At 39.1% G+C, this 144,179-nt stretch overlaps 1 long non-coding RNA gene and 1 other non-coding gene across 2 annotated transcripts; both read right to left on the reverse strand.

The window, feature by feature from the left end:
- Positions 1-8,572: 8,572 nt before the first annotated feature.
- LOC120361866 (small nucleolar RNA U3) lies at positions 8,573-8,789 on the reverse strand. Its single transcript, XR_005577923.1, has one exon. It is a non-coding gene; the product is annotated as a small nucleolar RNA U3 (small nucleolar RNA).
- Positions 8,790-28,959: 20,170 nt separating this feature from the next.
- LOC120360512 (uncharacterized) lies at positions 28,960-114,926 on the reverse strand. The gene is made up of 3 exons (XR_005576988.2): positions 114,736-114,926; positions 34,690-34,733; positions 28,960-33,433 (listed from the first exon to the last, which is right to left on the reverse strand). It is a non-coding gene; the product is annotated as an uncharacterized LOC120360512 (long non-coding RNA).
- Positions 114,927-144,179: the final 29,253 nt, after the last annotated feature.

The following is a 144,179-nucleotide window of genomic DNA, read 5'->3' on the forward strand; positions in this document are numbered from 1 at the left end:
AGGACCGAGAAAAGGGCAGCCTAGCATAGTCAAATGGAGAACGTTTAGATAATACGTGTTCCGCTCCAGAAAGGACTTCAGGGAAACTGGTGCCCCACCCCTCCTGCCAGCGGAGTCTGAGTGAGGGAGTCTAGACTTCCACCTTCACAAGGCCGTGGTAAGATGCCCACTCTCCACTCAGCTTTGGTTGCATCAGAGAAGGCCAAGTGAGCTTGACATTTCATCCCACTGGTGGTGATGAGCCCCATCCACCCCAAGGGGTAATGACCCACTCCAACTCCGAGTGCTGTCAGTGGAGACTACTCAGTGAGCCTTGACGTCCAGCACTCTGACCCAACAAGGGGACACCTCTTCCCTCTCCCTGGGGTAGTGTCAGGGAAGATGTGGCTGAGCATCAAGACTCTCACTGCTTGATGAACAGCAAGGCAATCCCTCCACCTGCTTTGCTGTCAGTGGAGGATATGTGAGGAGTAGTAAACAGGCAACTTGGTCCCTCCCAGCCAGGATAGGGTCAAGATAGACGAGCGTGTAGATCGCTCAGCATTAGCACCCTTCCCAGTAGTAAAACGAAGTTCCCTCCTCTCAGGTGTCAAAGGAGGCCAAGTAGTGAGCCTAGACTTTTATATTCACCTGGTACAAGGCAGTGCTCCTCTGTGCCTAGACAGAGCCATGTCAAGGAGGTCTTCGAGAGCATAAAATTTAAATAAGAGGGGAAGTCATATAACATGACACCTAATGCTTCCAGGTTTTAATCTAAGGTTACATATAAAAGTATTAGAAAGATTAAAAATTGAAAGAGAAAAGAAAATTAGCATTCACTAATGCAGAGATGACACAAATTCGAGAATTATTTGACAGAGTTTTAAAAACAGCCGTATAGAAATGCTTCAGTGAGGAATTACGAACATACTTGGAACAAATGAAAATGAGAAAGTCTCAGTAGAAAAACTAAAAATATAAGGAAGAAGAAAATGGATATTTTTGAACTGAAAAATATAATAACTGAAATTTAAAAACTCAATGAATGGACTCAACAGCAAATGAAGAAGACAGGTGAGTCTATTGACCCTAAAGACAGCTAGATAACTAGATATTACCCAAGCTGAAAAACAGAAATAAAATTGACTGTTTGCGCTGGTTGAGGTGGGAAGTCCAGAGCCTCAGGAAAATATGCAACCACAGAAAAAAAAAAAAAATCTAACATTTGTGTCACTGAAGTCCCAGAAGAGAAACAATAGTTGACACTATTAGACTTTAATGAGTTATAAATGTGGTAATATCTAAAGTGACTACTAAAAAAATTACAAAACCATATACTCAAAAACACTACAGATAAACCAAAATGGAATTCTAAAAATGTTCAAGTGATCCACAGGAAGGCAGGAAAAAAGCAAATAGAACAAACAGAAAATAAAACAAAACAACAGACTTAAGCTTTTCTATATCAACAAATATATTAGATGTAAATGCTCTAAATACACAAACTAAAAGACAGAGGTTGGTGACTGAATAAAAATATAGTCCAACTCTTTATAGGAAATACACAAAAATAAAAATATACAAAATTGAAAACAAAACAACACTAGTGGTTGTTAATGAGTGATGGGGTTGATATGACTACAAAGAGGAATAGTTCTATATCTTGATTGTGGTTACATGAATATCATGAATACTATAAAAATGACATAGAATCATATATTTATGTTATGCCACGGTGAATTTCCTGGTTTTGATAGAGGGGTATAATTAGGTAAGATGTAACCACTGGGAAATCTGGATGGAGGGTATATGAGTCCTCTCTGTACTATTTTGAAACTTCCTATTAATCTATAAGTGGAAATTTCATATATGAGTTTTCTTATCTGAGAAACAGAATGACTGAATGACTGAATGGCGGATGTGTGAATGTATATAGATGGATGGATGGATGGATGGATGGATGGATAGGTGGACCAATGAGAAAAGCATTTAGTTCTTAATTTTCTGGTTTTTAAAATTACAGGTTCGACATATTCAGTTTTCATTTGATATATGTTCTACTTGGATTTCACAACAGCTGCAGTTATCAAAACATTTGGTGGAGAACTACTCAAAAATACATAGAGGATCGTATCAGTCTCTGGCTAAATGCTCTGAGGGAACTTGCAGAATGAGATGCACAAAAAGCATATAAAACACATTTGAAAGTAGCACAAGTATAAAAAACAGAGAGGTTGAAAACCAACCTATCTGATCCCTGGCTTATCTACACGTGAAGATTTACCAAAGAGATTGAGATACTGATGACATCTAAAACACACTCACATTCAAAGAATCTTTTCAAAGTGTGGCACTAAGGTAAGCCTTCTTCTTTTCTTTTCTTCATTTTTCTTCATGGATCCTCTGAAGGCCAGATTCGATTATTGTTTTTGCCACCTACACAAACTTGGCCACGTGTGAGAACAGCAGCCTCAGCTCAAATTTCTCACCTTAGGAAAGGTAGTAAACTTTTCCCTGAGAAGCACCATGTCCTCTTCAATCTTGCCACTCTGGATTTGATATATAACGTCTCTCAAAGTACCAGCCACATGGCCAGTCCCCTTAGTCCACACATATGTGCCCGCAGCTGACACAAGAGTAGATTCTCTCTGTGCCCAGTACCACCTCCCCAATGCATCAAGGAAAGAGGCACGTTCAAGGTCATGTGTTCACAACCATATGGAAGCCTCCACATTTTTTCCAAGTAAGACTCAAACTCTGTTTCCAATTGGTGATTAAAAAAAAATACAATGGGTTCTTCAATATGATCAATCACATCAGTGCTCAGGGCTGGAGTCATATATAATGAACAGTATGGAAAGGCGAAGCAAAGGAAGACAAAGCAATTAGTATGGCTAACCACGGCTGCAATGATTATTATCGACAAGAAGGAACAACCATAGTGATGCCTGCAACTTCCATGAAAGTTAACCCTACCCAGACTAACCAGTGCAAACTTTAAAAAATTATTGTTGTTTATCAAGGACATATCATACTTGGGAATATATCTGTGCCATGGAAAGAGATATGGCATCTTTAAATTACGGGTAACGTAGATAAAGGGCTGGAGCTCTGCCAAGGTAAAAGTTGTAAAACTGGATTGATTTTTGCTACAGCTTGCTAAGGGCTCCCCAGAGCCGGGATGCAATGTTCAAATATAATAATTGATAGCCTGAAAAAATATTTCTGATAAGTGTGCAGAGGTAACGCAGAGCCTTGCCTGAGATGAACTGAGCCTTTGTACTTCTGCAAACCCTTCGACTAAAGTGACCCACATCCCGGCGCTGCCGTTGCCTTCTCTGATTAGAGCAGCCCGGCTTCCTGCTCCTTTCCTCTTCCCTCCGCGCTTCCACCCCTCCTGGCTTCCACCTCCTCCTGCCTGCTCTGCTGCTTCCTCCAGCTGCAGAGAAAATGGTCTGGGCCTTCAAATAGGGGCATTTGTTAAATGCTGTTGTGGAGAAGTAATTATCCGACCATCAGACCTGGATGTGTGTGGGGAAATCGCATTCGTTAATATCACCTTGGTAATCCCAGGGGGCAGGGGGGTTCACGTTCATCTGACCCCTTTTCAGTCTTGCATTGGTGAGCTGACCACCCCAAGCTGTGAGTGTGTATGTCTAAATTGCCTGGGATTCAATTGAACACATTAAAATTTAAAAAGGATTTAACTGAAATTTTTCAATAGCTTCTGAGTGGGGGGATAATTTATTAGCTCGGAGTAAATTAAAATCTCAAGCAGGGGTAAAGACTCCGAAGATTGCTTTAATACATTTTATATGCTTTCAAAAGAAATGTTCTTTTAAATGGTCCAAAAATCAGCTAATTTTGTCCTATTTAGCAAATTACCTCCTAAGGCCACAATGTTGAAAAACTTAACAATTATTTTTTTGAAAGCAAAAAATAGAGGGGGAGTGAAAAAATCATACACCTTCCATGGAAACAATGAAACCCTAAATTGCTGTGTCTTTTATATGCCACAGTTAGAATTTTTTTTTTTAACCTTTCTTAATTCAAAAGTCAGTGAAACATTTGCGTTACCTTCTGCCAGGCCACACGGGGACTTTTTTTCCACATGGTGACTGCAGGCGGGAGGAGGGTGGAAGGTTAATGGAGGGGCATTGGAAGGCTAAGTCTCATGCGCCATGGTGATAATTTATACCTTTATTTCAGGCCACATTCACCTGTGGAGCAGCAAGGCCGTGGAGGTGAGTCGAACTTGTTGCCCTGTTCAGCCCAGAGGCTGTCCCCATCCTGACAAGAGATTTCTTGCTTTGAATTATCTGTGTAATAAAAGAGTCCTTCCTGGCTTCAACAAACGTTCTGAGGCTGAGAGAGGAAGTTGCATTTTTTTTCCCCATCTAATTCTTTCTTTCACTGTTTTTTCTGATGATGAAAAATATTTTTTTGGTTTGCATTTTGGAGGATTTTCTTAATATGCTGCAGACAGTTCCTGGCTTGTGGTCCCCTTGGGGCTGTCTCTCCTTGGACTGGAATGACTAGGCAGCGAAAGAGACTTCCCTTTTCCAAGCAGTGCCATTATTTTAGAATTCAGGATGGAACATGCTGGCAACCTTTTGGGGGCATTTTAGATATGAATCAGTTGGAAGGCATAGCTATGATCCTTCTAGAGCCCTTAGTGCCAAACTGTATCCTGTGATTCATGTGTGTATTCATCTGATTAAAGAGAAGACAGGTGATAAAGAGAAAATAAAAGAAAATGGAGAAGAAATAAAAGAAACGTGAACTAATCTGCCTGAGAAGCTTGTTCCTGTTCTTTCTAATCAAAAATTAATTATTTAAGTGCCACACGTCTATTCAGGGTACACGTGAGACACAGCTCTGGAGAGCAGGCAATAAAAATAGGATGTCTCCTACACAGCTGGGACTTCTAGTTTCTTATTGCCTAGTCTAAAAAGTACCTGTTTCTATCCAGGGCTCATCAAAAAGATAAAAGGTAACCCAAACCTCGGATTTTGGACTAATGTGAGGCCTGAAAGTATCACTCACAAGTAGACATGATTTTTAAGGTTGATAGACTCATTCACAAATTTGCATGTGGGACAGAAGACTTGTAAGATATGAGATATATGAGGGAAGAAAAAGTTAGAAGAATTTCAAGCTTAACAAACTCTTCTTAAGGTTTTTGGCAACCCAGAAGGTGAGAAGCCTTCTTCGTGAAAATTATCCAATTCTCCCTAAATGTAAAAAATTTACTTAGAAAGAATGGTGACCAACCTCAGTTCTCTTCATCATCATTATTTCTTTATTTTCTAGTTCATTAATATCTGTTACCTTTTTATTTTGTTCCTTCTATTTCTTTGGACTTCTTTTCTAGGCTTTTCTAACTTATTAAGTTGAACATTTAGCTCATTAATTTTTTATTGTAATTACTGGTTTATTTGGATATTTTATACTGTGTTATTTTACATTTTCAATTTTCAATGACTTTGCTTGCTTTTTCTTTATTCGATTTTGTCAGTTTGACAGCATTTATTTATTTGTATCCTTTCACTCCCTTCTTGGAATGGAACATGATCTAAGCATTTTATTTTGATTTTTTTTTTTAAGTTGCACTATAGCTAGATTTACCTAAGGAAGTGTGTAGCCTTCTGGCCCCTTGCATGCAGGGTCTTCCTCTAAGGACCAGATGTTTTTGGTAAAATTTAAAAAATTTAAAATAGTTTTTTATTCTTTTCTTAAGAGAAAATAATGTAAAGTTCCACAGATTATATAAGCTTCAGGTCCCAGAAAACCTGGTTCTGCCATAGCCTTAGTATTAGTAGCAGTAGTAGTAGTATTTTTGAGATGGAGTCTCACTCTGTTGCCCAGGTTAGAGTGCAATGGCTCCATCTTGGCTCACTGCAACCTCCACCTCCTGAGTTCAACTGACTCTCCTGCCTCAGCCTCATGAGTAGCTGGAATTACAGGCACCCGCCACCATGCCCAGCTAATTTTTTTTTTTGTACTTTTAGTAGAAATGGGGTTTTTGCCATGTTGGCCAGGCTGGTCTCGAATTCCTGATCTCAGATGATCCACCTGACTTGGCCCCCTAAAGTGCTGGGACTGGGATTACAGGCATGAGGCACCATGCCTGGCCAATACCCTTACACTTTAATAAGCACTTTTGATGTGACAGAGTCCAAGCTTATTTGTTCCTCTAAGAGGAAACAAATCCTTTAGCTTTTATTGGCCCCTCTTCCAATTTCTATGCTATTGTTGACTGGAGTTTTGAATCCTTGTTTTTAAGCTTTCCAAGTTTAGGTACACTTAATTTTTCTTAAAAAGTCAGTTTAGATTCATTTACATTTATAAATTTTCAAAATCATCAGTCTCCTGTAATTCACTTTTCATTCTTCTGTATTGCTCCCTTCCTCTTCCCCTTCCCTTTCCCCTTCCCCTTCCCTCCCCCTCCCCTCCTCTCCCCTCCCCTCCCCTTCCCTCCCCTCCCCTCCCTTCCCTTCCTTTCCCCTCCCTTCTTTCTTTCCAGATGGAGTTTTGCTCTTGTTGCCCAGGCTGCAGTGCAGTGGCACCATCCAGGGTCACTGCAACCTCTGCCTCCCTGGTCCAGGTGATTCTCCTGCCTCAGCCTTCTGAGTGGCCTGGATTATAGGTACACAGCACCACACCCAGCTAATTGTTTGTATTTTTGGTAGAGATGGGGTTTCACCATGCTGGCTAGGCTGGTCTGGAACTCCTGATCTCAGGTGACTCACCCACTTCAGCCTCCCAAAGTGCTGGGGTTACAGGCATGAGCCACCATGCCCAGCCTATTCAGTTTCTGTTAAATGTGTTCTTTAGTATTTCTTGAATAACAGTCTATGAATGCTCCACTCTCTAAATCCATCTTTATTTTACTTTTACTTATAAATAACAGTTTAACTGCCTATAGGTTAACAAGTTCTTCTACATTTTTCTAGACTTTATGATAGATGAAGCTATGCCTGCAGTCAGCAGCATGTGCTTCCTTTGTGGCAATCTCTATGTTTTTTTTTTTTTCTAATTATCTTTAAGATATTTCCTTTATTTGTATATTTTCTAATTTTATTTTGATGGGTCTAGATATAAACTTATTTTTACTTGCTTGGGAATTGGGGTGCTTTTCTAATCTGATTTTCTTCATGATCTTCTTCAGTTCTGCAAAATAATTATTTTTTCTTCAAATATCTTTTTACTTGGTGGATTTCTTATTAGATGAATATGGGGCATTATTTCTGTTGCTTAACTCTTTTGACACTTTACATTTTTTATTTATTCGTGCTGCATTTTGAGGGATTTTTGTCTCAGAATTGTTTTCCAGTTTATTGAGTCCTTTGTTAGCTTTATCTAATCTGCTGTTTAACCTATCCAATGCTTTTAAACATATTAATGACCACAATTTTAGTTTCTAGATGTTTTTAAAGTCCGTTATTAAAAATGCCAGCTTTTTGCACATTTCTTGTTCTTTAGTTATGATTTGAATCCGGTGGGTTCTTTTTGGTGGGAGGAGTCATACGCTACCACCCTAGTTGCATAGGTGTCCCAACACAGCAGCTTTATTTTTCTTTTTTCTTTTATTTTAGATTTCTTGGGATTTCATATTTCAGTTAAAATCCTGTTTAAGGCTCCCCTACACCTGGTTAATAATATAAATTTGGTCTTCCCATGTACTCATGGCACAAAGTTGGTGTTTTGATTCCTTGCAAGAGAACTTTTTTTCTTTTATAGCTGCCAGGAAGGAGAAAGTGACATTGCTGTCTCCCCAGGTTGGTGAGTGGAGTTAATTTCTCTTTGCATTACATGGATGGTCTTGGCCTTATAAAAATAGCTATTCCAGGACCAGGAGTGGTGGCACATGCCTGTAATTCAAGCACTTCTGGAGGCCAAGGTGGGTGGATCACCTGAGGTCAGGCATTCGAGACGAGCCTGATCAACATGGTGAAACCCCATCTCTACTAAATACAAAAAATTAGCTGGGTATGGTGGTGCATGTCTGTAATTCCAGCTACTTGGGAGGCTAAGGCAAGAGAATTGCTTGTACCTGGGAGGCAGAGGTTGCAGTGAGCCTAGATCAGGCCATTCTACTCCAGCCTGGGCAATAAGAGCAAAACTCTGCCCAAAACAAACAAACAAGTAAACAAACAACACTATTTCAGGTCTACACCTACTTCAGGTGAGATATTTCCTCACCTGTTCCAATGTGGGTGTTGAAGTCACCACCCCAAGCCTTAGAGTCTGTATCAGGAAAGATACTCCAGTGAGTAGTGGTGGCGTCTGCTCTATTTTTGCATGAGCTTTGAGATTCTTGTACAGCGAGGGCTTCTTTTGTCTTTTGAATTTGCTTCTGCATTGTTACCTGTTTTCGACTTATTTATGTATACTTTCGTATCAGGAGGTGGACTTCTCTACGTTAGCTGGGTCCACCGTGCTGCTGAAGTCTCACATAGGTATTTAGAGCACTTACAGCTACTTGAAATTTGTTGTGTTACAATGGGTTTATGGCTTCTAACATGCTGGGAAGAATGACTGCATTCAATGAGGAACTATTACATGATTGTTGTTCAAAGTCCTAATGGAAACCACTCAGACTGCACCCTCCCCTTCTTACTCTCCTGAAAGAAGAGAACGATCGATCGACAGTGGCAAACAGCAGCCGCAACAAAACAACACTAAGAGCAGGGTCCCGGCTCGAGAGAGATTGCTGTGCCTCCTTCGCGTGGTTTCCGGTGCTCCACACTGTCAGAGAGCCTTCTCTGGGACTGAACTACAGAAATTATCCCCAGAAGGCCGGGTGCGGTGGCTCAAGCCTGTAATCCCAGCACTTTGAGAGGCCGAGGCAGGTGGATCACGAGGTCGAGATATCGAGACCATCCTGGTCAACATGGTGAAACCCCGTCTCTACTAAAAATACAAAAAAAATTAGCTGGGCATGGTGGCGTGTGCCTGTAATCCCAGCTACTCAGGAGGCTGAGGCAGGAGAATTGCCTGAACCCAGGAGGCGGAGGTTGCGGTGAGCCGAGATCGCACCATTGCACTCCAGAGCCTGGGTAACAAGAGCAAAACTACGTCTCAAAAAAAAAAAAAAAAAAAAAAAAAAAATTATCCCTAGAAGAACAGTCTTACATCACATAACTGGAAACAAGAGAGTGACATAGGTGTTGGTTTTTATTAATAAAACAGACCTTGAGTACTTGTACACATTTAACAAGCATTTTAAGTGTGCCAGTTGTTGTCCTCAGCACTCCATTGCAATATCTGATTTCATCTTAACCAAATCCTCTAACACAGACACTGTCCTTAACTCTATGTGAGTAAACATTTCAGCTGATGAGGAGACTCAATCAGAAAGTTGGTAACTTGTTGAGAAAGTCTTAACGGTAGGATCAGAACAGTACACCTTGAGTCAGGCCATGCTGTAAATATAGAAATGATAACGATTAATTAGCAATAATAATAGCAAATAATATTTATTAAGTGGATATTTTATTCTGAGCAATTTTTTAAACACCTTTTGTAAAATTAACCAATTTACATCATTACAAAAATCCCATGAGCCTGTTATTATTTTCGTCCCTAATTTCTAGGTGAACATAAACAGAGGAACAGGCTAAAAGTTACATTTTTCTAAAAGTTGCACTATAGCTAGATTTAGTTAAGGAAGTATATAGCAGCCTTCTGGCTCTATACTAGTAAATTTACACAGCTAGTAAATGGTAGATTTTGGGTTAGAACACAGATAGTCAAATTGTAAAGCTCACACTTAGAAATTATCCTCAGTGATAAGAAAGGATGAAAGATTAGTTAGCTGTGTGCTCTAATAATCCCATTAGGAAAAAACCAGGGTTAGAGCTGAAATCTTGGTAATAAGAAAGGGGGAGGAACAGATATGAGAGCCATGAAAGAGTTGAAACAAAACCTCTCGGCTTCCTGTAGGTTTGGGAGATGAAGAGCCTGAGGGTCAGGGAGGACCTAAGGGTAATTTCCTGACCCCTGGCTTGTGTCAGATCATAGTGCTTTTACTCAAAATGAGGGTAAGTAAGGAAGTTTGGGATGCAAATGTGCTTTACTTTATAAAAGAAATACGAAGATGAAAAATTCTGTTGAATTCAACTATTATTTTGTTAACACTTCATCAAAGATTCACCTATTAAATAATTCAAGAGCTTCCGTAGTTGTTTTTTGTGAAGTGAATTTTCTGCAGCCAGAATGCTAGTGTGCACCGCTCTATATGTAAGTAAATATTCATGTTTCATTTGCCTGAGTGAAGGGCACCTCACCACTGTTTTGTCAAACGTCATCTCACTTGGTTACCTATTTTCTAGCTCTGTAAAATTAAGTGACAATTTAACAAGTTATTCACAAAATCTACTCCATTGAGATTGTGTGTGTATTGAGAATTATGCTTTCTGTCCCTTTCAAATGAAGGTGTGTTCCCTTATCAACAGCCAGGAGCTCACACAGCAGTCGATTTCCCAGAGTCATGATAAATTTGTAGTGATCCAGCCAAACTCTTGCACATGGCTCCTCCCCCTGACTATAGATACACATCTTCAAGACAGGTGGCCTGTGTTGGGAGTAGTCTGGGGACATGAATGAGACAAAAGCTAAGTAGCCCACATGGGCACTGAACCCCTAACCTTCTCCTCATTAGCACAGTGCTCTGACCATCTGAGCTTACCCGCCACAGACTAATGATGTGTGCATGGAGGCATAGCCACATCAATCACATTTTCCAAAGCAAAACTCACTATCCTGAAAGTAACCGGAAGAACCACCCGTATAGATCTGCTCACCAAGGGAACACAAAGTCATCCTAATCGGATGGCTGACATGCTGCTTTTCCATAATCCATTCATTCATCATTCTAGATGCTAAAAGGATTTCAAGATGCCTAGGAATTCACCTTAGTTAATTCACACTTTTATGAATGTACTTTTTCCTTGTCAGGTACTCTAGCTAGCATAGATACAACCAGTGATTCTGATACGTCAAGAAGTAAAACATTGAAATTCTCCCGAATAGGAATTCTTCATCTGTTTTCATAGATAGGTTATGACTGAGCTTTCAGATAATCTTTAAGGCTCTAAAATTTTAGGTTAAAAAATACGTATGTGGTGTGTGTGTGTGTGTGTGTGTGCACGCGCACAAGTGCACTTTTTTCCCCTTTGGGGAATATTTTCAATTTTGTTTAGATTTTAAGTATATGTGACTCAAAGCCTAAGATCTGTTGCCTTAACTCAGTAAAGAAGATAAGAGAGAAAAGACTTCCAAAAACATACTTACCATAAAGCCTACTCTGGATAAGAAATAACTTATATGAATTTTATTTTGTTTTAAAAATTTTATTTTTTTTTTAGGTACCAAGATACATGTGCAAGATGTGCAGGTTTGTTACACAGATAAACATGTACAACGGTGGTTTGCTGCACTATCAATCCATCACCTAGCTATTAAGCCCAGCATGCATTAGCTATTTTTCCTGATGCTCTCCCGCCTCCCTCCCAACCAACAGGCCTCATTGTGTATTGTTGCTCTCCCTGTATCCATGTATTCACATTGTTCAGGTCCAACTTATAAGTGAGAACATGCAGTGTTTGTTTTCCTGTTCCTGTCTTAGTTGGCTGAGGATAATGGCTTCTAGCTCCATCCATGTCCCTTCAAAGGACATGATCTCATTTCTTTTTATGGCTGCATAGTATTCCATGGTGTATATGTACCACGTTTTCCTTATCCAGTCTATCACTGATGGGCATTTAGATTCCATGTATTTGCTATTATGAATAGTACTGCAGTGAACATATGTGTGCATGTATCCTTATCATAGAATGATTTCTTTTCATTTGAATAGATATCCAGTAATGCAATTGCTGGGTAAAATGGTATTTCTGGTTCTAAGTCTCTGAGGAGTCTCCACACTGTCTTCCACAATGGTTGAACTAATTTACATTACCACCAACACTGTAAAAATGTTCCTGTTTGTCTGCAGCCTTGCTGACATCTGTCGTTTCTTGACTTTAATCATCACCCATTCTGACTCCAGTGAGATGGTATCTCACTGTGGTTTGATTTGCATTTCTCTAATGATCAGTAATGCTGAGTTTTTTTTCATGTTTGCTGGCTACATACATCTCTTCTTTTGAGAAGTGTCTGTTCATGTCCTTTGCCCACTTTTTAATGAGCTTTTTTTTCTTTTTTCTTGTACATTTGTTTAAGTTCCTTGTAAATTCTGGGTATTAGACCTTGGTTAGATGGATAGATTATAAAAATTTTCTCTCATTTTGTGAGTCATCTGCTCACTCTGATGATAGTTTCTTCTGCTGTGTAGAAGCTCTTTAGTTTAATTAGATCCCATTTGTCAATTTTAGCTTTTGTTGCAATTGCTTTTGGCATCTTCATTGTGAAATCTTTGCCCTTGCCTATGTCCTGATGATATTGCCTAGATTTTCTGCTAGAGATTTTATAGTTTTGGGATTTATATTTAAATCTTTAAACCATCTTGAGGTAATTTTTGTATAAAGTGCAAGGAAGGGGTCCATTTTCAATTTTCTGCGTATGACTAGTTAGTTCTTGCAGCACCATTTATTAAACAGGAAAGCCTTTCTTCTTTGCTTGTTTTTGTCAGGTTTGAGGTAGATGAGATGGTTGTAGATATGCAGTCTTATTTCTGAGTTCTCTATTCTATTCCATTGGTCAATGTGTCTGTTTTAGTACCAGTACTATACTGCTTTGGTTACTATAGCCTTGCAGTATAAAGTCAGGTAGCGTGATGCCTCCAGCTTTGTTCTTTTTGCGTAAGATTGCCTTGGCTATATGGTTTCTTTTTTATTTCCATATGAATTTTAAAGTATTTTTTTCTAATTCTGTGAAGAATGTCAATAATAATTTAATGGGAATGGCATTGAATCTAAATTACATTGGGCAGTATGGCCATTTTCATGATACTAATTATTTCTATACATGAGCATGTAAAATTTTTCCATTTGTTTGCATCCTCTTCGATTTTCTTGAGCAGCTACTTATATTATTTTTCATGATAGACAGAGAGAAGGTTGATACCATGGCAAGTGTATAATAACATCTGAATGCCTGAGGTTGAAAGTGTGCATGTATTACGGAAGCAACTGTATTCTTTAGAGAGTGAGCTATTGTACCTCTGACCAGCCGGGTTGTGGGGACATCTGATGAAAGTGTGCACTTGGCACCAAACTCCAGAACTCTGGGTGAGGCATTACATCTGGTTTATTGAAAACTGTTGCTAATTTTATCCAAAAAGGTCTACTTGGAAAGGGGAGAAAAGGGGAATGATCCACAGATTTCCAGCTTCCTCTGATATGGATTTTGGAAGATTCCTGGAAAGATAAAAGGGTTGGAATATGTAAATAACCCAGCATCAGAATTGGCAGAGAGGTGATGTTAAAGGACAATAAGTAGCAATGAGAATAGTTCTAGAAAGTTTGTACTGGAGGGTACCAGGTGGTTTACATACATCATCTGGCTAATTCTGACAGCAGCCCCCGAGGCAGACTTAACAATATTACCCCAAAGTTAGAAATGGGGGCAAGTAGCAATTGGAGAAAATTAAGTAAATGGCCAGGTGTCATGCAGCCACAGTCCTGGCATCAGTATTTGAATCCAGCCTGCCTACTCCGCAGCCTGTGCGCTAAGCCAGGGGCCTGCAAACTGTGGCTCACAGGCCAGATTCAGCCCACTGTCTATATTTGGAAGCAAAGTTTTGACGGAATGTAGTTGCTCTCATTTGTTTGCATGCTGTCAATGTCTGTGTCTGTGCTCCTGCGGCAGAGAGGAGTAGTTGTAATAGACACTATCTGACCTGCAGAGAACTGAGGCCCTGAACAAATGAAAATCCAGGGCCTCCAGTTCATAAATTGTTCATCATTTTAAAATGGTGATGGTAAAACCCTAAACCAAGCAAACAGCCCTTCCAAAGTGTGGGGCTGTGTGCGACTGCATAGTTCTCATGTCCTTGAAACCAACTCTGGGCCCACAAAGTCTAAACTATGACTATATGGCACAGTACAGAAACATTTTCCTCTGATATTTTTCTATTTCCAGCCCATATACATAAAGCTTTTCTCTTCCACAAATGAGATAAATTGATGAGGTTTCCCACACACGTAGATGGTCCCCAAGCATTCACCACAAAAAAAAAAAAAAAAAAAAAAAAAAAAAAACAACAACAACAACAAAAAACTATCCTTTAGTTAGAGATTCTGTCCTTATCCAATTTTTGGTGCTAAAATACTCTTTTTGATGAAATGATAGGAAGAGTCGATAATAGACATTTGTTTGTCTTATGTCCTTAATTGGCAACATAAAAAGTTTATTACCATATGTCAAGAATCTAATTAAAAAAGAATTACCAGTATAGTAGTCACTAGAGGTACATAATGTTAAATGGATAGACAGAAAAAACCAAAACACAGTGTTGAGCAAAACCCAGAGTGAGATGTGAAGTGCAGCATCTCTGGCACACATAAGTAAATACATGCTCTCTGTATTTCAGACATGTGTGCATATCAAAGATGTATACCAAACTTAGTGGCTGTGGGGAGGGGAGGCTGATATTGGGAATGGAGTTGAAGAAAAAGGCGTGAGATTAGACAAGAGAAAGGCCTTGTACCTATTGATTTTCATAATGCGTCTTGAACTGAGAATGCAATTAACTGAACTGAACTTTTACTGTCTGAAATCCAAAACACAAACTGTCCTCACAGTGACACTTGAAATGCTGACTTGGAAAGCACTCCCCCAATGCTCTGCAGGGCATGCTGAGATAGACGGGTCTGCTCCTGGCCACTGCTTCTCAGCCATCCCAAAGCCAGGGTTCGAATAGCACTTTATGGTTTGCAAAGCTGTTTCCCTTTCATTAGTGTTGGTATTCTTATACCCGCTTTATAGACAATAAACCTGAAACTCCAAAAGATTAAAATAATTGACCAATCAACACAAATGTGGCAGAACCTAGACCCACACCTGGTCTTGTGACATTCAATATTACGCTTTTTCCAATCTCCCCATAAAAGTTGACTTCCTGATGGGGGGAGATTCATTGTGCTTTAAGGGTGACAGCATAATTAGGAGATGTTTACTTTTATGAAAAGTCTGTTGGTGACATCTTTGAATACACTTGCCAACGAAGAAGGTATTCGACTCTCAAGGTCTCTTCCTCTGTCTCCTTCTTTACTGTTTTCTGCTGTTCTCATACCCGTCTTTACCAAATTATGGGGCCAAAGTGACCCTCAGAGGTGATTCCAGTTTTGCACTTGGGTAGGACAAAAGTCAAACAATGACACGATAGTAACCATTTATGCCTTAAATGATCTAATTATGATTTTCTAAGTCTCTTTAGTGTACTTGCCATGTCAACAGCCTTGCAAATGGGCTGTTCTTACTCATGGCTAACTTGAATATTTTTGATGCATTTTAACTCTATTCCTGTCCTACAAAAATAAAAGCTGCTTATATTCTAATGCATACTTGAAGATTGTTACTGAGTTTTCTACCCTACTTTGGACTAATTAAACCAAGATCCTTTTGCATTGTTTTCATAAGGACCATTCACAAGACTATTCATTTTTGGTTTTCATTTATGTCACATTTTATACTCTTCTGTCCGCAACTTTGTCTTAGACATTGCATGGCCCATCTAGACACCTACTGTGATAGACATCTAGACTAAAGGGATAGGCTAGACCAATGGTGCTCAAAGTTTAGACCTTGTACCAGCAGCATCAGCATCACCAGGGAATTTGTTAGAAATGTAAATTGTGGGGTACCACTCCAAACCTACTGAATGAGAAGCTTTGGGAATGGGGCCCCAAAATCTGGTTTAGCAAGCCTTCCAGGGAACTCTGATGCATGTTAAAATTTGAGAATTACTTTTCAGCACACTCTTTCCTCTCCCTTTGTGAACAAAATTCTTTTCAGCTCCATTTGTGTTGAGCATGGCCACCTAATTTACATTGGCCAATGGAATGTTAGCAAATGTGATACAATCCTTAAATGTGCTTGTGTGGCTTGGGTTGGGTCTCGGGCTGCAGTGATTAAAGATAAGAGGAATACGCATCTGGTCCAAGACAGTATGGAGTTACATGCAACAGAACAGCTCAGTTTGTTTCAAGGAAAAGTAAACACATAAATAAACTCTTAAGATGTCTGTCTCCCTTACAGTCTAGACCAGGCATCCCCAAACTACGGCCCGCGGGCTGCTGGGGCCATTTATCTGGACCCCCGCTGCACTTCAGGAAGGGATACCTCTTTCATTGGTGGTCAGTGAGAGGAGCACAGTATGTAGTGGCCCTCCAACGGTCTGAGGGACAGTGAACTGGCCCCCTGTGTAAAAAGTTTGGGGATGTCTGGTCTAGACTCATGATGGGTGGACAGCTTAGGATGCATTAGAAAGCAAATACTTGCTCAGTCAATGAACTGGATGAGGCCAGTCTATCATGCAAAATGCTAAAAATAACTAAATAACTCAATGCATGGGAAGAACTGATTACATAGTTCTTTATGAATAAAATAAATCCCCAATCATAGCAAATTAAGTGAATAAAGCAGATAAAGTAAATAATTTTCTCACAGTTTACAATGTCTGGAGGGAGACTGATGCTGTCCATTGGTTCTGCGAGTTGATGATCAAGGTCAGCATCTCTGTGGAGAAGGGGCTGGTACTGCTCAAGTTGGTCCCATTCTAGGTATTTTAATAGAGGGTATTTAATAAAGGGAATTGGCTATGTAAACACTGGAAGAGCAGAGAACCAAGAGAAGGTAGTGAGACCCTCCAGATATTAACAGCAGCAGAAAAAACCAGGTGGATAAAAGGAACCACTTCTTACTTCTGGCATCTTCTTTGCCCTATCTTTCTTTCTGGATTAGAGCCATTTAATCTGTTTATCACCTACTGTTTCCCTCCTCATAGTAACAGTGCCTCATATTTGCTCACTGCATAGCTTGCAAAGCACTTTCATACATAGTACTTGTATTATTTAATTTTGACTTTTATTTTCAAAATAGGTTTTAATGTAAGTAGATTTATCATTTTATGAATGGAGAAACCAAGTCTCAGTTAAGCATTAAATTCTAAGCAGAAAGTGATTTCGCCATTTGGGACAGAGCCTGGACTAGAGCCTGAGTGTCCTGTGTCCAACCTTAGGGCAAATTCCACATTTCCACATAGAACATTTCATAGTTAGCAGATGACAGTTAAGTAGAATGCCAAGAGGGGAAAGGTCTGGGGTTGGATACCTGGGGTCAAATTCTACCTCTAACCTCAGTTTTTCTGTTGAGAAACTTTGTTACTCTGAGTCTCACTTTCTCTTATTAAAATGGGATCATAAGACTGGGTGCGGTGACTCACGCCTATAATCCCAGCACTTAGGGAGGCTGAGGTAAGAAGATTGCTTGAGGCCAGGGGTTCAAGGTTGCGGTGAACTGTGATTGTGCCACTGCTTTCTGGCCTGGGTGACAGAGTGAGACCCTGTCTCAAAAAATAAAATAAATAAAATGGAACTATAGTAGTACTTTTCTTAGAAGGTTAATGTGAGGATTTAATGGAATACAATATGCAAAATGCTTACTAAAATTATAGCTAATAATATACATGAATCAAAGACCTCCTTAACAAAATATCTCTTACTCTGTGAAGGGTATATCTGTGTATGTGTTTTGAGTGTGTGTGCAAGGTAAGGGCAATGATTGCAGTCTATCTATTAAAGATATTTTCTACTTAGTAAAATTAAAAACGTCTGTTATTCTTTATCTTAAAATATGAGCAATTCCAATTATTAAATGAATAAGTTTCTTACCAGTAGGCTGACTGCTTCAGTACAACTGATTTTGGTTTATAAATATCAGGTAGAAAAACTAAAAACAAATTGAGCAATCTTTAAAAAGAACTTTAAAAAATTGAGGTAGATTACATATGACATAAAATTTAGCATATTAGCCATTTTTAAGTGTACAGCTCAGTAGTGTTAAGTACATTCATCTTAAGTACAACTATTACCACCATCCTTCTTGAGAACTTTCTCATGTTGCAAAACTGAAACTTTATTTCCATTAAATAATAACCCCACATTCCTCCTTCCCTCAGCCCCTGGCAATCACTGCTCTACTTTTATCTCCATGAATTTGACTATTCTAGGTACTTCATATAAATGAAATTATATAATATTGATATTTCTGTGACTGGCTTATTTCACTAGTGTAATATCCTTAAGGTTCTTTCACATTGTAGCATGTGTCAGAATTTCCCTCCTTTTTACAGTTGAATAGTATTTCATTGTATGTATACACCATAGTTTGATTATTCATTCATCCATTGATGGACCCGTGGGTTGCGTCCACCTTTTGGCTGTTGTGAATAATGCTACTCCTAATATGGCTACATGAGGAATTGTACAATTCTTACTCAAAGCAGCCTTCTTTGAGAAGTGAATAAAGAAGAAAAGTTTATGAAGAAAATGGTTTAGTGCAGTTATGCTACATTTGAATTAATAGAGTCTGGTTAGCTTATGAAGACATAAACAGAGATACCAAATTGGTTGCCTTAGGAGAGGTCAGACTTGAAAACAGAAACAAGAAAATTATCAACAAAGAGAAAATTTCTAAAATCATAAAGGAAGTGATTTTCATTATGGTGGAGATGGGATATAATACAATCACTGAGGTGAGGAGGGTGTACTGAATTTTCAAGACTCATCCTTAAGACAAAGTACAGAAATGTAAGCTCAACAGAGGAATATAGATAAGTCAGAGAGAGAAAGCTCATGGCTTGAAGAAAATTTCAAGAACTGATCTGTTATGAAGATAGTCTATAAAAGAGCTGAATTGGTAGAATGCAAAGGGCCATTCAAAAACAGGACAGAACGCAGTTTCCAGAAATGGAGTGAAAATACAGTTATCTGAAAACTGAGGTCAGAGAAAATCTGCAGTAGGAGAGATGGAGAAATCATTCAGAAAGCATTTATTTACTTTTTAAATAAACAAGGCTGAGCACTTTCACTGTATTTTCCAAAGGCCGTCACAGCAATATCTGCAGTACCCCATGTGCTTCTAGAATCTTGCCACACTAACATCAGGAACCAAAGTCAAATTCCCTCGTCTTTGAATCTAGGTAAGCTTGTGACTCACTTGTAACTAAGAGCTTGCAGTGAAAATTATGGTGTGCAACTCCCAAGGCCAGGTCTCTAAAGGCTTCATAGCATCCACTTTGCTGCTAAAATGCTTGGTCTCGAAGCCTTCAGCTGACATACAGATAGTCCTCCCATCATCAGATGGCCATGCTGTAAGGAAGCTCAATTATTCACATGAAGAGGGACTACACAGAAAGACCTAGAGACTATGCAACAGAGAAGATGTTCAGAAGATCCCTGTTACATCTTCAGCAGTTGGATGAGAGACCCTGAGGCAGAATCCCTGAGCCTATGGGTCAAAAATTAGCCCTTCTCTAGTTTCTAACTCATAGGAATTGTTAGAAGATAATAAGATGATTGCTATTGTTCTAAACTACTACATTATGGTATTTCCCACATAGTCTTGGGTAGGCAGAGCCCTGTTTAAGGTCCAGGCACCGTTGCATGTACTGAAGTACTGTGCTTTGAAAATAGAGCTGTCCTTGTCTTTATACATTTATGGATTGGTTAGAAACAGAGAAAGTGATAATATTTGGACAAACATTAGCCAAAGAGACAGGATGGGATGATCAAGAATAACGATAGAGAAAAATATCAATGACCAGGTGTACCTATAACTTTCTTGACATCTGGGGGTAAATGAGACAGGCAAATACCTTATATGCAAGCTGACCCCTGTTCCTTTTCCACTTCCTTGCTGCTGCCCAGGAAAGGATGTGGAGAATGGAAAACACCAGGCAGAAGTAAATAAGAGGGAAAGAAGGAAACTTTAATGGCTCCCTGGGGACAAGTGTAACCTGAATGGTGCAGAGTTGTTTTTCACCAGTTTCTGGAGATGAGCTAAATGCTGTTACAATAATCCCCCTTTTGGGGGCACTCAGGGGTCACGCTTCCTCCCAGGTACTTATTGTTAAGCAGTGGGCAGAACCATCCCTGGCTGTGGGTGCTTTGTGGCCAGAACAAAGGGCAAAACAAGTGTTTAACACTCTGCCGCCCTGCTGGGGCATAATTTATAGCATTTTAATTCTCCTACTTGTCTCTGCCTAAGAATTTCTTATAGCATTATTTAATGATGTGAGTTCAATGGGCAATTTTAAAACCTACCTAATTTACGATTTCTTTCCTCAGTGATGCAGGGAGAAGTGCTGCATACCATACTACAGAGGTAGCAGCCTAACTGTGATGCCAAGAAAAATCATCCAACACCAATTAATACTTAAGTAGCTTCCAACTTTCTCTCCCAGGACCCCAGTAGCCATGAGAGGATGCTAGAGAGTTTTACAGATCAAAGAAAGAGTGAATCATGTTAAAAGAACGGCATCAAACACATCTTACTCCTAGTCTTGGAATGCCCCCACCCCCCACCCCGCCATGTCTTTAGATGTCCTACAATGTGAAGGGAATGAGTTTTACAGGGCAAATGCAATACACACAAAGGAGCAAAGGATGTGATCTTAAATTGAGTCAGTAGTCTGGGAAGAAAGACATGAAGAATATGCCCAGTAGCACTGGAGAAACTTGTTACTGTAATAAGCTCAGGAATCACATGTACAGATCTCTGACATTAGTGAATATATATTAGTAAATTAGGATGGCTATGAATATTCACGATTCTTCTGAATGGACCAAGCACAATGACCGACAATAGGCAAAAGATAGAGGGGGTGGAAATGAGGGATAGAACAAGCAGGTGCCACGAGTCCTATTCTGGCAGATAACGTCTGATTCACTCTTACCAACTCTGCTCCCAAGGTGTTTCTCGATCAGAGCAGTGGCAAAGCTGATAGGCAGCAAGAAGGAGTCTCACCCACAGGTTAAATATTCCACTCCTCCCAGGCAAGTTAGAGCGGCTCATCATGTCTTATGGCAAATCAATTTCAGAACATTTGTTCTTGGCATCTGGCGAACCAGTAGGTCACAGTTTCAAATCCAGGATCGTAATAACTAAAGGGCGTTACCTCACCTGGGAGAAACTTCAGACGACCTCTGCGCAGTCTTATACAAAAGGAAGCTTCAGTCTCAGTTCAGTTTTTAATAGAAAAATGTCTGCATCACTCAACTGATGCCAGCAGTTAACAGAAGGAAAAGCTACCAGGTCTCCCCTCCTCATCTTGATATGTGAAGCTGGTGAGAATGTGTCTGGTCATACGGATGGAAAGCTGCAGACATCAAAATTATCAATGGAGCCCTTTCACAAGCATAAAATCCAAACTGGAGAGAGATTGGAGAGAGAGAGAGGCTCCAATTAGTATCCAAATATGCCTGTTTCCTAATGCTCATTCAGACAGAGGTTCAGTGGCTGGAAGTGATTGAAATGAGGCCGATGTCAAGGGGATGCTGCAGATACAGCTACTTCCAGGCAACAGTGATCGTGTGCCTACAGTCGCAGGATCCTGCTTCCATCTCCACATTGGGAAGAGTCCTTAGGTACCTGCTGGTGCAACTTTCCTCCCTGTCACCGAGCTGAACAAACGTAGGGAGTTTTAAACTTTGAGACTTGCTGACGCTAAACTGAAGCAGCCAATTTCCCATCGTGAGATTCAGGAGAGTCACCCGTTCTACCCCAGATCCCACCAGGGGCACACTTTCAGAATCGGTTTCCTTTCGCTCTCCTGTCATCTCCTCACTCTGCTTCTCCATTTACCCTGATGGGGTACCATCCACGTTGCGCAGGAAGAGAAGCCATTCTGAAATATTCAGTTAGTTCCCTTCCTTCCTTCCTTCCTTCCTTCCTTCCTTCCTTCCTTCCTTCCTTCCTTCCTTCCTTCCTTCCCTCCCTCTCTCCTTCTCTCTTCCTTTTCTTTTTTTCTTTTCTCTCTTTCTTTCTCTTTCTTACTATCCACGTTGCACCAGAAGAGAAGCCATCTTGAAATACTGAGTTTCCTCTTTCCTTCCTTCTGTCCTTCCCTCCCTCCCTCCCTTCCTTCCTTTCCTACTTTCCTTCCTTCGTTTTCTTTTTTTCTTTTCTTTTCTTTAACAGAGTACCATGAGAATTGTGTTTCATTTTGTCAGACCTACAAATGTAAACCATCTAAGAACTAAGGAAATATTCAGGCTTACATTAGGGTTTTTGTTGCTATTATTCCATTTGCAAGGCCCGAGGCCTGACTGAGTGGCTCATGCCCTTATCCCAGCAATTTGAGAGGCCAAGGTGGGACGATCTCTGGGAACCAGGGTGTGAGATCAACCTGGGAGAGTGTGGAACCCTACCTCTCTAAAAAACAAAAGGTGGTCCAAAGCCAGACATTCTTGGCTCTGAGAGAGATGGAAGGTCAGGTAAAGAGTTATGTACATGCCTTTTTAAAAATCTCTAACCACAAAGATGCCTTGCAATGTTTTTGCTGTGTGTGGTTTTTTTTTTTTTTTTGGATAAATTTAAGGGGTACAGAAGCAATTTTGTTACAGGGGTATACTGTATGGCAGGTGTCCCCAAACTTTTTACACAGGGGGCCAGTTCACTGTCCCTCAGACCGTTGGAGGGCCGCCACATACTGTGCTCCTCTCACTGACCACCAATGAAAGAGGTGCCCCTTCCTGCAGTGCGGCGGGGGGCCAGATAAATGGCCTCAGGGGCCTGTAGTTTGGGGACGCCTGCTGTATGGTGATGAACTCTGAACTTTTAGTGTATTCATCACCTAAATAATGTGCCTTGTATTCAATAAGTCATTTCTCATGGTCCACCCCCTTTCACCTCCTCCTTCCTGGTCTCCCATGACCATAGTTCTCTTCTCTGCAGCCACGGTCCATGGGTACCCACGGTGGTAAAGGAGCTCAGAAATATCTTCTAATTGGGTGGGTTGGAGAACCATTCAGAGGTGACAAACAGAATTAAATAATGAAACTAGGTTTTTCTTGAGCGGAAAATATATATAGCCAGGATGTATGACCAGACACTGCTAAAAGTTGACAAAGGAGCTCTTTGTGTGCTAAAATGCTGGTGAGCAACCCCAGGCACTTCCATATCGCAATGCTGCGCTCTGAGCAAGGGCCCTGGGCACCCCGCGGGAGCCAGGCTGTCAATGACCTGCTTCACCAGCACCCAGAGTCCAGAGAGGGGGACTGGTCGGGTCATCCGAAAGATCTTCCTTCTGAAATGCAGGCTCCTCACGAACACCACCCAACACACTGAGGCTGAGGCAACGTGCTCACTGTTTTATGTTAAATATTGAAATTAAGGTCAATATTGAAAATACGAAAGAGAAAAAACTGTGTGCAATACGGCATCTGACTTTACTTCCCTTTAGAGCAAGATCATAAAAACAAAACCAAAAAAACCACTTTCTTAAAATTTATGTTAACCCCTTCACTCCATAGAAGAATATGACTTACAATACACAGATTTTCTTTCCCCTCTTCCACTATACCACCAAATAAAAGGGAGGAGAATAATCTGTCATATATGATTTTACATATACTTGAAGAGTTCAGATATTCTTAAATGTAAAACTTTTAAATGCAATATAAAACATCTTCAAGTGAAAGATATAAATATGCTTTTTGATTTCACAAAAGAAACACTTTCTTGAGGAAAGAACACCTTCACTACTCATGAATTATTGCTTTCTTCTACATGGTTAAATATTCACTGTCTGTCTATCTGTCTGGTTCATAATTTTTCTGTTTATTTTTAGCACTCTCAGAAATAAAGAATACATTTGAAACTCAAAGCACAAGGAATTTTATGATAAATTGTGACAAACTGGCAGAACTGAGATTGATACGTTAAACATCTACAAACCAATGCAAGCAATTGGGTTGGTTACGTCCCAGTGATGTCTAAGGCTCCATGGATAATCTACCAGAATTGCATCACTTAAAAATAATTATATCAATTTAATTTCCTTCAGGGAAATATGCTTAGAATTTTTAAATCCTATAATCTGTTAAGGTTTAAGTATATGACATGTTTTTATCACCACTGAGCTAAATTATCTACATGTTCAAAATTGTATTCAAGTGCAAAAAATCCTTAAACAATGGTTAGAAAGGCAATACGGTATTTCTAGAAGCTTGCCTAGACATTATATAAAAATACTTGAATTGTAAACTTCACAGGTAACTTATATGCCATATATCATGATGATAAATGCATGTGCTTTGTTAATTCTTCTCTGATTTGGTTGTATACATTTCATGAGTAGAAAAACCAAAATCGGGATAAAGACGCTCAGAAAAAAACTTGGTTATGAAACAGATTGGAATTTGGGTTTTAGTCATCAAAGATGTGATAAACAACACTGAGCATTAATGCAGAAAACAGATTGAGCTTTTTAATGGGACATCAAATAAGACTTTATTAGCATCTATTAGGTTCAACCCAAAGCTCAGGAAATAGCATTAATGAGCATCATATATCAGTCTGTCTGTTATTAGATAACAGTATCCCTTAAAACTAGCAAGCCATATAGTACTTTATATTTTTTTACCTTTATCTTTAGAATTAGCTGACATTCTATTGTGTTACACTGGCCTTACTATTAGTAATAGTGAACCAATTTATAAACCCATTAGTGACACTTTTTCCAGAAGATAAAAACAGTCAAAATTATCTGGCAGCAATTAATCTTAATGGCTGTATGCAGTAAACAGCAATGGGCTAATTCCAGCTCTGTCAGCCCCATCAAACAATCCCGCATTAGGCAGCTTTTCAGTGATCCATTAAGCATATTCAGAACAACAACAAATTCAATGCTGAAGGCATATGCACTAAACATTACAACAGTGATCTTCTGAAGCCATCATTATCTCTTAAATAGTACTTCCCCCATGTATTATCATTATGCTGTACATTAGAAATACTTTGATTAAACTCCCTTAATTCATAACAGACAGCTGCAGACCATTTATGCAGTTAATCTCAACACAACAGCTATTGAGGAAATATAACAAATGAAGGCTGTAAACTGGAAGTCATTACTATGAAAGATACTGGTTTTCTAGCCCTCTTAGAGCAGAGTGCACCATAAGGGTGGGCTTTGGGCCTACAATAATGGGGATGAAAACGTTAATGCCCTTCCACTTTCCTGTCACATCTGTCCCTGGGGTTGTTGTGATCTAGGCGGGGCATGTGACCAGTTTAGGCTGAACCATGTATCCCACACATTGACCAACGTAAGGGTTCCAGGAGGACCCAAACTATGGTTAAATTCTAGTTTTCCAGCTTTGGTAGTAAGAAGTCAAGGTTTTGACTGAGTACAAATGATCTCATCGATTTCACTGAATCACGAGTAAAGTACTGGAAAACTATTCTGGTTGTACACTAATAATATCATCATTAGCAGGAGTTTTTAATTTCTTTTCCAAAAAGTAGTATCTTTTAAAGTTTAATTCATAATACTTGAGTTTACATATATTAAAAAAATACCTACTGAATTTCCTCTGTAAACGTTCTTTCCCATGTGATAGTTTCACTTATCAATTCAGAAAAGTTTTGCAGGAAAAAACCAAAAAAACAAAAACACCTCCTAAATTCAAGGAGCCACACCCTAATTTCACATTTTGCAGAATAAAATACGCACTGGCTTAATTTGATGAACAAGAAAACTGTGTCGATTTTCTCCACACTACACCTTCACAGAACCTTTCCTTTTTGCAGGTAGAGAAGCCATAAACATGTCTATGAATGGGCTCTATGTGCCTGACATTTTTTTTTTCTTTCTATAGGGTTTATTTCAAAGTCCTAAACCACAGACACCGTGTCTACTTTTTGATGAAACGGTCAGGTAATTAGAACATAAATTTAGAGTCCCCTTGCCAACTCTGACAGTACTTTCAGCTTTGGGGGTTAGCATAAATGAATTAAATATTGATTCAAAATATAAAGTACTGTCATTATAAAGCAATAAGGGTCTAGCTTTCAGAGGGAAAGACCAATCCCCATGGCAGTTTATACTGAAGGTCTAAGGAGATTTCCACAATCGTGGCTAGATTGACCCATCCCTCCAAAGTGCCCATGAACACAAGAATATTAATATTTGCTGCTCAGTTCCCTTAGTCACCTTTGGCTTTGTATAGATCCCTCCCTATACTGTCCCCCACACTCCTTGCTCCCACTTCTTGAACATAGTGCTTTGAAGAACAGCAGCTCTGGGGAGCAGAGCTTTTCTTAAATATTTTTCCCCTTAAATTTGTTTGAAAGGCATGGGTATTGTGACTGCTGGCTGACTCCCTTGTTTCTCAGACCTTGCATTTATGAGAAAGCTCTGGTGAATCCCTTCTGGACACCTGGGCATGCTGATACTGAATTCTGGCTCACAGTACAGTTTAAAACAATCAGGATTTTCACCCATATTGAAAGGTCTTCCCATTCTGAGCCTTAGCTTCCTGCCATGTGAGTTATAAAGCACTACTACTGGTTGTTGAGGTGCTCAATAAGTCTGAGAAATAACGCCACTCCTTAGAAATTCACAATGCATGTCAGTATAGTAAAACCTCTGAGAAGTTCTAGAGAAAGCAAACCTGTTTAACTGTGATTAACTTAGCATGCTCAAATCTACTTGGCTGAGTTTGTTGTTGTTGTTGTTGTTGTTGTTGTTGTTGTTATTGTTTTTAAATAGAACAACCGTTAACATCTTGTAGGGCACTAATCTTTTACAGAATATATTTTGGGACACGTTTTTCTAAATTCCTGCTTGTGATATTTATGCCTCAAGATTGATCTGTGGCAGGAAAGAACACATTTGCAAATTAATTAATTGTGCTTTCTTCTGATTTTTGTTTGTAAGCTTTTGTTTAGCTTACAGATACCCCACTGTTGAAAGTGGCCATCAGCAAGTGAAATTAGGTTTGGAATTCACAAACTTATTTGACTTTTATTTTTGACATTCATTCCAAGAATCTAAATTCAGTAAACAATGTTCCTATGGACATTTTTCTGATTGAGACATAAGGTTTTCTTCAACTAATGATTAGATTTTTGTAACTGATGTTAAACATGGATAATTGATAAATGTGCTCCTTTTTCCTTCTATGGAACATTATTTTTAGCTACAACACAATGATATTTAGAGTTCTATCATATTTAGAGTTCTATCTAGATATATTTACATATATATAAAGTAGGAACATCTTGCTTAGCTAGAGACCAAGATTTTCAAAAGACATAATAATATGTCTTTTGACATAAGATATATATATGTTATCTATTCAGGAAACTCCCAATTATGAGTAAGTAACTTCTATACTCATTCGAAGTACATTGCTTGGGATCTCAGATTACATTTTTTCCAGAGGAATTTATTACAAGTTGTCATTACGTTCTAGATTTAACCTATAAAAGACTGTTTAATCCACAGCAACTGAATTGCTGAAATGCTAGTTACACTAAGAAAAAAAGCCAAATGTCAGCAGGGTTGTCATGCTGATAAGTTAAACCAAGTAGAAAAATAATAAGGTGATAAAATTGAGTAAGAGATCCTTTAAAAAGTTTGATCTAAAATACCGATGCTTGAAGAAACATAGGTTTAATTTTAAAAGTTGCAGCATAGGCCAAGACTTGTGTGTACATGTACATGTGTGTGTTTATGTGTAGCTTTGGCAGTATTTCTAAGGACACTTCCAAACTCATGTCCTCACTACCACAGCCCTCCGTGATACAGATGTTTCATATCAGGTCTCATTCCAGGAGAGAGGGATGAGATTCCTCTGTGGCATATATGTGAAACAAAGATAGAGAGTAGGAAAAAGATTGTCCTTTACAAAATCTAGGCAGGAATTGGCAGTCTGCAGGAAAGGGGAAAACCATTCTAAGTGTGTATGTGAGAGGGAGAGAGAGTCAGTGAGAGCAGAGAGGACGAGAAGAGAGAAAAAGGGGCAGGAAAAGAGCGAACACTTTGGATGGACTTAGATGAAGTGTGAGCAGTGAAACCCAGAAAGACTTGGGGGGACCCACACCTGTGAAATTATTTTCTGAAGGTGGACATTCTGAGAAGGAAGTCAGAAGAAGGGGAGTAGGCTTGTTACCATATGCCTGGTGCCAGTTTGTCTTGATTTTTGCCTCAAACATCGGCATAACCACCAAATCCTACGTTGTTGTTGATTCCTGTTCTGCTGGCAAAGTTCTGACTTCCTTTCCTTAGGTTGTTGTCTGGTTCTCCACTGAGCTGGTGCTTGGACATCCTCAAACTTGTCAGCCGTTTTTCCCAGAAGGATGAGTTCTGTGTCCTGCTCTACCCCGTACAACGACAGCTGATGCTGACCCTTCTCTTTCGCACCCAGCTCGTGCTTCCTCCCGGTCCTCACTCTCACCTCTGCAGAGCTCCTGGCATGCTTCCTGCCATTCTGGGTCCTCCAGGAGCTTCTGACCACTTGAGCTTCCCAATCCATCCTTTATACTGCACCTAGAGTCCTCTTAACATAAGGACTTGTCAGAACTCTGAGTCCCATGCCTGATAAAAATCTGTGTATTTTTAGCAGGACCCATTCTCTGCCGACTCCACTATTTTGTTTCCCACATCCTGAGCTCCGACTCTCTGGACCGCCTGTCTGTTCGTAAATGCACCATGTTGACTCTTACTTCCGTGTCTTTGCCCATCCCTGTTTCTTTCTCCCAACTTTTTTCTTATGAATTGACTTTTACTCATCAATACTAAGTTCATTTATTATGTCTTTTGAAAATCTTGATCTCTAGCTAAGCAAGATGCTTCTACTCACTGAATTATAATTCACTGAACTGTGAATTACATTTCTCGTTGAACTGCTTGAGAACAAGAATGATGTCTTTCATTTTATAGCACGAGCAAATAGCATACTTCTTGGAACATAGCAGGTACTTTAAAAATGTTTATTGAATGAACGAACCAATATACAGAAATACCACATAGAGTGACTGCTCCTTTTTTCTAGCATAATACAAAATTGCAGAATTTTAAAACGGTTAACAGTTAGTTATTAGGTAACAGAAGTTAACTGTATTCTATAGGGAAAAGGATATTTTTAGAATCCCTATGAAAAGATCAGTAAGTGCTGATCTGCGTATGGTAGGATTACAGGTGATTTTGTTTTACTTTTATGTGCATGAGTGCATTGCCTAAATTTTTAGAAAGAACACGGTTGTTTTTATTATAGTATAAACAAGAGCATGAACCCTCAAAAAATGAAGTGTCTCCTTAACATGCGTCACAGCTTTACAAGGAAACAGAATACACAGGGCATATTGCTGCTGGTTTTGTGGCTTCTGCTTTCTTCCGCATTCCTTGTTTCTCTGTTTCTTTCCTCTTCCTTGTTTTTCTTTGCCAAAAAGTCACTGATAGCAGCCTTGGCCTGAACTCGGTGAGATCTGGATCATGTTTTCACAGTAAAAATGCTTCCTATTGGATATTTCAAATATTTACGCATCAGTGTCCTTATTACTATGGACTCCTGTCCATCACTGACCAGCTCATCCTCATGGTCAACGTGTCCCAAAGTCATGGTGGCGAGAATGATGGAGAGCATTTCTAGGGAAACAGTTTATCCTAAAAGGGGAATGTCAGAGTCAGTCATATTTGCTTCAAGACACACGATACCAGTTTCTCCTAAGGAGATTGAATGACTGGTTTACCAATCTAAAATACAGGAACCCAGCCAGAGTCCCCACGTGCCTCCCTCCCACAGCCAAGCGTGTCCTGAGTCGTCCTGTAGAGCATGAAGGCAACACCTCTGGCCATGATGGGGCCGAGAAGAGTACACCCATAAAATGTTGTGATGGGCTAGTGCTTCTGAGCTCCACTCAATGGGCCTTTCATTCCTATGAAAATTAACAAATCCTCTTAAATAACAACACAATATTGAATGTTGTTTTCACAAGTCTACTTATACATATTGAGGGAAATTGGTACACTAGTCTAATAGTATTAAAGATGATCTAGAAAAAGGCATACTGACACTTGGAACACACTGGCCTTCTACATTCATAACAGCATCAGGGACTGTGGTCTTCTGTCTTGATCATGAGGTTAAATAGACTAAATCAATGAAATACAACAAACATCAAGTGGGTACCTAATAATTTAAGGTACTGTGATGGGGGTTTGGAAAATACAACCAGAATGAAACATGATCCCAGTGGTCAAGGTGTGTGGAAAGGAACTGTGATAAAAATGCTGTTCTCTTTGACTATAACTCAGTATGAAAACATGTTTATTTCCATTCATTAGATTATTTTATTTTAGCTGATATTTATTCTCATACCCATCTTAATAATTTCAGTAACTTATAAAGTACATTATCCATACCTTTTAAGCAAGCTTCTATTTGTTCATTGACGTCATTTATTTATGACTTCACCCAACAAATATTTATTTAATGCTGCTATGTGTCAGGAACTGTTCTAGAAGCTTAGAGAGGTAGGGGTTCGATACCACACGCACATTTTTATTACACAGTTGACTCTTGAGTACCACAGGTTTGAAGTGCACAGGTTCACTTACAGATGCATTTTCCTCCATCTCTGCACCGAGACAGCAAAACCCCCTCCTCCCCTTCCTCCTCCCCAGCAGCCTACTCAACGTGGGGACTACAAGGATGAATACCTTTATGATGCTCCACTTCCACTTAATGAATGGTAAACGTTATTTTCTCTTCCTTATGATTTTCTTAATAACATTTTCTTTTTCTCCAGCTTTATTTATTGTAAGATACAATATATAGGACATATAACACACCAAATATGTGTTAATTGGCTATGTTATTAGCAAGGCTTCTGACCAACAGTAGGCTGTTAGTAGTTACATTGCAGGGGAGTCCAAAGTCGTAGGTGGCTTTTTGACTGAGTAGGGTTAGTGGCCCTAACCTTTTCATTGTTAAAAGGTTAACGAGAGACAGACACATATATATGTGAATGTGTATATATGCGTATGTGTGCATATGTATACATACATCTGTATGTTTATGTGTGTATATATACTATATGTGTAACATACATACACTGAAACATACAGACATATATCTTCCTTATTAGAAATTAATAAGAGCTGTGAAGAGAAGGCAAGCAACACGAGGGGTTAAGAGACTCACGAGATGGGGTGTGGCAGGGAAGCTCTTCCGATAATTTGGCATTTGAGTGGAAACTTACAAAGGTCTCAGGGGAGAGCACCAAGCCACGCTTCCCATCAAGTGCAAAGTCCTGTAGCAGAATGAGGTGGGGGCATCTGCAGAGCACCAGCAAGGCCCACCTGGCCACGGCAAAGCGGCTGAAGGGTGAGGGGTGGGTGGGAGATGAGGGCCGACCTGAGTTCAGGCTCCAGACCAAGTAGGCTTATAGGCAGGGTGACTGGTATGAGTTACTTTCCAGTTGTGGAGAGCGCTGAGTCTAAAGAAATTTAATCCGACTTTTATCTTAAAAAGATAACTCTGTCTAGTGGAAAATATCTGTAAAATAAGTAGAAGGAAGTGAATAAATATCTGCTCCGTTATTTCAGATGCAGGTCCAAATTAGTTTGCACAAACTCACTAACTCTTTCCTAGTTTCAATGCAGTGACAGTAATTTGTCAATACAGTCACTGTTATCAAAATGCAATTTCCACCTAGAAGATACAAGTAAAAACCACATTACAACTAGAAGTTCCCAGTGATCAACTCCTTTCTCTAGAGGTGTGCAAAGAGATGATTCACTGCTAGGGCATTGTAGGAGTAATTTCTACCTTAGGGGACACTAACCTTGGGTACCTCTAAAATCCTGTCTTTTTTGAGAGTTGTTAGTTCTCTGGATTTCTTTGCTTTCTATTTGATAATATAAATGGCACATGATTCTAGATTTAAGGTAAGACAGAGAGAGTTCAGTGGATATTGTGTTGGGCTCTCCACATCTCGTTAGGACTCAAAACAGTCCTTTCATCAACTGCTGGGCATGGTGGTAGCAGAGCAGCCGCCAGCCTCTCCCGAAGGCATCCCTGGCTGGAGAGAGCAACCTGACTCAAGCTCATGCCTCTTCTTGGGGAATCCTGTATCAGCCATTGATTAGTGTAAGGGAATAAAGACCTGACCCTCTTGCCTCAACTGGAGAACGCATGGAAAGGCTTTTATATCTAGAGTCTCCAGAGCTCCCCAAGATCAGCTGGACTCTGTTGAGGCTGCCTTTTCCCTTCTAGTCCTGCCTCATCTCCTTCCCTTCCTCCATGTGGGTCCCTATAGGTATCCTTATTCAATCTCCTGCCCCACAAGCTCCAGTTCTGTGTCTGCAGCCTGGAGAGCCCCAGTAGAACTATTGTATAAGGAAAAAAAGTGCTTTTGATGTCATGCATGCAATGAGAGCCCAGGGTTCTTGTTAGAATCTTGAAGGTGCCTGTCATCACATTTGCCTTGGGGGGCTATCAGCCAGGGAGCTGTCTCACACTGTGTTAAGAGAAAGGGAATTTTCTCTCTGGGAATTCTCAACCATGCTCCATGGAGGGAACGATGTGTGCACAGCGCTGGTAGCTCAGTAAATATGTACTCAAAATGAGAAATATACACTTCAAACCTTTACCCTGTGCTTGGATTTGGAAGGTCCTGTAGACCATTCTGAGCCACAGAGCACATGTGGGCACTAGAGACAAGGCCAACTCTGGAGGTGAGAGATGACCTCTGCAGTGTTACGTGAGAAAGAGAAAAAACAGGCCTATATTCCCGCCACATTCTCTGCAAACTGCAAAGGAAAACTGAGCTATCCAGCAAGGTTGACTGAGAAAATAGAGCAGCACTGTTAGAGAAATTCAGAAATCATTTAAAGGACAGAAATATTTACTTTCTCAAATATCGTGAGCAAGTGCTATAAAGCATAACTTCACCTCCCCTCAATTTTATATCTTCCTCTGATATTTTCTCATAATACTTTTATGGCTTTTTCTGAAGTGTTTTGAGAAGATAATTTTTTTGCAGGCATCTTTCATATGCATCAGCTTATTGGCATAAACAAGTTAGATAATAAATTTAGCTGCAATACAGAACGACATTAAACATAATGTGTACTGTATAAAGGCCACTGGAATGTAGTTGACATTTTATTGTATTTCAGCATAAAAATACAGGGCAACTGTTGTGGACATTATTAATAATTTGAATTCTGTACATGCAAAAGACATCCAAATATATTGTCTTAAAAGAAAAAATGCTCAGTCAATACACCATAGGTTTTTGATCAAAGTTCATTATCTCCATGCTGTCCGTGGCCTAGGTGGGCCATGGTGACTATTACGTTTTTCCAAGAAGTAAAATGGTTCAGTGGCTCAGGCTTGGGAGACCCAGTTGGCTTCAGATCCTGGTCTTCCCCTTCATAGCTGCATGGCCTCAAGCAAGTCACTCCGTTTTGACGGCTCCGTTTCCTCATCTGTAAAATGGAGATGGAAATCATAGTACCTAACTTACAGAATTGTTTTAGAAGTTAATATACATCAAACACATTGAACAGTGGCTGGCATGTAATAAACCATAACTAGCTATTCTTATTCAAATGAATTTTCACCCCTAAAACATGCATTCAAGATATTTTGAGGCAGTTTATTTCCCATGCACCAGACCTGGTTTCTCTCATTTGACAATGTCACTGAAATGATGTTGGAGGACCAAGCATCGTGCCAAGATAAGGCAGACACCCACTCCCCATGGAAGTGTCCATGGTTTTTCTGCCATTTCTAGCTGTGGGATTCATTTATCATAGCTTTGGGGAAATACTTTACATACTTTATTTCTCTTTTGGACACATGGACACAAAATACTTACCTATTTAGAGTTAAGTGCAAAATACTTGCTGAATAATTAGCTTACACAGTGTCCAGTATGAAAGAATATTGGGGCTGGGTGCGATGGCTTACACCTGTAATCCCAGCATTTTGGGAGGTCAAGGCAGGCAGATCACCTGAAGTCAGTAGTTCAAGACCAGCCTGGCCAACATGGTGAAACCCTGTCTCTACAAAAATGCCAAACTTAGCTGGGCATGATGATGGGTGCCTGTTATCCCAGCTACTCAGGAGGCTGAGGTGGGAGAATGGCTTGGACCAGGGAGGTGGAGGTTGCAGTGAGCCAAGATCGCTCCATTCCACTCTGGGGGTGATGAAGGAGAAAAGAAAGGAAATTGGAGGTAAAAAATAGCCTTTGTTAACATCTGTACTAGATGGGGTCTGGCATCCGTCAAGAGGGTTTGCAATAATTGATTGAAGCTCTATTATTGCATCTGCACTTGGGCATTGACAGGTTGGTCTTACCCACTAGATCCCAGACATGCTGTAAAGAGGGCTTGCTTTGGAGTCTGTCAGACCTGGTATAGACCCAGACTCTGACAAAGTGGGTGAGTTATGCGGCTATTCAGTGGCATTTAATATCCTATCTCAAAGGACTGCTGTGAGCAGGAAGGAGGCATCAAATTTGGCAGTGCCTGATGAGGTCAGGCCAGGACCCAGGGACTTCTATACCTTACCATGCTCAGATATGGTAAGCGCTCTTGTGTCGGCAAAGCTAGATGCTTGGCACATGATGGGTACTTCACTCATGATTGCTAAATTTGAATTTGTGACAAGTCATTTCAAAATTCAGATCTAGGACCAAAAACACAGTATCTGTCAACATAAACGGTAGACTATGGTTTACCTCCAGCCCAGGAGTCTCGTTTCAGGAATCAGTTCTCCAAATGTCTTCATTCCATAAATAAAACAAACAAAAAATAAGTAAGAGGTTTGTTCATTTCAACTCCCACAATGTAGCTTACATTCAAAGTTTGGAAGCATTTTCCAATTTTAGGCATCTTATTTCTCTGTTCTCTGAAATGGGTATAACAGTAAAGAACTTGCTAAAATTCAGTGTAAAGTACATTCTCAGCGTTTGGACTGCACATTTTATTTGAATCGTGTTACTCAAATTCATATTTATTAATGTTAACATCAGAGAGTAAATGACTAGAGATTCAATATGCACGTCCACGAAGTGATACTATTGTGGGCTACGGGGAAAATAGTCATTATAACAGCATCCAAGGGCAGACAGAAAAGTTTATAGCCATGGGCTAATTATCCTTTTCATGTCTCCAGTTTATATTATGGTGAAAATTCTTCTACGTTTAGGTGGCTGCTAATGTGAATCCTAACTCAGTTATTGGATATTTATCATGGTGGTCTTTCTTTAACGTTTCTACACTAAATGGAGTGGACATGGACATTCAGAATACTACACATTCTGAAGCAGTAACATCTAATATGCTGTAATATTATTTCCTGTTTCTATTTAAGACAGATACTTAAATGCCAACTTACATTTTATTCGATATTTAATTTTTTAAAAATAATGAATTTTCTTACCGCATTCCCACCCCCTCACACTTTTTTGAGTCCATCTCGCTGGATTTCATGAAAATAGAGCCTTCACACACAACAAAGAAGGTACTTTCTGGAAGGCTGTGCTATGGAACTACAGTCTTCTCTCTCAAGTCAAGTACATTTCTGTCTTTCCTAAAGCTACAAAGCTACAACAATGTTTATATTCATATGAAGTATTTCAGCAATTCATAGCCAATTTATCAATGACCACGCAGCTGCAGGCACTGCAGTTTAAAAAAATATACCAGCTCACTTAGTGTTTACATAGGATCTGAAAGCCTCACTTCCTGGCAGGGGGATGGGAACTACGGGAGTCATTAGAAAGGTACTCTGGAGCGCCTGCCTGTGATGGTAGGGATGTTTGCATTATAGCCCAACACATCATTAAGGACACAATTGTTATTTAATGTGGCACAATCATCTTTCTACTCTTCATGAAATCCACTTAAGTAATTACCTTCTTAGCTCATTGGCTCTGTGAGCCGCCTGGTTAGAAAGGGTTATATCTAAGGAAATATTAAAAACCGGGTTCACACTGTTGCCCCTTTAAGCTGACTTGTATTGATTAATATATTCAAAATGAAGATCTTTCTTCCTGCCCTGAAAGAGGGAGGAAACTCCAAGGTAAATAAATGCTCTGGAGCATTGGCAGGGTTTAAAGGGAATAAGAACACATTAGCCAAAGTCTCCTCACTGTCAGCTATTCTTAAAAAAACAGCTGATACCTGCATATTGCCTGAGCTCTTTGTAGTTTCAGTCTGACATCTGTTTTAGCCAATCAATTTTTCATTAAAGTCAAAATGCTGCTTTAAAATTTGCCTCGGCTTTCTCTTTTTAAGACAAGAACAAATTTATGACGAAAATATTCCTTTACAAACTCGATGCGATAGCTTACTAAGCTGTGTGGATCTTCATAAGTGGCATAGTTTTGAAGACTCACTTTGAATAGTCTAGATATTAAGACAGAAGGTTTAAAGAATCCACAGAACTTATTTTCAGAGCACATTTAAATGTCTTTTAAGCAGTTTTTTTTTTTTTTTTTTTTTTTTTTATATTATGACGTGTCCAAGATGAGCTTGCAGAGATTCAGCATCATTTAAGGAGAGCAGAGTCGAAGTACGGAATTGAAATTACTTGAAAACACACATCTGCATTTTAAACTTTCAGTTCCTTTTCAAAATACACTGTACAATCCATGTTTACTATAAATACAGTGAGGTAAGTCTGAAATACCTTTATCTTATTTGGTGGATCTGTGTTTGAGCCTCTTTGTTTGATCAGAAGTGTCAGCTGTATTTTACTTTATTATATAAAAAAGTTTCAGAATTTAATTAAGGGTCAAGTACTAGCAGTAGATAAATGCAACAGCGAAAGCATCTTTCTGATCACTCTGAAGTCTGCAATCATGAAAATTATTATCATTGAGTAAAACTGGTCTCAATGATGGTGACTGGGAGATGGATTCTGTGTTACTCAGCCATCATTTACATAATAATGGGTTCCAGTTTTCATCAGCACCTTTTGTTTGTACAGTGCTTACTGCTACAGTAAATTGTCAAAATGTCATTCCTCTCCAATCAGCCAGAAAATATCAACAGTAAACAAGGCACAGGAAGAAATTCTCTGATTAGGAGAGTGGCAGAGGAAGAGCAGAGCTGAAGTCTCCATGATCGCTTGAAACATGTTATTCTGGTGTTCCCAGTAATACAGTCGTACAGATTATGAAAATTACTTCTCTCTCTCGCCACCTCCACCCAGCCCCTTTAATGAAGAAATACCACTCTGCTGCCGAGGTCACCCGGAAACTTCAGGACGATCGCTGGGGATTAATAGATTTACATATGTATTTGTTGGTGCCACTCTGTTCCCTCTTACTGGGGATCAGCCTCTCTTTTTTTTTCTGGCAGGGTAGCTCGGATTAAACGGGGCCAGATTCTCCTACAGTGTTCTTGTCCCTGTTTGGTTCTCTGACTCGTGGCCAGTGGGGTTTCAGAGAATAAAGGAGCTGTGAAGAAGAATTTGGCCCGTGCCCACGCGGCCATCACACGGGGCAGTGACAGAGAGGCTCCCATCAGCTGACTCGCCAATACTCTTCTTGTTTCAGCTGAAGAGCTGCCAGAGCAGGAACTCAGGAGCTGGGGAAGAGCCCCAGGCGGCAACGAAGCCTTCCACTCTTTGCCTTTCTACTTGGCCATCACTTGAATTCGGAGACCAGGGACGAAGAGGGATGATAGCCAACTCCACAGCCAGCATTTAGGGCACTGAGCCCAGACTGCCCAATGACCAGTTCGCTCCCTTTCCTGCCCTCCTGCACCCCAGGCCACTCTTCCACAACATTTTAAAGTTCGAAAGAGACATGAAATCAACAACTCTTCCTGTTCCTCAGTGAAATCTCCCCAGGACTAGGAAAGGATGAGGCTGAATTAGTACAGTATATGCCTTATAACCATTATAGTTACAAAGTATATTAAAATTAAAGACTTCACATTGTGTCTGAAATAAAAATGAATATAGTGGCATCCTGCCAAGAGTCCCAGAAACCACTCTTGTGTGGAATTGAAACATTTGGCTCATATAATACTTAATTCATTTTTATGAAATGACAAGTTATATAAATGTATGTTTAAAACAGAGGGGTACAACTTTTTTTTGGTAAGGTTTTTTTTTTATTTTTTTATTTTTTTTTATTTTTTTGGTATTCTGGCGTATATAGCTACACGGTTGGGATTTATTTCTAAACAGAACAAAAAAGAATACTTTTTCCAAAATGGCGTATTAAAGCTATATTTTCCCCAAATATTTCCAAATATGATCATGCAGTTAGGTTGCCCATGGCAAACCTTCATTGGAAATGAATAGGAGTTTTAAGATCTATTGAAACGAAGTGTTGACATCAGGAAATATTTTGTACCGCTTTCAGTTTTCTTACCATGCACTTTATTTTGCTTGGCTACTTTTAATTTTTTTCCCCCACTTCTCTTTGAAAATCCGACATTGTCCAAACCGTTTCGATTAAGAAGCTTGCCTGAATGAAAGCGCCGTGATGCTGTGGTGGTGCATCAGTAAACAGGGGGCCTGGGCAGCGGGCAGTGCAGGGAGAAATAGGGCTGATCAGCGGTAATTACCCTGACACCTCATGCAGTACAGGGAATTAACTCCTAGGACTTTGGGCCGAATGAAGAAGAAGTTGATGTTTCACGTTGTGAATGCATCAGTGCCTGAACCCATTACCAGTTTAAACGGAGATGGGAATTTACTATACTCTTTTTTTTTTTTTTTTTTTTTTTTTTCTTTTTGGTTGGGAATGTAGACCGGGGTGCAGAAAATGAGAAAGTAATTCAGGATGCAGAAGCAACCACAATTTGTATTCTTATTAAGGCTTTTGCCTTCCGATTCTATATCATATCCATGACACATAAATACAAGAGAAGGTCCATGGCAACCATTGTCTCGAAAAGAGGGAGCCCATTGTCTTAAAGAAGAGGTTAGTGTGTCACCAAAGTAGGTGAAGGTATTCCACAACAGACCCATAGAAAGGAAAGTGCTCTAAAACACAGAGCAGGAGGGGAAACACAGCTCAAAAGGCAACTAGTTAGCAGCTGCCACTATGACCTTTAACTGCATCCATGGTAACTGGGCTAAAGATGGAGTTCCATTTTATTATTCTCACACCCACAATGTTAAGCCTGTGAATCCCATTGCAATTTAATGGCTGAAATCAGAAGGCAGATCTGTGTTCATTGGACCGGTGCCGATACCCTCTTAGCTAATGAGCGCAATAAACATTTTCATGCCAGGAAACCAGTGCAAGTGGAAATATTATGCCATACAGAAATATATACCCAAACACAAAGAAATGGTCAGTAAAGTCAGTCTTTTATGTATATTTGCATATTCTAGCATTCAAAGCCAATCATCTTTTAAAAGAACAATAAAAAAAGCTGCTAGACTATTAAAAACTGTGGCATACCACAAAGCTTACTGTGAATGAGAAATCAGAGGAGTTATGAATTCTAGAGTTAATGACTATTACTGCCTGTTCTATTATTTTCCTTAATGAATCTTATTATTTATAAATGTATGCTTCCTTTTATGTGGCTCTAATATATTTCATGCCTTTTCCCTGACTATATACTGTATCTCCAACTGGGGCAAAAAACACTGCAAAAGCAATACCTACTTTTTTGGTTAAAGGGAAGAGGTTTTATTATTGCTTTGCCTTCACAGCTACTTCGTTCATAGTTCCTTAAGAACTGATGACAACAGTGTCATATTGTTGTTACAGACTTTGCAACCGCATGCTTGTCTGTTTTGAAACCCCAGAAAAAACAATGGTGATGGGAACTCATCACCAGTGAATTAGTCTTTGAATGTATGCTGCCTCTTGGAATAACTGCTGACAACTTTTTTTAACCAAAAACATACACATTTAAGTTTAGAATGAGACGGTATCAGAAACTGAGCTCCTCAATGTAAGAAACCAGTTTCAGAGGTTTAAGCATGATCAACACATTATAGATAGCATTTCAACTGTGTAATTTTTCAGTTTCCACTCTCCTAATAATTCTTTTTACAAAACTTTTAACGCATTAAACTTTAGCTATGTAAATGTGCTGCTTGTATCAAAAGGCTGCCAAGAATTAACCTTGAAACCTGTCTTAGATTGTTTCAATAAGGCACAGAGTATAAAACTACGTGCGTACCTGCAGATAATGTAATCTATGATTTTTTCCCAAGCTTTCCTTCAATTTTTTCCTCAGAAATCTTAAAATACTCCCCAACTTTATTTTTGTTAAATTGTTTTCTGAGCAAAGATGAGGGCTTAATAACTTTCCTTATCAGCAACAATATACACTTTTCTTAGGGAACAATGCCAGGTATCCATTGTAAAAAAAAAAAAAAAAAAAAAAAAAAGCTTGAATTATTTTGCTCACAGAAGCTGCTTGTCCTGGAAACTACAAAGGTCAGAGAGAAAATAATTTTGGTGTTTCTTATCTTTTAAACCGATGCCACTTTTATCATTATCAGAGAGAGTTTTAGGAAGGTTTTTTTTTTTTTTTTTCCAAGCGAGACAAAGGAAGTAAAAACTCAGAGACCTGTTTACTTGACTTATAAAAGGGCAGGCAGTGCCTCCATCAGTTTCATAAAAGATGTTCTATCAATTTAGACAATTATACCAAAGATTAAGAGTGTCATGAAGCTGATGAAATCTCCTAGGTAACATTAAAAAATAATATGCTTTTAGATCACATCATATATTAAATGACAACTGCCAATTTTTTTAAAAAGAGTACTCAAAATTCTTTCCTGAATGACAATGTGAAGTTAAAATACTTTGTTCTTAACAGTTAACTTCATTGACATGACGCTTCTGCTTCTTGACTAAGGAAACTTGGCTAAGAAGAGGTTTTTGTTTATTCAAGTAAAAGTGGACTGCAAGATACAGGATTTTAGAGCCTCCCGCATCTTTCCTTAATTAAGGCATGCATAGGAAATGTTTTCCTAGCACATTACTTGGTTTAAAATATCTAAATATGGTTTATATTTAAATAGTCACCATCCTCTTGACTTGGCTTCCTTATTTTATTGGCTCCTGAATGATTGCTTTTCTTGTTAGCCTAGGAAAAATTATTGCAAGCTTAATTAAAGAAGGGACAGTAGTCACCACAGGAAAGATCAGAGGAAGGGCTTACGATGACCTCAGCCCAGACCCAGCTCTGTGGAGGACTAATTGCAGGACCAGAGGCGAATGGTTTAACATAGCTGCCCTTCACAGCCCTTTGTGCTCAATGTGCACAATAATATCTCCTCCTTCTTGAGGACTGTTGCAACAACACAGACACCTGCCAGCTCTGAGTGGTCGGACGCATTCTCAACATGGAGCTAGGTAAACCTAGAATCATTTAGCCACCTAATCTAAACATCCTATTTGTTACCAAGTTCACATCTGGGTAGAAGACACCAACAGTCGTCTTGGCTTTGATAGAGGCTCCTCCCCTCTTCTTGGGCCCAAGCAGTGAAGGGAGGGGTCCTGCACTCCTTTGATCGCCCAGATTGAGCCTGGGATCCAGGCTTCAGTGAGGAGCTGCAGGACACCAGAATATAAGCAGAGATAGCCAAGACTCTCTCATCACTAGGGATTCTGCTGTTGCGGCTCACCTGGCTTTGAATTATGCTCTTTTGCCCAGATCTGCCTTCTAATCCTCTTCTACCTCCACCTGCGCCTTCCAGCTCCTGGCGCGGTTTCACCTTTGACCCTCTGTACTGTCAAGCAGAGCACCAAGTACTTCTGAGTTATTGGTGACAAGGCACAAAAAACCCATTGCCTTTCTACTTTTCAACTTCTGGCCCTCGCCACTGGGTTCCTTTGCTCATGTAGAAGATAGCAAACCACCATCACTACTGTCAGCAGCATCCGCAGGAACAACACCCATTTATCGAGCTCTTACTCTGGGCATATCATAGGCACTGTCTCATTTAATTTTTGTAACGTCTATGAGAAAACCAATTCTGAGAGGTTAACTTAATTACCAGAGGTTACAGAGATAGAAAGTTGTTGGGTTGAGCTGTAATTCCCAGAAAGACCAATAGCGATAATATCAATATAAGATTTGGTTGCTTTTTTCTGGTACAGATACTAAGATCTAAGGACACTTAGCTAGCCTTGCAATTTGTGGACTTGGATTCTTTTCTAACTGATTTTCTTCTAAAGATGCTAGAACCCTTATCAACTCAACTGCTTAGCGGTATGGGAGAGAGAGAACTGGTTAGTGGATACCGTAAGATATGGTTATGGGTTTGCACTGTTGATCTTTTAATGCTGACGCTACAGCATTGATGGTGGTTTTTGACTCCAGCATTCCTGGTGTCCTTCCCAGACTGTGACATGTCTGTGAATGACTTCATGTAGTCACCACACACTTTTTTTTTTTTTAAATCTCCATGGCCTGGTTTATGGAAAGCATTCAAAAGTATATTCCTTGGATCAACCAACAGATTTTGGGGGCCTCCTGAAGCAAAAATCATCTTACTAGATGACTTCAACAGAAAAGGGATGTGGAAGAGAAACAATCGCAAGTTTTTTGGCTGAGGTGGGATACGCAAATATGTATGTGTTATTCATCGATACGTATCACCCTCACTCTCTCCTCAAAGGGAAAAGTGGGGAAAGTAGGAGACAAAGATGATAATATATCAAAACACATTCTGAGTGCTTAGGAAAAAGGACTTAGAAATAAAGGTGCACTTGACTTTGCAAACACGTCCAACATGATGCAAAAACCACTAGAGGGTCCATGTTAATATGAGGCTTTGTCCTTCCATCTGCAGCCTCAGTCTGTGTACAAAAGCATGGACCATATGATGGTCAGAACAAACTGGGATCGTAACCAGGCATTCCCTTCAGAGCCGGAAACTCTCCAGCATATCAGTGAGAGGAACAGTTCTGATTCCAGAAGGGTCGTCTGTGATTACTCACTGTATTCTGACTGCAGGGGAGAGAAAGTCATGTTGCAGAAGACTTGTGGGAAGAAGGCAGACACACAATAACAAGGAATTCTCTAAATGTCTCAGTTCTCAGGCTATGGATGATGACAGGAGAAATGAAGGCAACATATGTCGAATGTGGTACAGTGGCAGTCTCACACGAGAGAGATGAAAAAGCACAAAGACTAATGGGAAGAAACAAAGAATAGTTAGAATTACGAAGTCAACAGCATTGGCAGAATGGAGAAACACACAAGCTGTAGACCCTGGTCTTTTTTTTTTTTTTAGATGGAGTCTTGCTCTGTCATCAGGCTGGAGTGCAGTGGTGCAGTCTTGGCTCACTGCAACCTCCACCTCCTGGGTTCAAGCGATTCTTCCGCCTCAGCCTCCTGAGTAGCTGGGACCACAGGGGCATGCCACCAGGCCTGGCTAATTTTTTTGTATTTTTAGTAGAGGCAGGGTTTCACCATGTTGGCCAGGATGGTCTCGATCTCTTGACCTCATGATCCACCCACCTCAGCCTCCCAAAGTTCTGGGATTACAGGTTTGAGCCCGAGCCCATCCGGACCCTGGTCTTTAGGTAATATTAACAAACAAGACAATTTTCTTATTTGTTGGTTCAGAATGGAATTGTACAGGAAGAAAATCAAATAATAATTCAAAATGAAAAAAAAATTATCAAATTAAAACACAAGTCTTCTTATCAAATAATACAGAACCAACCAATTCTAGTCAATGTAGAAAAGTATTTTTGTTAGAGGGTTCAATGTAGGATTCAAAAGGACTTATACATGAAGAGTATAGATATTTTTCTGAGGGTCAAGATCATGACCTTGTAAGTTATAAGTACTTAGTACATTTTGATCATATTAATATTATTGTTCTGAGGTCCATAATGAAAAATTGAAGGATGAGTAGGTCAAAGAGAGAAAAATATTTATATGATAGTTAAGAAAATCATATACTGCTATTTAGAATGTGTTACATAATAAAATTATAGATTTGTTTGTGTTCTACCCTCTTGCCTAATATATTTGACATTATTTTATTTTAGATCAGGACTCCCTTAAGCAGATGTATAATTCTGAGAGGTTAAGTAAATTACCAGAGGTCACAGAGATAGGAGGTTTTTTGGTTGAGCTGTAAGACCAACAGTGACAGTATTAGTATCAGGTTTGGTTGCCTTTTTCTGGTACAGATACTAAGGTCTAAGGACACTTAGCTAGCCATGCTATTTGTGAACCTAGAAGATGGACTTGCTTAGCTAGCCATGCTCTTTGTGAACTTGGATTCTTTTCTGATTTTCTTCTAAAGACGCCAGAACCCTTATCAACTTAATTGCTTAGAGGTATGGAAGAGAATTTGGGTGCCATGGCTCACGCCTGTAATCCCAGCACTTTGGGTGGCTGAGGCAGGTGGATCATCTGAGGTCAGGAGTTCAAGACCAGCCTGATCAACATGGAGAAGCCCCATCTCTATTAAAAATACAAAAATAGCCAGGTGTGGTGTTGTGTGCCTGTAATCCCAGCTACTGGGAGGCTGAGGCAAGAACATCGCTTGAACCCGGGAGGCAGAGGTTGCAGTGAGCCAAGATCATGCCATTGTACTCCAGCCTGGGCAACAACAGTGAAACTTCATCTCAAAAAAAAAAAAAAAAAAAAAGAGGTATGGGAGAGAAAGCATCGGTTAGTGGATGCCCTCTAAGATATTGCACCCTGGATCCTTTAATGCTTACTTACTAGTCAGTGCTTTTATTTATTTCTGCTATAGCACAGAAGTAACTGCATCATTCAGATAAACTCCATAAGGGACCAAAATAGACACAGTTAGAGAAGGGAGATGCATCACAGCAGACGGACTCTGCAACCTGACTATGGTGGACAATTTGTGTTGACACCTTAATTAGGACATATTTCCAATTGGTCAGTCTTTCTGTAGATAGTTATTGTGTTCAGAGATGAGCTAATTAATATTCTTTATACTCTATTTTTCTTGTGATTTCAAGAATAGTCTAGAACCTTAATTACCAGTATGGTTAAAGAAAGAGAAGATTTGGATTTTCTGGGTAACTGAAATGTACATAATTAGGACCAAGGACTTTAGTTCTCTATCCATTTCTATTGCTATTACTTTTCTCCATATACATTACAATGGAGTATTGCATGAACACATGACTTGCTGGAATTCAACTTCCTGAGTTCTGAGAGAAATTGAAAGAGAGAGAACTGAAAAGAGGACCTGCCACTTGATGGCATTGCCATGGGCTGAGTGGAATGAGGGGCCTAAGACAGTTGCTCTTCAAATGTCCACAGTTTCTGTGGCTCCAGGGCGTGGGCACCTCTCCTCTGAGTGGGATTCTGGTGAGTTTCCATTCAGATATGCTATTCCCACATCATGGTGTTTCAACAGAAGACAGCTAGAGCCTCAGAAGTGATCATCCATTCCAATCTGGCAGGAAAAAGGGTCTGTGGTAAATTTATTGAGCGTTAGTACCATATATTATTTTATAGTGGATGTAAAGAACATTTTTTCAAGGGTGCTTTAGATTATCTTGTTTCTCACCTGAGCTGAAGTCCTAACCTCTAAGTAAGCTGTGAGTCTACTTTACAGACATATTTGCCGTAATAAATCAATTATACTACAAGTGAGTTTTATCCTGGTTTGGGAGTCGTATTATTACATAACCTACAGGATGAAATGTGTAATCTCTTAATAAATCCACTTTATCATTTTACTTTTTCATTCCTTTCTTCTTGTTTCTAAAAATATAGGTCAGAAAGAGCAGCAGTTTAACTGCTGTGTAGTATTTTGAGGAAATAAAGTATTTGGGGAGAGAAAGGGTACATTAAAGAGTGATTAAATATTGTTTTATATCATAAATCACTGTATTACTAATGTATTTGATTTATTAAGATTCATTAAGAGATCTATTATTTAAAAATGACTTCTACCTATTGACGTCAATCTCTTGCTTGTTTCATTAACACTGAGTCTACTGAGCTGTTCAGGATGGTAGGCATTAGACACATGTGGCTGATTAAATTTTAAGTCTTCAAAATTGAATATAATAAACAATTTAGTAGCATTGGACAATGTCTGAAGTGCTCACTAGCTACATATGGTTACCATGCTAGGCAGTATAGATGTAAAATGGGTCCATTACTACACAGAGTTCTATTGGTCAGAGCCGCACTACATTCTTAACTTGAAAAGTGGAGGAATTTCACATCTTAATTAAGTACGTAACTATTTTTCCCTTTCACGTAAAAATAGATTTATTGCTGTTAAGTACTACTCCAGCACTGTAGTATTTCTGCAACTATAGGCAGGATTGAGAAAAAGCATTATTGATTTTAAACAGTGCTAACTCCTCAGATTTTATTTTTCCTTTTGCTTGTATTTTCATTTCATTGCTCTCAGGATTTACTCCCATCTCAAGCTATTTTGAGATGGGAGAATTTGAAGTTAAGATACAGAAATAAAAAGTGAAAGTGTTTTGTAAGACAATTTTGTCAGTATGTTTCATAAGTCTTGAAACATATCCTGTTATGTCACTTTCAAAAGAATACTACTTCAAATACCCTGATGGTATGTCCCCAAATATTCAAATAGTGTTATTAATAATAGCAAAAACAACTATTTTAGTCTTATTTTAGTCTATTAGGAATAAGTTCCTAATATATTGCTAAACAAGAAAATCAGATTACATAGAAAGTACCTAAAAAATGATATACCAAGCTATAAAAATTGCTAGCATAGGCTGGGCGCTATGTCTCATGCCTCTAATCCCAGCAGTTTGGGAAGCTGAAGCGGGAGGATCACCTGAGGTCAAGAGTTCGAGACCAGCCTGGCCAACATGGTGAAACCCTGTCTCTACTAAAAATACAAAAATTAACTGGGCATGGTGGCAGGTACCTGTAATCTCAGCTACTTGGGAGGCTGAGGCAGGAGAATTGCTTGAACCTGGGAGATGGAGGTTGCAGGGAGCTGAGATCGTGCCATTGCATTCCAGCCTGGGAGACAAGAGTGAGATTTAGTCTCAAAAAAAAAAAAAAAAAATTGCTAGCATTGGCAGTATAGAAGAAAAAGATTATGTAGGGTCATATTCATTAGGGAAAGATAGAAAAATTAATATCAGAAAAGTAATTGTTTTTTCCTCTGGTACTTGCTTTCTTTTGTGCTTTCCATAACAAATTCTTCTTTTATTTTTATTTTTAATTGACACAGCATAATTGTACATATTTGTGGGGTGCAGTGTGATATTTCAATACACATATATATATTGTGTAAAACTTCAAATCAGGTTATTTAACATATCTATCACCTCATACATTTATTATTTTTTCGTGGTAAGAACATTCAAAATCCTCTCTTCTAGCTATTTTGAAATATACAAAATATTATTGTTAACTATTGTCATCCTACCCTACTGTGCAATAGAACTAATAGAGCACCCAGAAGTTTTTCCTCCTCTCTAACTGTATCTTTGTACCACTGGCCAGCGTCTCCCCATGCCCTCTTCCACCTTATCTTTCCCAGCCTCGCAACCACCATCCTACCCTTCACTTCTGTGAGAGAAAGTTCTTTAGAGTCCACATATGAATGAAGTAGTGTATTTGTGTTTGTGTGCTTGGCTTATTTCATGTAACATAATGTCCTCCAGGTTCATCCATGTTGCCGCAAATGATGGATATCTTTCTTTTTTATGGCTGAATATCTGTGCTATCAAACTTCCCTGTCAAGACTGCGGCCTAATTGTGTTCTCAATATCATAACTAGCATGCAATGACTACTTACTGTGTTTTAATGCTTTGTATGTGTCGTCTCCTTTAATCTTACAGCAATAATTATTTCCATTTTATAGTTGAGGAAGGTGAGATAAACAGAGATGGAGTAATGTTCCCAGGTTCATCTAGGTGGTGTGTGAGTAAGCTGAGATTTGAACTGAAGCAACCTAACTCCAGAGCTGCTGCTCTGAACTCTTGTGTCATTGAAGCCACACAAACTAATGTCTATCAATGACAGAAAAAAAAAATACTCAAAGAGAAAATCGCTCAATAACAAAATAAGTCTCCTAGCAGACCAGCAAAGAAACACAAATGCAAAGTTCTCAAGCTAATTGGGTTCCTACTGGACTTCACGGCTAAAGTGTGTAAGAATGAATAAACTTTTGCCACTGTAGGTAACAGGCCCCAAAGATACTTCAAGCAAATTAGGGGTGGGAAATTGCGATTACTGCTTGAAAAGCGTCTGGAGTGGACCTCCCAGGTTGGTGACAGAAGAGGGAAAATCCTGGTTCCAGCTACTCTCAGGGACTATGGTCATGTGAAGCTCTGTGCCCAGAAAGAAAGAAGACATTGGCACCACTCTATCCTCAAAAACCAGCAGAAGCCACTCCCTGAAGAGAGTATTCCAAATACCATTGCAAGGCAAGAAGCTCCTGTGACCGCCGTAACACTGGTTCTGGAGTCAAGGCTACAGAGATGTCATTTAGAATGCCAGAAAAATGCTTTACACTAAGAAAGAGCAAGAAAGGGGGTGAACTGCACACAATAAAATTAAATATTTTACAGATGATTCTACAAATCAAAATTTCAAACTGTGTTAAAGAATTCTAGGCCAGACGCAATGGCTCATGCCTGTGATCCCAGCATTTTGGGAAGCCAAGGCCTGAGGATTGCTTGAGCTCAGGAGTTCAAGATCAGCCTGGGCAACATGATGGGACCACATCTTCACAAAAAATAAAATTTTAGCCCGGCATGGTGGTATGCGCCTGTAGTCCCAGCTACTTAGGAGACTGAGGTGGGAGGTTCATTTGAGCCTGGGTGGTCAAGACTGCAGTGAGCTGTGTTTGCACCACTGCACTCCAGCCTGGGTGACAGAATGAGACCTGTCTCAAACAACAAACAACCCAGACAAAACAGAATTCTAGTGCTGAGAAAGAGAGCCAAGGTACCACAATGGAAATATAAATTCACTATAGATAAAATTCAAAATAATAGGACAATGCTGGAAAAGATTTTAGTATGTTTATGAATCATAATGAAATAAATAAAAGATCAACATGTATAACAAGAATAATAAATTGCAAAAGACAGAAGTGAAAATGCACTTGTGTTTTTACAATAAGTTGGAAATCTTGGAAATAAAGTAGTAATTCACAAATTTGAAGTAAATTCTATATTGGATACATAAACAAGGAATGTAAAATTGAGAGATAGTATTGACGATTTCATTCAGATAACTTCTATTTATATATCATCTGTCTATCTATCATCTATTTCTATGTATCTATACATACATGTGTATATACACATACATATAGAAAGACAGGCAGATATTCTCTATTTCTATTCTTAATTTATTGTGGAAAAAATATATAAATGTAAATTTATGAACTTATAGAGGATAGGTCAAAAGGCTCTAAAGTAGGTCTAACAGGACTCTCAGAAAAAGAAAATAAAAAAATAGTTAAGTAATATTAGATAAAATGGTGGTTAAGAATTTGTCAGCATTCATTAAAGATATATGTCCTTAGATTAAAGATGCCTTTTGAAAAAACAACCAAAAAATGCCAAAAATTTTTAAATAAGGAGAAAATAAATCTTCATGTAGATATATCACAGTGAAATAGAATCACATAAAAGAGACCACCAAAAAGGAAAGACAGTTTAACCTAAGTTGACAGCTGGCTTCTCATTGGCAATGAATGATACCAGAAGACAATGGTTGAATTTCTTCAGTGCTACCAACCTTGCTATCACCAGCTAATTTATTAATCAATAAAAAGAGAAATATTTTTTAAAATTCAGAAGTGTGAAGATAGGGTTTAATACTTACAGACCTCATTGAAAAAAGATTCCTAATGACTTCTCCAAGAAGAAAAATAAAATTGAAAGGAGTTGGATGGAAAAATATAATAATAAAACTGATAATGTAATCGACAAACTCACTTTGTGAGTCAGAACACCCTTTAATGTAAAACAGATTGTTGTTCAGCGTGTAGTTAATGTGAGCTAAGTCCCCTGTCTTGTTTCAGAAAAGAAATAGAAACATCAAATAACCATTGATCTTACTAGAAACATTTGTAGTTAATATTCTGAGGTAAATTTAAAAGAGAAATACAAAAAGCTTTATCAAACAAACATAAATTAGCATTGGAAGTAAAGAGAAAAGGTACAAAGAAAAGAATTGCAGTAAAACTAGTTCTAAATGTTATAGATTAAACCCATTTATTACAAGATTGAGACTAGTAGAATAATTTTTTTTTCTTTTTCTTTCTTTCTTTCTTTCTTTTTTTTTTTTTTTTTTTTTTTTTTGAGACAGCGTCTTGCTCTGTCACCTAGACTGGCATGATCTTGGCTCACTGCAGCCTCGTCCTCCTGGGTTCAAGTGACTCTTCTACCTCAGCCTCCCAGGTAGGTAGGATTACAGGTGCTTTCCATCACACCCAGTTATTTTTTGTATTTTTAGTAGAGACTGGTTTTGCCATGTTGTCCAGGCTGTTCTCGAACTCCCGACCTCTGGTGATCCCAAAGTGCTGGGACTAATATAGGCATGAGCCACTGCGCCTGGCCAGAGTGATTTTTTTTTTTTTTTAAAGAAAAGCTATCTTCTGCTTATATGAAACAAAACCACATAGAAATATTGGAAATAAAATAACATAAATAGATTTAATTACTTCCAAATGTTGGTCCAGCAGCATTTACTGTCAGACAAAATAAAAATTGTGACAAAATTCATTATTACAATTAAAGAGGAACATTGCATAATTTTAGTGATTAAACACACAAACTGTTCAGGTGAGTATACATCTATTTTTAGAATTTGGAATAATTGTGACCTTGAAGATCAGAGGATGGAGGAATCTATCCCCTCAACTTCCCTGCACACCCCTGATACCAATGCATTTTATGAGATTAATTTTTTTTTTCTCCTGAAATCCCTGCTATTCTGAGGTACAATTTCTATGAGTGGAAGGAAGAAGTAATTCTTTTTCCAATTTTATGTTTTATTGTTGTTATAGTTTAACTCTCCCCGCTTAGTTGTAGGGCAGTAGAGAAGGTGATAAAAAGCATGTACAATGAAAATGAACACGGAACAAAATGTGGACGTTTTTTTCTAAGGTGGAGGAGAGGAGTATTCACATTAGAAGACAAGGCAACTAACTAGATGGGGTACACGGTGCGCAGAAATGCCGGGGTGATGGCTGGGAGAGTAAACTTCTTTTGTCGAGGTAAGGGGCTTCCACTAGACAGTGGGGAACCTCAGTGGGTGAACGTGGGTCAGCCCAAGTCTACCTTCTTCCAGAAGTACTGAGACGGAGGGATTAGAGATTAAAATGCTGTCGGGAGCTAGGACGGAGAAGGAAATGAATCACGGGTTTAAAAGTGCCTTTTTAGAAAGCTGGAATATAGGTGCAAATCTCGTCAGAAAAGGGTCAGAGAAATCTTGCAAACAGTTTAAGAAAGACATGAACTGAAGTCCTTCTTGGGACTTAAGAGGACTCTGGTCTTCAAGCAGAAGACACAGAGTGTGGTTGCAGAATATTAAATCTAGAGAAAAGATGCTTGCCTGTGACTTAATAATACTTTCAAATTTAAGTCTCATCAAATTCAATCGACAGCATCGCAGCAAATGAGCAGTAGACAAGGTATAATTCTTAATATCTTAAAGAGATAGATAATCCCTCCCAATAGCTCAAAATTTAGAATATCATTTTGGTCACAGGAGCATGTGGTCTTTTGCCAAGCTGGGAAGAAAGAGTAGGGGTTCTAGGTATTCTATTCCATCTGTTCCTGGTATTTACAAAGCTGAAGTGATTTAAACTGGAGCTTCTCTGATTCTCATTTGAATGTTGCTTGAATAAGTGGACAATAGCTAAATAGGAGACAGTCTGAGTAGGACTTTAGATTCCCACACTGGTTTTTACATTAATATTTTAAATCTGTTGGTGTGGATTAATATTCAGTTCTGTTTTGAGCTTTCTCCTTTTTCGTGTTTTCCTCTCCAGATCCTTCCTAAAGAACCACCGCCATTGTTGATGAGTCTGAGTGGGAGCAGAGCTTGTCGGCGGGACCATTCACGCAACTGCAGCCACCACCAGGGCCACTGGCCAGCCCACTACTTCCCAAAGCCCAGGTAAATATATTTCCTTTAGGATGGCAACCCTAGCAAGAGAGCAGAAAACCAAAACACAGCTAGCTTTCAACACAGCCATTTCATTGGAAATACTCAGTTTTTTATTACTACTGAGCCATGAAGATGTTTTTGATTGTGTTTCTCTCAATTACCGTACATTTAATATAGAAAAATAGGCACCTTTCAGAAAGCCTGGTCACACTTGCAAAATATTTTAAATATGAATATAGGTTTTTAAAACATTCATTACTTCCAACTATTAGTGACCAATCTGGTTAACAGTAACTAGATGGAGTTTGCTGTTGATTCTCTTTTGTGTGATATTTCTACATATTTTTTTTTTGAAGTGCCCTTTTACAGGGGAAGGGGAAGAAATTTACTTTTCCTGGAACAAAATGGACCAGTGCAAATAATTGCTGTAAAATAAAGAAATGTGATTCAAATGACTTGAGTTTAGGGATTACTGAGAAATTCATTTAAAAAAATTCTGAACTCAATAAAGGATTGTGTGAGATATTTCAGGTAGTAAATATATTTGTATTTTGACCTTGTAGTCAGTTCTCAAACTTTACCAGCCATCTTACTGTTTGTTTTTTCAAGGCAGACTCCGGAATAACCGTTTTTATGTCTTTCAGATACTGCAGCAGCTATAAATAGCTTTGTAGCATTACATTAGGTGAGGCAGCCCAATATCCCATTGCATGAGCAATGTGGAATTTTGAATAAAAAGTAGTTTAAATGGCATTTTGGTTTCAGTAGTGAAATTAAAAGCAAGAAACAAATCACAGAAGAGGGACAAACAGATGTTTCTCTGATAGTTGGATTCCTTAGAAAATTGACTATAAATTCCATGAAGATAATTATTAACACTGGATTATATAATCAGCATGATTTGGCTGGTTATCTACAAGTCATTACAAAGTGTAAGAAGAATCAAATGTACATCGTGTACCAAGCAGGAACTGCTGTTGGGCTTCGTTGAAATCCCTCCTGCAAATCTTTTTGTATAACTTAATTAGCAAAGTTAAAATTAAGATGAGGCTCCAGTGTGTGTAGATAAAACAATTTCTATGAGAGGACTCTTCATTACAACATTTAATAATGCAGCAAACTCTCCGTTATCAAAGAAATCTCTTTACAAAAACTATTTTTGCCAATGAATAAAATGATTCCATCTAAGATATTTATTCTGTTCAACATATATTCAAATACTGCTTTTACTATGAGTTCATATTCCAGATGCCAGTTATATGCTCTGCTGACATCGCTGATCTCCAGTCTTTCTACCAATGCTGTTAACCCAGGGTGTATTTAATATATGTTTATTGAGGGCCTACTATGCACCAGGCACTATTATTCTAAGCTCTGTGGAAGCAGCAGTGAAGTGGATAAAGTGCTTATTCTCATAAGGCTCACATTCTGAGGAAGGCAATAAGCAAGAAACTCATAAATAACAGACACTTAGTACATTCGGAGTTGTGCAACCATCACCACAATTCAGAATATTTTCATAGCCTTGGAAGCAAACTCTGTACTCTTTAGCTGTCATCTCCAATCCCCCTGCCTCAACAGCCCTAGGCAATCACTCATCTATTTTCTGTCTCTATAGATTCACATATATTGGATATTTCATAAAAATGGAACCATACAATATGTGGTCTTTTGAAACTACTTTCCTTCACACAGCACAATGTTTGAAAGATTTATACACATTGTAGCACGTGTCGATACTTCTTTTTAATTGCTAACGATCCGCTAAGTGGATTTTATTTATGCATTCGTCCATTGATGAGCGTTTGCATTGTTTCAACTTTTTTGCTATTAAGAATAAAGCTGCTATGAATATTCCTCAACAAGTGTTTGTGTGGACTTATGTTTCCATTTCTTTGGAATAGATACCTAGGAGTAGAATTGCTGCGTTGTTTGTTTAACGTGTTGAGGAACTGCCAAACTAGTTTCCAAAGTTGCTGCATCATTTTACATCTCTACCAGCAGTTTATAAATGTTTCAATTTCTCTACATCCTACAGCATTTGCTATTATCTTTCTTTTTTATTATAGCTATTTCTAGTGGCTGTGAAATGGTGTCTCATCCTGGTTTTGACTTGCATTTCCCTAATGACTCACGATGCTAAGCATCTTTTCATGTGCTTTTTGGCCACTGATGTATCTTCTTTGGAGAAATGTTTATTCAGATCCTTAGCTTAGTTTTAAATTGGGTTACTAACATTTTCGTAGTAGAATTGTAAGGATTCTTCTTCACTCTCTCTCTCTAGTCTAGATGTGTCACTTATCGAATACATGATAGGCAAATATTTTCTCCCATTTATTCTGTTGTCTCTTTGCTTTCTTGAAAGTGTCCTTCAAAACACAAAAGTTTTAAATTTTTATCAGGTAAATTTGATCTATGTTTCTTTGATTGTTTGTGCTTTTGGTACCATATCTTAAAAATCACTGCCAAGCCAGAGGTCACAAAGATTTACTCCTGTGCTTTAGTCTAGGAGTTTTACAGTTTTAACACTTCCATTTAGGCCATTGATAGGTTTTGGGTAGATTTCTGCATACGACGTGAGGCAGGAATTATGTGCTAATTTTGATAAAGTATTTATTACTCCAGGAAGGGAATACATTTTGTTTTAGTAAAAGTATTTTCAGAAAGATAGTGTTCATTTATTAAAAACTGTTTTGCTAATACCAGGCAGTTTTCTGTGAATACAATAAAATAATCCTTAGCTTTCAAGGAGGTCACATTGCATACTGACAGATGTAAATAAATAAATAAATATAACGAATTCAAGTGATGTAGGAATGTTAAAAATGACAGGACGGTGAATGGGTGGAGAGTGCTGAGGTTGTGGTTTTTATTCTGAGCTGTCAGAGAGGGCTTCTCAGGTAAGGTAATATTTGAGCAGAGATTTGAAGGCGGTAAGAGAGCGAGACCTGGGGCTCTCTGGGGGAAAAGCATTTCAGGCAGAGAGAACAGAGAGTACAAAATCCCTGAGGTGGGAACGTGCCCCCCTTGCCTGTGGGACAACCAGGAGCCCAGTGTCCCTGGAAAGAGGAGAGGAGTGACAGGCTGGGAAAACAGAACGGCATGGTGAGCAGCCAAATCACATGGGCCTCGGGGATCACAGTAGACACTTGGATGTAGCATGGATTGAGGCTGGAACACACTGGAGGCGTTTGAGCAGAGAGACCAGACAAGCCGACGTATGGTTCAGGAGGGCCACCTGGGTGCAGGCTGGAGAATTATTTGAAACCGATTAGAAGGCAATAATCTAGGCTAGAGAAGATCAAGGCTTGATTCAAAGTGACATGGCTGGGGATGGTCAGAGGCTGGGCATATTTGGATGATACAACTTGAGGCATGAAAAAAAGTGAGGAATTAGGGATATTTTCAGGTTTTAGGCCTGGGCATCTGGATTCATGAGTTGTCATTAACTAAGACGAAGGAGAATATACAAGGAGCTTATCTTGAGAGAGAGGTGGGGGTTCAGCTTGAGGCATACTAAGATTGAGATGCCTGGTAGATACTCAAGTGAAAATGTCAAGTGGGGAGCTCAGTACACTTCCGGCTGTGAAAAGAAAGGTTTTAGCTAGTAGCTAGGGGTATAAATCTTACACTAACAGCATAGTGTTGGTGATTTTATCCTTGGGACTGGATGAGGTCACCTAGGAAAGGAGGAGGAGAGAATGTGAAGGCATCCAGGAGTAGTTCCTGTGGCATTCTAATGCTCCTCTTCTATGCTGAAAGAGGAAAAAGAATTGGCACAGAAGTCCCAGAAGATGTGACCAGTTAGCTAGGAGAACCCAGAGTGATGCAATCATTGGAGCGGAGTCAAGGAGAAATTGAAGGAAAAAGGAGTAAAGATAACAAGACAACAATGTTATTTAGTCTCAACAAATATTAACTGACTACTTCTTATGTTCTAAGAGTTGTTTTAGCGATAAGTCAGTGAAGAAAAGAGACCCAAACCTAACCTTTGTGAGGATGACATTCTAACAAGGGGAGAGAGACAATAAAATGATAGGTGTGCAAATTACACAGTACTAAAAGGTAATTCCTGCTTTGGAAAATATACTGAATAAAGATTATCAGGTAGGGAGCTTGGGAAGTGGGCAGATTGCAATTTTAAGTAGGACGGTTGGGGTAACCTTTATTGCAAAGGTGGCATTTGAACAAAGACTTGAAGGAGGTAAAGGAGTTAGCAGGTCCCTGAGAGAACACACCAGACAGAATTTGCCCCCACGCCAGGGCTGAATGGGCCTATGGAGACAAAAACAAATAACCAAACACAGAAAATGAACCAGTGTGCCTGGAACAGTGTGAGTGAGGAGAGCAGGGGAGCAGTATTAGGAGGCTTGAGTGAAAATATGACAAGGAACCTGATTGTTAAGGTCTTGCAAGCCATCGTAAGGACTTGTGGGAGGGAGCCATTGGAGAACTGCATGGAGGAATGGCATGACCAGACAGCCTAATGGGTGGTGGACAGGTCAGACTCTGGTCATATATATATTTAAGAGACAGGGTCTCACTATGTTGTACAGGCTGGAGAGCAGTGGAGTGATCACGGTTCACTGCAGCCTCAAAATCCTGGGTTCAAGCAATGCTCCCACCTCAGCCTCCCAAGTAACTGGGATGACAGGGTGCACACCTACACCTGCCTAATTTTTTTGGCAACTGTTTTGTAAAGATAGCGGTCTCATTATGTTGCCCAGGCTCTCATCATGTTTTGACGATAAAGCTTGTAGAGTTTACTGATGGGTTGGTTATGGGGAGTGGAAGTAGGAAGAAAATCCGAACTGAGTGCACAGTTTTCACCTGAATGACCGGAGGGTTTGGGCAGTCTTCACTTAAGATCGGGGAGGATGCGGGTGAAACAGGTATGGGGGAAGGAAATTTTTTTTTGTTCAGTTACTATTTATAAAATATCGAAGTAATAAGTTTTCCGGGGATTTCTACTTAGTCAAACATATTTAGCATTAACAGTACTGAAGTTAACTTCTTAATATTTCCTTGGGCCCGTCACTATTTCATGACTTTTTCATGTTAATCTGGTATCATCTAATCCTATGGCAAACCATGAGAATTTTCATTTTAATAGTACATTCTGGACATTAAGTGGTAACTAAATGAAATTTTGTAAAATCTGTTTTTATGTCTATTTTTTGATCTTCCCAATTTGAATTTTGAATAAACAGGCATCTCTGTTTATTCGTAATTTATGTTTGAGAATGATTCATGCTTTTAAGAAGTAACTAGCTTTGGTTTGAAAAATTAGATAAACCTTTTAAATATTTAGGCTATATAGTTTTGTACTAAATATAAAAGTTAAATAACCAGAAAGTTCACTTTTGCTGTGATAGCTTCCACCTGTAGCTTATAGTTCTGCAGTGTATTTTGTATTGTCCACAGTTACATATCCGTACATTTGCCAACTGAAATGAACAAAATGCTTAATTTTTCAGATAATGTAACCTAACAAATGCACACACTCCCACTACCTTTTCTTTTTCAACTGAAGTGATTCTAAGGATGGGAAACACATTTGACCCTGTCTTAGTTCGTCTTATAAGCCCCTGTCTTACAACAGAATACCTGAGACTGAGTAATTTGTAAAGAAGAGAGCTTTCTTTAGCTCATGGTTCTACAGGGTGGGAAGTTCACCAGACATGGTACCAGCATCTGCTCAGCTTCTGGTGGGGGCTTTTGTGTTGGGTCATAACGTGGGTGAAGGTCAACAAAGAAGAGGTGAGTGGGAAAGGGCAAAATCCGAGGGAGTCCTCATTTTCTAATAGCCCACTCTCAGGGTAATCAGTTTATTCTCATGAGAAGTAATCCAGTCTAAGGAGAGAAGAACTCACTACCATGAGACTCATACCAAGTCATTCATGAAGCAACCACCCCCCATGACCCAAACACCTCCTACTGGGCCCCAACTTCCACCCTCAGCACACGGGGACCACATATCAACATGAGATTTGGTGGATATGAGCTGTATGTAAACCATAGCAGACCTGAGGCTCAAATATCACACTCCACTGAGACACGACCTGATCCCCAGGCATTGGTGGCTCATTGAGCAGTCCTCTCATAGTGGTCACTTTATAACTCGATTACAAACTTGATCTCCTTGTATTTCAATTATACACTTGCACGTCTGGCCCTCTGTTCTAGCAAGTGCTCCCAGAGCAGAGAACCAAGATTTATGTACTTCATGATCCCCCCGCCCCAAGTCTTAATGGGTCTTGCTAAAGGGAAGATGTGCAATAGATGCAGAAAGACGTAGAAAGAATGAATGCATTCATGAATGGGCAAACATTGCCAAACATTTTTAACACGCATGTATGCTGTATCTGAACTCTCTTCATGAAAATCTCACAGCCAAAAAGCAGCTTCTCTCCCATTTTTCACTGAAGCAGAGTCCAGGACTTCTGAGACCACTTGTGGCATCCCTTCTCAGCTGCTAAGGAGCCTGAGGAATGGAGGAGAGAGAACAGGGCAGAGTCACTGCAGCCCGAGTGCCAACGCGATGGAACGAAGCAGTCCCTCTGCGTCCTTCTTTTCCATTCTTGGTATAGGAGTTGAAGTGTCTTTGCTGCGCTTCACTAGAGGTGATAATTCTATAAACTAATATGCTTACTTTTTCAGATAATATAACCTAACTAATGTACACACATATAGGTTATACTTCTTTTTGGCCATTCTAGTATAGATTTTTCCCAAAATATTTTGGGCATTACACAAAAGCTAAAAAACAGCTCCTCCCTGGTGCTGTAAAAGATAGCCTTTGGCAGGTCACACAGGCCTTTATACACAGCATCTTGTCTTCACAGCCTCACCTCCTCTTTTGAGGTCACATCACCAGCATTTTGAGTACTAGGTACCTATTTAGGACATGAGAAAATCCAGCTATCAAAGAATTTGCACGGAGCACATGGCTAGTGAAAAACAAAAAACATACCATTCTTCTAGGATTTCGCCATCGATTTGAGGGGACCAGGGAATTCTCCAGCAGCCGTAGTTAAGGGTCACTTTAGCAATTGGAAACAATGATCAAGCAGCAAATTGTTGGCAGGGGAAATCCAGACAGAAGGTAGCTTAAATTGATGGCTTCCGTAGAGGCCAAGGGAATTCAGAACAGAATTTGCCTGGGATTTTGCATGGCCAAACCACCTTTACTAAAGAACTGTGATATCCAAACAATGCCCATCTTCCAGATCAGGTTCAGAAGGCTGGAATGAGGTATTCCTAAGTAAATAAAATCTATTCCAGAGGGATGAAGTGAACACTTCTGAAAAAAAGTGCGTCTTCCATTTATTGCCCCAATTTGCTCTATAGGCATCATTGTTGTACAACTGTCCAAAGAATTTATTACTTGGTACTATCAGGTGTTAAATAATTTCAAAGAATCTTATATATAATTTACAAGATTTTAAGTTTTGACTGTGCTTGTACACGACCTCTGGCATGAATACTCATTTGGCAGGGACAGCAACTTAGCCTGGTTTGAGGACAAACGATTCCAGCTGGATATACATCTTTGTCCTAAAACAATTCAGACGATGGTAGAGACAGTCGTCACCATCATCTCTCACTACAGTCTCTGCCAGCACAGGTCCTACCTGTTCTCTTGGCTTCCAGCTTCTAGGTCACAACCATTGCCACCTACGTAAACCTAAGCAGTGCCTGTAGGCTAACACCAACATTCCTTGGCAAATGAAATCGGACCCTCGCTTACCTCCCCAGCCTCAGGTCTCACCACTGCACCCTTTCCTGCTGTTCTCCCTGGCTCTGGCTCTACTGAGCTGCTTCCAGTTCTCCATATGGCTCAGACGATCTTTTGCTCTCTGCCACCCTGGTCCCTCTGCGTTAGTAACCTCTGTTCTGGTGCCAGCCGCCCCTCACTTTCAAGACCCTGCTTCTGGCTGAATGCTGCTCACTCTTCCCTGAGTAAGGTTGCTTTCCTGAACACCAGTAGCCCTGCACTCAGCTCAATCCCTCAGAAGTGCTCGGCCATGGCATGCCTTATTTTTACCCTTTCTCAGCCCTTAGTGTTCTCCTCCATATTGCAGTTGTCAGGGGAGATGGCTTATTCCCAGCACCTAGTTTATTGCAGAGGCATAATGCACATTTAATGATAAATGAAACCCCAGAACCTCCTGAAAAAACATACCACATATTGTCTCTTAAAGAGGGCAGTCTTGGTGCAAAAGAAAAAATGAAGACTGAGTTTGTATTACAAAGGCATGAGCTTGAGCTAGCTCTGTTACCTACTACTCTTGCATCTTTAAGAAATCACTTCCCTTCTAGGTGAGTCAGTTTGTGTATCTATACGATAAGGGTAATGGTATTTGCTTCTAAAGTAGCTGTGGTTTCTAAAGGCTTATTGGCAGATGGAGGACAAAACAGTGCAGTATTTGGGATGTTGTTGGTAGGAATACAATTATTCATCATTCCATGGATATCCTGGAATGTTCATCTGGAATGCAGCTGGGCAGAGCCATTCCTTCATGTTCACATGGCCACATCACACCTTTGCTCAGTTACTATGACAAGCTGCAGGCTTCCTTCACAATCACCCTGAGACAGCCCTGCATGCACAGGCCCTGATGAAGTGGAGCAGGCTGTAGCATGGATACCTTGCACTCAACCCCCTATAACGGGCACTTCCAGGTACATTGGCCGGGAGAGGAGTCTTTGTGGTCTGTCTACATGTGATGCCACATGGCTAAATGAAACAAAAATGGTTTGTGCTTCTGGCCCATGAAAACAATGAATCAAGGAGGAGAAGACGAGGGCAGAAGGTGAGAAGATTTCAAAGTTCAGGAAGCTGTACCTGCACCTCTCATCAGCCTGTCCTCACCAGCTATTGTTAAAGGAATAGACGGCATTTCTAATAAATTTAGTATCATTTTCAAAATACCAAGTAGATTATGTTATTTTGTTTAGAAATGAATACTTGGAATCTGAAGGTGCTATCGACCTTCATATGGCACAGTCATGATACCGATGACAAAAGTCACACAAATTGAGAGCTTACTGTGTGGCAGATGCTGTGATAAACCTGCTACAAGTGCTTTCTAATTTTTATTTTATTTCCCAGTGATGCCGGAGGTGGCATCATGTGCTAAGAGTGTCTTAAGCCAACCAGGCTGCTATAACAAAATGCCAGAAAGCAAGCAGCTCATCAACAGCAGGAATTGATTTCTCACAGTTCTGAAACCTGGAAGTGCAAGTTCGAGGCCCTGGCGGATTCGGTGTCTGGGAAGGACCCCTTGCTGGCTCGTCGATGGGGCTTTCAGGCCGCCGCGTTCTCACATGGTGGAAGGGGAGAGGGAGCTCTCCGATGCTTCTTTTATAAGGACACTAATCCCATTCGTGAGGGTTTCTCCCTCAAGACCCAATCACCTCCCATGGATCTCATCTCCTCATACCATCGCCTTGAGGATGAGGATTTCAACAGAGGAATTTTGGGGACACAAATATTCACACGATTGCAAAGGAAACGTCTACAATCCTGATGTTACCATAGAAAGAAGGAAATTTTTGTTTCACTTTTTGAGCACAGAAAACCCAGGAGAATCACTTCCAGCTTTACTGTGCCCCTTCTTCCCTCCTTCCTGTTGGGTAGGAGAGACCTCTGTGAGCAGTGAACTGGGGAGAATGAGCAGAGCCTGGTGGGCTCCTCACAGCCTAGTCGCTGTTGGACCCACCTGGCCCCTGCTGGGTGCATTTTGGCCTATTCTTGGCTCTTTGCAAGTTTAGAAAAGCTGCTTTTGTCCTTATTGGGCCCTGATCCTAAGATAACCCAATTGGCGAGGGAGTTTGTATCTAAACCATATTCGCTAGTCAGCTTAGTAGTAACACAGCCGATATTTTTATTTGCATTTCTGTCCCCTATGTCTGATTTCTTTCTTTTTTCTTCTTTTTTGAGAAGGAGTCTCACTCTGTCACCCAAGCTGGAGTGCAGTGGCGTGAACTCAGCTCACTGCAACTCCTGCCTCCCAGGTTCAAGTGATTCTCCTGCCTCAGCCTCCTGAGTGGCTCGGATTACAGGTGCATGACACCACGACCGGCTAATTTTTGTATTTTTTAGTAGAGACGAGGTTTCACCCTGTTGGTCAGGCTGGTCTTGAACTCCTGACCTCAGGTGATCCACCTGCCTCGTCCTCCCAAAGTGTTGGGATTACAGGCATGAGCCACTGCTCCAGGACCTGATTTCTTAATAGATACCAAAGCAGGAGGGGAAAGTAGGGTTTTTATTTGCCATCCTACACTGCCTAAACCAAAATTTTAACTGGAAAATCAAACATTAGACAATCAGCTTTGCATTAGCAATGCATTCAATTAGCCCACAAGGGGACATGGAGCACAGGCTCCTGATGGAGATAATTGATCTGGAGCAGCCTTATAAAAATGGGATTTGTGAAGATTTGGTCCTCAGAAGATTCTTTAAAAGCCAGAGGAAAAGAGATTGATTTAAGGAGTGTGGACACAGCCTCACGTTGCCTATGAGTGCTTCCAGTTCACTCATGCAATCATTCCCTCCCACACCACACTGCTCATGCTGGGGAGCGATGGGACTTCGTTAACAGGATCTTACCATCCATCCCTTCTTTCTTATTTCCTCGAGGAGGGAGGACAAACACGAGTTAAAATACCAACTTATTATTTATTTTTGCTAGCCACAGAAGTGCTAATCAAAGTTAGATGCTAACAGTTTTGAAACTCCCATCTCCTAGATCCAGAGACCTACAAGCTGAGAAGTGGCTACAGGGAGAGGGAGAGGGAAGAGAAAGGAAATGTAGCCTTTTCTTGGAGAGAAAGACAGCCTGGTGTGCAGAAGAGATCAGGGACCTTTGCTGTAGCCCTGGTGAGCCCTGAGTAAGGGCACCATGACCAGCACAGTCGACTTGCTCAGCTCTGGCCCAGGCAGAGGAAAAATGGAAGCTCCATTCAGGGCAGTAAGTAGAAAAGCAGCACCTTTTTCCTTTTTCCCTCCCTCCCTCCCTTCTTCCTTCCTTCCTTCCTTTTTTCCTTTCTTTTGTTGGCGGAGTTTCTCTCTTGTCACCCAGGCTGGAGTGCAATAGCTCCATCTCAGCTCACTGTAACCCCCGTCTCCTGGGTTCAAGTGATTCTCCTGCCTCAGCCTCCTGAGTAGCTGGGACTACAGGCGCCCACCACCACACCTGGCTAATTTTTGTATTTTAAGTAGAGACAGGGTTTCATCATGTTGGTCAGGCTGGTCTTGAACTATTGAGCTCAGGTGATCCACCCACCTCACCTTCCAAAGTGCTTGGATTACAGGCATGAGTCACCGCACCTGGCCAGCATCTACTTCTTTCACAAGGTAGGAACTGGAAAGTGGGTAGTGAGAAGGCCTTGTGTTGCTCCTGGGAGCAGCCCCCTGGGAGGGGTGGCTACAGGAAGCTGGCCCAGGAGTCCCTTCCTCTCACTGGGGAGTGGGGAAATTGAGGTACAGGCAGAAGCAGCTTCCTTCTGATCCTCATCTCATTTATCTTTATCCCAGAACACTGTCTCCTTCTGGATGATGATAATTTTTCTTAACACTTCGAAATAGAATTTGCAAACTATTTGCAAAATACAAATATTCAGATCACTTATATATTTAAATGAAGTGGAATAATGTAAATATTATCAAAATTGTTTTTTCTTAAGGATATACCTATTGTTAACCTTATCTGTGTCCTTCAGATACAGATGTTTGATTTGTTTGCGTGACACACAGAAGAACCCCAGCTATGCATTCAGGAGGGTAGACATAAATTTAAATCTAATTCTTCTCCATTTCCAAGATGCATACATATTTTCTCAGAGCTTCACAATAATACGGAAGAAGAGATGCATCTTTTTATTTGAATGAAGGCAGCGGTTTTTTTTTTTTTTTTTTTTTTTTAGAATTTACACATGTAAAAACTTGCAGGTTTATTTTTATATCTAAGGAGGCAACAGTGCACTGACATCCCTAAATCTGGGTGCCTCGGTCACTTTTATCTCCTCCCTGAGTGATAACCGAGTTTTTCTAGAATAAAATCATAGAAAGAGTCCATTATTGAGCCAGTCAACTAGATCCAGGCTTCCTGGCAATAAAACACTGTGCAAAAATTTCTCCTTTTCTGTGAGACTATAAAGAGAAGGTCAGATTAGGTTTGAGATCACAAGGAAAATTCCTTGGGAAGTAAACTTTTCTATACGTTAGTGAAAGGTACCACTCAGAAGAGTCAAAGAGATAGCCCTCTCACCCCGAAGTCAATAGGAGATTCAAGTCCATTGAGATAGTCTTTGGCGGAAGGGGTTCCGGGATGATTGACGTGAATCGCTGTCTTGGAAGAACTGTGGAGAAATGTCATTTCCAAAATTAAATAGCTTGAATCTCTGTGGCCAGGGAATGGGTGGCATGTGGATGACCACACACAGCGGGGAACTCGCTTGGCATTTAGCTCAGTTACCCCGTTGCCCTGAACATAAACGTCTGAAAGGAAAAGAAAAGAAAGGGGAAAAGGGATTCCATCGCTTGGAAACGAAAACCTCACGACACACAAACCAAACAGAAGAAGGAAAAGTCTTTGTACACTTTGCCTTGCTTTGTGTCATATTTTCATCTCTAAAGAAAAGGAAAGTTTCTGATGAATCATCTGATATGAAGAAAAAGTAAAACAGGGGTTGTCTCTCTCCCAGAGTCTCCAGGGAGTGGAAGTGCCTACCTGCGCTTACAGCATCCTCTGGACAGGAAAGATGATGAGAATGCCGAAAGTTAACTCGTTAATAAATAACATCTCTGCACACAATTTGCCAACTTTTCATTCTGTCTTACAAGGTTTTAGGAAGAACTAAAACAAGGGCAGCTTTCAGAGGCAGAACGTGGCAACTGAGAGTCAGTGTTCTCTGTACTAAGATGTGAACTCTGTGTTCTTTGTTTGCACGCTAATTGCATTGTGTCAACAGAAGCGATTTCTCTTAGGAAAAAAATGTATAATGTTATTTCACACTAACATGAGACTCTGAATCCAGGTATTTTTGAAGAGTCCAGAAGTGCTGTGAAAAACTGCTAACATTTAAACTCATAGAAGAAAGCTGTTAGAAAATGAGATGTGTACGTAAATTATCTTGAAGTAAGTGTTGATTGTTAAAAGCTTCACTGAAAAGTGCATTGTAGGGTGCTGCATATTGCTTGGGTTTTTTTGTTTATTTCATTTCCGATGTAAGATATAGTTTCACCGATATTTAGGCGAGTTAAACATTCATCCACCTAATAGGCACTGTCTTGGTCTTTGAGCCGCTGCTATGTAATTATTACCAGAGAAAATTGTACCAGCTGGGCAGCAAATTGCAATGCCCTAATTTCAACATCTCTTCATTTTGCCTAGACTGACAGACACCCTTCAAAACTGTTAGGTAAATTTTCTGGTGATCTTTGGCTCTCTTACAAATCACTCCGAAGCTCAGTCCTTAAAAATAACTGTTTTATGATGCGTGCAGATTCTGTGGGTCAGGAATTCAGAATGGATACAAGGAGTGCCTGTCTCTACTCCATCATCCTGGGGCCTCAGCTGGGAGGACTCAAGACTTTTTTGGCAAGGGATCGTAATTCCTTGTAATTTTAAAAGGGATTTCACATTTTATTCCATGTAAAAGGAGGATAAGATATAGTTTTGCTATTTTGTTTTCAAATTTAGAAGCGTGGCTATCAAAAGATTATAAAACTTAAGAGCCATGATTGATGATGGAAAATTTGCCACTTAATTTTTTTAATTTTAATTTTTTTTGGAGACAGAGTCTTGCTCTGTAGTCTGGGCTGGAGTGCAGTGGCATGATCTCCACTCACTGCAACCTCCACCTCCTGGGTTCAAGCGATTCTCCTGACTCAGCCTCCTGAGTATCTGGGATTATAGGCATGTGCCACCATGCCTGGGTAATTTTTGTATTTTTAGTAGAGACGGGGTTTTTACCATGTTTGTCAGGCTGGTCTTGAACTTCTGACCTTGTGATCCACCCACCTCGGCCTCCCAAAGTGCTGGAATTACAAGCCTGAGCCACTGCTCCCAGCCTTGTCATTTTTTTCTGAGACTATAGAATGGAATTGTCACGCATTAAAGAGAACTGATATTCCTTTAGAATACACACATTAAGAGACTAAGGTAGAGTGCTCAGCTAGGAACCCAGAGCTGGAATGGTCCATGGTAGGATTGCAGAGAAAACTGCAGTTTTCTGTATTTGCACCCAGGCCACATATAAATAGCCCCTCTCTCTAGAGATTGAAAACACTGTTGAGAACAGGTTTTTTTTTTTTTTTTTGAGAGCTAAAAGAGTTATCATCTGAAAAGGCTACGTCCAGTATGATTCCAACTATGTAATATTCCAGAAAAGGGAAAACGATGAAGACAATAAACAGATGAGTGATTGCCAGAGGTTGCAGGGAGGGAGCGATGAAGAGGCAGAGCACAGAAGAGTTTTAGGGTGGTGAAACTAGAATACTTTGTATGATATAATGGTGGATGCATGCCATTATACATTTGTGCAAACCTATAGAATGCACAAGATCAAGAGTGACCCTACATGCAAACTCTGGACTTTGGGTGATAATGATGTATCTATCAATGTGGTTTCACCAATTATAACAAGTGTACCCCTCTGGCTCAGGATGTTGGTAGTGGGGGAGGCTGTGGGTCTGCAGGGACAGAGGGAATATGGAATATCTGTGTACCTTTCACTCAATTTTGGTGTGAGCCTAAAACTGCTCTAAAAATAAAGTCTATTTTTTTTAAGGTGCATCAGGTGAATTTGCTTTAATATATAATTTGGAAAACAAAAGTTTGGCACTCAGCACAAGAGCTTTTTTTGGAGAAACGTGCTATCAAAACAAGGGCCCAGTTAGTGAAAAGATTCCAGCAAGTATAGTCCCTGTTGAGAAGAGTCTGAGGAGTCATCAGAGAAAAGGCAATTAATTCCCCTCTCCAGGTGGACTGTTGGAATGGAGGGTGTAATAAAATGCCAGCAAATAGATCTGTCTGCCAAGGAAAGCTGGATGATTGCAGTGTATGTTAGAGGTGCACACGTTTAAACCACGCTAGGCAATTATTCAGTTCGACTTGAGCTGGACAGGCTCCATTTGGAGGCTTGGTTTGGGCATCCCTCCTTTCACAGACAGAACAAATGAGAGGGAGTTCTGAAGGGAGCATCAGAAATGATAAAAGGGTTAGAAAATGTGACCCATGAGAAAAGGTTAAAAGAACTGGACACATTCAATCTACAGAAAAGAAGACCTGAGGGAGACATAATAACTATTTTACTCCCACATAAAGGGATATTATAAAGAGGATGGGGACCAATTATTCTCATTAGTCAATGGGGACAAAACAAGATGTAATAGGCTTATGCTGCACTAGGGCAGATTTAGGTTAAATATCAGGATGAGCTTTAACACTATCAGAAGTACGAGAAGACAAGGGAGGGTTTGTGTGGACTCTTCATCCCTAGAGATGGCTGAGGTTGAATTTAATGCGTTATTAATTGGGATGGATTTGGAATTTTTAAATCAAGTCCTCTCTGATATATGTAGCTTGATGTGTCATTTAATCCTCTTACTCCACTTAAATAATTGATTTGGGGATCTATGTAAATGGGAACAAATATATATGTCTGAGTGTTTTCCATTCTACATCTTTACATTATAGTGTCAAGAGAAGGAACACTGTTCTTAAATAAGCGTCAAAATACATTTATTACATCTGTTATTAGAGAGTGCACAGTGTACTATTTCATAATTCGTGAAATGTACAACTTCCATCAACCTTTGAAATGTTTTACAGAAACATAACACTCAATAGTGTCTAAACAAGTATGTGACAAGAACATTGAAACATGCTTTCTATAAGGAATAAAATCGTATTACCAGTAACTTCTCTTTCTCTCTCTCTCTCTTTCTCTCTCTCCCTCTCGACCACCCCCCCGCCCCCCTCTCATTTCCTGGTTTCAATCAGGCTTTAGAAAACCCTTGGCACCTGGAACCAAGGAACGTACAACCCCAAACACTCACCCCCTACTGTGGCTTATTGGAATTTTTATCTGCCTAAAGATTGGGCAAGTTTACCTCATTATTTCTCCACTCTCTCATTGGTCACAAAGTTTGTAGCCCTTGATACATCTTTTCATGGAGCCATTAAGTGAAACAGCCAGTAATGAGTGTCTTCATAATGACTCATTTAGTTCCTTCCACTGGAAGCGATGCATATTACTTCTGCAACACTTCACCTACTCCATTCAAGAAACCAGCAGCCCCGGTTAGTTCCCATTACAAACTTAACTTCTCTTGAAATCTCTGATGCTACAAAATGTTCTTTTCACTTCCTGTGATCTTGATTTTTAATATACTCTATAGCTGGTTTATTGCAAAAACAGTGAAATGATTTTAAAGAGTTTTATAGTTTCATATATTTATATGTATCGCAACCTCTTTCAACTGCCAATTGTTCATTAAAATCCAGGAAATTTGAGTCATTGATAACAAATAAAAGTACTTTAATGCTATGCTATGTCACTCATACTGGGGTGCCTTTGTGAAAATAGCATGTTTCAAAATAATTCTAAATTTCCAAATAGATTGTTCATAGACAAGCTTTCATTTGTAACTATTGATACTACACATTTCATGATTGCAATTCCTGGTAAGTAGAGTCTAAATAACCACCCAAGCCCTGTTAATGGCCAAGGTCATCTCACCACCAATGAGCAGAAGTTTATCATGCAGAAAAGTGTGTTGCATATGAACGTGAACGAGGTACCCCTTAAACAATGCTTTGTTGTATTTACTGACTTTGTATGTTTTACAATAACATTAGTGATGATTGGTCTTTATATCCTTAAAAAAATAAGTCCCTAAGAATAAATTTGGATCAGATTGTACTAGATAATCTTTATTCCACATTAATGATTAATAATGCAGCATCCTAACTCTATTTAGCTAGAAATTTTGAGACCCAGATTAGGAGATACTTGAATTTTTTTAAAGAACATTATAGGTAGTCTTATGGAAATTGCTTTCGGCATTAAAGATTAAATAAAATATATCTGAGTTTCTGATTTGTAAATCCAGTCAATTCCAAATCTCTTACACCTTCTGGGGATTATTTCCACCATTTACATCTTGGCCGATGCCGACTTCACATACTAAATAATGACTCTGACCATACAAGTTGCCTTTTTAAAAGCCCTGTTGACCCTTGGCATTGGGTACTGGGAAAAATCCAAATTAATGCACGATTACAAATGATAAAAGTTTATCACATAGCATTTAGACAATAGCCAAAGCATAAAGGTTAAAGGGAAAACCAATCACAATCACATACTTAAGCAACATTAAGTTCACCAGATGCGTTTGCATTTTCTGGGCCTCCGACCTTTCCCTGGACTAGCTTCTGTCCTGAATGCTTTCCTCTCAACCAGCCACCTTGACATCTACTTTTAAAACTTTATGATTCAGGTGACATCTTTAGAATGCTCTCTATGGCCACTGACCCCTACACAAAAGATCTCATTGTGTTATAGTTATTTGTCTTAAATACTTGTTACTCTTCCCCACAGGATGGTGTCAAGGCAAGCCCTGTCTTAGGTGTTTTTATAACCTTGGCAATTAGCATAGTGCCTGCATCAAGCGGGCCCAATAGATTTCTGATAAATGAGTAAAATATGCAATTTTCTCCAAGTCACTTCAGAGTCCAACCAACTCCCAGGCGACCCTCTCGCTGTTCCCCCTCATGGCATGCAGAGAGAACCCATCTACTACATGAGTCTGAGTAAGAAGGAGCAACACACTCTAGCCAATTCCCTTCCTTCTGTCTGACTCAGTCTCTTGTCCTTGCAACAGCGTTTGAGTTTATAGTACTAATTTAGTTACTGCATCATTTGCTTAAAAGAAAACCATGACTATTTGTTAAAACTCTGCCACTGATGTATATTTAAAGATAGTTGGCATTTAATGAAACCATCTCATATGCTTTAAATTTTTGCTAAGCCACTCATTCTGTTTTGCCCTAAGTTTTATTAGATTATCTGTCATAAACACCAAAAGGGTTGTGGTCGTACGCACTCACCATATAGCCAGTCACAGCCAAGACTCACTCACTTCCCTACCAGTGAAATGTTGAAGGTGGCTTTTCTCATTTGTGATGCTATGCTTACATTGTACTCACAAAGTTGATCCTCTAACTTCAAAGAATTCTTGCCAGTGAATGATTAGAAACACATAATGTTGCTGACAACTCACAGGCCTACAGTAGAATCATTTGATACTTCACGAGACTCTTATCTTGAGAAATATTGTAATGATGTGAGTTGAACCACTGCAGGTACAAAAAAAGAGGGGGTTCACTTGAGCATCCTCACAAGCACTTTTTTTCTCCAGGACATTGGTAGTTTCAACTCTGTCTTAGAATATTATTATTGGCTAAACTTAAAATGAAAAAAATGCTCAGGTCATAGGGAATCATTAACTGTCTTTCTACTGATAAATTTGTTGTTGGGTTTATTTATCTAAAGTCAATTGTTCTCCACATATGCTATCATATAATTGAATTGATGTGATTTGTTTTCTTTCTGGAACCTTATTAAAAAGATTTCTGGAGAGGAATGGTGCTTGTGTATGCAGCAAGGAAGGCATAGCCTGGCATGAAGATCGCTTTGCTGGGAGTCAGGAGCCCTGGGCCCTGGCGGAGTCTCTGGGCCATGAACCTGGCGATTTTCTACTAATAACTACTTTGTCCCTCCAGTCCCATTTTGAAGCATACTTGAGGTCTCCTTGATCTTGACAATTAAAAGATTGTCTTTTCTATATGGATTTTTTAGTCTTCTCTGGACTCTGGTTATTTTTTCTAAGACAACTTCCCATCTTTCTGCACTTATGCTTCTCATCCCAAGTATTTGCAAAGTAGTCATTCTCATCGGCTCCTACAACTGTGGTTTAAACATTTCAACCACCGTGGAGCCTTTTAGGTCACTGGTGTCTTGCATGCCTGTTAACCTGAAAATATGATGTGACTCCAGAGAGTTCTAAAAGTGCAAACTTCTGGAACGGAACAAGGAACACTCTCAAGGCACTTAATGCGGAGGCTGTGTCTGCACAGCCTGCATCCCCTGTGTGCCCAGCACTGAGCTTTGCATAGACCCCGTCAGTTAGGTGAGTGGCACCCAGAAATACTGAAGCAAGCCATAAGGAGCAGGAGTCAGAGCCCTAGGTGCAGAACCATGGGTACCTTCAATACAGATGTGCAGAGCCCTTGCATTATCCAGCTTTGAAAGAGACAAAGGCTATTGTGTATTTACGGCTTATTTTCCTCTAAGAGAAAGACTTAGTAAGCATTTTTGACACATGGACTAAGTATGTCTGTGTAGCAGCTGGAATGACACAATGGACCCTAATAGCTTTTTCAGGTTTTTTCATACTCTTTGCACACTGCAATCCCCCTCTATCCCCCAGATTATTTCCTTACATGCTACTACCCTGCCTGATGTTTGGATCTGGATATTTATTAAGTAAAATAGAAGAGCTAGGCAACTTCTAAGGGCCCATCCTTTAAAGGAGATACTTTGTTCTTCACACATGTTTATTCCTACAACAGTGCAAATACTACATATATGGGAGGTTACTTTCCAACTTGGACGACGAAATAATTTATGGTGCAAAGATGTCAGATCTCTGTAGTGTGTTTTTGTCCACCCAGGTCTGTGCACTACCAAGCACACACCCCAGTGAATGCAACAAAGGTGTTGCCTGTAGCTAGAGCGGCCACATGGCTGTGATTATGTATGAATTAACACATCAACATGATGAAGCTCTGAGAAAAACACATTTCCCTGATGTGTATTTCTGGCTTGTAAGTTTGTAAATGGAATAGACGAAACAATGGCACACTCTCTTCCTCATTTCTCCTTGTGTATTTGTTGGTTTATGTGCCCTGTTTTGGATATAGGGATATGAAAGACAGGTAGGAATGTGTGTACAGATGTTTATCATGTATAAACAGAGTGTAAATTGAACATGCCATTTCTCCATCAGCCGTGATATAAATGCTTAATGTTAGAATGCATTGCTCTGCAAGTGATTGTCTCTGTGGCTTTGTTTACACCATCTTTTTGCTTTTAGTGCTGGTAAGGGGAGTGGGGGTGGGGTGAGAGGAGACATGCCTAGTGTGAAATTGGAGAACTGCAGTGTTCTGATGGCTACTTTCTTCTCCAGCAATTTCTAGTAACAAGCTGCAGGAACATCACTTTAAATAGATCCATAACAAAGAGTTAAAAAAAAAAACACCACATTAGGTCTTTTTGTTCTTCTGTAACAAAATAACAACTTCAGCCTGTATTTCAAGATGCATATTTGCTCTGTTAGTCCCCTAGACTTAAAAGTGAAGTTGAAATCAATCTCAGATGGATTATCTGTGTGATATAAACATGTGGGCATGAAATGTATAGAGACTACATATGGCAGGCCCATCTGATATAAACAAGTGGGGCTGAGAAATATACATACATGCCGTGATTGATTTGTTAACTGTGTATGTAAATGGAGCTGAAAGCCCATTTCTAAGCATGACCTGCGATAAGCAAACGCATATAAATACACAATAAATGGAGATAACACAAGAATAACATCAATTAAAACAATTATGACAACTTCTAGTCATCACGAGGTATTGTTTCTGTTCCATCTTAAAACAGGAAAAGCTTCCAATTGTTCTTAAATCGACTGGTAACTGATTCCACATTTGTGGAGGCTTGACACAAAAGGGTTTTTGTCCCTCTTTTGTATTCATCTGAGGACATGTGAGTTCCAAAGCCTGAGAAGGGAAGTTATGTATGGCTTTCTGTTGGACTGGGACAGGTTGAAGTGGTGCCTACCAATAAGACTCCTTTTATTTATTATTGCAAAATACATGTTTTACATTTCCTTACCAAGTTGAAAGGGCAAACATCTAAGTATTAACATTTTAAACGACTTCCCTGAAGTCTACCAGCTAAAGAATGCGAAACCTACAATTCATACTTTAGTAAATCAATTTGCACTATTTGGTGGTATAATGGAATTGAACAGAATGAGGGGTAACACTATTTAAATCTACTAAGGCAAAGAATTATGAGAAATCCATGTCCCATGACAAGAAATTATTTTGGTTATGCACGTGGATGCACGCCTAGCCTGAAGAGACAGGTTTTATTGCCACACACCCAGGCCTGCAGGGCTCCTGACTCCAGGTACCTGTGTCTGGGTCTCTGTGTGCACTAACATCCTGCCTGAGCCCCTTCTCCACTGCTACTTACGGCATGGTTAAAATGCCTATTCTAGCAAACCCCATGCTTCCCTGGGTCAGGGTGGATTGCTTTCTCTTTATCTTCTCTGCAACAGAGACCTCTGCTCGGGCTCTCCTCACAGGACTTTAATCACAGGTTACACAGGGGCTAGTTTATGGCTCTCTCTCCCTCATGAGGCTGCAGATTTCAGGATCCAAAAGCATCCTATGGGTCTTATAGTATCAGCATCAGGACAGCAGCCACATAGAACTTTCTAAACAAGCTGAGACTAAATGTCTTAAGTCATTGTAGAATCCACAAATTTTTGCCTAGACTCAGAATCTCAGACATTTCCTAGGTATCAACAGATTGTTATCAAGGCAAAACAAAAAGTATCGCCACTGCATAGTTATAACTATTTATTAAGAGATCAGGGCCACATAACCCTGATTTAGAATCTGCATGTCATCTCTGACTTGGCCCATGCAGTGAAAACTTGACCTCTGCAAGCCCGTGTCTGACGCCCTGACACAATGAGTTCCTCTCTCCTCTCCCCGCCTGGCTCCATGGCTCCACTCAGAAACTATACTCTAGGGTCACTCTCCACATGTGGCTCTCTTCTCTCCCTAGCTGGCTCTGAAATGCCTCCGAGGAAAAGAAAATACACTTAAAAATTTTTGATTCAAATACTCGGAGTGATTGCCTTGAATTCTTCATTACTTTATTTATGAAAGGCTGACTGCGTGTCAATGGCAATGCTGTCTTGGGTGTAAACCCTCTTACTCATAGCTTTATTCCATTTTGTGAAATAAGGAAACTTGGTGTTTAAACTGAGCTTCCACATGAGACATGAATAAATAATTTCCACTGAAACTCACAAGCATGAAACCATGCAGAGCGATACTGCGACCTCTGCCTCAGAATTGAACCACTGGCCCTCTGACATCTCTGGTCTGTCCCATGGTGTAGAATGACCACCAAGGAGAGTTCGAGGAAAAGCCGCAGCAGCCTCTTCACCTCTGGTTTCATAGATTTATTTTTTTCAATTCATCTATTCAATTTATATAAAGAAAAAACAGAGCCTGGGGGTCTCTTCACACCTCTGAGTCTCTGTCAAGCAAAGAGATAAAGTAAGAGTGGAAGCAGTTGCGTGATAATGTAACTGGAAGCGTTCATGCCTTCCAGTAGCAAAGAACTTGACCCGATAATGTTTCTGTATGTTCCCTCCTGACTCTAGAGGTCCACCTATGTCTACTGAGTACAACTATATGGGTTCCAAACATGTATACATTATAATTGAGTAAATAGAATTCTCTCATTGGGATGGCACATTTCCTCCTTGGAGAGGAAAAGTGTGGCTTCAGGGTAGTAGGGTCCTGAGGTCCCTGACCAAAGATGTTTATTTTAAAAGACAACATTCACGAAGTTTATGAGTTGTCACCAAGCAGACAGACCAATTTAAAATAATATTCAGCCATGTTGCTGAGTCAAATGTGACGCCACTGCTCCTGCCTCAGTTCTGTAAGTAGGGAAAATGGATTTCCTGTAGAATTCTGGATGAGAGGTCTAGATGAATTCTCAGGGAGAAAAAATGTCCGACCATGAGCCAGTGGTGTCAGGTTGTGTTTGGGGCATTATGGAATATTTTGCAGTGGGAAAGATCAAGTACAAGGCAGCCAGTGTAGGAGATACAGCTAGTGACACAGGCAGAGACAGGGCTAACGGGCGTCATTCATCAAGCCAAGGAAAATTGTTTCTTTCTCCGGAGCCTGGGGAGCTGTGGAAGGCTGGTGAGCAGGGAGGATGTGGTCGGGTTCATGCAGCTCTTGGCAGCCCGTGGGACAGGTATACACAGACACACACTGCTGTCCACCTGGTCACTGCGCTCCCGAGCACCCACCCTCAGAGAAGCGTTCTGCAAGATCTTCAGTGAAGTTGGACATAACTCTTAATTTGCTTAGAGAATATAGAGTCAAAGGACTGAATGTTTTATTGTGCAAGGCTGAAAGAGAAAAATATGTAATCATTTCTCGAAAAACTTAATTCAAACAGGCCTTCTTGTGTAGAGTTGGAAGAAGAGTATCATTTCCTCCCAGACTATTCCTGTATGATTTGGGAACACTTCTTTAATATCCAACAGACGAATGAGATGCAAACATGAAGACAAATGGATCTGATCATGTGTCTTCCACCAGAGTCCACATCTTCCCATCATCTGGGGTTTAAAAGCGTGAGCATCTCAGGTTAGGGTTTTGAGAAGAAGATGTGACATAAAGATTTCTGTGCCACTGACGCACGAAGGAAGAGCTTTCAGGAGAAACTGTGAAAGATGAGGTAAGCAGGCCACAGAAAAGGGGAAGCCAGGCCAGGGAGTCATGCTAGGCAAATGAGCATCCTCCCTTTGATCTGCGAGGGAGCTCTGGAGTGTGAGTCAAACCTGAGAGACAGACTGACTTGGGGTGTGGGAGCTGGTCTTCATACCTGGCATCAGCCAGACTTTGGTGAGGGGAATCAGGAGCTGAAGAGCAGTTCCCTGCCCTGATGCAAGCCAGAGAAGTAGGGCCATAGAGGAAGGGGTGGAGGACACACCAACAACACAGTTAAGGGACCCAAGGGACTCTTGGCTGAGCAGGGCCAGTATCTCCAACAAGCATTTCACCAACCGAGGTCTGCATACAGGCTGAGAAGTATGGTTTGGGGCCAGATATACAAGTTATTCTTTTTTCCTTGAGCTTCTAATTTTCTTTTTTTTTTTTTTTTTTTTTTTTTTGAGATGGAGTTTTGCTCTTGTTACCCAGGCTGGAGTGCAATGGCGCAATCTCGGCTCACCGCAACCTCCGCCTCCTGGGTTCAGGCAATTCTCCTGCCTCAGCCTCCCAAGTAGCGGGGACTACAGGCACGTGCCACTATGCCCAGCTAATTTTTTGGTATTTTTAGTAGAGACGGGGTTTCACCATGTTGACCAGGATGGTCTCCATCTCTTAAACTCGTGATCCACCCACCTCGGCCTTCCAAAGTGCTGGGATTATAGGCGTGAGCCACAGCACCCGGCGGAGCTTCTAATTTTCTTAATAGATGTGTGAACTTTAGCAAAGTATGGAATTTTCTCCATAAAAGAGCTCAAAGTTTCTACTTTTGCAAAATGGAAATAATGATATTGCCTCCCTTATGGAATTGTGGGACCTAAATGGCGTGAAGTATGTCTAGTGCTCAGCTCAGTGTCTGCACATAATAAATAGTTAATAAATGTTAGTGAAAATGAGAATTGGATTTCTTATGCTTAAATAGTTATCATTGACTAAGTGTTTAACCAGAAAGCATGCAAATGGTGTGGATATGCGGAACTCCAAATAAAATTTGTCCTGATACTTGAGGGCAAACACACAATCTGGCTTTTTGAATTCAGATACCTCAGCTTCTTTTGATCTGAATTATTCAGGGAACCAATTCAACTTTCTGCCTAGTCCTGTTTTGCTTGGAAAACACAAATGCTGCTAACATTATGGTTCTTTCATTATACAAATCATAGAACTTCTCTGGGCCCAAGTTTCTCATCTATAAATAAGATGGTTTGACAAAATGATTTCCAAGTTTCCTTCCAAAGTTTACTATGACTGCATTATTTTGCACATGTCATTCTAGGTGGAATTAATCATAGGAAAATAAACGTTCAATTATACTGAAGGTTATAAACTTCTAACCTTTACATTTCAAAAATATTTCACTAAAATTAGACTTCAGTTAGAAGTACAAAGGCAGAAACATGAACTATTTTGTTTCAGTATTGTTTTGACCTATTGTTATTTTGGTTTTGAAAACAGTGTAGGTGACCAAGTGCAGTGGCTGATGCCTGTGGTCCCAGCACTTTCGGAGGCTGAGGCAGGTGGATCACTTGAGGCCAGGAGTTTGAGACCAGCCTGGCCAACATGGTGAAACCTTGTTTCTAATAGAAAAATACAAAGATTGGTGGAGTGTGGTGGCACACTCCTGTGATCCCAGCTACTCATAAGGCTGAGACGGGACAATTGCTGGAACCTGGGAGGCAGAGGTTGCGGTGAGCCAAGATTGTGCTACCGCACTCCAGCAATGTGAGAAGAGGTAAGAATTATCTTAACAGGAACTTAAACAATTATAATAATTCCCAAAGAAAATTCGCAGCCCAGAAGAAATGTTGTCTGCTATATTGTTTTGACCTATGTGAAGGAAATTGTCAGAATGATAAAGCTCTTTATGACAGTTATTACCTTGGCAAACAAATAAAGCAGTCTTTCTTGAGATATAAAATACATAGCCTTTGTAAAATATAAAGATTCTAAGTTAGGGAAGCTCTGAAGCTAAGATATATTTATTACCTTTAAAATGACCAAAATATAGATAGCAAATAGAATAATGAGATTTGATCATTTATGTGACTCTAGAGAAATAAGAGAATATATAAAATTACATATGTTAAATTTTAATTTTGATGACTTAAGAATATTATTTCTGGCTGGGTGTGGTGGCTCACACCTGTAATTCCAGCACTTTGGGAGGCTGAGGTGGATGGATCATCTGAGGTCAGGAGTTCGAGACCAGCTGGGCCAACATGGTGAAACAATGTCTCTATTAAAAATACAAAAATTAGCCAGGTGTGGTGGCAAGTGCCTGTAATTCCAGCTACTTGGGAGGCTGAGGTGGGAGAATCATTTGAACCTGGGAGGTGGAGGTTGCAGAGAGCCAAGATTGTGCCACTGTACTCCAGCCTGGGCAACAGAGTGAGATTCCCCCATATTCTCACCGGAAGTAGAAGCTAAACAATGAGTACACACAGACATACAGAATGAAATAACAGAGGATGGAAGTGGGATGAAGGGTGAAATACCACTTCCTAGGCACAATGTACACTAGTTGGGTGATGCGTATAGTAAAAGCCCAGGTTTCACTACTACATAATATACCCAAGAAACCCAACTGTGCTTGTGTCCCTAAATCCACTTATAAAAATTCAAAAAGAGATTTAATCATTTTTGTGGTACTTCATTTTACTTTCAAAAAAAATCCTCTCATGGAGCACTATGAGATAAATAAGAATTTCTCCACGAATTTAAATTTGAGGCTTAAAATATGAAGATGAACAAATCATACCCATATTTAGGATACTAAACCTGTATTCTTAAAGTTGTTCTTATATTCATTTTACAAACACTGAAATACAGTCATGTATCTCATGCATCTCAATGCATCAGGATGTTTTGGTCAATGACCAAACACATATATGATGATATAGTTGCATCAGATCATATTTTCGTTGTACCTTTTTATGTTTTGATATGCTTAGATACATACATAATTACTTTGCATTACAGTTATCTGCAGTATTCAGTACAGTAGCATGCTGTACAGGTTTGTAGCCTAGGAGCAATAGGTCATACTATGCAGCCTAGGTGTGTAGTAGGCTATACCATCCAGGTTTGTGTAAGTACCCTCTATGATTGCAGAACTACAGAATCACCTAACGATGCATTTCTCAGAGCATATCTCCATCATTCAGCATTGCATGACTGTCTACATTTCAAAAAATATGTTTCAGAGTATGAGAAATTAAAATTTTTTTAGAAGCTCAAAACGTTATTTGCATTTTTAAAACACTTCCATAGTTTGCCTTCCTCTACAATATATTCCACACATGGCCTAAAGAATCAGTCTTAGCTAGATAAAAAGCCACCTTGAGCACAAACATCAACTCCTCCTCCACAGAGTCCAATTAATATGAGCAAAAGATGACACAGACAGGAGGCAGGGTGGGGAGAAAATCAGTGTTGAAATTATGGTTGCATTAAAGAAATTTTTAGCAATGCAAGTTATATATTGTACAGCTGGGCTGGATTTGAAGAATAAAACAAGAGAAAGCTCATACTTTTTCTCAGATGGGGAGAAGTACGTTTCCACAAAATATAAGTAGAGAATTTGGAAGAAGCCTAATGGCCTCAGTTTGAAGGGGCCATTGCAGGTCACAAATGATATGAGGAGCACTCACTCAAAATCTGGTTTCTCTAGCTTAGAAATAACAGCATCTAAAAGTCACCGGGCTGGGTGATACGGCATGGCTACAACAAGCAGCAGATCAGCAGATCTGTCAAGCACTCCTTGTGCTTTATGGAGCCAGGGGCAGCACCCTGAAGTCAGAAAGGTGTCTTAAAGGCATCAGATAGTGAGGTTAAAACAGATCTGTAACTTCAAAATAATTAGGAAAAGTTACTCACATAAAATATAGTTGACATTATGAAAAAGAGGAAAAGAACAGGAAATAAAAGGGAAAAGTAAATAAAAACAAAATATCATAATAGCAAAAAGAGACCAAGCACATCACTTATGATAATAGAAGAAAATGAGTTAATGTTCTCTATTAATATCATATAAGGCAAAACACACAGCAGATGAAACAGAGGACCATTTTTTCTTTTAAAAATTAAGGATAGAGGAGGATCAAAGATGGCCAAATAGGAACAGCTCTGGAGTGCAGTTTTCAGCAAGAACAATGCAGAGGGAGAGTGCCCACCACATTTCCAAACAAATTTTCACTGCCCACAGACCAGGAGATTCCCAGGCTGAAAAGTGCCACGAGTTTTCAGCATGGTGGTTTCAGCCAGTGCCCAGTTGGCACACAGAAACTCAGAGAATTCTGGATGGCTGTTTCAACTGGTGCCTGGAACACCTGAGAGACAGAACAGCACATTCAACTGAAAGGGAGGGGGCAGAGACAGAGAGCCAGGCGATCTGGCTTGGCAGGTACCATACCCATAAAACAAGCAATCTGAAATGCTCTGGATTGAGAATTTTGCAGCAAGAACAGCTGGACCCAGGACAGTCCAGCTAAGTAGGGGGAAGGGCGACCATCACTACTGAGGAGGCTACCAACAGAGAGGTAGTTCACACAGCAGCTGGGCAGAGGCTGTGGCAGCTCAGCAATGCCTCTGCTGGCAGACTGTGACTAGACTACTCCGTGTGGGGCAGGGCATCTATGAAAAAAGGCAGCAACATGACAGGAACTTATAAATAAAGCTGACATTCCTAGTACAGAGCACCTGGGAAAAGAAGTGGTTATGAATTCCGCTGCAGCAGACTTAAAAGTACCTGCCCAGAATTTCTGCATGGAACAACAGAGCTCCCAGCACAGCACTAGAGCTCCTATAAGGGACAGACTGTCTCCTCAAGTAGCTCCCCACCCCCATGTAACCAAAGAGACACCTCATAAAGGAGAGCTCAGGCCGACATCTGGCAGGTACCCTTCTGGGATGAGGTAACATAAGAAGAAACTGGTAGCAACCCTTACTATTCTGCAGCCTCCATAGGTCATTCCCAGGCAAGCAGGGTCTGGAGTGGACCTCCAGCAATCCTGCAGCAAGGTGCCTGACTGTTAGAAAGAAAACTAAGAAACAGAAAGAAATAACTTCATCATCAACAAAAAGAATGTCCACTCAGAGACCCCGTCCAAAAGCCACCAACTGCAAAGACCACAGGTAGATAAAGCCACTAAGATGGGAAGAAACCAGCGCAAAAAGGATGAAAACACCAAAACCCAGAACACCTCTCCTCCTTCAAAGAATCACAACTCCTCACCAGCTAGGAATCAAAGATGGATGGAGAATTAATCTGATGAATTGACAAAAACAGTCTTCAGATGGTGGGTAATAACAAGAACCTTGAAAAAAGGTTAGATGAGATGCTAACTAGAATGAACAGCTTAGAGAGGAATATAAATGACTTGATGGAGCTGAAAAACACAGCACGAGAACTTTGTGAAGCTTGCACAAGTTTCAATAGCTGAATCAACCAAGCAGAAGAAAGGATATTAGAGATTGAAGATCAACTCAATGAAAAAAAATGAGAAGGCAAGAATAGAGAAAAAAGAGTGAAAAGAAATGCACAAAGCCTCCAAGAAATATGGGGTTATGTGAAAAGACCTAATCTATGTTTGATAGGTATACCTGAATGTGATGGAGATAATGAATCCAAGCTGGAAAACAGTCTTCAGATATCATCCAGGAGAACCTCCCCAACCTAGCAAGCCAGGCCACCATTCAAGTCCAGGAAATACAGAGAACACCACAAAGATATTCCTTAAGAAGAGCAACCCCAAGACACATAATCGTCAGATTCATGAGGGTTGAAATGAAGAAAAATATGCTAAGGGCAGCCATAGAGAAAGGCCAAGTTACCCACAAAAGGAAGCCCATCAGACTCTGAGTGGATCTCTCTGCAGAAACCTTACAAGCCAGAAGAGAGTGGGGGTCAATATTCAACGTCCTTAAAGAAAGGAACTTTCCACCTAGAATTTCATATCCAGCCAAACTAAGCTTTATAAGCAAAGGAGAAAGAAAATCCTTTATGGACAAGCAATTGCTGAGAGATTTTATCACCACCAGGCCTGCCTTACAAGAGCTCCTGAAGGAAGCACTAAACAAGGAAAGGAACAACCAGTACCCACCACTCCAAAAACATAGCAAATGGTAAAGACCATTGAAACAATGAAAAAAAAAAAATGTGTCAACTAATGGGCAAAACATCCAGCTAGCATCAAAATGGCAGGATCAAATTCACACATAACAATATTAACCTTAAATGTAAATGGGCTAAATGCCCCAATCAAAAGACACAGATTGGCAAATTAGATAAATAGTCAAGACCCATTGGTCTGCTGTATTCAGGAAACCCAATTCACATGGAAGGACACACATACGCTCAAAATAAAGGGATGGAGGAAGATTTACCAAGCAAAAAATGGAGAAGAAAAAGAAGTAGTAGTTGCAATCCTAGTCTATGATAAAATGGACTTTCAACCAACAAAGATCAAAAGAGACAAAGAAGGGCATTACATAATGGTAAAAGGATGAATGCATCAAGAAGAGCTAATGATCCTAAATATATACACCTCCAATACAGGAGCACCCAGGTACATAAAGCAAGTTCTTAATGATCTACAAAGAGACTTAGATTCCCACACAATAATAGTGGGAGACTTTAACTCTCCACTGTCAATATTAGACAGATCAATGAGACAGAAAATTAACAAGGATATCCAGGACTTGAACTCAGATCTGGACCAAACAGACTTAATAGATATCTGCAGAAATCTCTACCCCAAATCCACAGAATTCTTCTTCTCAGCACCACATTGGACCTACTCTAAAATTGACCACATAATTGGAAGGAAATCACTTCTCAGCAAATGCAGAACAGAAATCATAACAGAGTCTCTCAGACCACAAGGGAATCAAATTAGAACTCAGAAATAAGAAACTAACTCAGAACCACACAGCTTCATGGAAACTGAACTACTGGCTCCTGAATGTCAACTAGATAAACAGTGAAATGAAGGCAGAAATAAAGATGTTCTTTAAAACCTACGAGAATGAAGACATGAAGTACCAGAATCTCTGGGACACATTTAAAGCAGTGTCTAGAGGGAAATTTATAGTAACAAATGCCCACATGAGAAGCAGAGAAAGATCTAAAATTGACACCCTATTGTCAAAATTGAAAGAGCTAGAGGAGCAAGATCAAAAAACTCAAAAGCTAGCAGAAGACAAGAAATAACTAGGATCAGAGCAAAACTGAAGGAGATAGAGACACAAAAACATCCTTCAAAAAATCAATAAATCCAGGAGGTGGTTTTTTGAAAATATCAACAAAATAGACAGACCACTAGCCAGATTAATTAAAAAGACAATGGAGAAAAATCAAACAGATGCAATAAAAAACAATAATGGGGATATCACCACTGATCACAGAAATACAAGCTACAATCATAGATTACTACAAACAACTCTATGCACGTAAACCAGTAAACCCAGAAGAAATGGATAAATTTCTGGATACTTGCACTCTCCCAAACCTAAACCAGGAAGAAGTTGAAACCTTGGATAGACCAATAACAAGGGATGAAGTTAAGGTAGCAACTGATAGCGTACCAACCAAAAAAAGTCCAGGTCCAGATGGGTTCATAGCTGAATTCTACCGGACGTACAAAGAGGAGCTGGTGCCATTCCTTCTGAAACTATTCCAAACAATACAAAATGAGGGAATCCTTCCCAAATCTCCATGATGAACATAGATGAAAAAATCTTCAATAAAATACTGGCAAATCAATTACAACAGCACATCAAAAAGCTTAATCATCACAATCAAGTAGGCTTTATTCCAGGGATGCAAGGCTGGTTCAACATATGCAAGTCGATAAATGTAATCCACTGCATAAAAAAAAAACTAAAGACAAAAACCACAAGATTATTTCAATAGATGCAGAGAATGCCTTCGACAAAATTCAACAGCCTTTATGCTAATAACTTTCAATAAACTAGGTATGGAAGGAGAATATCTCAAAACAATAAAAGCTATTTATGACAAACCTACAGCCAGTATGATAATGAATGGGCAAAAACTAGAAGCATTCCCTTTGAAATCTGGCACTAGACAAGGATGCCCTCTCTCACCACTCCTATTCCATAGAGTGTTGGAAGTTCTAGCCAGAGCAATTAAGCAAGAAAAAAAAATAAAGGGTATTCAATTAGGAAAAGAGGAAGTTAAATTGTCTCTATTTGCAGATGACATGATTGCATATTTAGAAGACCTTATTATCTCAGCCCAAAATCTCCTTAAACTGATAAGCAATTTCAGCAAAGTCTCAGAATACAAAATCAATGTGCAGAAATCAGAAGTCTTTCTATACACCAATAACAGACTAACAGAGAGCCAAATCATGAGCAAATTCCCGTTCACAGTTGCTACAAAGAGAATAAAATACCTAGAAATACAACTAACAAAGGATGTAAAGGACCTCTTCAAGGAGAACTACAAACAACTGCTCAAGGAAATAAGGAGGACACAAACAGATGGAGAAACATTCCATGCTCATGGTTAGGAAGAATCAATATTGTAAAAATGGTCATAGATTCAAGACCATCCCCATCAAGCTACCAATTTCACAGAACTGGAAAAAAGCCACCTTAAACTTCATATGGAACTGAAAGAGAACCCACATAGCCAAGACAATCCTAAGCAAAAAAAACAAAGCTGAAGGCATCACGCTACCTGATTTCAAACTATACTACAAGGTTACAGTAATCAAAACAGCATGGTACTAGTAGCAAAACAGAGATATAGACCAATGGAACAGAACAGAGGCCTTGGAGGCAATGCCACACATCTACAACCATCTGATCTTTGAAAAACCTGACAAAAACAAGCAATGGGGAAAGGACTCCCTGTTTAATAAACAGTGTTGTGAAAACTGGCTAGCAGTGTACAGAAAGCAGAAACTGGATCCCTTCCTGACACCGTACACTAAAATTAACTCTAGATGGATTAAAGACTTAAACATAAGACCTAACACCATAAAAACACTGAAAGAAAACCTAGGTAAAACCATTCAGGACATAGGCATAGGCAAGGACTTCATGACTAAAACACCAAAAGCATTGGCAACAGAAGCAAAAATAGACAAATGGGACCTAACTAAACTCCAGACCTTCTGCACAGCAAAAGAAACAATCATTAGCTTTAACTGGCAAACAACAGAAAGGTTAAAAAAAATGCAGTCTACTTATCTGACAAAGGGCTAATATCCAGAATTTACAAAGAACTAAAACAGATTTACAAGAAAAAAAAAAGAAAGAAAAAAAAAAAAAAAAAACCATCCAAAAGTGGGCAAAGGATACGAACAGTCACTTTTCAAAAGAAGACATACATGAGGCCAACAAACATGAAAAAATGCTCACCATCACTGATTATTAGAGAAATGAAAATCAAAAACACATTGAGATACCACCTCATACAAGTTAGAATCGTGGTCATTAAAAATTCTGGAGACAACAGGTGCTGGAGAGGATGTGGAGAAATAGGAACACTTTTACACTGTTGGTGGGAGTGTAAACTAGTTCAACCATTGTGGAAGACAGCATGGTGCTTCCTCAAGGACCTAGAAATAGAAATTCCATTTGACCCAGCAATCCCACTACTGGGTATATACCAAAAGGATTATAAATCATTCTATTATAAAGATACATGCGCACGTATGTTCATAGCAGCACTGTTTACAATAGCAAAGACCTGAAACCAACCCAAACACCCATCGATGATAGACTGGACATGGAAAATGTGGCACATATACACCATGGAATACTATGCAGCCATAAAAAATGATGAGTTTGTATACTTTGTAGGGACATGAATGAATCTGGAAACCATCATTCTCATCAAAATGGCACAAGAACAGAAAATCAAACACTGCATGTTCTCACTCATAGGCAGGTGATGAACAACGAGAACACATGGACACAGGGAGGGGAGCGTCACACACTGGAGTCTGTTGGAGAGGGCCAAGGGAGGGACAGTGGAGGAGGGGAATGGGGAGGTCAGGGAGGGATAACATGGGGAGCAATGCCAGATGTAGCTGATGGGGGGATGGAGGCAGCAAACCACATTGCCATGTGTGTACCTATGCAGCAATCTTGCATGATCTGCACATGTGCCCCAGAACCTAAAGTACAATACAGAAGGAGGAAATGAAAAAAAAAATTACAGATATAATCACCAAAGAAGGCAATGTTTATAAAAGTTAGCCGGGCGCGGTGGCTCACGCCTGTAATCCCAGCACTTTGGGAGGCCAAGGCGGGTGGATCACGAGGTCAAGAGATCGAGACCAACCTGGTCAACATGGTGAAACCCCGTCTCTACTAAAAATACAAAAAATTAGCTGGGCATGGTGGCACATGCCTGTAATCCCAGCTACTCAGGAGGCTGAGGCAGGAGAATTGCCTGAACCCAGGAGGCGGAGGTTGCGGTGAGCCGAGATCGCGCCATTGCACTCCAGCCTGGGTAACAAGAGCGAAACTCTGTCTCAAAAATAAATAAATAAATAAATAAAAGTTTATGGATGGAATTGCATATCAATGTATACAAACAAATGTTTTTGGAAACACAGGGACAACTGACCAAAAATTAGCAGAAGTGAGAAATTTTGACAAATTTTATGGATTCTCAACAGATCTCAGGCAAAATATTAATGGGTATATAAGGTCTAAATCATAAAACTATTGTGATGCGATAAATAATTGTACTAACATGACTATACCACATATTTTTACATGTCTATGGAAAATTTAAATATGATTATATTAGTTACAAAGCAAACCTCAATATAGTTCACAAAATAATTTCACACATTCTTTAACAACAATGCAAAAAAACTAGAAGTTAATAACAAAAGTATAAACAAATATTTTTAAAACCTTATCTATTCTAATAAATGAAAAGACAAATAATGCATACCAAAGGAGTAGGGGAATGGTGGTTATGAAATATTTAATAAATAATTACAGTAAAAACTCACATATATTATGAGCTATGGTATGTTGCCACAGTTCTAATTAGACACACACTTGTAGTATAAAATACTTTTGATATTAAACAAGAAAGAATAAAATAACATAAATTATGCATATTAAAGTTAGAAAAATAAGAGTAAAACAAACCAGAGTTAAAGAGAAAGGCATTAATAAAATAACAGCAGATTTGATGAATAAGTCTGAGGGCTTTTGTGTTTTAAGAAAAATTTTATTCACAACCTTTAGCTAGTCTCAAGAAAAAAAAAGAAAGAAATGACAAATATTTCCAGATTTAAAGGAAATGAAAATTATGGAGAAAATATAATGTAGCATTCTGTGGGAACTGTTCTGGAAATTATAATTAAATGGTCTGCTCTCCCCACTGATGTGACATAAAACTTTTTTTAGTATACTAACTACTTCTATGTTTTACATTTAATTCTGAAGTTTTATCCCATACCTTTAATCAACCTGGCTTTTCTAAGTCCAACTTCACACTGGTTACAATATGAAGTTACACAGTATTACAACTTTTTAAGGTACTTAAGTGCTAAGTAGATCAAGTCCTCTTTCATTATTTTGCTATTTCTAAATAATCTTGGCCATTTACTATTTTGTTATCTCTAAATAATCTTCTTACCCATTTCTTACTATAGAATAATTTTTGTCTAGTTAAAAATTTCACTGAAATACTATGAAATGTATTGTTTTGTTACAGTACTATTAAATTATTTGCAAATAATCTTTTTTTTTGGGTGGGGGGAGACGGAGTTTTGCTCTTGTTACCCAGGCTGGAGTGCAATGGCGCTATCTCGGCTCACCGCAACCTCCGCCTCCTGGGTTCAGGCAATTCTCCTGCCTCAGCTTCCTGAGTAGCTGGGATTACAGGCATGCACCACCATACCCCGCTAATTTTTTCTATTTTTTTTTTAGTAGAGACGGGGTTTCACCATGTTGACCAGGATGGTCTCGATCTGTTGACCTCGTGATCCACCTGCCTCAGCCTCCCAAAGTGCTGGGATTACAGGCTTGAGCCACTGCGCCTGGTCCCGCAAATAACCTTTTAATCAAAATCGTGGTATGTTTAACTGCTCTTTTGGATCTTATTTTAAGTCAGTAAAGTCTTGAAGGTTTTTAAAAATAAACATATTTATAAATTTATTTTTAGGAATTTTATGTTTTTTGTACTATGGACTCTTTATTTTCTTCTAAATATTTGACTATAGAAAACTACTTATATTTATATATTTATTTTATAAATAAATATATATTTATTTATATATTTATAAAATAAATATATAAATATAAGTCACAAAATAAAAAATCTTATCAATTCACAAAATTTTAATTTCTTTCATTGGTTTTCTAGGAAGTAATTTAAATTATCTGAATAAAGAAGAAAGAGGTAAGTCCATCTCCTCTATTTCAGATCTGTTCTGTTTTATTTTCTTGTCTTATTGCACAAGCTAGAAGATTCAGGACACATTAAATATTAATAATGATAACAAGCATTATTGTATTACTGTCACTTTAAAGGGATGTTTTTTATGTTTTGTTCTGATGTTTAATTTTAAGTACTTTACAGTACTCTTTCTGTTAGAAAATTACATAATGATGAAAGAGTCAATCTGCAAAGAAGGCGTAATGATTCTAAACTTGTGTGTACCAATTACGTAATACCTCAAACTATTTGAGGAACAGTGATGTAGCTGTAAGGGGAAATAGAAAAATTCACAATCATAATTGCAGACTCAATTGTTCATTCTCAGTATGTGATGGAACTACTAGACAGAAAGTCATCTAAGATATAGAAGAACTGTAGAACACAGTAAAACAAAAAGAATATATATCAAGAACCCATGGACTATTTTAGAAGATGGACCATATTCTGGGCCATAAAACTTAGAAAAAATGATATCATGCACAGCATGTTTGCTGATAATTATGCAATCAAACTAGAAATCAGTAAAAGAGAGAGCAAGAAAATCTTGAAACACTTGGAAATTAAGCAACACACTTCTAAACAGGCCATGCGTAAAAGAGAAAATGTAAAAGAAAATTAAAACTATAACTCAATGAAAGAAAATTATGACATATCAAAATATGTGGAATATATGCAAAACAATGTTCAGAGGAAAATTCACAACATTAAATGCTTACATTAGAAGAGAGGAAAGATTTCAAATTAATAGCTAAGTTCCTGCATCAAAAAAACTGAACAATGAAGACAAAATACACAGAAAACAAGGAGAAAGAAGGGAATAATAAAGATAAGAGCAGAAGTCAATGAAATTAAAACAGAAAACAATAGATAAAAAACAATAAAACAAAAAGGGAGTTCCTTGGGGATAAACCTCAAGAAGATAACACCAAACTTCATTAATAACAGGAGTGAAATGAGGAATATTGTGGTAGATCCTGCAGCCATCACAAAGGAAGTAAGGAAATACCAGATAATACTTTATATTCATAATTTCAACCACTTAGAAGAAATGAACTAATTCCTCAAAACCACAAACTACCAAAATCAGCTAAAATAAAATAGACAAGCTGAATTGCCATAAATGATTAAAGAAATTAAATTTATAGATAAAAAGCTCACACACAGAAAAATCTTCAAGCCTACATGGTTTTACTGAAAAATTTTATGAAATATAAGAATTAATACCAACTCTACACACTTTTTTCAGAAAATAAAAGAGGGAACACTTCCCAACTCATTTTATGAGACAAATAATCATCCCTGATATTAATACTAGACAAAAATTGGACAAAAAATAAAAATTACACACCCATATCTCTCATAAACTTGGTCATAAAAATCCTCAACAAAATATTGTAAAATAAATTCAAAAATATATAAAAAGAATTATACAACATGACCAACTGGAATTTCTTTCAGGTATAAAATACTTGTTCACCATGCAAAAATTAATTAAGGTAATATACCATATCAGTAAACTAAAAAGAAAACTCATATCAATTAATACAGAGAGGACATTTGACAAATTTCAGTGTCCTTTATGATTAAAACTCTCAGAAAAGTACTAATAGAGGGGAACTTCTTCGGTTTGATAAACAGCATCTACAATCAACCTATAGCTATCATCATATTTAATAATGAAAAATTAAATTCTTCTCCTTAAGGTCAGAATCAAGGAAGGAGGTTTGTCTTCCTCACTCTTATTCAGCATAAAGCTGGAAGTTTTACTAATGCAATAAGGAATAAAAGACAGTAATGTCTAAAAGGATGAAAAAAAAAAGCCCCTATTTGTAGTTGATATTGAAAATTTCAAGGAATTATAAAAATATCTCAAAGAATTAATAAGTGAGGAGTTCAGCAAAGTTACAAAATGCAAAAGTAACACAAAGAAATGAATTGTATTTCTATGAGTTAATAGCACATGAGTAGAACTCAACATCAACAATATAAGGTATAATTTAATTGCAACAAAGAAAGTAGAATAGTTATAAATCTAACATAATATGTATAAGATTTCAATGCTGAAAATTATGAACTGCTGAGGAATAAAATCAAAGAAGAGCTAACTAAATGCAAATACACCAATGTTCATGAATCAGAAGTCCTATATTAAAGATGTTAATTATCCCCAAATAGATAGAGCTATGAGTTTAATGCAATTTCTATCAAACTTCAGCAATGGTGTTTGTAGACATAAACAAGTTTAATTTATGTAGAAAAGCACAGCTCATAAAATAGCTGAAAGTAATTCTGAAGAAGAATCAAGTAAGACAATATTAAGGCTCACGACATAGTAATTCAAGACAGTGAAGTATTGGCAGAAGGATAGACACAGAACAGTGAAAAGAATAGAAAACTCAGAAATAGTCTACACTAATACAGCCAACTAATTTCTGACTAAGGTGCAAATGCAATTAAGTAGATAAAGGATAGCCTTTTCAATAAACTGTGTTGGAGAAAACAGGCATCCATATTTTAAAAAATGATCCTCCACCTAAATTTCACACCTTCTACATAAATTAACTCAAAATGGATCACAAGTTTAAATGTAGTGAAATATAAAACTTTTATTAAAAAGGACAAAAGAAATCTTTTAGGAATTAGGGCTAGACAAACAGCTCTTAGACATGACATCAAAAGCACATTCCGTAAAGAGAGAGACTGATAAACTGGACTTCATCAAAAATAAAACTTCTGCTCTGAATAAACCTTGTTAAGAAGATGAAAAGACATGCTACAGGGTAGCAGAAAATATTTGCAAACAAACAATCCAATTAGAAAATGGACAAAATATATGAATAGACATTTCACTGCAAAGGATATGCAGATGGCAAATAAAGCACATGAAAAGATGTTCAACATCATTAGCCATTAGGGAAATGAAAATGAAAATCACAAGGATATATTCCTACACGCCTAGAAGAATGGGTAACTGATATCACCAAATGCCAGTGAGGATACAGAGAAACTGGAACACTCATACATTGGTGGTGGGAATGTAAAATGAAAATTAGTATTGACGTTGATTAAAAAGCCATAGTACCTAGCAATTGCACTCAGTTTTAGCAACTGAACAATGAAAACTTGTGTTCATGAAAAAATTTGTATATAAATTTATTCAGCAGCTTTGTTCATAATAGCTTCAAACTAGCAATAATCTGTAAGTTCTTTGACAGGTGAGTGGCTAAAAACGTTGTGGTGCATTCATAGCATGGAATACCACTTGGCAATAAAAACGAACAAATTATTGATACGCATAACAATTTGAATGCATCTCAAGGAATTAGGCTGAGTAAAAAAAGCCAGTCTCAGAAAGGTTACATATTTTATGATTCTATGTTCATAAGACTCTTGAAAATGAAATGACAAAATCATAGAAATAGAGAACAGATTAGTGGTTGCCATGGGAAGTGGCTGTGGTTATGAAAGGTAGCATAAGTGATCCTTATTGTGGAACTGTTTTGCATTTGACTGTGTGGAGCCTTGTGAATCCACACTTAACAATGAAATTGCATGGAACTAAACAAACACGAATGTCCGTCATTCTAAAGAATGTATACAGATTCCATCAATATAAATTTTCTGCTTGTGATACTGTACTACAGTTATGCAAGATGTTAGGAAAACTGGTTATATTATTTCTGTATTATTATTCTGTGTTATATCTTACAATTGTGTGTGAATTTTAAGTTATTTCAGATTTTAAAGGTTTAAAACATAGATCTTTGGAGATTTTTAGTGGTAATCGTAAGGTTTTTCTCTGCTGGTTTATATTACTAGATTTCTGATAATGACCTACACATCACATTCTAGAATAAAGCCCAATGGCTTATGACACATTCATTTTTCTCTGTACTGCTAGATTTGATTTATTTGATCTTCTAATATGGATTAGGACTTTTTACAGCCATATGCACAATTGAGATGAACCTGTGTTTTGTTTTTGTGTTGTACTAGCTTTGCAAAAATAACTGGGAAACTTTCTATCTTTTTTTTTGTGTGCTCTGATTCAGTTTATATACTCTGACACTTTTTTGAAAAAACTCACCCATAATGATATCTGGACCTATAGCATTTCATGAGGTAATTCCTTGAAAACAGTTCTGATTTCTTCCATGTTTATTTTTATATTAAAGTTTTCAAGTTTTTTCAGCCACTTCTGTAATTTTATATTTTCTTAGATTCTTCAATATTTCCAAATACATTAGTTTGAATTTACATTTGATAGTCAATAATAATTTTGTATCGTCTTTTTATGTGATAATAGGTCATGTCTCAATTCCATCCCACTCTAAAGCTTGTGTGTTCTTGTATTTTCAGTTTTAGTTTTTTTCATTGACTTTTAAAGTCACTTGAAACCATTCTGGTGTATGGAGTCTTGTAGAGTTCTTAATTATAGCAATTCCATGACCGACAACACCAGGTATGTTTATAAAAATAAATAGATATAGAAATTGATTTATGTATATATCACAATCTACCACAATAAATTGTAATTGGAAGAAAACTGAATAGAGAAAAAAGGTGAAAAAGAAGGCAAAAAGTTTTTGTAGAAATTTAGTTTACTTAAACTCTAGTTTGGAGGCTTATCTAAACATCAGAACAAAGGAGAAAATGAAAGATTGTACATTTAATTGAACCAAAAAGTTCTAAAATATATGTATATTAAAACAATGTAGACATTTCAACAAATCACACTGGAAAAATATAGTCATCTATACCCCCCAAAAGTAAACTTTATCCGTATATTTCAACATTGGAAAAAATTAACTCAAACTGTATTACAGTCCTAAATGTAATATATAAAATTATACAACTTTTAGAAAAAAACACAAGAGAAACTCCTGTGATTGTTTTAGGCAAAGATTTCTTAGATCCAACAGTAAAAACACTAATGAAAAGAGAAAAAAAAATGTGAGAAATTGGAGTTTTTCACAATTAAAAACTTTCTCTGTCTACAAGATCCTCTTTGCAGAAAAAACCAGGACAAGCGACACATTGGGAGAAAATACTTTTTAAATATACATATGAAAAAAGACTAAGTATCCATAATATAAAGAAGTCTCAAAATTCAATAATAAGATAACAAAAAAAAAAGTCAATTAAAAATGGGGAAAAGGTTTGACTAGACACTTCACTGCAGTGGTATATAGACAACAAATAAGCATGTGGAAAGGTGCTCAACGTCACTAAGGATTAGGACGTATCAATTGAAACCACAATGAGATATCACTATATACATATTAGAATGGCTAAAATTCAAGACTTATCATGATAATTGCTTTTGTTTTATTTTGTTTTGAGACAGATTCTTGCTCAAAGGCTGGAGGGCAGTGGGGCGATCTCGGCTCACTGCAACCTCTGCCTCCCAGCAGCCTCCACCTCCCGGGTTTCAGCAATTCTCCTGCTTCAGCCTCCCCAGTAGTCGGGACTAAAGGCACGCACCACCACACCCAGCTAATTTTTGTATTTTTAGTAGAGACAGGGTTTCATCATGTTGGCCAGGATGGTCTAGATCGCTTCACTTGTGATCCATCTGCCTCAGCCTCTTAAAGTGCTGGGATTACAGGCTTAAGTCACAGCAGCCAGGCCTTATCCTTGTAATTGTTGAGGAGGATGTGGAGGAACTAGAATTCTCACTGCTGTTGCAAATCTAAAGTCAAACAAGTATTCAAAATATTTGGCATTTTTAAAAATAAAGGTAAACAAATTTTTGCCACGTGCTGCAGCCATCTTTTCTAGGTGTTTATGAAATAAAATGACAATGAAGACTAAAATCTGCTAAAAACTTGTACGTGAATATTCATCCCGGTTTCTTTGTAACAGCCCAAATCTGGAAACAACCCAAATATCTATCCTATTTCATGGATAAACAAAATGCAGTGTATGCACACAATGGAAATCTATTTAGTAATGAAAAATCGTGGATTCTTGATATATTTGCAACAATATGGATACTTCTCAAATCATTATGTGTATTCATATTGCATGTCTAATATTTAATTCATCCCTCAGACCTGTTCTGCTGATACTATTTCTCAGATTAAAATTGCCAGATAAGGCCGGGCACGGTGGCTCAAGCCTGTAATCCCAGCACTTTGGGAGGCCGAGGCGGGCGGATCACGAGGTCGAGAGATCGAGACCATCCTGGTCAACATGGTGAAACCCCGTCTCTACTAAAAATACAAAAAATTAGCTGGGCATGGTGGTGCGTGCCTGTAATCCCAGCTACTCAGGAGGCTGAGGCAGGAGAATTGCCTGAACCCAGGAGGCGGAGGTTGCGGTGAGCCGAGATCGCGCCATTGCACTCCAGCCTGGGTGACAAGAGCGAAACTCCGTCTCAAAAAAAAAAAAAAAAAAAAAAAAAAAAAAAAAAAATTGCCAGATAAATAAAATCAGCATTCCTGGGTAGAAATGTTTTGTTATCCTCCAATCTTGATATGCTCTCCCTCTTACCAAGCTCTTTTTTCTGAAACTGCTTTTTCCTTCTGAATCAAATTTTCCTCTCTGCTTAAGTCAGAAATATATTTTTCTGTCTATGGACAAGTCTACATTTTCAATCTTAGCAAAACAAATGTCGTAGTTTCAATATCTTTCTTCAAAAAAAATTACATTTAAAATCAAGCAGTTTGAGTTTCTCCATGTGAAATCACTTTTTGTAAATACACTTGGCCTTTTCTATCCACGGGTTCTGCATCCTCGGGTTCAACCAACCCCAGAGGGGAAATACAGCGTTGAAAGGTTGGAACCCACGGATATGGACGACCAACTTTTCCAATCTGTGAGTTCCAAATGTGAACATTAGTGGATTTTAGTGTCAGTGGAGTTAGGGGGTGTCCTAAAAGTAACCCCTGGTGAAGACCTAGGGTTCACTACAGAGAAGTGTATCATTTTAGGATTCTTGCTTGATTTGTGTTGGTTTATCCCTGTTGGTTCCACCTGCCTCTATATTATTCCTTTATTCAGCAAGCATTCAAAGGATCCTTTCTATGTGCAGTCAACTGTTATAGATTCTAGGCATACAAAGAGGACTCAAACAGAATCTTGTTTTCTGAAGATAAAGTCATCTATTTCAATTGAGACACAAGAATAGCACTAATGCCCAGAGAACTTGAAAAGGATAGTGGGGTTTTTGGTCCCAAAAGGTTTTACTCTCTAGAGTTTGAATGTTGTGGACAATCCACCAAAACAAATGTCCAAATATCCAGCAAGTGTTTTGTAAGAGAAATATAATACACATGGAAATAAAAACACATCTAAAATGTATCACTGAGCACAGAGATAAGCTTCAAAGGTAGACTGAAGAAGACTACCTTAGTCTTGGAGGGTCCCACCATTATCTTCCTTATGTCTTCTGCAACATGGCACCTAGCTAAGATCCAATGATAGAGGATTCTTTGATTTCTGGTTCTGGAACTACGGTAAATTTGATAGCATGAATGATCTCCTGGCACCAATAAGAAAAACCCAGATGTAATTTAATGAAGACTCTTTTAAATACCTAAAATATGAGCTCTCAAACATAAACTCAGCAGGTGCCAGAAATAAAGACAGTGGAATAGTGTATTAAGAAGGCTAGTAGAATGAAAATAAATTGTCAGCATAGAATTTCAAACATTGATAAAAAATCACTTGAGACTAGGTTTGAAATTCGGACATTTTCAGACCAAGATTCTGACTGTTTATCATTCACAGGCATCACTGAAGAAGGGTTACCTCAGGAATAAAACTTTAAACTCCAAAGAAAGCAGAAAAATGCGAAAGAAAATTTAAAATCATGCAGACAAAAGCAATACATTCATAAAAGTTTAATAATGGAAAGAAGAAAACAGGTATCAAGGCTTATGATAAAACTACAGTGACTGAAGCATGGTGGTACTCACGGAAGGTTACACAAGTAGACCACTGGAACAGAACTGGGAGCTCAGAGACAACACCCATACACACAGGAGCTCAGTACAACACAACTGCATCTGATCTGGGATGCCAGATAAGGAGAGGGACAATGAATTTGTTAGTAAGAGTTGCCAAAACTACTGGGAGAAAACTATATTGAAAAGATAAAATTAGATCCCTACCTCACACTATTTGCAAAAATATATTGCAGATGATGTATTTTAAATATAAAATCAAAACTAAATATTTCAGGAAAAAAGTATATTTTCAACATTGAGTTTAATAAACTCTTAAATGATAACCAAAGATACTGCAAGAAATGATTGATTCGTCTTCATTTTTAAAACTATGTAAAATACAAGTTCAAAATCAAATGTAAACAAAAGGCTATATAATCATTAAAGAATTTGCACCCATGATATCTTTAAAAAATCTTCAAGTAAAAAAATAAATATAAGCCTTAAAAATCAGTAGGTATATGAAAGAAAATACATTGATGAGTCTAAATTAAGAAAACGTACAATGTGATTTAGTGGAAAGAACACAGGCTTTGAGGTCAGGCTGACTTGGAATTAACACCACATTAACTGTGTCTCCAAACTGTGATAGAATGGAGCTTCTAAGCCTGAATGACTTTATCAGAGAAAACGCGGACCATAGCATTTCATCAGATGATTTCGAGGGAGATTATCGCCATTATGATATTTATTCATTTAACAGACACTTTCATAATTCTTACTATGTACTAGGGCCATAAGTGCTGCTATTGTTTCCTATTTTAGAGACGAAAAGCCAAGGCACAAAGAGTCTAAGGAATTTATACACGTTTATACGATTAGTAAAAGGTAGGTCTCAAATTCAAACCCAGAGTGTTGACTGGGACCTCGGAGTGTGTGCCTCTGACATACTCTCAATTAATAGGTGTGAGTGTGTGTGCACATATATGTACATATACACACACCTATGTATCTATGTATATACTATCGAGATGAGTGCAGATTTGTAGATTAGAATTTTTTTAATTATAAGGTTTTGGAGATTTGCTCTATGAAAATGCTATGTATTCTTGATGTGCAAAATGGTTTTTTGAAGTCATTTGGGGGTTTTGCTCTGGCAGGCTAAAATGTGCCTCTCAAGAAACATAGACACAGTTGTCTCATAAAATATCGTTATCAAATTAGAATCAGTAAGAGTTCAGTCTAAAAGATCAGATTTTATTTTCCTGAAAAAAGGGAAGTTGGCAATTTACCTTAGTAGTTTGGGGGGGAGAACCTCTTTTTTTAAATTAAAAGCAGAAAGTATTATTTTGAGAGTTTTCTTCTCAGCTTTCTGAATGAGATTGTGTGCACAAAAATGCTCAGGAGTACAGACAGTACACATAAAAGCTGATTATCCATAGAGTAGAGGAGCTCTTCAGCTCTCTCCTCCTCATCCCAAGCATCCAGTCTGCTATCTGGCTTTCATCTCCAGGTCACAAATGTCTTAGTGCTACCTGACGTCCTCTCCCTCCCTACCTTCAGCAACATGGGAAACAATTTGGGGTCTTTGTTCAAACTTTAAATACAACCTTTACATCAATTGTTAAAGCTCGTAGATATTTGACTTGTAATAGCATTAACTGTGATTTGCAGGATGAATGTCTTTTTTCTTTTTGCCTTGTCAAAAAAATTTAGACAATTTTGAGCTGATGGAGCCTAAATATAGAGATCTACTCTTGACTCTGAGACAAGACTGAAACATGGTTTGTTCGTGTGTGTGTGTGTGTGTGTGTGTGTGTGTGTGTGTGTGTGTGTCTGTGTATGGAGGTGGGGAGGATATTTTGGAAGGTATAGAACATATCTGGGCCAATCCCTTCTCCTCCTGTAAACATAATCCTTCTCCTTTTCTCCCAAGAAGCCTGGATGCTAGGGATGTGGTGTCCATGCCTGTAAGGTCATATGTCTCCTGTGTTCCCCTGTCCTGTCAGCATCAGGGCCAGGCTCTGGTCCCCAGGCAGCCTTGGAAGGAGCAGTGCCCGGTGAGGATGCTCCCACAGCAAGGCCTCTTCTCTGCAGATAAGACGGGAGGGACAGGGTGGGAAGCCGCGGACACCCAGGCTCACTGGAGACGCTGGGAAGCCACAAAGTAAGAAGACAAATCAGATCTCTGACTATTTATAGCTCTTTCTGTGAACAGCTTTCATTCTTCCTAATTACCTTGCAGCACTATAATGAGCATATATGCCGTGCTGTCCAACGTGTCAGGTTAACAGTGTGGGGCGTTCTTTCTGTCTACAGTGTAAACAGGACACGGATAATTGTTTTCTATCATTTCCCACCCTCTCTCCCTCATATGTGTGCAAGTGGAGGTCAAAAATGGGATATAGCACAGTTGTTAAGAATGTGCATTCTGAGTCAGAAAGGCCTGCACCTGCATTCTCCTCTATGTCTTAGTGTGTGACATTTGCAAGTTATTTAACCCACCCTTAGTTTTCTCATCTGCAAAACAAGGATAATAGTCAGTACCTCAAAACATTATTGGGAGAATTAATAGGGACAATGCATGCTAAGTGCCTAGTGCATAGTAACCACCCAATAATAATGGATGCTATCAGGAGCATAAGCATAAGAACTCCCTTTGCAGGATTATGTGAAACATTCAAAGAAATGATTCTCTATTTAGTGATAGACCCTGGCATCTTAAAATGGAATGTAATTAAACTATAAACTCATTCAAACCATTGTGTGATTAAAGAAAGGATTGGCCAGAATTGGAGGATCAAAAATAAGGAAATATACTGAATTCCTGAAATTTAAATGTAGTGATTTTATTAAAGTTACCTAGAGAAGTGACTCACAATGGAGGAGAAGATTTATTCATGCAAAGACAGAACTAATTCTTTATTTACGGGAGTTTTAGCATTATGATTGATTAGTACTAATTCATGTTTTCTGGGCAATTGATATTTACTGTATCTTCTGCCTTTTTTTTTCCCTAACCTCATAAAAGATGAGATTTCTAAATAAAGAAATGTTCATAGGAAGGGAAACAACCAAGAAAACCAAGGGTTAGAATAAATTACCAATGGAATAAACCAGTTACTTGCATTCACAGATACAGCGTCCAGCAGTTAGAGAGAATCCATTATTCATGGGTTAATTTACTGGAACAAAGTTTTGGCACTGCAATTTCCCCTCGTAAGTGTCCATATGAACCATTGGGCCATTTTTGCTTCCTAAAAATAAGGATGCAAAAAGGAAGACACGGAAGGGACAGGTAAAGGTGAAGCGGATGTTCGACTAACATTTTTGTTTTAAAAGTAAAAAGAACACAGATTCCTGCAGCTTGTTTGAAAAGCTAAAACTTTCCGCTCTCTGCCAACAACCACAGCTGAAACTGACAAGACCTGACATCTCCTCTGCTTTTCCTGCTCCCATTTTCTATGAAAATACTGTAGACACTGGATCAGGAAAGACAGTGGAGGCTTAAAATAATCACTCTTTCAATTTGCCCCCTGTTAGTTTCCATAGGAAACAAAAGTGGGAACTGTAGCCGGCAGCAAGCAACTGTCTTGTTAGAACCCTTCCTTGTCAATTCAGCTGTGGCTGTTGGCTGAAATCTGAAAGTGGCATTTTTCAAAAGGCCCTTTGGCTTCTGAATCTATGGAGTTTTCACTTTGGAAAGCAATAAAAACGAATGGAAAAAAGTGAAAATTACTTCCAACAGCAAGTTTTCATATACCTAAGGATACCATTTTTCATGCAAAGAACTTTTCATTTCTCTACCTAGTAGTTTATGTATGAGAGCTGAAACCCATTTTATAAAAGCGAAAAGATACATCAAAAAATGAAACTGCATCTTTGGAAGGTTAAATCCTGGGTCTTGGATGTGTGCTACCTTAACCATAAACCTTATCATGTGAAATTGCTTACATAAACATTCCATTTAGGGAGGGAGCTCAGTTTCCATTGGAACACTATCCTAGCTTCCTTCGTATTTTACAAACACATTCCAAGTTGCTGGACAGGCCTCCGCAGAAGAAAGGTAGGGAGAAATAACAGGAAACACAGGCAGCTGCGGAATTTAAAATTGTTTTTTTAAAAATATATTTATTTAGAAAGAATATGATTCAAAACTTTACAACGGAATAAGACTTCAAGTACTAATTCTTGCAGAAGTTTAAAAATAAGCCTCAAAATCATTATCATCCTGTGGAGTGATGCTTTCAGGGAGAACGCATTATGCAAGCATGCATCATTATACATTTTAGTCAAGTGCAGCAGCAATTCCATCTTAGATAAAAGTATTATCAAAAATCTGTTGAAAAGATCACACAAACATAACTCCAAGTGATCCAACTGATGTGTTAGGACTTCTCTGCTGTTGTCATCAGTCTATGACATGTTCCTTTAAGAGGGGAGAACCCCACTTTATTGGAAGAGGCAGAGTAGAAAAATATAAGGTGGAAGAGACTTATTTTACATATTTACATAATTTAAGTGGAGCATAATGTCTCAGATACATGCTTAAACCAGAGTAAGCCATCAAACACCCTCAAGCATGCTATCTAATGTATCTGTGAAAATCTATTCACTTTCACTTTCTTTTTGATTTTTCACCTGCAACATGGAGAACCAAAGCAAAAGGATGTAGCTCTGATTATTTTTTAAACTCTGACATCAAAGCGCATTATAGTTTTCACATCTAAATGTTTTGTTTTGTTTATTTAGCTCTTGAATATTTAATACCTAAAACAGTGCTCTTTAACTCATTTCCTACTCCCATCACCTGGGGGCATTAGTGTTCACATATCTTGCTTTTTCTTTTCTTTTTTAATCAAAGAAGAGGCCATTTTTCATATGCATTTGTATATTTCTCTGTTAGATTTGAGTGTTTTAGGGGGTTTAAAAAAATAGTCAAGGCTTGGGGTGGGAGCAGAACTGAATATCGAGATTGGCATGTGAGGAAGATCTTGCAAATTGGAAGTTACAGATGAAAAAAAAGAACAGATAATTCTGAAGGAAAATTACTCTGCTTTAATACATCAGGAGTTTAGTGTTCCTTTCATGGAGTTGCTGAACAGTGTGTGTATCAGTAGGATTGTAATAATAGGAATGCTGTCCAGCTTGCCTACTCTTCCTTCATAACTCATTAATGCCTTGGCCATCGGTTCTTTACGGGGCATCCATTAGAAGTGTATACTAATAATAGTTTAATCTCACTACACCCAATTATATATCCCCCTTAACCAATGTCCACCTCCCTTTCTCTCTCTCTCTCTGAATTCTAATAGAATAGAATATACTAACACAGAGGATTAAAAAGACAACAAACCTCTTCTTTCCCAACATTAAAAATTACAAATAGTAACCCTAATGCAGCAAAAATAGCCAGAGAGTGGGCAGAAGTGGGTAATGACGAGCAGAGGGGAGCACCTGCCCATCATCCCCTCCTATCATTAATAATACCACACCTGACAAAAGAAAAGATAATGCCTGCTAGAACAAAACTACATAAACACCCAATATTTTATTAAACAACCCATTTTAGAACTTAAATCATTAAACCGCATCTCCATGGGCTCTTCAGAAGGACTGTCTGAGAAAAATAATGGATTGTCTGCAAACTTTTATCTTAGCTATTGCCTCTAGAGTTGTGCTCTTTAATTATTAAAATGTAGTATTAATGAAACATGCAATCCTGCAAAGAAAACTACTTTTATCATTGCACATGAAAGGCAAAAATTTAATATACAGAGTATACTGTATACACATTACAAATGTATTTGCATCCACCTTCCAAATAGCAAGCACCCCCAACTTCCCCCTCCCCTCCTTTACAGCTGCTCAATCTGCAAGAATGTGCAGAAGTAATTTATCTGAAATGGCCACTATTGTTCTTGATTCTGATTTGATTCCAAAAAAGCCAAATAATAGAAACCATTCTGAACATCTATTTTGTGCACCTGTTGTGCTGCATTATGCTACTCTGCCATTTCCATTTACGTCACATCTCTTGACATGCCTTTCATGCACCGCTCTGCTTTGCTCAACAAAAATCCAGGATGCTAGAAACCAATGCCATTCTTATTTTACTAACAAAATGGCAATGGCAAATGCTATTGGATGACAGCTTTGGATGCAAACAGGAGTACATCAACTTAGCTCCTAGTCAGGGTGAATTTCACTCGTGTTAGGTAAATTTCAAACAACTGAACAGCCCGGGGGGACTCGATAAAAGCATAGGATGTTAATATTGTTAATGATTCTGCTACTTGGGCAAAACGGTAAGATGTTGGTAGTTTCACAATTTTCTCGTTGCTTTGGTCCTAGGATCCAATGTGAGTTGGAAAACTGACTAGTTTTTTTCACTCCACTGTATGTATGGCCTGGTTTCATTGGGGATACTGCGTTTGCTATTTTGTTTACTGTGGACCCTCATCTTAATTTTCATGTCAATATTATGGCTCTGACCCTTTCAAATATTTCCTGCTGGCTTCTTAGCTTCTCTGTGTAATGACACCACAATTACAGTGACAACACAGACTCACAGTGACCAAAAAGTTTCAGTTGTGAGACTTAATCTGCAAATGGACCTTAAGCTTTGTGTAACATTGACAGACACACAGATTTTGAAGCAATCAAATACCCAAGCCTCCTTCGCTGTCTGTCAGGTCCATTATCAAGCACCTTTCATGCAGAGTGGAGCTGTGGAGATGTTCTCAGTGCTCAGGTGTTTACAGCCACTGTTACTCTATCAAATGGCCATAATGCCAAGATTTTCTGGCCCTGCAATGTTATGGTACCTCTGTAAAGCATCAAGAAATCTGGTAGGCTTCTTCAGTGGTATTAATGAATCACATAAAGTGGCTCTTTTCAAAAATCTGACGATGATGGAAACTATCTGGCTCACAGAATCTTAGCATGAGAAGGGACCCGTGAGGTCAAATCTGGCTCTGTCCTAATGTGGGACCAATCCCTTCTTCGACATCCTTGACAGATGTTCTTCCAGGTTCTGTCTGAACTTTCCATTGAAGGGCAAACCCCTGCTTAACAAAGCAATCTGCTCTATTTGTAAACAACCCTAATTGGTAGGTAGTTTTCCTTTATATCAAGCTTGAAATCTGGTCCTTGACGCAGAACTGACTAACAGGCAGGAAAGGTGATGCTGACCATGACTGGCTTCACGGGTGTGGGGCCTGTGCAGTCACGTAGGGCCCCATGCTGGGTTTAATGCTTTACTGTCACTGTCTTGAAACTCTTAATCATTGTTGAACAAGGGGCCCCACATTCTCATTTTGTGCTGGGCCCACAAATTTTGCAGCTGATCCTGACTCCAACTATGATTTAAGATGGGAGACCACTCATGCTCTTTCGGGAGCTCTAATGTTATTTTTTTTTGGTCACATGTATAGCTTGTCAGCAAAATTACAACATCTTTTTTGCACGTATTTGCAAAGCAGTTTTTAACTAGTGACTTTTATCCACTTCTGTGTGCTCCCTCTCTTTCATCTGCCTTCATGCACTTCATTCACTGTGGTGCCAGGGTGGGGCAGGAATACAGAACTTGACTAAACTGTAGTCTCTGACATTTCGTATTGTTAAGCTTCTCCTTGCTTCACTTTTGAGATACTGACTAAATCCTCCCTTGTTAACCAAAAAGTGGAAGGACGTATTTTGACTAAGTGAATCAGAGGATAAGTTAACAAGTAGCATGGAGTCAAAACACTTTGTTTGAATGCTGATTCATGGTGCTTACTGATTCTGTAACTTTGGAAATGACACTTGGCTTGAATGCCTCCCTTTCTTCATCTGTAAAGGACAGGTAGCCACACCTGGCCTGTCTATAACAGAGGGACTTCTCTAAATTTGAATGAGAGCGCTGGAATGTGGAGGAAGCTGAGGCTTTGCTGACCTTTGAAGTAGGGTTTCTCAGGGATCAGCCTAGAGGCCAGGTCTCTCCATCCCAGCACATTTCAAAGCCCACAGAGACACATCTTGGAACTCTTTATCAGTGGGAGATGCTCACAGTGAATGCAGGCCTTAGTTACTTCTTTCTTTCTTTGGCCAGCAGCTATTCAGACACAGCATATTACCTCACAAGCAAATGGAAAAAATTTCTGGAAGACTTCAAGGAAGAGCAAAGCTACTAGAACCTTTGCAGATACTGACCCCCACACATAGGTTTGTGAGGAAGTCCTTTAAAGCTTTAACAGATGTTGATAAAATGTTCTAATAGAGAGAAAGCACAACCCATGTCAACTACAGCCAGGGCTGTTTGTGGAGTATCTAAGTTGGGGTGGAGCATCCGTGAGTCACAGGGAGAAGTCAGAATTCTAAGAGATTGCTTGAACATAAATGATGACCTGAAAAATAGACTCTAAACACTCTACCTGTCAACAAAACAATCAGTATGGGGTTATCTCTAATTGCCATTCCCAAGGATGACATCAAAATTTTTATGAGAAATGAATATTCTGTCCCCAGCAAGTATGATGAAAAATATGTTAAGTGATCATGATTATACACACACACACACACACACACACACACACACACACACACACACACACATATATATATATATATATATATATATATATATATATATATGTACTTTTTTTTGAGATAGTCTTAGTCCGTTGCCAGGTGCCAGGCTGGAGTGCAGTGGCAAGATCTTGGTTCACTGCAACCTCCGCCTCCCAGGTCCAAGCAATTCTCCTGCCTCAGCCTCCTGAATACTTGGGACTACAGGTGCGTGCCACCATGCCCAGCTAATTTTTGTATTTATGATAGAGATGGGGTTTCACCATGTTGGCCAGGATGGTCTCGATTTTGTGATCCTCCCACCTCGGCCTCCCAAAGTGTTGGGATTACAGGCGTGAGCCACCGCACCTGGCCCAAAATATATTTTTATGAACAAGTTTATTATGAAACGTGAACTGTATTGATACATAGCTTCAACTCATCTTTTCTTTTATCAGTCAGTTAAATAAAACTAAGCTATAATTAAATTATTTTTGTTAGTAAAAATTGAACATTTCTTAAAAGATAAACTCACATCCTTATGCTTTGAAATTGAAATGTTTACATATAAACTACTATCATCTTAAAAGTAAATTACAATGCTCAGATCTATGAAAAAAATTATCCCCTTAATTGAACATAAAAAGTAAGCATTTGGAAGTGTTAATACAGGATATATCCAGTTGTGAAGATAAATTTGAGTCACTGAAATATTTCCAGGAGTGTTGCTTTTTCTGCAGTTAAGTTTTTGGTTTTGTTTCAGATAAATAACATTGCTTAGATTTCATATTTTGACTTTAAGATTTTCTAACTAATGACCTTGGAATTTCTCAGAAGGTGAGCACACACTCATTGGAATCTTGACCAAAATCAATCACTTTTATGAAAGCAAAACACTTGCTTTCTTATTTTGAAAATTTAGTTTGTCAATAGGCACCTCTTCTGGCAGCTTGGCCCAGAATGCAGAACAGAAATGGATGTGGTGTTTTTGCACTTCCTCTCCAGTTTGGTCTCTCTCTGGCTTATGATGTAGAAACTGCTGTGAGCCGTGGCACACTCAGAGGGTAGTGCAGTCACAGTGCCACTTTCTGGAGGTTGGCCGCAGCCTAGTGGTCAGGACACGTTATCAACTGTTGGGCGCTTTGATCTCAGAGCAGAGGTAACAGTTGATCTCAATGCATCATTCCTGATAATAAGCAGCATGTGGGGCTTGTTTCAAGCAACATGTTTAAGCAATAGGTTGCATGTGGCTCGGCGCAGTGGCTCATGGCTGCAATCTTAGCACTTTGGGAGGGTGAGGTGGGTGGATCATCCTGACATCAGGAGTTCAAGACCAGCCTGGCTAACATGGCAAAACCCCATCTCTACTAAAAATTACAAAAATTAGCCAGGCCTGGTGGCATGCAGCTGTAATCCCAGCTACTCGGGAGGCTGAGGCAGGAGAATTGCTTGAACCCGGGAGGCAGAGGCTGCAATGAGCCGAGATGGCACCCCTGCACTCCAGCCTGGGCAGCAAGCATGAGACTCTGTCTCAAAATCAAAGCAATAGGTTACATGTAAGTGAACTCTGAAACATATATTTCCTTGTGTAAAACCATGTTTCTGAAGAAGTTTTTCCCCCAAAGGGAAAAGAAGATAATATTTTTTTTTCTGGGAAATTTCATGTGTGAAACTAGTTGGTAGAAGTTAGATATTTTTATTGACTGACTTAGCTTGCAGAGATGTGAAATCAAGAAATCAAGAAAAAACAATAAACACATAAAAACAGAAAGAATTCACTGTGGGGCGGAATTGGGAAACCGAAACAGCACACAGAACGTGTAAGATATAATTGTATTCTTTTTTCTTAACCCTCCCGCAGCATGCACACACACTGGTCAGAAGAGAAATGGAAGTCCTGTATTATGCTTATCTCTTCTTGCCCCAAATTACCTTCTTTATAGACCAAGGATTACTTCAGTAACCACTGGCTACTAGGCAGGTAGAGTAAAGGTGAAGGAAGAAGGGGTCTGTAGCATTCTGCTTCACAGAGAAGACCATTGTACTTAATAGACACTTTCAGGGCACAAGCTCTCTCCAGCCTCAGCTTGATGTTTCAACTCTCTTGCCTCACCTCCAGTTACGAGAGGTACTGTGTGTTGGATTTTCATCGCTCATGTCTCTGGCTCCTACCATCCCCTCAGATCAGCAATTTATACACAGGTATGCATTAGCTCATGTCATACTTCTTCCGGCTTTCTTTTGACGCTAGATATTCTTATTTAACCCTGAATAACAACGTATTCTGAAAAGATACCTTCTAATACCATGTGGATCTAATATTCTTTCCCACTTCATTATAACTGACACAAGGCCTATCAAAGAGCACAAAACAGTATTTCATTAAAATCAGAGGATATAACTGCATCTGCTCTAACATAATAATTTTCAGACATGTTCCCATTAAATTCAAGACCCTCTTCTGAAGTTGACCTCCAGGTACTGAGATGGGCTCCCCGGGGAACAAAGGGAAATGCCCACTGTTCAAACAATCACGGATATTAACCTTCGTAGGTCCCCGGAACATGGCCGGATTTGGATCAGGTGCTAATCAGACCTGTTCTCTCTCAATTCCAGACTCTCTTTTTCATCTCCCATTCCCTCTATACCTTTGTCTTTCAGGAATGAGAAAATACATACACCTACAAATGTCATGATAGACATGTTATTACAAAGTCACTTGCTAGCCAGTCTCATTTTTACTTTTCTGAAAGTCAGAGTGCCACCCGACAACATGACACGAAATACTGTTTTTTGTTATGTCTCAGACAGATGTCAGTTTTTCAGGTGGGAAATGTATCTTGGGAAGGTGTTTGTTGCCAACAGCACTGCCTCATTGGGATTCCTATCGAAGAGTCTGGAAGGCTGCTCTGCATGAAAAGCAGAGGAAGTATTTTTAAAGCCTTCCCTTCATCACTTGGGCGATGCCTGATCTGTGTGGGGCAGATCAGAGTGGCTTTGCTTCTCCTCTCTCCCCAGGTCACACGGAGGCTGAAGCCTGAAAAGGCCCCCAAGGTGAACTCACTCATTCCACACAACGGGGTGGATCTTTCACCACAGGGTGTTCTTGATAGTGTTCTGTCCACTCTAATTTTAAACATCTAAGCAATGGGAGTCCCACCACTTCCCTTGGAAGATTACCCTGCAGTCTAATAGACCTCAACATTAAGAAGATTTTCAATTGGTAATTGGTAATCAACCTAAATTTCCCTTTTCTTAATTTCATCCCATTACTCTAAACCCTATCCCCTTGTTCCACCTAGTTCTTCACCTTTATTAGTGTTCACACTCTCCAAATACTAATAGATAGCTGGTAAGAAAAAACAGTCATCATTTACCTAGCCCATAAATAGTTACTGCTTCTTGGAAAAACGCGTCAGTTCCAAAATATATTGTTTTCCTTCAAAACCTTTTTTAATATTAAAAGATTCAAGTATTTTTTTTAACAAGTAAAAAGAGTCTGGAAGTGAAACGCACAGCAGTCTGTAATGGACTAGAGGGAAATAAATGCATCCTTAGTGTGGGCGGGTGATAATGGTACAGCTACATTCACCTTCTTTTGCCCTTTACACAGACATAGAACAAACCATTGAAACAATGAGATGTAGCCTTACCCCTGTAGTAGTCTATTTCTATATTCATTATTCTATTTTACCTATCTAGCTACCTGCCTACACACACACACACACACACACACACACACACACACGTATATATAATAGTACTAATAATTTGTGTTACTCCATTGTTACATAAAACATTACACAGAGGTCTTTTAAGTGAGGACCGAGCCTTATCTTATGCCTTATTCATCACACTACCTACTCTCTTTCAATTACCAATTGGGGTTCCTATGGAAGTGTTTGGAAGGCTGCTCAGGGTGAAAAGCAGAAGAAATACTTTTAAGGCCTTCTTCTCATCACTTGAGCAAAGCCTGATCTGTGTGGGGCAGGCTGGGTGGCTTTTCTTCTCCTCAATCCCCAGGAGATAAATCCTATTTAATGGCGCAGTCTAAAAACCATGTTTTAGTAGCAAACTTTCAAAATAATTTATGGCCTAAACATTTAGGTTTCTCTTCATTTTCCTTGAGTATCCCAAAACTCCTGCCTTGCTCACTATGTAGGAAATAATTAGATCCCGATTGTGTCTAGATTCCTACGGTAGTGGCTTGGTTCTGCTTTTATTCTTCACTGTTATGATACTACTTGATTCTTTTGAGTCTTATCTTCAATTTTAAGTTCGTTTTCTGCTTGCAGTCAATCTGATACATGTTTTACATGAACAAACATACCAAGAGAATAGAAGAAACGCTGCATAACTTTTGGAAAGTTACTTTATGGACAATGCCCTAGAACATTTAATTGTGTAAGATGGCATCCTTGTGTTATAAACTGTTGGCATTCCTGAAGACATTTATGTGCCTTTTTAGAAAATGTCTGGTTGAAATAGTGAACATTTACAACCATAACCAAATTCAACAACCCTTTGGTTTTAGGGTGAGGACACAAGCCCAAGACTGAGCGAGCATTCCCATGTCTATTCTTCCTTCCTTGGGTTACACAATGGAAGTTCTCAAATGTTATACTGATTTATGAGAATTTTTCTCACCTATCTGTAGGTAGCATAGAATACTCTTAAGATGAAAACAACAGAAGTGAATTCTAATAAACTTAAGCAGAAGGGAGGGAATTGACTGAGATAACACTGTGGCATTTCAAGGAAGTCGACATGAGTTGACCAAGAATTTCTTATTCTTCTGGAATAAGAAATAAAATGCACGTGTCTTCTGCTGTGCTGACATGTATGCACTCAGTTTCAACAAGCCCCAGCAAGTGGCCTTCTGTGCTTCAAATTTTAAATTTCTCAGAAAGAGAAACTGACTCTGTGTGGGCACCTGTTGAGTGTGGTCCGTGAAATAGCCAGGGACTCAGACTTGAGATATTAGTAGGCCAACTGGGATCAGCTTCTGTGCATTAAATATCCCTTCAAGAAATGGAGAAATAGTTGTGAGAAATCCATACACTGCAGGCGTCTTATCCTCTGGAATTAACGTTACATTGCATGGTAGGTACTGAAGAAGATTAATGTGACTTATTGCAACCAATACTTGCTTGATAATGAGACTGGCATATGAAGTTTCTAACATTTCTTTGGGTCACTGATGGTGGACATTTAAGGGAAAATCTAGGATCTTTCAAGTGTAGCTGGGTTGCAGAATTTCAATCACAATACATCTTGTATATAAAATAAAAATTAAATTTATTTTCTTTATTTTGGTTGTAGCTTATCTAGGCTTCTTCCCAAGCCCTCAATCAGTAGTGAATGAAGGTAGAGAAGAGAAATTAATTAAATGTCCCATCAAGTTTGGAGCTGTCAGGCCTGATAATTTAAGCTGTCTTTCTCAGTTGGTGTTCATTCTTTCGTTTGGATAAAATGCCCAATCTCTTATGTATTCACCCCCCCTGCTTCTTCCCCTAAGATGATGTCCTGGTGTGTGAGGAAAGGTGAGTGCAATTAATGGATCCTACTGGCTATGAGAGTAAGTAGGACTTCTTGGATTCATGCGGAGCCCTTGCATTATCTTCTGGCACTCCTGTTGCTGAATCCACCTCCTATCTGATCTCTAGATGGCTGCTTGCATTCCTGGCTGCAGTCTGGAGCTGGTGAGCTCATGGTCTTTTACTCTGGCTTGTATAGGATGGTAGGGAAAGAGTATGCAACTCCTCCAGTGGACCTGGTCTCAACTCAGGTCTCTGTAGAATCCCGAGTCCCTGCCATGAGCTCAATCCAGCTCACTGGCCAGTGGTCCATCCCCAGTGGCTGCTGTGAGGCTGTCTTACCTGTGACAGCAGCACCCATGCCTCAACTAACCAAGAGTAGCCAATGAAGCTTAACCAGCGGGCTTCTCTCTACCTAAATATGTGACTAGGACAATGGCCATTTTGATGTGGGCTTTGTAAGAAAGGTTGGGTCAATTCTTACATTTTTTTTTTGAGGACAAACACATCTAAAGACTCTCTAGGCTATCACCTTTAATATCCAGGGTCTCTTTATTCCTGGATTTAAGATTTGCTGGACATATCCAAGAGATGAAACATTGAGGTCTAAGATTATTTCTGTGTGTGGAAAAGACACACTTTACAGAATTTCTCTGATGAGATGATACAACTTGTGATCTGATAGGTCAAGTAGAAGTCTTCTCTCTAACAGTAAAATAGATTTGAAAATTTTCATTGACTAATCTCACCCCAATATGTGCCCTAATCTGTGAACTATGGGGATTTTCCAAGGTTTCCTAAGTGTAAACAGAAAATCTGAGTGTTTGTTATTCTCGATGTAATTTCTGGGTCTCGGAAGTCATTTATTATTACCATATACCTCTTAATAGCAGGGAATTTTTTCCTGAATAAACCCAGTACAGTAAATGACCTTCCTATCAGATATAACTATTTGTATTAAAACAACACAAGCAGTTGTATTGCAAGTATAGCATTGTGCTTTGAGAAGTAACTCGAAGATGTTTTGTCAGTAATACCTCACTCAAACTCAGTAGCTGGATTCTGACTAGCAATCTCTTTATTGTTTTCTGTTTTAACTACCTTGCCCACAGAAATAAAAAAATGCATTTTCCATATAGCTGACTTTCTAAAATGCTGCTTCTCTTTAATCTCTCCATATGGTATGTGTTCTTTGTAACCAGAAAGTAGTTACAGAGTATGTATAAATAAATAAATGTAAATAAATAGAATTTCTTTTTTTTTTTTAATACTGACCTTTCCAGAGAATTTTATGATTCTCCTTCCTTGCCACTCCTGACTCTTCTGTGGCTGGATCTGACCTGAACTTGTGAATTCTTTACATTTGGGGAGCGTCTATTCAGCCCAGTTTGCATGCGTCATGTAAGTTATTTCCTTTGAGAAATGCACATACATTTTCACTGGGTCTACAGGCCTGGGGAGTTCCTGTGGCCCTAAAAGTGAGAACTGGTGTCTCTCAAATCTCTTTCTTCCCCTTATGAGTACTGAGAGCTAGGCGATGTGGAGCCAGGCTCCTGCCAATACAAGCACCTCCTGCTCTTCCGCTATGCACTCCACCAGCAAGATTCACACGCTCGCTCATTCCCTCCACAGAGAACATTCTTGAGCATCCTGACTGTTTCCAAGATAGGGAAGGTAGAAGGGTGGGTAGAAAACTGAATTCTCTTTCGCCACAATTTACATTTAACTCCAGCTAGTGTTCTTTCTCTTACTTGGAGAAGAGTCCAGCTAATGAAATACGTAAGATCAGATTGGTTATCACAATATTAGCAAACAAAAGGTACAGAAACTAAACTCACATGCCAAGGGTCACTATGACAGCCTTTATCTTCAATATTTCTATCAGATTATTATGTGTAGTGCTTGCAGACGCATTGCACTATCGTGTGTTTGGAACATATGGACTAAAACTTGGAAGACGACCTGCATCAGGCATAACAGACACCAAAAGCAGAGATATACAAACCTACGCTAAGGTATTGATGGGTACATCTCCCTAAATCACATGATAGCTTAAATCATACTCTGATAATTGCCTCCTGCAGATGGAATTCAAGAGGAACCCATCAATTAATAAAATTATATGACTTAATATAAAAACCTTTGGTGTATATTACATGTATTAATATATGATAAATCAAACTATAGTTTAGAATTTTGTCTGCTAATTATATTTATTGATTTTAATCTTCAAGATAAGCTTTGTGATTCTTTTTAATAGCATCATTGGTTTAGTCACTGTATATGTATATGTTAGATATATTAGGTCTCTGTGTATATATTTACATGTATACACACATATTGTAAGCATATATGTATTTCTCATAGACAAATAAATCTTCTTTGAGCACTTTGTGTTCCAAAACTAGTGTTTGCATTTGAATTTTCAAAAAAAATACTTTATTCTTGCCAAATAATTGTATTAAAGACAGCCTGTATAGCAGCATAGCAGAATTTACTTCTTAGAACATTCACTTAATTACCTAGAAAAGTCCCTAAAATTCCAACACATGGATGTTATAAGAGCACTTATGGCTGTGTGCAGTGGCTCACGCCTATAATCCCAGCACTTAGGGAGGCCAAGGCAGGTGGATCATGAGGCCAAGAGATCAAGACCATCCTGGCCAACGTGGTGTAATGCTTCCTCTACTAAAAAAAAAAAAAAAAAAAAAAAAAAAAAATACAAGAATTAGCCGGGTCTGGTGGTGGGCACCTGTATTCCCAGCTACTTGGGAGGCTGAGGCAGGAGAATCGCTTGAACCTGGGAGGTGGAGGTTGCTGTAAGCCAAGATGGTGCCACTGCACTCCAGCCTGGTGACACTGGTGACAGAGCAAGACTCTGCCTCAGAAAAAAAAAAAAAAAAGATACTTATAATTATGCACCAAAAGCAAATTTGGGCTTTTCAATATTATCAGTAGCTACAAAACAAACAAATGGCTCTGATGGTAAGGCTATAGCAAAAGGACTTACTGTTGGGTGATCCTGGAAATCACAGTCTATGGATCCAGACCTGCCAGTCATGGCCCGCACTGCCATTTTCCTCTTCCTTATGTGAGACTGTGGCATCTTTACTAAATGACATTTTGTGCTGTTTTCACACTATTGTTTCTTCAACGTCTTTAACTAACTTTCATTTTGTTCTTCAATCTGGTATATGTAACATGCAGGGAGCCTATCAACAAATTACTAAAGCTCTTGGTGACTCCTCCCAAAGCTCTTGGCTAACAGGTGCAAAATAGTGAACTGAGAGATTTTGTGGTGAAAGAATAATTTATTGTAATGGCAAAGACTTCAGCCCTTACATTTCAGAAATGGCGGCAGGAAGTACCCCTGGAGGACCATTCCCCTCAAAACTCTGGAATGGCTACAACATTATGGATTGACAAAAGTTAATTTTTGACCTTCTACAAAGTTACACGATGTGACTTATTTTGCTTTTGCCTGGATGAGTGGGGTGAGGTCCCTATGAAGTTAATTGGTATTTTTCATCTGCTAATTCATATCCTATGTGGAATTACTTAGGCAGAACTCCAGACTCAGAGTGAACTTTTCTCTCTGCTCTTCTCCTAAGCAATTTATTTGTCATTTACTCTATCTTCATCTTTACCAGTTTGCTGTAATTTAATTTAGATTAGTGATATGCCAATATGTGAGCCAGGGAAAAAACTTATTTCCTTTATAGCATCCTATGAATTGGTCAAAAGCAATGACAATTTCAAGGAGAAATCTGGGCTTGAAAACTGAGTTCCCACCACTGCCAGTCCCTGGTGCTTCGCCATCTTATCTAAAGCTTCTTCTGAGAACATCACAGCAGGTTGTCCCTGATTGCTGGTACATTCTCCTAGAGGTGGGACAAGTGTAAGAAGAGCATTTGACACAACCCAGTTTCTCATGAGACGACTCCCACTGAAGGTCATTGTTTAAAGGAGAGCCATATTTTGCAGCTCTTCAGGAAAACACCACAATGCATTTCATAAAGCATACCAAGATGGCAAAACAGTTCAGTCCCATTGGAAGACAGTGTTTATTCTCTATTTCACCCCTTCTCTAAAATGGGCGATTGCTTTTCTGCCAAAGCAGCTCAAAAGGGCTATGAAAGCTAAAGTCCTTCAAAGCTGTTAAATGCGTCTTCAAATATACAATAAAATCAGCATGACAAATCTTCCAGTAAAATCTCTGGAGCATCACAGCAGCGCCTATACGATTTTCCTTTCAGTCAGTATTTTAGTATTCCACACCTTGAGAAACAGGGAAAGCCAATGTGGGCAAGGAAAGCTAAGCAAAACAAAAACCAAAACAGAAAAAAAAAAAAAAAAAAAAAAAAAGCCACCACCAACAAAGACAGTGAAAAAAAAAAAAAATGCAAACAGCCACGCGAGCTATTAAGCATATGCCAAAGTCAACAATCGGTGCGGGTTTGCCACGGCTGTGCCCTGCAGGTAGAAGGCAGGCAGCACGGGAGCAAATGGAAGGGGAAAGAGAAAGAGATGCAGGAAGTGGAGGAGCCGGGAGCAGGGCGGCCTGATTGTGAGCCGTAAGACACACCATCAGCCATGCAAAACAGGACATACCTTTCTGGCTTGCTGGTTCTGTCGGCTGAGACAAAGCAGTCCCATTCGCAGCGGGAGGCCAAATCAAAATGAAATTTTATTTAGTCTGCACTGTCCCCAGATTGGGTTTCAGAATGACTGCTTTAGGAGATAGCATGGATGTGGCTGATGCATGCTTTGCATATGAAACTGCAGTAGGAAAAGAAATCTACATAATCAAAAAAATCTGTGCTCTGTGTGTGTGACAAAAACCCTGGACTCCAGTGATTTTGCTGCCGTGTATGTTTCAAGCAGGCCTTTTCAGGGTTGAGAGACGTTAAAAAAATTTTCTAAAATAATGTTATTAACAAATATTAATAAATCTATAACAGTCTAGTTTATGAAAATATATGCAATTTTCTGGTTACAACTCTGCCACATTAAAATAATTGTGATTTCTAGTATATTTTAAGAGTGTATAAAAAATCTGTGTGAAAAAACAAATTGAATTTGAAAACAAGTGCAGGCTATTTTTTTTTTTTTTTTGGAGGGGGGTTGTTCCAACAATTGCTATACTCCCTGAACCTTGATAAAATAAATTAAAAGCTTAAGTCTTAAGCAATATGGAAATTAACACTAGGAACCTTTTTGACTTTTCTCTGGGAAGACCCTTATTCATGTTTAGAAGCTATTTTAAAAAATAGGGCAAAAGTCTTTGAAAACACTCTTTAGATGTTGGAAATTATATTTTTAAAATTAAGAAAAGGGACTTTAAAAGGTATTTAGAATGCATATCATGAATCTCTAAATAGATATGTGTGCTGTATGTGTGAATTGTACACACACACAGGCATACCTACTCTGGTCTTAATACGGGGTTACCTCCTGTTTGGGGCAGGAAAAGGAAGTGATATTCCAGACGCTGTGAAACAAGGGGGCAGAATAGAGCCTGTTGGTAAATACATATTATTTCTCAAAGAAATACTTATCCCAGCTTGGTTTTGATAGATCGTTTCCTTGAGGTTGAGGGCTGCCAATCATTTTCTTTAAAGAGGAAATAAAAAGTAAAAGAAAAAAGAAATAGAAAGAAAAAAAAACATACCTGTATAAAGCGGTAGCAAAAAAAAAAAAAAAAAATGGCAAGACAGGCTCTCCCACTTCACGGTGCTCTGAAAAAAAACATGGACTGTCGTCGTTCTGTTTTATGAAGTATTCCCAAGGATGGGAAGAATATGAAATCTGCCCATTTAAGCTCTGAGGAGGCAGTCTCCAAGCCACGACCCAGAGCAGCGGAAAAACTTCTCACGATGATGAGATACAAATAGCTCAAACAATGTGCTTCCACACACCAGCCCCAGCAGAAATCACCAACAGCAGAACCGTGTACTGACATCCCTTAGAGAGATAGTCAAGCCTAATTCTGTGATTCAGGTTTTGACATAATTTTCTTAGAAAACCTTTTCCCTGTTCCAATTTGGATGGGTGACCTGTCAATAATAATATTTACAAATGTAAAGGTCTTCTTAAATTGGTAATTTTGCGTTAGGCATAATGGCTTCATGTTCAGCTGTGTACACCACCAGCATAATTAAAGCATAAAATCCAAAGAGAGCAAATAGCGTGTGCTTCCTTTATGCTCCAGAACCACCACATCCAGGTCTCCCCATAACAAGGGCAGTGCCTTGGTTTCTCTGTTGCTTTGAAGCAAGACCCTTTTTTGCCTTGTCTTTCCATTATAACATAATTGTTCAGATATTCATTAGGCAGGAATTTTGGTTACATATTATTTTTAGTGACAGGACACCCCTTTTCTGGAGGACGGAAAGATGTGACTTCTTAACCAATTCTCTATCCCCCAAATTCAGTGCACCTGGCATTCACTTTCTACCTAATAAGCATCCGTGAATATGCAAATGTTCAGTGTCTCAGTAACCTCATTAATTTATTCCTCAGGCAATCATAGAATGTGAACCGGTCCTGTGCCACTAGTACTGGATATGGTAGGAGCAGCAGGGCTATGAGAATCAGCTGAAAACTCAGGCTGCATATTGAAATACTGTTTCATCTTTATTCCGTCCTTTGGCACTCTAATTCAAACAAAGACTCTTACCTTCCTCTACTTAGCTGACAGCCAAAAGCAAAAAAGTTAAAAAAAAAAAAAAAAAGAAGAAGAAGAAAAAAAAAGAAACAAAAAAAGAGAAATGCCTAGGGTTAATAATTAAGATCTTGCCTTCACTACCAAACACAAACCACAGGTGATCCGTGGCTTGAACAAAATCTCCACAGCGAAACAGTTTCCAAACTGCCCAAGTTGTTTTATTTTATTATTTATTGGAGGTTGGCAGTGGGGGATGGGGAGTAGAGGGCAACCTGCTTTCCATACAGCAATGCAGTTGAATAATCTTTCACTTTGCCCACATTAAAAGCCCTGAATAATGTTTATAAAATGTTAGGGAATCCCGGTAGGTTTCCTATTTAACAAGCCATGTATGACAAATCACAGTGTAATGTACTACGTTCTTAATCTTTAATTAGAATGTGAATATCTGCTAGAGAACGCAGTTAACTTTGACACGTTAAATCTTCTGGTTAAAGTGCCTTACAGGAAGAGCAAAGATGAAACACTGTAACAATCTCCCGCTTCTCTCCATTCACCCAGACAGTTGGGGAAGGATGATAACATCTTGTAATACCTGCTCTGTAGTAATTAATCGCTGTGGTATTTAGGACCATTCAAGTAGACAAATATGACAGAGACAGGGACAATTAGAAACCTTGTTCAAGCTACATTAACTTTTCCAGCTATTACAACACAGCCGCTCAAGTTTGCTTGTAAAAGCTGCAGAGGGATTGCTATGCATTAGCCGTGCGATTATTAATGAAAGAAAAGGAGAATTGTGTTTATTGTAGTTTGAAAATTGCAAATAAATTTCAATTATCTGCTATGTCATTTTGTTAAACATGCACTCTGGAAATGCCTTTGTACTCTAAATCATGAGCTACTTAGAGCAAACTAATACCAGAAACCCTCAGGGAGATAGGAAGTCAATATTTTTGTGGAACTGGACTTTTTTTTCTTTGGAAGTGAAATTGGAGATGGGCAAAACCACCTGAATGGGCTTTTCAGGTAGCAAGCTCTGTGACATCCTGGTGTGTATACAATTGCTAGGTACCAGTAGATGTTGAGTCAGATGTCGTGGGCAGACATCAGGGCAATCGGAACCACCACACTGTTAAAGGGAACCAGAGAAGCTCTCTCTCCTTGGGGAATATCCCCAAAACAATCATAAGAAATCAATTATGATAGATAAACAATGTCTGCCATCTCTGCTCCTTCCAATAACAAAGTCAGTCTTGGGGAAGAAAACACCTATGAGAGGTTCTAGTTAGCTGCAGAGGTGATGGAGTCAATGTTTCTGGCAAATGGCTCATGTCTACTGCCTTTCATGATGATAACTGCCAATCACTTTGAATGGCAAACTTGATCTTGACACACACACATACGCACACAATTGGAAAGCAGGATTAAACGTACCGGCTTCTCTGCTGCCTTTTGTGAAACTATTCATTTTTCTAAGCATGCAGACCTATACATCCAATACCAAACCTCTCCTTGGTGTCTTCCACCCAAACCACACGGCAGACAGAACCACTTTCAAGGGGCTGATGAGATGTGCATCCTATGGCCTGGAAAATGCCCTATGTCCAAACTTCCCACCCAGACTACTGTCCTCTCACCCAGGAACAGACCACAACACTTTCCCACCCAATTTATTATTCGATTTTACTGCCCATCAGAAATCAAACATGAAAAAAATAATTCTGGTGCGCCTTGGAGCTGGGGACCTGATCCAATTGTCTTCTGTAAATCAAAGAAAGACCAGCTTAGCATGGCACAAATCTGCATCCCCACCCCAGAATCTGTTGTCACACACACACAAAAAACCCGCTCAGTGCTCAGGAACAATCTCCCCTCTCAGCCGAGCTGCGATGATGTCAGCTTTCTGATTACAAACTGCTTATTTATGCTTCAACAGCTGCCAAGAGCAGCAAATAAGTGGCTAAAAGAGTGTCTAGACCAGGCTTTCAGGCCGCTATTGTCTGGGGGTTGTTACCTGGTTGACAGCGATGGGTCCAGCTGCCTGGTGTGAAAGGGAGCAGAGATGGCGAGGCCATGATTGACAGAAGGCCCTCGGGGTCAGCCCGATGGCCCCACGTCTTTATATTCCTGGCTCCAAAGGGAAAGCCAGGGCCCTGCCTGGAGGTTGGAGGTGAAAGGAAATGTTGGAGGGTAATGAAAAAATCTTTTGGCCAAATTTGCGATCATGAACACTTACCCCAGGGAATCAAAGCCAGTGCAAGTGGCCACAGAGTAGCCAGAAATGGGCACCTCGAGCCAAAGTAGGGAGGCATTTCTGATCAACCTCACAGGCCCCTGAAGGAGTGCGGGGGAGGATGCATAGGCACACATAAATTCACGCTCTTTTTCTTTCTTACGTCTTTTTTGTTTTATTTTATTCTGTGGTGTGGGATAGGGAAGCTTGAGCAAATGCCTTTGTCACCACCTTTTTAACACCATCCCGATAGTTCGAGGACACTTTCAGAAACCTTCCCCTTTAGTACTTTCAATGGAAGGCTGACAGAACATGAAACACTCCAACATTTGGGGAAAATAAGGAGCTTTGCAAGCTGACGTAAATGTCTAATTAGAATTTTCCACCACCACCCCTTGCAACCTTTGAATCTTCCTTTCCCATTTGTTTCCAGCCACGCTCTCCATTTTAACACTTTTCAGGGTAGATTTGAATGTACCAAATCGCTGCCTTCATCCTGGCATCTCACAATTCTTTGGAGTTGATTGGCACCAAACATTTGTGGCTTCAACTCTGCTCCTCCCCCAGCCCCATTTTATAGTTTGGGGTTCTTGTGAAGAAAAGAATAGTGCTAACTCTTGATCACTGAGACACACTCATTTGAATATAATAATCATAATGAAATAACTTCTTCCATGGAGCCCACCCTGTGGTTACTGCTGCTCAAATACTTTGCTCCTTTTCAGGAGCTGTAGCGCTATTATTTCGACACCATTGTTCCTATAGGGATAATTAATAAATTACAGCTCCCGGGCAGAGCAACGAATGCTCCTACTTTCACATTCTTACTTACTTTTTCTCCAAGCATTAAAAACACAGTTTCTTCCAAATACTGGCTGTGATCTCGGATCCAAATAGTACAAATCGGATGATGCTGTAGCCTTAAAAATGGTTGCATTTTGGAAAAAGTAATCATAAAGATGAAGAGTAAGCTTTCTACTGTGTGAAAAATAGCATCCATTTCAAACCATGGTAATCCCCAGAAGATGCCAGACTTGAATGAAATGCAAGAGAGCACCTGAGGAGTCAAAGCTTAATTTGTGTATACAGTTGGCTTTCTCTATAACATCTGATTCAGAATCTGTAACGAAAATGAAATCACGTTAAATTAACTGTAAAAAATAAGTTGATTTAATTAAGCACAGAAAGACTTAATAGATATAATAAAATGTTAAAAAGTCAAATGATGTGCAGTTACATTTCAGTTAACACCGCTCAACAAATGTACTAAATTTATTCCTTTCAATAATGATGTGTTTTGAACATTTAATTAGATAAATAATGTCTAATCACTTCAGCAAATCTGATCTGGAAGAATCCCTTGTCATCAAAGGTGACTCACGCTTGTTACATCTACCTTCTAAGGGAAGGGAAAGCTGACAAACTTCAGCTCTTTTCAAGGAGATGAACAGAAATAAGGTAAAGTCTGTCTTTCAAGCCTCATTAAAATTCAGAGTTTGCTAAACAAACTATTATTTACAGTAGGAAGAGTGTTATTCGGAATAGACTTCTACTTGTTTGTCTTTTTTTTTAAGAATCAGAAACTATAAGCAGCTGATAAGAAAAGGTAGTCAGTGTTAGATGTCCTATAATTCATCATAATACTGTTTCCTTTAATAACTACTTTGCTCAAGTGATTGGCATGATTACAAGAAAATTACATCAAATTATTCATCTCTTATCTTTGCTCTAAGATGTCCTAAGTTGGATGATAGTTAGCATAATGGGGCCCTATTAATTACTAATGTGGAAAGTCCTTCACAATTTGGATAGAGTTTGTAACCTAAATAAAGAAAATAGTGCCAAATGCACCCTTACATCATCTGCTCCTTAAGATGGTGCCACCCACTGTCTATTAAATGGAATATCAAGGACATTTATTTCTTCGATTGGAATATGCTAAGATGAACCCAGCCTGTATATGAAAAGCAGACCCGTAATTAACATCTATATGTGTATATACACACACACACACCCAGAGGAATGCACACACACACTCACACACACACAAGAGCACATGCCCAATGCACAAAAGTATTGATGTGCTCTGAAATGTAGAAGATGATTAACATAAAATTATCATTTCAAGCTTATGGTGTTAATTCATTCATATCATTCTGGAAAAACAATTTGCGGTAGAGAATCTTTTCATTTCTAATATTGCCTTGAATAATTTGTTTTGGGAAATTTACCTATAAATATATTTAGTTCCTCCCAAGACATAATATAATATGAAGTTCTGTTAAACCCTGCCCTGAGACATTTAAATTTATAGATAGCTTGCTGTTAAAAACATCTTTGATTTCTTCCCTTACTTTGAGGGAAAGTAGATGTATAAATAGAACACACAAACATACAAACTTAGAATTTTCATTCATATTCATTTTAAATAGTCACCATGATTTAAGTTATGTTTCTTTCTATACAATACTTTGTGGAGTATTTGTCTTTTCATGCTACTTATTTTCTATTTTTTACAATCTTTTCTTTTCTCTGTGATTATATAAAATTCATAAACCAACTCAGAACCTAGGATTATGTGAAGTCAAACCCAACAAGGTTAGCACTGGAGCTTGAAAGGTTACTTTTTATGTAAATAACACAGTTATTTGGGGAGTAATTTATTTTCTTCTGATAATGTTTGCAACTTAAGGAATCCTTGAAACTTTTCACCTTCTTAGTGTTTACTTCAACAGTCAAAGTTGTTTTCCTTTGGATTTGTAAGACATAACAAGCATCCTTACATGCATGTGTAGTCTAATATAAAAATCAAGAAACAACATGATCCATAGCCACAGAAAATAGGAAGAAAACTGGTATATGACTGGTTCTACTTATTGGATATAAGTGCTTTACTAAAATCTGCCTTCTCTAGGGTAGATTGCACCTGCAGCTGTGGTTAGAAGGCTGTGTCCACCTTCAAAGCCTTTTTATATTATACCTGCTGGGCCAAGACACGGCAACATGATCACAGGACCCCTCCCCGTCAGGGAAGAGAGAAAGAGGCTACAGGGCAACAGTATCTGGCCTAAGGTCAGATTTGTGTTGTGTTGAGGGTCTTCCTCTTTCATCCTGTGGAGATCCTGTGGTTTGTGGACTTTTGTTATTTCTTACCACTGCCTTCTTGGTGTTTGCCTGCGTTAGCCTACTAGCAATCACTGGGATTTAAATATTTGGGGCCACCTCTTGGGGTCCCATCCAGATGTCTTGTCTTGGTAGAATGTTGCCCGTATTTTGGCTTGGCAGTGGAAAATTGTGGAATGTAACATGTAGTCCAGTGTACATATCTTGATCAAATATACCATACCACAACGTATTTGAAACACTAATGTAAGACACAAAGGTCAACTCTCATTATGATTGGTTAGTTCAGATCTCTCCTGTTTAGGTAACACTTTTCTAAGAATCATGGATGAGCCCGACAACTAAAAAAAATTATGATTGAGCTTAAAATATGTAAAAAGAGAATATTCACATTTAATTATATCTTGATTACATATTGGTAATGCAGAAATGTGTGCACAAGTAAAAAAATATATTTATTAGCTCTCAATTTGTGCAAAGCATCCTACAATGTAATTTTAATACTGTAAACAAAAAGGTGAGTTTTAAATTTTCCTTCTGTTCATTGTTTTCCCCTCCATTTGTCCATCTGTGTGCCTATACTGTAGGATTTTGCACAGTAAAACTTGGAATTTTGTGCTTACTTGCAAGCAATTTAAGATTTCTATTTAAAATTCAGGAAAGTAGTCTTGTTTGGGTTGCCTTTTCATGTGTAAGTTGCATAGTCTGGAACTTGGCCCTTCTCTGGAATAAATTAAGATCCAAAGTCCAAGTGAGCTTGTGCTTAGTCATTGATGTCCCTGAACGAATTGCTTAGTCACTCTCTGCCTCAGTTTCTTCATTTATAAATGGCATATCTGATCCATCTTTCTTAGCAAAACTATTTTTAAGACTGACACTTGTGAAAGAGTAATGTGCCTTGGGAAAAAGGCAGTGCATATTGCTAAAGCTAGCTATTTTAGAATACAGGAACCTGAGGGAAAAAGTAGAAGGAAGAAAATAACTCGACATCTCTTCTTTGAATGAGCTGAAGTGAACTGCTTAGCCTCTGTCCATGCTCTCTAAGAATTAAACAATAAACAAATAAAACAGGGCATGAACTAGAAATGATTTGGGGGAAAATCCTGGGCTGAGAATCAAAAGCCTACAGACTCTGCTCTGACACGCACAGCTGGTGTCGTCCTTGGGTAGGTCCGCCCCCAACTTCAGGGCATCTCATCCTCCACCTGAAAATTCTGATACAGAAACGGTATATATGAAGTGAGAATTATAAGCAAAAACCTAAAGTAATAAAAAGGTGTGAAACTACAGAACTTTTTAAAAAATGTAATTGGTGAGAATATTATTACTTTTATTGCACGAAAAGACAAACCCCAGCAAGGCCACAGGAAAAATATTAATGCAGCCCCAATCAAGAACATGGGAAGTAGAGTAAGCACAAAAGAGGTAAGATTCTCACAGAATCTGCAAAGAGTACTTAGAAATCTCTATTTCAAGGTTCTTGGCATGAGGGACAATGCTAATGAAGAATAATGCTAATTTCACACTATAGACTTTTCCAGCCACCTCACCTGGAAAATTTTGGACCATGGCCATGACTGACAGCTATGATTTTAGTAATACCTGCCTTTAGGCAGAAGGGCACCCAGTGAGAAACTGAGCCCCTTCCAAACAAGGAATTCATCACACATGCAGCCTGGTTGCAAGGCTCCAGTACCACCCGCATTGGCCAAGGACACATTAGTCTAGTAGTGGAGATAAATAGGGCACAGGGAAAGTTTTCAGTTATAAAAAACAAAAAAAAAAACGTTATGAAATTGGCAGAAAATTTTATCCCAATGTTATTTCTGCAACTGTGAAAACAAGTTCCTTCAAAGTCCTCTCTAGGAATTCAGTTAACACCACTCATCAGGAGTTTATTTGTTTTATTTCTAACAAAAACGCTTATGCAGATGGAGTATTTATAATATCAAAAATTTTAAATACATAAATTTTATTATCTAATATATCAATTAATTCTTCTAAAAAACCATCTTGTAGGCAGTAAACAAGTAAATGGGATTTTAACATGCATTTGTTCATTGAAATATCTAGCACAGTCATTTAATAGACAGCTATTCAGTTAAATTCAAAATGAATACAATGACCAAGGTTACATTACTAATCAGTAGCAAGCCAAGAAACACAATTTGGAATTAATATCTCTGACATACTCATATAGCCACTTTAAAGAGTATTATCTAAAATTAGCCAAAATGATAGATGTCATTTAAGCCAATTTTTATTCTTGGGTGTTTAGTCAATTAGACATGGCGCTATGTGAATGTTTCAGGGGAACTAGTTACATAAAGTCCATAGATCAGGAAATTGAATTTTCACTCATTCACTCAGCAAACATATATTGAATACATATCATTGATAGCCTTTTGTATATGTCCTGAACTAAGAGTGGCACTTCCAATTTTCCCTATTTTTAGGTTGCGCATGGTTTGTAAGTTAGACCATAATTTCAGCAAGTCATTACCACATAAGGCAGTAAGAGTAAAAGTAGAGGTGCACCTATGGGGTTATGAGACCAGAAAAGAGGGAGAGCTCGGAGCATCCCGGGGGAGAGACCTGAGTGTTAAAGTCAGAGAATGCCTAAGGAGGAAAGGTTCTCCAGGGAGGGCTTGGTGAGGTTGGCAAAAAAAAGCCATCCAGAGTCCCAGATGTCTGTTTGCAAATCATAATCCTGCTTAAGAAACTGACATCCAAAAGGTTGGCCCAGTGAAAGGTCTGGGAATCAGAAAATAAACGGTTCACAAAAGAGGGTCAAAGCAACAAGGAGCTACAATCTGGAGTGAAGTCTAGACCATCAGTGTGGAGGTGCGAATGGGAAGAGTGCAGCTTCATAAACGAGGGAGAAAGTCATGTCTTATCATGCACTCTCAGAGCACCATGTACAATTCCTCAGAGAAGCTCTGCTTGCATATATTTGGTGGAACTTTTTTTTTTTTTAACCTATGGCAATCCCTTTTTCAAGGGAGGTGGCTGGAATCTAGTCCAGAATATGGCAGTGCTGGTTTAAATGAGTCTTGCTTCAATACAGCCATAACCTGATGAACTGAAATGTTTGCTGCTGCTATTTCCTCCCTAACTCACCGCAAATGACATTATTGTCCAGAGACTCCAGGCTATATCATGCAGGGTAGATACCCCACCATCACAATCAGGCCTAAGTTCTTTGAGGCACATTCAAATATGAAAACCCAGCCATCAACATCTCTATTGATAGATCTCCATCTACCTGGGACCCATCAAATATGCTTTCTTTCCTCTCCCTAAATGTTTATAGAAGAAACAAGAAAGAAAGACTCCGCGAAATCAAGAGATTTGGGGATTGGACAAGAGAAATATAAAGGCAAATGGGAGAGTCAGGTAGAGGAGGCTGTTGGTGAGAAAAGACGTCAGCAATCCTTACCTCCTAGCCGGTGACAACGTGGAAAACCACTGGTCCCTAAGATGCTATACTGGATAAAAGTCTGGAAAACAGGTAAAAGTCTGATGAGGCCAAATGGAACACACTGTCTGGCTGCTCTGTGCTGAAGTTGATCAAGGTCTTCTATATCCAGTGACTGAGCAAACACTACAGGCAGGCTTCATCCCCATAAGAGAGATGTCTGCTTTCTTCCTACACCACCAGCTGTCTTAAGAGTGTTAAAAGACTGGGGAACAGGATGGAAAAGGCATTTTTGACAGTCATGACTTTTAAGGTAACAATATGACACAAAAGAGAAAAGGTAAAGCAGATAAGAAAGTACGATTTCTTCAAAGCCCTATGGCTTCATTTCCTTTACGTAATTTTATGGTGTTGAGACTGTTGTTTTCCCTAAGTCAGAAAGGAACAAAGGAACAAAATCTCTTGTCCTTGTGTCTCAGATGAGGAGTAAGTCTCTTGTCCTACTGACAACTACCCTTGGCTGTGAATCTTACCAAATCGCATCATCAGAAAGGCATGCCTCATATGAAGAACACACAAAGTGATTCAGCAGTTATTTTGCCAATTCTTTAAATCATAAGACATATCAAAGTATTTACTATTCTTAAAGAACAGTATTCAGTATGTTTTTTAAGCAGAGATTAAAAGAAAAACATGGAGAAAAATGAATGGATCAGATCAGTAATGTATTTACATAATATTTTGGAATAAAATATTTTTCTCAATGTTCAAAATCATCTCTTTATTCTAAAAATGGCCACGACTGTGGTGTCTGTTGGGCAGGAGGAAGTATTAGAAAAAATGGGAGAGATATTTGCTTTTTCATTATTTTTCTGTATTGACCTATGTTACATGAATGAAGATGGTTCAATGCAGTATGTTACCTAGAAGGTCAAGAGCATGGAGAATATTGCATTTAAATGAAAAAGGTGGACCTATAAACTAAACATGGAAACTCTGGAGGTTGGAACAGTGGACAGAACCTGCTTGTCTTTAATGATCATCTTTTGTTGTTTGTTTATTGGCAGTTCCAGTTGGTGAACTTTGGTATGAAGTTGAAGAAGGATAAACTCAATTTCATGTTGTTAGTCTAGCGGAGTACTGTGTCCTTATAGGCCGATGGATTGACTAATGAGTTACCCAGTGAGGGAGGTCTTCTGCGGAGCTCCGAAGTGCTCTGATGTCGCCTTTTACTGATTATACCTTACTGGATAACAAGAATAATGACAATTGAGATAGGATTCTTCTAGAAGAAAAACTTCCACAGATACTCTCCCAGCTTACATTCCTGCTTTTTAGATATTACAACTTATAACCAAGGTGGGTGTTTGGGGATAGATCAGAATGGTTTTTAGAATTTGCAGCAGGAGGAGAAATATGATCTTCAAGTCATCGTTGTTAACTCACAGAACTATGCAATGGACATGAAGGCAGGTTTTTGATAAATCCTATTCCATTGCTTTCTTTTTTGTTTTTCATTTATTTTTTCACAATGCTTTAAAATTAACCCAAATCATGCAATCTTTACTCTTTTTTTTTTTTTTTACAGACCATCCTAGCATTGTGGGCTGCATCTGTCCTGTTTACAGGCAGATATGGAAACATCCTACACAATTCACGTTGCACCAACATCTATTTCAAAGTCTCACATAATGCCTTTAGAAACCTCAGCTCACTTCCTTCCCCCAGCCTTCAGTATTGACTGGTTTTCCATGCAGCGCTGTGTGGGTGGAAGGCTCTATAAAAGCTTCCAGTTCAGGGGGCAGGGAGGAGTTGACATCCTGCCCTACTCCACTCCCTAAGCTGAAGACTCTGGCTGAGGATGAAAGTCTATAGGCCCTTCCCTAATTCACACCATGAGCTCCATATAGGCTCATGGTGGTCTCTGCCAGACTAACGTGGCACTTCACAACCATGCTTTTCAAACTGCAGGCTAGAACACACGGAGGTGTGAAAATGTTTATCTATCTATAGGATAGAAAATATCAGAATGCTTCAGAGATAGTAAAGGTGTATTGTTGTTTGAAACTTTTCTGTGGGCTGTGATTACACCGATGTGTCTTGGCATACTATATAAAATGCACTGCTTCCTGTAGGTCATGGCCAAAAATGCTTGAAAGCCAACCTGTTTATCATCATATTCCTCAATAGATTAATACCACTACTACCAGTAGTATATCAACATAGTATAAATATTTAGAAGTATCCACACATTATCATACCTCACCCTCAGAATCTGGAAAAGTTGATTGGGATTATTACCTTTACTTGATGATAACATATAGAACAGTGTCTGAGATGGGTACAATGATTTGGTGTCAAGTCTTCCTACCAGATTTGGACCAAGGTACAAAAGAAGGGTGGATGGGATTGTACACTATAAAATTCCATGCTTTATTGGTGAGCAGCCATAATTGTTTTGAAAGTTTAACTGGACGTATTGATCATATTCCCTGGATAAAGACATAGGTCAGATTTTTTTTTTTTTTTTTTTTTTTTTTTTTTTTTTTTTTTGCACAGGGTCTTGTTCTGCCACCCAGGCTGGACTGCTGCAGTGGCATGATCTTGGCTCACTGCGATCTCCACCTTTTGGATTAAAGCAATTCTCCTGCCTCAGCCTCCCGAGTAGCTGGGATTACATGTATACCCCACCACACTCGGCTTTATTTTGTATTTTTAGTAGAGACGCAGTTTCACCATGTTGGCCAGGCTGGTCTTCAACTTCTGACCTCATGATCTGCCCGCCTTGGCCTCGCAAAGTGCTGGGATTGCAGGTGTGAGCCACCACGCCCAGCAGGTGGGATGGTTTTTTAAGAGGTGTGGCTGGAAGGCAGTAAAACGCTCTAGGTGATAGTGGTCAAAGGTATATCAGGGCTAATGAAGGAGGCCAGATCCATCTGCTCAGGCAGCTGAGATGGGGGCCTGATGGTGCCTGTGAGCTGTGAGGAGAGGAGTGGAACAGGGGGTCATCTGGAAGAGGAATTTTCCACCTGAAGGATAAGAGATTAGGCCAGAAGAGGGGGAAAAAAGCAAAATGAAATAAAGTACAACAGAACTTCTTTTATTGTGTTGCTCTCATTTTATCCTACTTCCAGGAACATAATCTCAGAGAGCACAACAAATGCTACATGTGATTCTTTCCAAGTTTTCTGTGGAATTTGGACCAAAACCTTGGGTTTCTTGGTATTCTAAGCCAACAAAACACCTTGATGCTTACAGTGGCAAGTTCCTAAGTGGTTCCTGGGGCATCTGAAGAGCTAAGGCAGAGCCCAGCGCACAGGAAATCCAGGATCATGCTCCAGCTACACCCTGAGGATACTTCTGTGCATGCAGCTGGGGGAAGAGACATTTTAGATTAAACAAGTTCTTGCCTATATTTAATTGATTTATGATGGATTGGGTCATGCAAGACATGAAAGAATCCTTACAGATAAGACAGCACTCTCCTCATGTTACAGAGGAGGAAACTGAGGTGCCAGAGGTCACAGGCTCCAGTTCACACACAGGTGAGTGGAAGTCAGGGCCCCTGAGTGGGCGTGGCTTTCCCTTTCCTAAAACCTCTTTGTGCTCACTGAAGAAGGGTAGACGTCCGTAGCCTGTCTCAAAGTTGAACACCATCTGAAAGGTAGTCTGTGATGCACCGAACAAGACCTCAAACTGTATCGGAATATGGCTCTTGGATTAGCATTGCCACTAGGCTACCAGGGCTGCTCTGACTCCTTCTTAGAAAGTCGGTCCTCCGGCTGACCAGCCCATCTGTTTAATGCAGCATGGCCTGCCTGCCTCTGGGACCTCACAGCAGCAGGCACCTGCCCTGTGAAGGGAATCTGTGCTGGTGCCTCCCCGGAAACGGGGCACCAAGCAAACGGGAGAAATTCAAGAGTACCAAGGAAGCCATATTTTATATTCTTAAAATTAATAGATGAATTAAAACAACCCTCCACCATTCTGAGATACAACTGTATTTCAATCCACCTAAAAACAATTTCATAGATTTTTGGAAAAATGTTCCAGATGATATCTTGCCAAGATCTCAATTATTTTCTCACAGTATGTTTAAAGTCTTTTTTCTTTTTTGGTTATGATTAAAACATAGTTCTCTATTATGTTACCATAACATTAATTTCATTTTCACAAGGGAAAATTTCAATGACTTCATTAAAATATTAATGTTTGCTGTTGAAAATATTTATTTTTCCCTCTTCATGTTCTTTAAGAATAACGAACTTACTAATAATTAAGAAAAGAAATACTTACGTGAAAAAAATAGCAAAAAACCACAGTAACCGTCAAATGCACATTTTAAACGGTATTGAGGCCTCCTTCCATAGGTTCTTGGACGCACCTTAAGAAGGAAGTATAGGTTGCCGCTCTGTGAGGTCTTGAACACGGAGGATTGGACTGTGTGACATTATTTTACCCAAACTAAGGTCACGTTTTATTTCACATTCCGGCCTCAAAGAAACACTGGCCTCCAGAGACCCAAAAGTAATTTTTAAAAATTAATAAATGATTAGTGAAACAAATAGTGCTTTTGTTTCATATTTATGCAAGTTTTCTATTCTGTTTCTTCCCATGACACTGTTTCCCCCACCCCCTCCTCGGAGTTAGAAAGAAAAGCAGCGGCCCAAGCCCACCCACCCGTCAAGACGGGGAGCTGGCGGGAATGCGGGCGCACGCCTGGAGCCCTCGCCAAGGATGATAAGCCTGCATGAATTTTACGAGTCTCAGTATCAAGGTTGCCCTCGCCCAAGGGATTTAAGAATAAGGGGGGTAAAAAGGAGAAGGCAGATGTATGAATAACTGGCATTGTAAATCTTCACCGTGGCAACCTACAGCTAGAAAAAGTCTGTGATGGGTTCATGACTTGAGAAGAAAGCGGCACAGCAGAATGTGAATGGATTTTCTTCAGCTACTTAATACACTGCTTAGAGCAGCTTAGGGGGGTGCCTGCGAGTGTGTTCGTGGAGGAGTGTGTGTGTGTGAGAGAGAGAGTGCGTGTGTAAGAGGAGGAGCTCCCTGGAAATTCGTTAGAAGGAATTACCAGTGTTATACAGCTAGCCAGCTTTGGGGGCAAAAAGAATACCGTTTAGCCTCGGAATATAAATGACCGGATTTTGCTTGGGGGAAAAAAGAGGCTGTGGGGGAGGGGCATCGGATTATGCAGGCCAGTAACAATGAACAAATTGGACCCTCTGCTACACAGCGCAAGGTCACCGCCAAAGTCATGGTGTTGGTTGTTGGAAGTGTTTGATAGAAGAAAATGGCTCATGATAAATCGCTTCCCATTTTGCAAAATCTGGCAGTTAATGAAAATAAGGCGCATTTGAGTAGTCTATACGAACACCTAATTTTTCCGTTCTCTCTCCGTCTCCTCCTCTCCACACGCAGGCACACACGCAGGCACACGCAGGGCCTGCTGATGTATGGAAGCAAAGCCTTCGCTCTAATTGTGCAATTATAAAACGGAAATGATGCAGGTTTGGCAACACAGGGAAAGAAGGCAGCTCAATAACATTGTTTAATAACAAGCAAATAAAGCTCCGAGGGGAAAGAGGTGACTATTTCTGCTTTAGACTCATTAAGGAGCCTGAAACATATTGTAAAAGAGTGATATTTAATTATGGGCTGGGCTGATAACAGAGAGCAGGGCCTCACTGGGAGAAAGAGACCCTGTGCTCCTAGGAGCTCACAGCTCCAAACATCAATTACCATGATTATCTACCCGGCGCTTACAAAATGCACCGTCTCCATGTTCCATCAGCGACCCCTAAACAGGCATTGCATAGGCAAATTTATGGGCACAGGCAGCCAGGGCCAGGTGGGAAAGCAAGCCGCCCATTGGTGCTTCCCTGCAAAGGAGGAAAGAGGGAAAGGAAAGAAAAATCCGTCTTCTGCACCGCTGAAAGAACAATTTATTACAGAGCATTTGCAGAAGACAGCGTTTGTTGCCCTGCTTATTATTTATTTATTTATTTTTATTTTTTTGCCTCTGTTGACTGTCTGAATGAGGAATGGGAGGATATTAACCAACTCCTGGTTACAGGGGCCACCTTGGCATGGTCCCATCAAACTTTTTGGTGCTCTGGAGGCCTCAAGTCCAAATGTACCAGGAATTAGAAATGAGATGCCCGTTTCTCCCTTTCGCCTTAGCCTCAGGGAATAGATAGGACAACCTGTTTGTTTGCTGGCTTAAAATTAGAATTTGGTAGAAATCAAATTGCAGTAAGGAGGATAGTGTTCTCTCATCTATACACATTAGGAAGTTTTTTTGTTAGGCTGTTTTTGGTGTGTATTTTTTTTTCAATGTTTTCAGGGTGGATTGTGGAGTCCCAGGATTAAAGAATGATTGAAGATCGTTGCACTATCGAATCTGTTTTTTACAAAACTAGTCATGTACTTCGACTATGTCTACCTACCCATTACCAGTTCAGCAAAAAAAACAAAAAACAAAACAAAAAAAAAAAACAAAAAAACACACCTCAGTCTTTTCATGCACAAATCATCCCAGCAACAGGGTGAAGTATTGATGAAATTGCTCAGGCATTTTTGATACTCTTTATATTTGTATTTCAAAACAAGGAAGTGTCTTCCTCTTCCCGACTTTACGGCAAACTTTTTGGGGCAACTGGTTATAGGCCAGAGCTCAAGGGCACACCATTTGAATTTCGTCTTGTTATTTGGCAACTGTTTTCTTGAACAGGATCGTCCGTAAAGAATGCATGCTGAACAGTGGTCAGCGATGACCGGGCAGAGCCACCCTGGGTAGGCAACAGGGAAGGCCAGGCTGGTCCGCTTCAATCCCACCATCCGCCTCCGCAGCTAGAATTTCTTGTGGCTCACAAATGGGTAAGCACTGAGGAACACTATGGACTGCGAATGTTCTTGTCAGTCCCCTCCTGAAGAACAAAGGAAATTTGGGCTACTTTTTAATTCTACCCTCTCAGCTCATCAACACTTGGTTTGCATTAAAATGTAAGAACATTACACTCAACACTCTGCTAATCATCAGAAAGGACGGCTTTGAAGTTTCCCTGTTTCTCAGCTACTACCCATGACAGATGTTTGCCAGAGAACAACTCAGGGGGCATTTTCTTGCAAGCATTTTGGCTGAGAACGATAACCATTGTGCCACTTAATATTTCAGCAATCTCTGGAGAAATCGGGGAATAGCAGTTACTTATTTGTCTCACGTATTGCTCCTTGCTACCTCCTCACCACCACCGGCACGACCTCTGAAGGCACACATTAATTTCACCTCAGTATTTCCATAGCATCAATTAATAAAAACTGACTACATTTTCAACAAACGCACATGTCCTGATAAATGAGGGTCCTGACTTAATTGCTCTGTAAATTAAGAGCTCACCGTAGTGACAATAGAGAAGAGTTTTAATATTTAAAAACTCATTAAATTTGTGTACTTTGTGAATAATTAAAGTCACAGGACCACTTTAAGGGGCTAATTTAAGTTTCATTCTTAAATGTATGTCACAGATGAGGATAATTCATTTACCAAAAAAAAAAAAAAAAAAAGGCAATTTTTTGAATTCCTAAATTTGGTTACTTTTTTATCCTAATTGGTTACTTTTGGTCCCAATTTGTCTGTGACTTTTTCCTAATTCTTTTTTTTTCCCCAAGTGACAATGACTGAATTAAAATGTTGTGGTCTGAGGGTTTAAAGATTAGTTATCTGTTTATTCAAAAAAGAATGATCTAAAGGCAAAACTCACCTGATTGGTTTCACCTTTTTTCTTATACATGAACTAAACTTTTTCATTTGCATTTGATTGTTTTCATTTGAATTGTGCTCTAATTTTAACTATTTTTCCCAGAAATAAATAGGTCTGTTGTTTTTGTTTATGACTTAAAGCTGTGTAAAGATCTAAATGTGTAAGTATATATGATGATGACGAGACTTGAAAAGGTTTGTGCAAACCACCAGTCCCGATGATTACAAAAGGGAGGCTCCCTTGAAAGAGTTCACATCAAAACCCCTGAATAACCACTAAACACAGAGAGCAGAGATTCTTTTCCCTTTAAATCAGAAGTTTGACTTTAAAAGTGATGACTGCTCTAAGAATGATCTATGATTTTCCAGCCTGGTGTTCATAGTTGGGAAAGGGTCTAGTTCTGGGTCAACGAGGCTTCCGTGTCATCTTAGTCCCTTTCACATCTCTTACTCCTCCTGTCCACATGTCAATGTTAGTATTGCCATCGATATTTAGTCAATGATTAAGCTGACATTCTTGGTCTGCTCAGTTTTCAGAGACCACTGGACATTTTGAAGTGTGAGCTCTCTGTGGAAGACAAGCATAAGGAACTCCGTCTGGTATTTCTTCCTGCAAACTTACGTACCATTTTTGAAAGAATCACTTTCTTGTGAACTTGATACTTCTGAAAATAAAATTGAAAAAAAAATAAATAAATAAAAGCTGGGGCCAGGCCTTGGGGGAGGGGTTGATTAAATTGGAACATTGATCTGTCTTCAGGCAACCCTTAGCAGGGAAAAGAGATGTCTACCAAAAAAAGGAGACAATATTCATAAATCATTGTTTTATTACAGGTTGGAAGAAATGAAATGGATCTGGATTTCCTAGGATGTGGGTCGGGGCACACCTATTATTCTTAAAGGAGCATGATCCTAGTTCTTGTCTCTAAAAGAAATAGATGAATGTGGTAGCAATCAAAAGTCTGTGCTTCTGTGCCCTTCTAACAGAAGAAGTCATAAAAATGTAGAGAAAAGTAGGTAAGAAATACACACCAGGATAAAAATGTAAAAGGTAAACTTTTTTTAATGCAATCAGTTCATTATCACAACTGCTGAATGTTCCTCTGTCTTAGACTGGGGGCTGTCTTTCCAGAGTTCTGAACTGTAAGAAAACTATTATATTAAAACGCTGTCACAATGAATCCCATGGGATTGGGGAAAGCTATGTTGCAAATGGGATTTTGCACTGTGTGAATTGCCAATCCCAAAAGATTGTGAGATCCTGTGGCTAGGCACAGGTTCTACAATATGTGCATTTGTGAAAAGGGAATGTCATCACTACATATTATTTTTACCTTTGGCAAGAATTTTATAAAATTTCAGAGCAGATCACACTCAAAAATACTTCTATAAGGGTGGCAAATCTAAATGAAATCGCTCTGGATGCCATACTATCATGCATTTATTAATTTGTTCTCATATTGTTTTTGCTTTATTTGACCTGGAAAATAAATGAAAACTGTAAGTTGCTAGTTCTATAAAGTCATCCACCTGTTGAAAACATAGCATAGCAAACACCACCATGGACATCAGAGAGGAAAAGATAAGAAAAAGGAGTGAAACTTAAGAGAACGGATGCCAGAAAAAAAATGCAAGGAAGAAAATAATGGGAGATGGAAGTCTCCTTTCTCTTCTTAGCTTCTATTTTGGATATGAGCAGATGAGAAGGAAAAAGAAATTGATGTGGGGAGAAACACATGGTGGAGAATAACCCCAAACCGTAATACACAGAGCCACTTGCCCCAATAGAAATGTCATGTCACATGCTAAAGGACAGAGGAAGCACACAATTGCCTATATTAAGTTTTTACTTTGTTACAAAGCATTCACAAAAAAAAAAAAAAAAAAAAAATTGGTTAAATCTGACCACATCATTGTTTGTCCTTTTCAGAAACCTACTCTCAGAAAACCCATTGAAATCCCTGTTTTACAACAAACATAATGGGCGTGTGGAAACGCCTCTCCATCCACCAGGGGGCAGAAACGAACCCTTTGACTGGCCAGAGATCTTTGGACTTCAACTTTGATTTCGAATAGTTGTAATTTGCATAGCCTTTTCACTCTCAGACATCACACATTCTGTCACTAGGAACATAACCATATAGACATTTCAAAGAGACCTCTTAATTCTGTGTGAAGCTCTAAACTTCACTCTACCAATAAACTTCCCTATGTTAACACACGAGAGAGGTCTTACATATGGTGGACTTACTTGTCTTTTGATGCGTGGAGTGCCTGTCATTTGTGTATACAAGATTTCATAGCATGTAAACTCTGTCACTGTTTCCCAAGAACACAGAAACAGAGCTATTAACAATTTTAAGGCTGGGCATGGTGACTCACGCTTGTAAATCCCAGCACTTTGGGAGGCCGAGGTGGGCAGATCACAAGGTCAGGAGTTCAAGACTAGCCTGGCCAAGATGGTGAAACCCCGTCTCTACTAAAATTTACAAAAAGGTTAGCTGGACACAGTGGCAGGCACCTGTAATCCCAGCTATTAGGGAGGCTGAGGTAGGAGAATTGCTTGAACCCGGGAGGTGGAGGTTGCAGTGAGCCAGGATTGCACCACTGCCCACCAGCCTAGTGACAGAGTGAGACTCCGTCTCAAAAAAACAAAAAAACAAAAAATAAATAATTTTAATGCTTCTGTTTTATGCAGCATTTTTTGCTGAAACTATTAAAAAGTCAAATGTGGTAGTGCTTTTCTGGTGTTTTTGGTGGGGAGGCAGACCGTTTCCTGGAAGGAAGGGACGTGTGTAATGCGTATAAAGTTGCCTTTTTCTGTTCTCATTTAGTTTAGCACCATGGTGATCATGGCCTTCATCAATGAAAGCATAAAGCAAGAGTGGCTGTTTTAGGAGAAGAACTAAATGTTGGAAATAATTAAAATAACTACAACTGATATCTACTCAGGGGAGCCATAAAATGTAGCCTTCTCTGCTGTTGTCCAATGTCTAGCTGAACTGAAATGTAATCCTTTAGCATTTGAACAAGTGAAAAGAAAAGTCTGGCTCAAGAATGGTCATTGGAGTTGGTTGCTCACCACATTTCTGAATAGTTCACATCTGTCGACCAGCCCAAAGTCTCGCTTAACATGGAAAATCAGATGAGGGATCACAGTCTGCATTAATTGATGTAAAATGGATTGAGTTTAATTAGTACGTCTTTATTATCCTGTGTTGAAGATATGACATTTAAAGAAAACTAGAGCAATATTCAGTAACACAAACATCATCGTACGCAGAGATTTTAAAGGAAATCATAATAAGAAACATGAAGTCTACTGAACTCCATTAAGAAGCCAAATCACAGGGAGGTAGCCAGTCAGAAAGTACAGTCCTTGGAATTTAGTCTAAAAATCTGCCAGTACAGCCATGCTTCTATTGTTGAATCACATCTGCCATCACTGATCTTGCCAGAAGATATAATGCAGTAAAACAAACCCAGGTGACTTCAGAACCATCCATTATTTTTTTCCTGCACAAGCATGAGAACCAAGCTCTTTAGAATGTTGGTAGTATTTTCTGGTGGTGATGAGCTCCTCTTGACCCGAGCTCACACTCCCTGGTAATGGACCCCACTGTACACGCATTCGCATTTCCTCTGTGGTTCACTGGCTGTCCTTCGGAGGCTGTGTGACGGGGCTGCTCCTTAGTGACCTACTGGAATAGGCATGACATTGATTAGACACACACTCCATGTACTTTAACACTAACCATGCCTTTAAAGTGGTAAAATCCATAATAAATAAATCCAACAACAACATATACATAAGCAAGATAGCAGATAGCTCCATCTTTCCTACAATTATATATCCTTGTACTCAAAAACATTCGCTTCATTCAGAGTTTTCCTGTCACGATCCACCTCGCCTCTATTTCTTCAATGTTCAGACTTCATAACTAATTTCTATCTTTTCCTTACCTTAAAGCTATCCAGCCTTGAGTTGGATTATTAGTAATTTTGTTATTCTTTCCAAATAACAATAGAGGAAGTTCCAAGAGTTCTTGTTTGTAGTGAAAATGATGCTACTGCTTGGGCTTTGGTAGGTCATTTTCTTTAGATTATTTTCCAGATACAGATTTACACTAATCTTTTTATTTTTCTTTTATCTAGTCCTGCCTATCCTCCCATCAACTATTCTTTTTTCCAAGAGTACTAAGTATTGGTTGTCATTAGGTTTTAGAACAGACCAAAACTAACAGGCAGACTTTGATAGGGATATTCATGACCTGGGTTCCAACAGCTTAGTTCTCTATTCAAAGACCAAGCCAACTGTCTGACATCAAACACATCTAATACTTTCTCAAAATATTACACTTTTATTTGGAGCTCCATCAGACCCAAATAATGATAGCATACCATATTTCAAAAAGCTATCTGTATCATCAAAAATTCATTCTCGAAATATTTAAAGGTAGTTTTTCTCTCTGGAAGAACAAAAGGGACATGTCAAACCAATTATACGTACAGCTGTCTAATTGCTTGCACATTTGAGGCCAGTAGGAACCAACTGTCACTGCAAGAGATAGACGTAAATCTGGCCCTCGGTGCCTTGAGAACTGACCTGTTCAGATCTGTGGTTCCACAGGCGTTTGTATCCAGTCCATGGGTACTGCTAGATTCTTGGTGTTGACATTTTAAGTAGTTTACTATTACCTGAATGTGACAAAATTGAAAACCCTAAAAAAAAAAAATATGTTTTGCTGATCTAAAACACAAATCCAGCTTGAACTCCGGTGATGTAGTTCAGGGACACCATAGAACCAAAGGTAATGTTCTGATAAAATTTAGACATTTCTAAATCCATATTCAAATATGTATATTTATGATGCATCCTGGACTCCTTGACACGTAGGAAAAGTCCAGGCACCTCTATCACCTCTGAATCAGCTAGGGATAAATAGCTCAAAAATCTGTTTTAAGGGGAAAAACTGACCATCAAAGCTCTGAGCATATGACTAACAACTGTAACTCATATAACAATCCTAATGGTATTACTAAACGTTGAGGCCAATTGTATGCAAATGCTCAACAGGCAAGGATGTTTTTCTACAGATCCCAATGCAATATTGGGACTTTTTCTTGGAATATCACGTAACTACATTTTGCGTTTTCTAAAATTGTGGTATGCCTAGCAGCCTTGCTCAGCCTCACCCTCTCCCTGCATCCCACACCCCTAAACCCCAGGACTGCTTGATTGACATAATGTCTAAACAGAGAGGCTCAGAAGTGACTATTTAAATTCCAAACTCCCCATCATTTATGTTATCTTTGCTTCCTCACTTCCTCACTCTTCATCTTTTGGGTTCTACTGTATCTTCCTAAGACAAAAAATTCCTGAAGGAAGCAGTTTGCAGATTATCATCTCTAATTAACTTAAATTCAATGATTTGAGTACTCCCTTTTAATTTTCTGTTGAAGGTGTGATCAGGGAATTCATCAGTCATCAATAAATTTCATAAGTATGTGTGTGCATATTTGCTATCACACACAGCATTCTATACAACATATCACGTAACTCGTGCAGTTTCCAAATCTTGATTATTTAAGCAAAAGCAGATTTTACCTCTTTGCTAAGATTTCCAATAACTAAAAGGAAAAAAAAAAAAAAAAGACAAATGGCTACTTGGTTTCAATCTGGCCTTAATAATTTTCCCTCTGTTTATTTTCCATTAAAAAGAAGGTGGTTGTACAACCTAACCTGGAGTACAAAATACTTTTAAAAATCTAGAAGTTTGTTTGCTATAGTGTTTATTAATTCATGCAGTTTACAATGTTTAGACTAGTCTGATACAAATTGCTATATAACTTAAATTCTGAGGCTGGGGAAGAGAAGTGAACACTGTTTATCAGTTTCTCAGGGTCTCCCTTTCTGCCAGGAATTTCCTCCTAAGATGCACTGATAAAAAAATGTTGATTGCTTAGAAAACAAAGTTGCAATATTCATCACTTTGTGAGCACCATGACAAATTACAGAGCGTTGTTGTTTAAATTAAATGTTAAAATAGGTTAGTTCAGACATTTATAATGGTGCATGTAATTAGCCCAAACCAATGAAATATCAACAAATTAACTGTTTTTGAAGAAAAAAAAGTAATATTCGAAATTGTCCAGTATGAGCACTGGGGCCTTTAAACAAATGATGTCACACAGTCTGGGAGGCTTTGTCATGTTCAGTAAATTAGCATGGCCTAACCACAGCAGAAAATTTCCTTGAGCTGCAATAAAGACTAAATGCTTTCAGACTCCCATGGTCCTTTGTAGTCATCATTTTAAAGCACTGCCTTAGTGAGCTAAACCTGTAAAGTTTTCTTTTGAGCGGCTGTGAGTTGATTAGATCTATTTCAGCCTAGTAGTGGTAATAGGCTCCTCTCTGCGAAGCCGCTTACCCTCTGCTCCCCTGGCAGCTGGAGAGACTGGAATTAATCAGGTCTGCTGGGGACTTGCTCAGCGTCTCCGCAGGCCAGCGACTCTGGAATCATTTACCACAGAATCTGACTGTCAACTCTTTGTCATGTAGGCTTTTGATTATGCTTTCTTTCTCTCTCTCATTTTCCTTCCTTGTTTTTTTCAGAAAAAAAAAAAAAAAAAAAAAAAAAAAAGGAGATGGACTAGGGATTATCCTAATGCAGTATTTTACTAGTGAATTATACAGGTATCTCTTATCACCTTTAATCTGTCCTTTAGAAATTATGAGTATGTATGAAGGTAGTGAGGGCTTACTATTAAAATTAAAATTAACTTTATCTTCCTTATTAAGGTATATATCCAGCCAAAAGATAGGCAGGCACTCATAGGGACACTGTCTCTCCATCTGAAAAATATGTATTTGGAGATCTCATTTTTGAAGGACCATTATGATTTCCTTCTGCAGCATTCAACTAAGTGCTCTGCCTGTATCCCCAGCTCAAATCTGCCTGTGTTTCAAAATGTGCAGAATCACTACTTAAAACACAAAGCACATTAGCATTCATGGCAAAACACTTCCAAGTACCCACAGAAATTACAAAGAGGCAGATTCAAGTCCACATAAAAATCTACCGGTCTAATTTCAGTATTTGATTTTCTCAGTGCAAATATCTTGATAATTGAGTTGTATGATTTTATGCTTAAAATTCAAAGAATAAAATTCCCATAATGTCATAACAAAAATAAACCACTCGAATCAAAGTGCAATTTTACATTAAAATTTTTTATCTTGGGGCAACTTTTTCTCCAATTTAGCAACCAAGAATATTTTTACTTATTTCGGCACTCTAATTGTTTGACAGGGTTCTCCTTCCAAGGGAAACATATACCCAATAGATAGGGTAGAGACATTTAAATATCTTCTCTAGGGTATAACCATAATAATTATATGTAAATGCTGAGACTTAATGTTTCTAAAATCATGATACATAATATTGTTGGATAAATGTAATCCCCCTAAAAGTATTTTTGCAAACAATATTTTCTTTCACCTAATTGATATGAAGGCTGTAATGAGTCAAACAGCGAAATACTGTATATTGTAAATGCCAAGATGTAATGAATACATCAGTATCACATAGCCTGTACCAATAAATGTGTTACTGAAACAGACAACAGATTAAATGTGTTTACCTTATGACATGAATGTCCTGCTTTCTGTATGAATTTTCAGAGCTCTGCAACAAGTTTCAACTAAGGGGCTGTGAATTATGTAGGGCTTGTGTACTCTGTAGAGAATGTAGCTTTCTCATTTGTTCTCTTCTGACACTGTTTATGTCTGGTTGAACCACAAATAGACATAAATATAGCACCGATTTGAGGGCTCACTTTAGGTGCGTTTGGAGGGTGCAGGGTGTGTGCCTAAACCTTCTTCTGTAGAAAGACAGAATGAGAAATCGATGGCTGAGTTCTGGAATAAACAGTGGTAAAGGCAGACAGCTGATTTACATGGCGCTGGCATTTTTTTGCTTACGTATATTATTTAAGAATTATGTTGCTTTTCTTTTTTTAAAGAAAGGATTCAAGGCTTACTTAAAAACATTCAGACCTAAATGAATTGGCAGCGCTTTTACTTTCTGGCCGGAACTCTTTCTCCGAGCTTCTCTCCTCTGTCCCTCTCTCTGGTCATGGGCTCTGTCTGCGACTGCCATCTCAACGCGGTCGTCTATTTTGGTGGGCAGGATGCCCAGGTACCTCTCAGGAGTCTTCACCTACATTGCTCATTAACCACCCTTCAGAAGAAAAATCCATCCTGCCACAATGTTCTCTGCTGCCTCGTGGTCCCGGCAAGGCCTGGGGAATGGTGATTTCTCCGCTGCTCTGAGGTGTCCCAGACGTCAGGGCTATAAAGGGATGTTGCTAGGCTAATTTGGCACTGCCCCTTCCAACAATGCAGCATGCACTTGGCAAAATTCAATGAGAGAGAGAGAGAGAGTGCGTGTGAGAGAGCAAGTGAGAGAGCTGCTCACTAATTGAGCTATTTAACAGACTGCAGAGCCACCTGGAAGGCAGCCAATCATTACTCAGTGTCTTAATAGTATAGAGACTCTTGAATCATTCCAAGTAAGAAGTTCCACATATTTGTTTGTTTGTTTTATTTTTGTTTGTCTTTTGGGGTGGTGTGGGAAGAGGAAGAGGGTGGGAATAAGAGCATAGAAAGCGGGGAGGATAAGAAGAGGGAGTAAACTGTACAGCCCATGTAAATCCAGAATATGGAAGTATGAAAAGCCAGTGTGCATTCTAAGACTGGCAAGGAAATAATTTACAATGCCATAGAAAAAAAAGCTGGGGGTGGGGGGAGGATTGGGATTTCTTATAGGACTCCATCTTTATATAAAGTTTCTTCTTTTCTTCTCTTGGAATGGGTCATCTTCTACCACACTGGTGAATTCTTCTGGCCATTTGTCAATTGTTCTGAGTGGAGACTGACTTGTCTCCTGCTTCGTCGTGGGAAGGGTTGCAGGCTGGAGCTGCGCACACACCCGCCATCACGGTTCGCTTTAGGGACGGCCCTTGGACAGGGAGTATTTGTTGATTGGCAAGGTGGCTGGAGTGAGAAGACTCTGCCAAGCCATACCCCTCTTTTCTTTCTAAACTTGGCTCTAAATTTCCCTTTTCCTGGAAGCTTCTGGGACTGCTCCCTCTCAATTTTCTCCTTTCAATTCTTTGTATGCACATTTTATATCCATGTATTCACATGGCGTGCATGACTGCTCATTGATTCTTTTTTGAGTCATCGGCGTTGGCTTCATCTTCCTCACCAGAAAAAGTAAGCCCACTCCATGAGGGGACCATGTCTTCTAATTATTTAATTATTTTTTCCTATAGTCCTTTCTCTAATAGTGGGCTGTGCGCATTTATTAAGGTTTATTTACCAAACTACTGTGGAGAATAGTGGCTGTGAGATGAAGCTTCCTTTTTCTTAAAATCTTGGCCAAGCCATTAACACTCTCTGTGCCTCATTTTATCAATATTAAGAATAACCACAATGATGCATTTTCAAATGTTCTATGAAAATTAATGGATAATTAATGGCGACAGTGCAAGATAGTGATTAAGAGGGCTGGCTCTGGAGCCAGGCTCCCAGTTTGAATCCTGGATCTGCACTGACTCACTGCTCAATAATTATAATGCTCTAAATTTACCATTCAGTTTTAGGCTTAACAGTTATTGAATGTTTACTCCCTGCCAGCCACTGGTGACAAGCACTTTATACGCATTCTTGTACTTCATCACTAGGACATCCCTGTGAAATAGATACGGTTATTATTTCCATTTTGCAGACAGGCAAGGACAGGCACTAACCTAGCGCTTGGGATATGGTAGGCACTCAATGACCTTAGCAAAGCTAAAGCCATTTGATAAATTCAAAGTTTTGCCAAAAAGAGAGAATCCCTTTAACTCTCATTTCTCCAGTCTCCTTTCACTTACCCTGGGTCTGTACTCTACAAGGTGACGCAAAACTGGCACAATGTAAATTCCGCCATGAGCACAGTTTACAGTGAAGGCAGAAATAAACAAAGTGAAGCCTGCCTCATGTTCTCGCCAACCCTGCTTTTCTCGTTCACTACACTCCTATTTTAATGTTCCAGCCAAGGGCCCATAAAAGGGTTTTACCACTGAGGTTGGCTTCTCCTCAAACTGTCAGAACTATTGCCAAGTGTTACTGTCAAATAGTGGCACATCCTCTCCTTCTCAGAATTCTGAAATTCTCTATGGCTTCGAAAAAAGTACATTTGTATGTGTATATGTTGTTTGTGTTTCTGTGTGTGTGTGCTCTCAGACACTGGTCTAATGTATCAATGATTATATCAGTGGCTGAGCTTGTCTGAACACTGAATATACACCATTGAAGAGTCTAGGATTTCATGAGCTGTTGCTTATATGCTAAAAAAAGTATTTCCATAGCTTAGTATTTTTGATACATGACCCTTCTGTAAATATTGCCATAATTTGTTTTAAATTTAAGTCACATATTTTTATTTTTATTATTGTTAAAATAGAATGCCATCCTCTATTCCTGAGTCACTTGCTTCTGTTTCCTAAAATTTCTAAGGTATCCAATATCAGGCCTTTATGATCCAAAATCACTTTAAAAATGTTCCCACTGTTATTAATTTTTGTTAAAAAAAATCTCACTCTATGAGATTGAAAGGCAATTAGGATAATCCCACAGCAATTGGGCATTAGATACAGAGTGTATGCACAATAATCAATGTTGATTATTTTTGATATTTACACAAGAACATTTTCTGGAATAATTATATTCTCTACTTACTGACCACTTATTGTTCATTAAATCCTAATAGCAGCTGAGGGAAGAGATGTA

Source organism: Saimiri boliviensis, chromosome 1 (genome assembly GCF_048565385.1).
Source record: "Saimiri boliviensis isolate mSaiBol1 chromosome 1, mSaiBol1.pri, whole genome shotgun sequence".
NCBI classification, from domain to species: domain Eukaryota; kingdom Metazoa; phylum Chordata; class Mammalia; order Primates; family Cebidae; genus Saimiri; species Saimiri boliviensis.